At 46.4% G+C, this 144179-nt stretch overlaps 3 protein-coding genes across 4 annotated transcripts in view; 2 read left to right on the top strand and 1 right to left on the bottom strand.

Annotated features, from left to right (window-relative positions):
• LOC140355587 (cytochrome P450 2K1-like) overlaps window positions 1-2559 on the top strand; it is a 38378-nt gene extending 35819 nt beyond the window's left edge. For both annotated transcript variants that reach the window (XM_072440272.1, XM_072440327.1), the window contains 3 exons: window positions 224-408; window positions 2125-2266; window positions 2349-2559. In XM_072440272.1, the coding sequence (XP_072296373.1) occupies window positions 224-408; window positions 2125-2266; window positions 2349-2536 (515 nt within the window). In that variant the 3' untranslated portion in view covers window positions 2537-2559. The remainder of the gene's footprint in view (window positions 1-223; window positions 409-2124; window positions 2267-2348) is intronic.
• A 19923-nt stretch (window positions 2560-22482) lies between these two features.
• On the top strand, window positions 22483-45840 carry LOC140362774 (uncharacterized). Its single transcript, XM_072448963.1, has 9 exons — window positions 22483-22507; window positions 22851-23145; window positions 29149-29255; window positions 29323-29568; window positions 33344-33643; window positions 34641-34913; window positions 41200-41265; window positions 44092-44181; window positions 45430-45840. The coding sequence occupies exons 1-9, from the start codon at window positions 22483-22485 to the stop codon at window positions 45540-45542; spliced, it is 1515 nt and encodes a 504-aa protein (XP_072305064.1). The 3' UTR covers window positions 45543-45840.
• Window positions 45841-48828: 2988 nt separating this feature from the next.
• Window positions 48829-73983, bottom strand: LOC140362782 (uncharacterized). The gene is made up of 8 exons (XM_072448976.1): window positions 73929-73983; window positions 72316-72561; window positions 65686-65985; window positions 61727-61999; window positions 58020-58136; window positions 57908-57933; window positions 49054-49119; window positions 48829-48975 (listed from the first exon to the last, which is right to left on the bottom strand). The coding sequence occupies exons 1-8, from the start codon at window positions 73981-73983 to the stop codon at window positions 48871-48873; spliced, it is 1188 nt and encodes a 395-aa protein (XP_072305077.1). The 3' UTR covers window positions 48829-48870.
• Between the last annotated feature and the right edge of the window lie 70196 nt (window positions 73984-144179).

A 144179-nucleotide genomic window follows, 5' to 3' on the forward strand; every position in this document is an offset into this window, starting at 1 on the left:
AGCGCTTCATGGTCACTTCTTGGTTTTGTTCCTCTCTCTGGTTCATTTTTGTTCACAATTCAAATGAACCGCGCCAGAGTTTGATTCATTCGATCCAAGAGTGTTTGCGCCTTTGGTCCTGATGGTCCTTCATGAATCCTGATTGGAATCAAAAGTATATTGTGAATGCACCCTTAGTCTCTGTTTGGACCTGGTTTAAACCCACATTCTCTCCCTTTCGTAGACCAGGTCCGTGAGGAGATCATCAGAGTGATTGGAGTGCGTGAGGTGCAGCTGGAGGACAGAAAAGACCTGCCGTTCACTGACGCAGTGATCCACGAGACTCAGAGGATCGGGAACATTGTCCCGATGGCGATTCCTCATAAAACGTCCCAGGACATCACCTTCAAGGGACACTTCATCAAGAAGGTGAGATTAAAATCTCTCTGCAGTGGATTCAGTCTCTCCGTTCTGTTCTCTCAGCCCCTTGTTTGCTCAATTGTTCAGTGGTAAGTAAAGGAAAGCTGGTTAGTGGCACCAGATTCTTAAAAACTATCTTTTAGAAACAAGTCTTAGTTTGTAGCTCAGGCTCTGTTCATTTTCATAATGATTAGACATCAGTTAGATGTCTAAAGGTGGCAAAGGCGGTTAGCGCTCCTGCCTCCCAAGAAGGAGATCATGGGTTTGGTTCCTGGACCAGACCAACATCACATGATCTCTCTGGGTGGAGTCTATAATGTCCTCCCTGTGTTACCGTGGGTTCTCTCCGGCTCCTCCCACCGTCCAAAGACATGTATGTATTAGGCAAAAATTGACAACACCTATGGACAGGTGTTGAAAATTTGCATATTCTGCTATAACACTTAAAACATTGCATCTGGTTCATCCAATGCTATGTCCATAAATAAATAAAATAAATAAAAATACAGGCAGTACGCAACATAGAACGCTAATTTATGTAATGAAGTCAGGTTATTTTTCTTTTTAAGCACTATTATTCACCTCATTCCAGAAGCCCAAACGACATAATCCTTTTTCCGGTTGTATTAGTGAACACAGGGCCGCCGACCTCGAGAAAGTGTGTGAGTTTAGCTCTGTAAAGAAGGTGGAGACCTTTACGCGGGAGAACCCACCCATCCAAAACAGTCATCGTACGTCACTGCCAGATATTAAATGACTGCCCTGGTCCATGAAAATAAGCATTTGTAACATCCATGCACAAATTAACTCACCCAGACTCAAAGTAAAAGTGACAGTGGAGGTGCTTTCATTCAATTCAATTCGATTTGTTTTTGTAACGCCAAAAATCACAACAACAGTTGTGAAAAGAAGAAGAAGAAGATGTGAACAGCAATGAACGGACAAAAGTGAACCAAAATATTGAATATAGTTATGACAGAAAAAGTAATCTTCATCAGAGGATAGTCCTCATGCTGCCATACTTCCCCCATAGTTACTCCTAGCTAGCTTGTGTCTCTGGGAAACTGTTTTTTTAATTTCTGTTCCTGTTCATCTTTGCTGCTGTAAGGTAAGTAAGGTCAGTAAGGTAAATGAGTTTAATGTACTGAAGGTTGTGCTCAGGTTCACTTCCTCCTCCTTTCAGATGGAAGCATTATCCTGTTTAACTGAGAAAAATCCAAACAAATGTTGAACCTTATCATTATTTGTGTGGATTTGCTCCACAAAGATGTGTGATATTATGGAGTTTGATGCGGCCTTGTGGTGCAATACGCCTTTAAAGGTTTGTGCCTGCGACGCCCTCTCGCTCATTCCATTTCCAACTGGTCACCTGTGCACACCACAACCCCACAACCCTGCTCACCCTGCTCACCCTGCACGCCGCCCGCCGCCCGCCGCCCGCCGCCCTCCGCCCTCTGTCCTCGGCCCGGGCCGAGATCGCAGCAGGTCTGCTCTGAAGCAGAGAAGGGGCGTGTCAAGAACAACGTCCCGGGATTTGACCGTTCTCTGCGTGTACTTTGAATTGAAACCGTTTCACAAGCTTCTAATGTGTTCAGAAAGTGACAAATCCAAATAGACTGTAGAATGCAGGCATGTTTTTGGGAAATCCCTTTGCCAGTTACAGATGGAGACGCCTGAAACTGAGTTTGTTCATTGTAACATGTGACCCTGGTCTGGTGTCCACAGGGGACCACAGTGTACCCGCTCCTCGCCTCAGTCCTCTACGACGAGAGCGAGTGGGAAAAGCCTCACAGCTTCTGTCCAGATCACTTCCTCCACAAAGACGGGAAGTTCAGGAAGAGAGACGCCTTCATGCCGTTCTCTGCAGGTTCGGACACTTGCTGAAAATACTGTATTATCATCATTAATGAAGAGATCATGTACTCACAATAACCCTGTCTGTCTGTCAGGTCGTAGGATTTGTCTGGGTGAAGGCCTGGCCAGGATGGAGCTGTTCATCTTCTTTGTGACTCTGATGCAGTGTTTCCGGTTCACAGCGCCCCCTGGTGTTACAGAGGAGGAACTGGACCTGACTGCACGTGTCGGATTCACCCTGAGCCCCGTCTCACACGAACTCTGTGCTGTCCCATGTGCTTGAATCACACATGAACAACCATTTTTAAAGATGTTTTTACAATTTTAATATTGTTCTATCAGTCCACCCTGCGACGAGCGGGCCCCTGTCCAGGGAGTACCCCGCTTAAGGCCCAAAATCACCCACGACCCATAACGGGAACAAGCGGTAGAAAAATGAATGTTCTATCAGTAAAACATCCAAAATATATTTATATTTTAAGGTGACACATGTAAAATTTGCTTTTTGAGATCTTTTAAACGATTACAATTAGAGGGATTCATGGATGTTTGATTGACATTTATTCTCCTGCTCTGCTCGTGTGCACTCTGTAGATTGAAACTATAAAAATGAATGTTTTGCCCAGATTTTTCCATCTCTCTTTCTAATCATAGAAAATGGAGGCATTAATCATGATCAGTTTCAATCAATCGAATATATTTATAGAGCACAATTCTCACAAAGCGCAATTCAAAGTGCTTTACAATGTTAAGACACGTTTAAAAAAGTAAAATAAAAACACAATGCAGTTTATAAGAATGTAAAACAGTGCATGTCAAAATAAATACATAAAAACATAAAAACAAATTAATGTGGTATTTAAAATATTAAAAACCAGGTAAAAGTATTTCAGTCGTAGGCGCGGCTAAACAATAGTCTTTAGCTTAGATTTAAACACAGCCGGGGGCGGGGCCTGTCTCACAACTTCAGGAAGGCTATTCCAGACCTTTGCCCCATAGAACTAGCACCAGAAGGAGGCCGGTCCATGTTTAGTCCTGACTCTGGCACCAGCAGGAGGCCGGTCCATGTTTAGTCCTGACTCTGGCACCAGCAGGAGGCCGGTCCATGTTTAGTCCTGACTCTGGCACCAGCAGGAGGCCGGTCCATGTTTAGTCCTGACTCTGGCACCAGCAGGAGGCCGGTCCATGCTTAGTCCTGACTCTGGCACCAGCAGGAGGCCGGTCCATGTTTAGTCCTGACTCTGGCACCAGCAGGAGGCCGCTCCATGTTTAGTCCTGACTCTGGCACCAGCAGGAGGCCGGTCCATGCTTAGTCCTGACTCTGGCACCAGCAGGAGGCCGGTCCATGTTTAGTCCTGACTCTGGCACCAGCAGGAGGCCGCTCCATGTTTAGTCCTGACTCTGGCACCAGCAGGAGGCCGCTCCATGTTTAGTCCTGACTCTGGCACCAGCAGGAGGCCGGTCCATGTTTAGTCCTGACTCTGGCACCAGCAGGAGGCCGGTCCATGTTTAGTCCTGACTCTGGCACCAGCAGGAGGCCGGTCCATGTTTAGTCCTGACTCTGGCACCAGCAGGAGGCCGGTCCATGTTTAGTCCTGACTCTGGCACCAGCAGGAGGCCGGTCCATGTTTAGTCCTGACTCTGGCACCAGCAGGAGGCCGGTCCATGTTTAGTCCTGACTCTGGCACCAGCAGGAGGCCGGTCCATGCTTAGTCCTGACTCTGGCACCAGCAGGAGGCCGGCCCATGTTTAGTCCTGACTCTGGCACCAGCAGGAGGCCGGTCCATGCTTAGTCCTGACTCTGGCACCAGCAGGAGGCCGGTCCATGTTTAGTCCTGACTCTGGCACCAGCAGGAGGCCGGTCCATGTTTAGTCCTGACTCTGGCACCAGCAGGAGGCCGGTCCATGCTTAGTCCTGACTCTGGCACCAGCAGGAGGCCGGTCCATGTTTAGTCCTGACTCTGGCACCAGCAGGAGGCCGGTCCATGTTTAGTCCTGACTCTGGCACCAGCAGGAGGCCGGTCCATGCTTAGTCCTGACTCTGGCACCAGCAGGAGGCCGGTCCATGTTTAGTCCTGACTCTGGCACCAGCAGGAGGCCGGTCCATGTTTAGTCCTGACTCTGGCACCAGCAGGAGGCCGGTCCATGTTTAGTCCTGACTCTGGCACCAGCAGGAGGCCGGTCCATGTTTAGTCCTGACTCTGGCACCAGCAGGAGGCCGGTCCATGCTTAGTCCTGACTCTGGCACCAGCAGGAGGCCGGTCCATGTTTAGTCCTGACTCTGGCACCAGCAGGAGGCCGGTCCATGTTTAGTCCTGACTCTGGCACCAGCAGGAGGCCGGTCCATGTTTAGTCCTGACTCTGGCACCAGCAGGAGGCCGGTCCATGTTTAGTCCTGACTCTGGCACCAGCAGGAGGCCGGTCCATGCTTAGTCCTGACTCTGGCACCAGCAGGAGGCCGGTCCATGTTTAGTCCTGACTCTGGCACCAGCAGGAGGCCGGTCCATGTTTAGTCCTGACTCTGGCACCAGCAGGAGGCCGGTCCATGTTTAGTCCTGACTCTGGCACCAGAAGGAGGCCGCTCCAGGTTTAGTCCTGACTCTGGCACCAGCAGGAGGCCGGTCCATGTTTAGTCCTGACTCTGGCACCAGCAGGAGGCTGGTACATGCTACTGGAGACAAACACATGGACAAGTCTCTCCAAATCTGGTTTAGACACTATATTTTTATGTTTTTTAAATGTAAAAAGCTGCTGATGTTGTTGATTTGATGAAACTGTTAAAGTTCAAGTCTGAGTCCATTATTCGCCCAGATTTATAACTTGTAGTTTTAGAGCGAGACTCTGGAGGTGACGCTGACACTTTCTCTTTGTTTCTGGGACAAAGACCATGATTTCAGTCTTGTCTGAGTTCAGCTGGAGAAAGTTTTTTAAAAATATATATTTGAAGAACTGTTCATGAGATTTGGTCTTGAACGTCTCATTTCACCACAAAACCTGCAGTTCTGTCTCACCAATCCAGTCTCTAAAGTGTTTCCAACGTTTTGCCTTGAAACATCATTCTTTTTTGTTTTTCTACCTTTGTTTATTGGAGTGTGACAGTGCAGATTGATACAAAAATGATTTTAATAATAATAATAATTGTCATATATTATATTTCCAGAAAACGATATACAAATAGGGGTCAATATATCGATTCTTGTACAATATCGTGAATGTTGTTATAAAGATAATGTAGAAAAAGATTCATTTGTTTCATGTGGAAATATTTCGACGCTCGTCCAAGAGTCATTCTCACTCTGTGAATCATGACCGAGTAGTAGGCCCCGCCCACCGCTGGACATAAATATCTGAGTTTCAGGTCAGTTTTTACTCTTTACAATTAGACAGCGATAGATAACGGTGAAAATCCATGTTCATTTTTAAGCGTGTGACTCACTGCGGTAATTTTTTGTTTCATTTGAAAATGTCTCCTTGTTGTTAGTTACGCAAACGCCACTTTTTAAAGCAGAAAATGGGAGATGACAAAACCCGGGCTCCGATCTGCAGCAGAAAGACATAAACCACAGAGCACAGTCTCTAAGGCCATGTTAGAGTTTCCTGTTTGTTCTCAAAGTGTCTCTTGGTCTGAGAAAAACACATTTTGCTTCCTCTTTGTGGCTTTTACTTCATCAAACGTCGCACAAGAACCTGTTGCAAATGACACTTTTAATGCATGAATTGTGTTAAAACGTCGAATTCATCGACTGTTCTTTAAAACTCTCCAACAAATGTAGCTCTGAGTTTTCATCTTTAGAACAAAACTCAAAACACAACAATAAGTATTATTGTCTAAATATAAATTTAATGAAATACATGAGCTGTCTTCACCTAGAGCTGCTTGACCTTTTCAGACTCCCTCAGTTCTGCTCCTCCCCCTGTGAAATCAGCTGTTGCTATGGTGTTACTATGGAGATGGACACGTAGTTTTAATGTTTTGAAATGAAGCCCCAGGGTTAAGACTTAAGGAGCCCCAGACAAGTACCTGGTGTTCATCTAAACCACAAACTGGACTGGACTCATAACACAGACGCACTGTACAGGAAGAGCCAGAGTCGGCTCTACCTCCTGAGGAGACTCAGGTCTTTTGGAGTGACAGGGCCACTCCTGACAGGGCCACTCCTGTCACTCCTGAAGACCTTCTCTGACTCTGTGGTGGCATCAGCTCCTGTAGGTGTGGTCTGCTGGAGCAGCAGCATCACAGAGAGGGAGAGGAAGAAGCTGGATAAAGCTCCGTCCTGGACTGTCCTCTGGACTCGGTGGAGGAGGTGGAGGACAGAAGGGTCCTGGCTAAACTCACATCTATGCTGGACCATGAGTGTCGCCCCCTGCAGGACACTCTGTCCCCTGCAGGACACTGTCCCCTGCAGGACACTCTGTCCGCTCTGGAGAGCAGCTTCAGTGAGAGACTGATCCACCCTCGCTGTGTGAAGGAAAGGTTTCATAGGTCTTTCCTTCCTGCTGCTGTCAGACTTTATAACAAACACTGTTAGTCCTGATACTGACCTAACCATGTGCAATTCCGTCATATGTGCAATTACTGTCGTGATTCATGTGCAATTACCGTGAAATTCCTGTGCAATCCATGTGCCGTCGTGACACATTCATGTGCAATTACTGTCGTGATCACATGCAATGGTATTTAAGTATTTATTTTTATCTTTACTATTTTTTCCCCTCCATCCCTTGTTGGGAAATGGGAGGTTTTGTCTATTGGAGTTTTTGTTTATAGGGAGATCTTCTACTGAGAGTGTTTTTCAAACTTCCTATAAGTTATTTGTTCTTTTCTTCTGTATCTACCTCTGTATCTACCTGCGTTGCATCAATGAAATTTCCCCATGTGGGACAATAAAGGAATATCTTATCTTATCTTATCTTAAACACGTTAACTTCACAAATCACAACGCAGTTTTCAGTCAGCCCTGCAAAGACCAAACCTCTGGCCCCCTCTGGCGGCCCCTGGTGGCCTCTGGCGGCCTCTGGGGGCCTCTGGTGGCCTCCGGTGGCCTCTGGCGCCCTCTGGCGGCCTCTATTGGCCCCTGGTGGCCTCTGGCGGCCTCTGTTGGCCTCTGGTGGCCTCTGGCGCCCTCTGGTGGCCTCTGGCACCCTCTGGCGGCCTCTATTGGCCCCTGGTGGCCTCTGGCGGCCTCTGTTGGCCTCTGGCGCCCTCTGGTGGCCTCTGGCACCCTCTGGCGGCCTCTATTGGCCCCTGGTGGCCTCTGGCGGCCTCTGTTGGCCTCTGGCGGCCTCTGGTGGCCTCTGGCGCTCTCTGCTTTGGCCTGAGCCGGGGTTAAAGATAAGATTACACTCTGGCACTACCTGTCTCCTCCTCTCTCTTCTCTGAGCTTGTGCGTTCCGTGGCTTCACTTTCAGCTCGCACTGAGCGGCCTCTCTGCGCTCCAGTGCCGTCAGAGCCCGGGGCCCCTCGCTCTGCACAGTGTAAACCAGGGGTGCCCACACATTTTTGGCTCATGAGCTACTTTTATATTCGACAAAGCCCGAAGATCTACCTATAGATCTAAATTATTGTATCATTTAGTATTGTTTTTAGGGAGTGTCTACAGAGCCGCGGCGCGCGGCCGAAACTGACATGTTATTTTTGTGCCAGCTGCGCGCCGCGGCTCCTGAAACTGCTGCGCTATTTGACCGCGTTTTAGCGCCGTTTTAGACCGCGCCGGGTTAAGGTTAGGGTTAAGGTTAAGGTTAGGGTTAGGGTTAGGGTTAGGGTTAGGGCTAGGGTTAGGGTTAGGGTTAGGGTTAGGGTTAGCCATGAGGCTAAAGGGGAAGTGCCGCGGTTCCTGAAACTGCGCGGCTATTTGAAGTTAATAACAATTAACTTCCCCACTCTTTAATACAGCTTATTCATTTAAAAATAAAATAGCCACAAATAGATTAAATAATATAAATGTATGCTGATTGGCCCCTCATTGTAGCTCTTTTAAGCATTATATAATTTATTAGTGAGATGATCTCCATGGTAACGCTCGGGGGAGAGGCTTGAAACTTTGAGAGTCACTTTCCTTGGGCTCACGCCAACGACAAACAGTTTTGTGAAAAATAAAAAGCATTTACAGGTAAGATTACGCTCTGGAACTACCTGTCTCCTCCTCTCTCTTTCCCTCCCTCTTCCTCCCTCTCTTCCTCTCCTCCTTTTGAGCTTGTGTGTTCTGTTTCTACTCTTTACAGTTTTTACTCTTTACAATTAGACAGCGATAGATAACCATTCCATCCTCCTACAAAGGCTGCGCCAACTGGGTGTTGAGGGCTCTGCACTTGACTGGCTCACATCCTACCTCACCAACAGGCAAGAGTTCATCTCCCTCTCCGGTCACTCATCCACCCTCTCCCCAGTAACGCAGGGTCCCCCAGGGCCCAGTCTTCGGCCCCCTCCTCTTCATCTGCTACCTCTTCCCCCTCGGTCACATCCTCCGCCAACTCAACCTGGACTTCCACTGCTGACGACCCTGATATACGTCACCACCAAATCCACCCAAACCCTCTCCTCACCCACATCCAAACCCTCTCCTCACCCACATCCAAACCCTCTCCTCACCCACATCCAAACCCTCTCCTCACCCACATCCAAACCCTCTCCTCACCCACATCCAAACCCTCTCCTCACCCACATCCAAACCCTCTCCTCACCCACATCCAAACCCTCTCCTCACCCACATCCAAACCCTCTCCTCACCCACATCCAAACCCTCTCCTCACCCACATCCAAACCCTCTCCTCACCCACATCCAAACCCTCTCCTCACCCACATCCAAACCCTCTCCTCACCCACATCCAAACCCTCTCCTCCCCCACATCCAAACCCTCACCTCACCCACACCCAAACCCTCCCCTCACCCACATCCAAACCCTCCCCTCACCCACATCCAAACCCTCTCCTCACCCACATCCAAACCCTCTCCTCACCCACATCCAAACCCTCTCCTCACCCACATCCAAACCCTCTCCTCACCCACATCCAAACCCTCTCCTCCCCCACATCCAAACCCTCACCTCACCCACACCCAAACCCTCCCCTCACCCACATCCAAACCCTCCCCTCACCCACACCCAAACCCTCTCCTCACCCACATCCAAACCCTCTCCTCACCCACATCCAAACCCTCTCCTCACCCACATCCAAACCCTCTCCTCACCCACATCCAAACCCTCTCCTCACCCACATCCAAACCCTCTCCTCACCCACATCCAAACCCTCACCTCACCCACACCCAAACCCTCCCCTCACCCACATCCAAACCCTCCCCTCACCCACACCCAAACCCTCTCCTCCCCCACATCCAAACCCTCCCCTCACCCACATCCAAACCCTCTCCTCACCCACATCCAAACCCTCTCCTCCCCCACATCCAAACCCTCCCCTCACCCACACCCAAACCCTCTCCTCCCCCACATCCAAACCCTCCCCTCACCCACACCCAAACCCTCTCCTCCCCCACATCCAAACCCTCCCCTCACCCACATCCAAACCTGCATCTCTACAATAAAATCATGGCTAACTCACAACTTCCTCAAACTGAACAGTGACAAAACTGAGCTCCTCCTCATTGGCACCAAATCCACTCTCAATAAAACTGGTCCCTTTTCACTCACCATCGATACCTCGACCATCACCCCCTCCACCCTCACCCCCTCCACCCTGGTACGTAACCTCGGTGTCATCATGGACCCCACCCTCTCCTTCACTCCCCATGTCAGCCACATTGTCAAGACCTCATACTTCCACCTCCGCCGCATCGCCAAAATCCGACACTGCCTCACCCTCCCCGCTGCTGAATCCCTCATCCATGCCTTCATCTCCTCCCGCCTCGACTACTGCACCTCCCTCCTCACTGGCATCTCCTCCCATTCCCTCCACAGACTCCAAATGGTCCAAAACTCCGCTGCCCGCCTCCTCACCCACACCCGCCTCCTCACCCACACCCGCCTCCTCACCCAAACCCGCCTCCTCACCCACACCCGCCTCCTCACCCACACCCGCCTCCTCACCCACACCCTCCTCACCCACACCCTCCTCACCCACACCCGCCTCCTCACCCACACCCACACCCGCCTCCTCACCCACACCCGCCTCCTCACCCACACCCGCCTCCTCACCCACACCCGCCTCCTCACCCACACCCTCCTCACCCACACCCTCCTCACCCACACCCGCCTCCTCACCCACACCCACACCCGCCTCCTCACCCACACCCGCCTCCTCACCCACACCCGCCTCCTCACCCACACCCGCCTCCTCACCCAAACCCGCCTCCTCACCCACACCCGCCTCCTCACCCACACCCTCCTCACCCACACCCTCCTCACCCACACCCGCCTCCTCACCCACACCCGCCTCCTCACCCACACCCGCCTCCTCACCCACACCCGCCTCCTCACCCACACCCACACCCACACCCGCCTCCTCACCCACACCCGCCTCCTCACCCACACCCGCCTCCTCACCCACACCCGCCTCCTCACCCAAACCCGCCTCCTCACCCACACCCGCCTCCTCACCCACACCCTCCTCACCCACACCCTCCTCACCCACACCCGCCTCCTCACCCACACCCGCCTCCTCACCCACCTCCTCACCCAAACCCGCCTCCTCACCCACACCCGCCTCCTCACCCACACCTGCCTCCTCACCCACACCCGCCTCCTCACCCAAACCCGCCTCCTCACACACACCCGCCTCCTCACCCACACCCTCCTCCTCAGCCAAACCCGCCTCCTCACCCACACCCGCCTCCTCACCCACACCCGGTCCCGTGATCACATCACTCCCGTTCTCCGCTCTCTCCACTGGCTCCCCATCAAGCAGCGCATCAACTTCAAAATACTCCTCCTCACCTTCAAAGCTCTTCACCACCTAGCTCCCCCCTACCTGTCTGACCTCCTCATCCCCGACCGCCCCACCCGAACCCTCCGCTCCTCCTCCACTCTCACCCTGGCTGCACCAACATCCCGACTCAAAACTTTTGGCGACAGAGCATTCTCCAGAACAGCACCCCGACTCTGGAACTCCCTCCCCCGACCTGTCCGCCACTCTCCCTCACTCACAACATTTAAATCCCGCCTAAAAACATACCTCTTCACCCAAGCCAAGGAGGGGGGGAGGAGGAGGGAGAGGGGGGGAGGAGGGAGAGAGGGAGGGGGAGAGAGAGAGAGGGGGGGGGAGGGAGGGAAGTAGGGAGGGAGAGAGGGGGAGAGAGGGAGACTTTATTGTACTCTTACAGACATGCAGTACTTTTGACATTTGACCAGGAGAGAGAGAGGGAGGGAGGGCGGGAGAGAGAAAGGGAGAGGGGGAGAGAGAAAGGGAGTGAGAGAGCGGGGGAGAGGGAGGGAGAGAGAGGGAGATGGGGGGAGAGGAAGAGACACAGACACTCCAGCAATGGCTTCAGCCATTGCAGATTTTCTAGTTAGGCCTGAGCGCCACAAGCTGGCGAGAGGCCTATTAATTTCGTAAGGCCGTGCGAAGCACGGCTGCGAAAGTGCGCACGTAGTGGATGCGCTCGCCCACTTCCAAAAACTCACTAACGCACTCCTTCACTCACGCACGCCCCGTGCATACTAATTAGTAGTAGGAAAATGGAACATTACCGTTGTAAACGGGCGAAGCCCGTGCAAAAGTGTGCACTAAACGAGCACGATGTATAGTTTATGATATTTGAAAAATGGGAAACATTGTTTTCGCATCGGAATATTATTCTTTCTTCTTTCTTTCTTTCTTCTCAGGACCAACCCCCCTATTTTTCACCCAGTGAACATTGACGAAAAGTCACAAAAATGTGCACACCTCTAAAAATCGTGCCTCTCTACATTCTGGCTATTTCCCTTTTCTAAAATAAAAAAAAATTGGCGCGTCAGCGCCCCCAAATGTACCAAAAATGCATCGAGAGATGGGAAATGACCCAAAAAAAATCTTATCGTCGAATCATGAAATTTGGCGCAGAGGTAGATGGTGACAAGAGAAGTAAAAAATATTACAACGGCAACGCCGTCCGCCCAACCAAATGTCGGCCATATTGCTTCAAAAATGGCTAAGCATGACTCGGGAGTTTTTCAAACGTCGTACTTTTACGAACTCCTCCCAGGGCGTTGGCCCTAAAAAGCTGAAATTTGGTGAAAATGCTACTGAGGAGTGGGACATCAAAAGTTATCCAAATTACATTGATACCTGTCACGGTCTCTGTGCGGCGAAGCTGCAAACTGTAGCTAGAATTTCAGAAATCTCCCAAATTTAACATTTCTGCCGTTTGCGCAGATAAAGTCCGAATTGCGTCAAATTAGAATCAGTTGTTAAACTCTTTGCCCTAAACCTACTTGAGGTGAAATAAATTAATTTGGCGCCACAGCGCCCCCTACAGATTTTATATGGAGGTTAAATGTTTAGTTTTGCGAAATTATATGAAATTTGACACACAACTCAATTTTGGCATCCCCATCAAAAAAGTCAATGAGACCCATGTCATAATTGTTATGGTTTTGCCGTAGCGATGACCGAAACCTCCCATGTTATTCCAATGGGGAAATCGCCAGAACATGTTTACACTTTAGACTTTCACAAACTCCTCCCAGGGTGTTAGCCCTATTAACCTGAAATTTGGTGAGACTCATCTTCAGGGGTGGACCATCAAAAGTTATTCACATTTTTATTCAAAGAGTCACGGTGTCTGTGCGGCAAAGCCGCACATTTTGCCAAGAATTCAAAATAAAATTGCTTTTTGATGGTAAACCAAAGGGGAGAAGATGTGACAGTGTCACAGATTCAGCAGTAGGCGTACTAAAAGGACAATTGGGGCTCGTTAGCGCCCCCTCCTCTTGCGGCGTGGCGGCGGTGTGGCGGCGGCGTGGCGAGGGCTGATCATTGCCGCTTGCGGCTATATTTATTCTTATTATTATAACGGTGAGAATCCATGTTCATTTTTAAGCGTGTGACTCACTGCGGTTATTTTTTGTTTCATTTGAAAATGTCTCCTTGTTGTTAGTTACGCAAACGCCACTTTTTAAAGCAGAAAATGGGAGATGACAAAACCCGGGCTCCGATCTGCAGCAGAAAGATATAAACCACAGAGCGTGTTTTTCACAGACCAAGAGATACTTTGAGAACAAACAGGAAACTCTAACATGGCCTTAGAGACTGAGGAGTCCCACATGCACTGGGAACAGGTCTGACTTACTGCTCCAGCTCCGGTCAGACAGGGACCGGACAGCCCTGAGCAAAGGGCCCCCGTACTCCCGGAGCACCCCCCAAAGGAAACCCCGAGGGACACGGTAGAAAGCCTTCTCAAAGATCCACAAAGCACATGTGACTGTGGCAAACTCCCATGAACCCTCGAACACTCGATGGAGAGTCTAGAGCTGGTCTTACAGAAGCGTAAATGATGCTAAATTCAACTCCATGATGAGGAAACTGTTATAAAAGCACAAAATATTCTATTCTATTTGCTCATGTTTTAGCGCGGATCAGATTTGGCCATGAAAGCCTCATTTGTGGTCTGTACTTGTACTTGTACTGACCCCAGGTAACTCCGTACTGCTGTATTTTCCTTCATCACACGTTCTTCCTGGTTTAGGCCACTTTTGCTCGTTCACACAAACTGCATCAAATTGGACTGAACCGGGACCAGACGAGGTCCGGTCTGAAGGCATCTGAGCACCTGTGTTATGGAATCAGCTCCCGGCCCATGTTAAAGAGGCTGACAGAGTCTCTTCATTTAAGTCCAGGCTTAAAACGTTCCTCTTTGAAATGGCTTATGGTCAGACCAGTTAGGAACAGAAATATAAACCCACAGCTTCAGCTCCACTGCACTATCCTCTTCTTCTTCTGACTACTTATTCTATCAAACAATATTTCATATTTAATTCCATTTGCAAACTGTTCATTGCCTTCTTTTTCTTTCTCTCACTCCTGAGGACCTGTGGACCCAGATGTCCCTCTCCTGGTGAAGTGGTCCCTGCCCTGTGTGGACGGTCCCTCATCTGCCTGAAGAGTGGCTCCAGCTCGCCTCAGTCGGTCCCTCATCTGCCTGAAGAGTGGCTCCAGCTCCAGTCTCCTCGTGTCCGTCTGTGAGAGTCGGATCTCTCCTTCACTCTGGAACTCCTCCTGGATTCTACTTTTTCCCAAGGAGGTTTTTTGTAGTTTTTCCTGGCCGAGAAGGAGAGTCTAAGGACAGAGGACTCTGGGACATCGTCCCTCGCCACCACAGACATTGCATGATTCATTCACAGAGGCAACTGTTGTTGTGATTTTGGGCCTTACAAAAATAAATTGAATTGAATCTGAGAGGAAAGCGTGACAGAATCTTACCTCTGAACAGCAGCTGTGAGACATAAAGCAAACAGATCCCGTTCAGGGCCATGTTAGACGTCTCTCTCCGTCTTTTACGTTTGTCTTTTGGATTCAGCAAAACGTAGCTTCCTCTTTGTGGCTATTTTTGTGCGTAAATTCGTCTCCGCCTGTTTCCATTTCACACGTTACACCATCGAGAACCAAACTCGACACCAATCTTAGTTATAGGTCAGATCTGTGGAGGGTTGTTTTTTTACCAATAAAAACAAAAACAAGAAATACATTTGTGCAGATATGTCGGTGTAATCCCTCATTGGTCCAGGCGTGTTCCATAGTAGAAAAAGCTTCAGTTGTATCATCTGGACTCAGTTAGAAAAAATAGACGTTTCGACTCTCATCCAAGAGTCATTGTCAATAAAAGAATTTAGATCGAGAACTCCGATATTTATACTATTCTGTGGTAAGTCCAGCCCATTGGGCGGAGCCTTCTTGAAGTAGAAAGAGTTGTTTGTTTCAACAGAAACTCCCCCTTGTATCTACCGAGCTAGCCTATTCAGAATCTTAATGGGCTATTAGAATCCTCTTTGTCTTAGTGAGACCCTGGCTCAACCACCCTGAGTACCTGATTAGCATCTAAATGTCCTGGTCCTGGTCCTCTACCTTTCCAGGGGTTCAGTATCCCATTATAAATAACAGGAAGATTAAACCTTAGCCCTCCATTTCTGTTTAAAGAAGGTCTTTCTTTTTTAACAAAAATAGCTTCCTTGACTCCTCTTTCAAACCATCTTTTCTCCTGCTTAAAACCTTCACCTCACCGTCTTCAAACGAGTGATTAGAGGCTTCAAGATGGAGATGCACGGCACTCTGAGGTCCTGAACTTGTATTTCTTCTGTGCTGATAAAGCCTCTTGTGTAGAGGCTGTTTTGTCTCACCTATGTACCGTTCTTTACAGCTTTCTTCACTGCATTGGATCGAATAAACTACATTGCTCTGTTTTTGAGTCGGCAACTTGTCCTTTGGGTGAACCAGTTTTTGTCTTAAAGTGTTTCCTGGTTTAAAATAAACAGGGACAAAAATTCTCTGCAGTTTTTCCGACAGGCCAGACACATAAGGGATAGAAACACCCTTCCTTCTGTTTTCAGTTTCCCTTTTGTCCTGCTTCTTGGTTCTCTTCACTCTGTTGACTCTGTTGTGCAGATATTTTATTATCAGAGTTGTGTTTTCTCCTCTGACAAAATGTCCAGTATGAAAACTTCATCACTCTGTTCATGGAACGCTGACAGAAGTTTACCTGATCGTGGATTTGGGATTTCCTCTCGTAACCCTTCGACTGAAATATCCATTCAAAGTTATAAATCAGAAATTTCTATCTAAATTATATATATATATGTGACTCTCACTCGCTCTGCTGGAGCTCATCATCTGCTGTGACTCTTACTTATGCTGCTGGAGCTCATCATCTGCTGTGACTCTCACTCGCTCTGCTGGAGCTCATCATCTGCTGTGACTCTCACTCGTGCTGCTGGAGCTCATCATCTGCTGTGACTCTCACTCGCTCTGCTGGAGCTCATCATCTGCTGTGACTCTCACTCGTGCTGCTGGAGCTCTTCATCTGCTGTGACTCTCACTTATGCTGCTGGAGCTCATCATCTGCTGTGACTCTCACTCGCTCTGCTGGAGCTCATCATCTGCTGTGACTCTCACTCGTGCTGCTGGAGCTCATCATCTGCTGTGACTCTCACTCGTGCTGCAGGAGCTCATCATCTGCTGTGACTCTCACTTGTGCTGCAGGAGCTCATCATCTGCTGTGACTCTCACTCGCTCTGCTGGAGCTCATCATCTGCTGTGACTCACTCGCTCTGCTGGAGCTCATCATCTGCTGTGACTCTCACTCGCTCTGCTGGAGCTCATCATCTGCTGTGACTCTCACTCGTGCTGCTGGAGCTCTTCATCTGCTGTGACTCTCACTTATGCTGCTGGAGCTCATCATCTGCTGTGACTCTCACTCGCTTTGCTGGAGCTCATCATCTGCTGTGACTCTCACTCTTGTTGCTGGAGCTCATCATCTGCTGTGACTCTCACTCGTGCTGCAGGAGCTCATCATCTGCTGTGACTCTCACTCGTGCTGCTGGAGCTCTTCATCTGCTGTGACTCTCACTCACTCTGCTGGAGCTCATCATCTGCTGTGACTCTCACTCGTGCTGCTGGAGCTCTTCATCTGCTGTGACTCTCACTTATGCTGCTGGAGCTCATCATCTGCTGTGACTCTCACTCGCTCTGCTGGAGCTCATCATCTGCTGTGACTCTCACTCTTGTTGCTGGAGCTCATCATCTGCTGTGACTCTCACTCGCTCTGCTGGAGCTCATCATCTGCTGTGACTCTCACTCGTGCTGCTGGAGCTCTTCATCTGCTGTGACTCTCACTTATGCTGCTGGAGCTCATCATCTGCTGTGACTCTCACTCGTGCTGCTGGAGCTCATCATCTGCTGTGACTCTCACTCGTGCTGCTGGAGCTCATCATCTGCTGTGACTCTCACTCGTGCAGCTGGAGCTCATCATCTGCTGTGACTCTCACTTGTGCTGCAGGAGCTCATCATCTGCTGTGACTCTCACTCGTGCTGCTGGAGCTCATCATCTGCTGTGACTCTCACTCGTGCTGGTGGAGCTCATCATCTGCTGTGACTCTCATTTATGCTGCTGGAGCTCATCATCTGCTGTGACTCTCACTCGTGCTGGTGGAGCTCATCATCTGCTGTGACTCTCACTTATGCTGCTGTAGCTCATCATCTGCTGTGACTCTCACTCGTGCTGCTGGAGCTCATCATCTGCTGTGACTCTCACTCGCTCTACTGGAGCTCATCATCTGCTGTGACTCTCACTCGTGCTGCTGGAGCTCATCATCTGCTGTGACTCTCATTCATGCTGCTGGAGCTTATCATCTGCTGTGACTCTCACTCGTGCTGCTGGAGCTCATCATCTGCTGTGACTCTCACTTGTGCTGCAGGAGCTCATCATCTGCTGTGACTCTCACTCACTCTGCTGGAGCTCATCATCTGCTGTGACTCTCACTCGTGCTGCTGGAGCTAATCATCTGCTGTGACTCTCATTCATGCTGCTGGAGCTCATCATCTGCTGTGACTCTCACTCGCTCTATTTGAGCTCATCATCTGCTGTGACTCTCACTCGTGCTGTAGGAGCTCATCATCTGCTGTGACTCTCACTCGTGCTGCAGGAGCTCATCATCTGCTGTGACTCTCAGTCGTGCTGCTGGAGCTCATCATCTGCTGTGACTCTCACTCTTGCTGCTGGAGCTCATCATCTGCTGTGACTCTCACTCGTGCTGCTGGAGCTCATCATCTGCTGTGACTCTCACTCGTGCTGCAGGAGCTCATCATCTGCTGTGACTCTCACTCGTGCTGCTGGAGCTCATCATCTGCTGTGACTCTCACTCACTCTGCTGGAGGTCATCATCTGCTGTGACTCTCACTCGTGCTGCTGGAGCTCATCATCTGCTGTGACTCTCACTCGCTCTACTGGAGCTCATCATCTGCTGTGACTCTCACTCGTGCTGCTGGAGCTCATCATCTGCTGTGACTCTCACTCGTGCTGCAGGAGCTCATCATCTGCTGTGACTCTCACTCGTGCTGCTGGAGCTCATCATCTGCTGTGACTCTCACTCGTACTGCTGGAGCTCATCATCTGCTGTGACTCTCACTCGTGCTGCTGGAGCTCATCATCTGCTGTGACTCTCACTCGCTCTACTGGAGCTCATCATCTGCTGTGACTCTCACTCGTGCTGCTGGAGCTCATCATCTGCTGTGACTCTCAGTCGTGCTGCAGGAGCTCATCATCTGCTGTGACTCTCACTCGTGCTGCTGGAGCTCATCATCTGCTGTGACTCTCACTTATGCTGCTGGAGCTCATCATCTGCTGTGACTCTCACTCGTGCTGCAGGAGCTCATCATCTGCTGTGACTCTCACTCGTGCAGCTGGAGCTCATCATCTGCTGTGACTCTCACTTATGCTGCTGGAGCTCATCATCTACTGTGACTCTCACTCGCTCTGCTGGAGCTCATCATCTGCTGTGACTCTCACTCGTGCTGCTGGAGCTCATCATCTGCTGTGACTCTCACTCGTGCTGCAGGAGCTCATCATCTGCTGTGACTCTCACTCGTGCAGCTGGAGCTCATCATCTGCTGTGACTCTCACCTATGCTGCTGGAGCTCATCATCTACTGTGACTCTCACTCGCTCTGCTGGAGCTCATCATCTGCTGTGACTCTCACTCGTGCTGCTGGAGCTCATCATCTGCTGTGACTCTCACTTATGCTGCTGGAGCTCATCATCTACTGTGACTCTCACTCGCTCTGCTGGAGCTCATCATCTGCTGTGACTCTCACTCGCTCTGCTGGAGGTCATCATCTGCTGTGACTCTCACTCGTGCTGCTGGAGCTCATCATCTGCTGTGACTCTCACTTATGTTGCTGGAGCTCATCATCTGCTGTGACTCTCACTCGTGCTGCAGGAGCTCATCATCTGCTGTGACTCTCACTTATGCTGCTGGAGCTCATCATCTGCTGTGACTCTCACTCGTGCTGCTGGAGCTCATCATCTGCTGTGACTCTCACTCCTGCTGCTGGAGCTCATCATCTGCTGTGACTCTCACTCGTGCCGCTTGAGCTCATCATCTGCTGTGACTCTCACTTGTGCTGCTCGAGCTCATCATCTGCTGTGACTCTCACTCGCTCTGCTGGACCTCATCATCTGCTGTGACTCTCACTCGTGCTGCTGGAGCTCATCATCAGCTGTGACTCTCACTCGTGCTGCTGGAGCTCATCATCTGCTGTGACTCTCACTCGCTCTACTGGAGCTCATCATCTGCTGTGACTCTCACTCTTGCTGCTGGAGCTCATCATCTGCTGTGACTCTCATTCATGCTGCTGGAGCTCATCATCTGCTGTGACTCTCACTCGCTCTACTGGAGCTCATCATCTGCTGTGACTCTCACTCGTGCTGCTGGAGCTCATCATCTGGTGTGACTCTTACTTATGCTGCTGGAGCTCATCATCTGCTGTGACTCTCACTCGTGCTGCTGGAGCTCATCATCTGCTGTGACTCTCACTCGTGCTGCTGGAGCTCATCATCTGCTGTGACTCTCACTCGTGCTGCTGGAGCTCATCATCTGCTGTGACTCTCACTCGTGCTGCTGGAGCTCATCATCTGCTGTGACTCTCACTCGTGCTGCTGGAGCTCATCATCTGCTGTGACTCTCACTCGTGCTGCTGGAGCTCATCATCTGCTGTGACTCTCACTTATGCTGCTGGAGCTCATCTTCTGCTGTGACTCTCACTCGTGCTGCTGGAGCTCATCATCTGCTGTGACTCTCACTCGTGCTGTAGGAGCTCATCATCTGCTGTGACTCTCACTCGTGCTGCAGGAGCTCATCATCTGCTGTGACTCTCAGTCGTGCTGCTGGAGCTCATCATCTGCTGTGACTCTCACTCTTGCTGCTGGAGCTCATCATCTGCTGTGACTCTCACTCGTGCTGCTGGAGCTCATCATCTGCTGTGACTCTCACTCGTGCTGCAGGAGCTCATCATCTGCTGTGACTCTCACTCGTGCTGCTGGAGCTCATCATCTGCTGTGACTCTCACTCACTCTGCTGGAGGTCATCATCTGCTGTGACTCTCACTCGTGCTGCTGGAGCTCATCATCTGCTGTGACTCTCACTCGCTCTACTGGAGCTCATCATCTGCTGTGACTCTCACTCGTGCTGCTGGAGCTCATCATCTGCTGTGACTCTCACTCGCTCTGCTGGAGCTCATCATCTGCTGTGACTCTCACTCGTGCTGCTGGAGCTCATCATCTGCTGTGACTCTCACTCGCTCTACTGGAGCTCATCATCTGCTGTGACTCTCACTCGTGCTGCTGGAGCTCATCATCTGCTGTGACTCTCACTCGTGCAGCTGGAGCTCATCATCTGCTGTGACTCTCACTTATGCTGCTGGAGCTCATCATCTACTGTGACTCTCACTCGCTCTGCTGGAGCTCATCATCTGCTGTGACTCTCACTCGTGCTGCTGGAGCTCATCATCTGCTGTGACTCTCACTCGTGCTGCAGGAGCTCATCATCTGCTGTGACTCTCACTCGTGCAGCTGGAGCTCATCATCTGCTGTGACTCTCACCTATGCTGCTGGAGCTCATCATCTACTGTGACTCTCACTCGCTCTGCTGGAGCTCATCATCTGCTGTGACTCTCACTCGTGCTGCTGGAGCTCATCATCTGCTGTGACTCTCACTTATGCTGCTGGAGCTCATCATCTACTGTGACTCTCACTCGCTCTGCTGGAGCTCATCATCTGCTGTGACTCTCACTCGCTCTGCTGGAGGTCATCATCTGCTGTGACTCTCACTCGTGCTGCTGGAGCTCATCATCTGCTGTGACTCTCACTTATGTTGCTGGAGCTCATCATCTGCTGTGACTCTCACTCGTGCTGCAGGAGCTCATCATCTGCTGTGACTCTCACTTATGCTGCTGGAGCTCATCATCTGCTGTGACTCTCACTCGTGCTGCTGGAGCTCATCATCTGCTGTGACTCTCACTCCTGCTGCTGGAGCTCATCATCTGCTGTGACTCTCACTCGTGCCGCTTGAGCTCATCATCTGCTGTGACTCTCACTTATGCTGCTCGAGCTCATCATCTGCTGTGACTCTCACTCGCTCTGCTGGACCTCATCATCTGCTGTGACTCTCACTCGTGCTGCTGGAGCTCATCATCAGCTGTGACTCTCACTCGTGCTGCTGGAGCTCATCATCTGCTGTGACTCTCACTCGCTCTACTGGAGCTCATCATCTGCTGTGACTCTCACTCTTGCTGCTGGAGCTCATCATCTGCTGTGACTCTCATTCATGCTGCTGGAGCTCATCATCTGCTGTGACTCTCACTCGCTCTACTGGAGCTCATCATCTGCTGTGACTCTCACTCGTGCTGCTGGAGCTCATCATCTGGTGTGACTCTTACTTATGCTGCTGGAGCTCATCATCTGCTGTGACTCTCACTCGTGCTGCTGGAGCTCATCATCTGCTGTGACTCTCACTCGTGCTGCTGGAGCTCATCATCTGCTGTGACTCTCACTCGTGCTGCTGGAGCTCATCATCTGCTGTGACTCTCACTCGTGCTGCTGGAGCTCATCATCTGCTGTGACTCTCACTCGTGCTGCTGGAGCTCATCATCTGCTGTGACTCTCACTCGTGCTGCTGGAGCTCATCATCTGCTGTGACTCTCACTTATGCTGCTGGAGCTCATCTTCTGCTGTGACTCTCACTCGTGCTGCTGGAGCTCATCATCTGCTGTGACTCTCACTCGTGCTGCTGGAGCTCATCATCTGCTGTGACTCTCACTCGTGCTGCTGGAGCTCATCATCTGCTGTGACTCTCACTCCTGCTGCTGGAGCTCATCATCTGCTGTGACTCTCACTCGTGCCGCTTGAGCTCATAATCTGCTGTGACTCTCACTTATGCTGCTGGAGCTCATCATCTGCTGTGTCTCTCATTCATGCTGCTGGAGCTCATCATCTGCTGTGACTCTCACTTATGCTGCTGGAGCTCATCATCTGCTGTGACTCTCACTCGCTCTACTGGAGCTCATCATCTGCTGTGACTCTCACTCGTGCTGCTGGAGCTCATCATCTGCTGTGACTCTCACTCCTGCTGCTGGAGCTCATCATCTGCTGTGACTCTCACTCGTGCCGCTTGAGCTCATCATCTGCTGTGACTCTCACTTATGCTGCTCGAGCTCATCATCTGCTGTGACTCTCACTCGCTCTGCTGGACCTCATCATCTGTTGTGACTCTCACTTATGCTGCTGGAGCTCATCATCTACTGTGACTCTCATTCATGCCGCTGGAGCTCATCATCTGCTGTGACTCTCACTTATGCTGCTGGAGCTCATCATCTGCTGTGACTCTCATTCATGCTGCTGGAGCTCATCATCTGCTGTGACTCTCACTCCTGCTGCAGGAGCTCATCATCTGCTGTGACTCTCACTCCTGCTGCAGGAGCTCATCATCTGCTGTGACTCTCACTCCTGCTGCAGGAGCTCATCATCTGCTGTGACTCTCACTCCTGCTGCAGGAGCTCATCATCTGCTGTGACTCTCACTCCTGCTGCTGGAGCTCATCATCTGCTGTGACTCTCACTCGCTCTACTGGAGCTCATCATCTGCTGTGACTCTCACTTGAGGTCTACGCGACGCAAATCTGCAGCGCTCACTGCCGCTCAGTTCGCTCACTGCCGCTCAGCCCGCTCACTGCCGCTCAGCTCGCTCACTGCTGCTCAGCCCGCTCACTGCCGCTCAGCCCGCTCACTGCCGCTCAGCCCGCTCACTGCCGCTCAGCTCGCTCACTGCCTCTCAGCCCGCTCACTGCCGCTCAGCCCGCTCACTGCCGCTCAGCCCGCTCACTGCCGCTCAGCTCACTCACTGCCGCTCAGCCCGCTCACTGCCGCTCAGCTCACTCACTGCCGCTCAGCCCGCTCACTGCTGAGGGCTGATGGACTCAGGTAAAGTCCCCTGTGCAATCTAAAAGAGCAAACTAAACTTAAAGCGGCTGAAGTCCTACCTTGAAAACAGGAAATACTTTGTTGAGATTGGTGACTGTGTCTCTGAGACCTGTGGGGTGCCCCAAGGGTCAGTCCTGGGTCCCCTTCTGTTCAATTTGTACATGCTGCCATTGGGACGGCTGATACGAAACAATGGTTTGTCCTATCACAATGATGCAGACGAGTCAGATCTATGTCTCACTGTCGACAGGTTAATATGGACCAGTGGATTGACTGTCACTGCATCCAACAGATCAGTGTGTGGACCGGCCTCCTGCTGGTGCCAGAGGGCTTCCTGCTGGTGCCAGAGGGCCTCCTGATGGTGCCAGAGGGCCTCCTGCTGGTGCCAGAGGGCCTCCTGCTGGTGCCAGAGGGCCTCCTGCTGCTGCCAGAGGGCCTCCTGCTGCTGCCAGAGGGCCTCCTGCTGCTGCCAGAGGGCCTCCTGCTGGTGCCAGAGGGCCTCCTGCTGGTGCCAGAGTCAGTGTGTGGAGGCAAAACAACTTTCTCCAGCTGAACTCAGACAAGACTGAAATCATCGTCTTTATCACAGAAACAAAGAGAAAGTGTCAGTGTCACCTCCAGAGTCTCGCTCTAAAACCCATGAACAAGGAAAAATTAACGAGTAATAATGGACTCAGACCTGAATTTCAACCGCTACATCAGGCGTGTCCAATCTACGGCCCAAGGGCCAAATGTGGCTCTCAGACCAATTTTTGCTGTCCCTCCGGCTTCTGCTAAGTTGGTCCAAACAACAAAAACTAGTACTTTTTACCGTAAAATTGGAATATTTAAGCATTTTGATGTTATACCAACCTAATATTAATGTTCCAAGTTTTATTAAAGTTGTGGAGGCATCGAAACTATGTCAAATGGAAAATTTTGAATCATCAGATTTGACATGATTTGTCATTTGACAAGTTTGGCATTGCCGTGTAGTTTGTGGCCCTCATGTTAGTGCCATATGAACCATCTGAGGACCTCAGGGACCAGGACTAAACATGGACCGGCCTCCTGCTGGTGCCAGAGTCAGGACTAAACATGGACCGGCCTCCTGCTGGTGCCAGAGTCAGGACTAAACATGGACCGGCCTCCTGCTGGTGCCAGAGTCAGGACTAAACAAGGACCGGCCTCCTGCTGGTGCCAGAGTCAGGACTAAACATAGACCGGCCTCCTGCTGGTGCCAGAGTCAGGACTAAACATAGACCGGCCTCCTGCTGGTGCCAGAGTCAGGACTAAACATAGACCGGCCTCCTGCTGGTGCCAGAGTCAGGACTAAACGTACGTCATACGTCATAAGGCGCTGGTACAACTAGCAGCCCGGTGTAAACGCTCACACTTATTGTGCTTTATCTGCTATATTTTTTAATTATTTATATAAATATTTTTTCTATTTTACTGTACGATAGGGACACGCGCTGGAATCGTTTTTAATTCAACTGTTTTTGACTTTTTTCGGCTGGATTTGAGCGTTGTTCGTTGTGTTGTTGTGATGTGAGCTAGCTCCGAGCGAGCCCACCAGCCCCCCCCCCCGCGCCCTCCGGCCGCGCTAAAGTACGGCGTGTCGTCGGTACACGTTTATATACACGTTTATATGAAAGAGGAACTTCAAGAACGATCGGGACACGCACTGGAATCGCTTTAAATTAACTTGTTTTGACTTTATTCGGCTGGATTGAGTGTTTTCGTTGTGTCGTCGCGATGTGTCTTGGCTCTGAGTCCCCCGGCTCCGGCCCCGCCCCCCGGCCGGCGCCGTACCGCGTTTCCACAAAGGAAGAACTCATGAAACTGCGGAGAACAGTTGTCTTACCCGGAGATCGTCACGTTATCCCGACGGACATCCTAAGGAAAACGCAACGAGGCAGACGGGCTGGACGTAAACTCCGAGAGAAGAGAGGGACAAACAGGAAGTCGGTTCCCGCCGTCGTCATGGGCAACGTGAGGTACCTTCAAAATAAAATGACGGAAATAGCGAGCCTCATGCGGTCCCAGAGGATTTATAGGGACAGCAGCGTCTTGATTTTCACAGAGACCTGGTTAACAGCAGAAATGCCAGACTCTATTGTAGGTTTGGACAATTTTCATCTGCTGCGGGCGGACAGAACGAGAGAATGCGGAAAGAAAAGTGGAGGAGGTCTGGCGGTGTATGTGAACACGAGCTGGTCCAAACCCGAACACTGCACAGTGAGGGAGCAGCTATGTAACAAGGATATTGAACTATTGGCTATTGGCATGAGGCCATATTATCTGCCCCGGGAGTTCTCACATGTGATTTTGATCGCAGTCTATGTGGCCCCGTCTGGCAATGCTGAAAATGCTTGTGAAGCACTGTTCCCCTGCACTTGTAGCTGCAAACACAGCATCCACAGGCTCTCTTCCTCGTCTCTGGTGACTTTAACCACGCTTCTCCCTCTTCTGTTCTACCAACATACACCCAGTATGTTACCTGCCCCACCAGAGAGAATAGAACATTGGACTTGTTTTTTGCCAACACCAAAGAGTCTTATTCCTCTTCCCCCCTTCCTCCCCTGGGCAGCTCGGACCACACCCTTGTACATCGGAGGCCTGTGTATGAACCCATCGTGCGCAGGCAGCCTGTGGTGTCCCGTGAGGTGAGGATGTGGTCTGCTGAGAGCGAGGAGGCTCTGAGGGACTGCTTCAGCACCACTGTCTGGACTGAGCTTTATGACCCACATGGGGAGGACATCAACACCATCACAGAGTGCATCACGGACTACATCAACTTCTGTTTTGAGAACATTGTTCCTTCCCGGACGGTGCAGTGTTTTCCAAACAACAAGCCATGGATTAACCGTGAACTGAAGGCTCTGCTGAAGGAGAAGAAGAGAGCCTTCAGGTCAGGGAACAAGGAGGAGCTGAGGACTGTGCAGAGGGAGCTGAGGAGGAAGATCAGGCAGGCTGAGGCCGGCTACAAGAGGAGGATGGAGGAGCAGCTGCAGCAAAAGAACATTCAGGGAGTGTGGAGGAGCCTGAAAACCATCTCGGGCTTCAAAATCCCCCCTGCCCAGACAGAGGGGGATCTACAGTGGGTGAATGATTTAAATGCTCACTTCTTGAGATTTGATCGGTCACCCGCCCCTCCCCCTGCACAGCTGCATGCTCCCTCTTCCACAGCTGGACAATGCCCTGCATCTGTTCCTCTTCGCTTCTCTGCCCCGGACCCCATCAGCTCCCCACTTCGCCTGGACTCACCCATCCCCCCAGCACACAGTCCCCCTGCCAACCACTGACTGTCACAGCAGCACAGGTGAGGAGTGAGCTGAGGAGGATTGAAGTGAGGAAGGCAGCAGGACCTGATGGCATCAGCCCCAGGCTCCTTAAGTCCTGCGCAGATGAACTGTGTGGAGTTGTGGAGCATGTCTTCAACATGAGCCTGAAGCTGAGGGTGGTACCACAGGTCTGAAGACCTCCTGTCTGGTACCTGTGCCTAAGACACCGCGCGCCAAGGACTTCAACAGCTTCAGGCCAGTGGCTCTCACGTCCCACCTAATGAAGACACTGGAGCGGCTGGTCCTGGACCACCTCCGCTCCACCGTGAGCTCAGCCATGGACCCGCTGCAGTTTGCATATCGGTCTGGCATCGGAGTGGAGGACGCCGTCATCTCCCTCCTGCACCGCTCTCTCTCTCTCCTGGAAAAGCCTGGCAGTTCTGTGAGGATCCTGCTCTTCGATCTTTCCAGCGCCTTCAACACCATCCAGCCGCTGCTCCTGAGGGACAAGCTGGAGACGGCTGGTGTGGAGTGTGACCTGGCAGATTGGATCCTGGACTACCTCACGGGCCGACCCCAGTTTGTGAGAGCCCGGGACTGTGTGTCTGACACTCGGACCTGCAGTGTGGGGGTGCCCCAGGGCACTGTCCTCGCGCCCTTTCTCTTCACCCTTTACACTGCAGACTTCAGACATGACACGGACAGCTGTGTCCTGCAGAAGTTCTCTGATGACTCTGCCATCATCGGACTCATCTCGGACGACGATGATGCGGAGTACAGGGGACTGGAGCAGGACTTTGTGGACTGGTGTCAGCGGAACCACCTCCTCATCAACGCGGGGAAGACCAAGGAGATGGTGGTGGACTTCCACAGAGGCCACGCCCCCCTCACCAGTGAACATCCAGGGACGGGACATTGAGAGAGTGACTCATACAAGTACCTGGTGTTCATCTGAACCACAAACTGGACTGGACTCATAACACAGACTGAACAGGACGAGCCAGAGTCGGCTCTACCTCCTGAGGAGACTCAGGTCTTTTGGAGTGACAGGGCCACTCCTGAAGACCTTCTATGACTCTGTGGTGCATCAGCTCCTGTAGGTGTGACCTGCTGGAGCAGCAGCGTCACAGAGAGGGAGAGGAAGAAGCTGGACAAAGTCATCAAGAAGTCCAGTTCTGTCCTGGGCTGTGCTCTGGACTCGGTGCAGGAGGTGGGGGACAGGAGGGTCCTGGCTAGATTCACATCTATGCTGGACCATGAGTCTCACCCCCTGCAGGACACTCTCTCCGCTCTGGAGAGCAGCTTCAGTGAGAGACTGATCCACCCTCGCTGTGGGAGGGAGAGGTTTCGTAGGTCTTTCCTTCCTGCTGCTGTCAGACTTTATAATAAACACTAGAGGAACATTTAGGTTTTGAAATGTGTCAAACGGACGTGGGCGGAGGAATAAGTTAAGAATAAAACTTCACAGAAAGAGGAAGAGAACTGGACACAAACGCTCAGAAGAAGCTCAGAAGAAGCTCAGATGAAGCAGACTGAACTAAAGATGATTTCCACGTTCTCTTATTTCTTGGTTTTAGCCTTTGTGCTTCAGTTTGAAGGTAAGACTTTGTTTTATTCAAGAGGTGCAAAACAACAAATGTATTTTAAAATCTGATCAGAGACGGAAGAGAAGCAGTTGTACTTAAGACAGAGACTTTTAACCAAGAAATTTTTATTGCCCTAAAACTGTTTAAAACCTGTGTCTTTAGTGGGAAGAGGAACCAAGACTTTTACTGCAGAATTCTGTTACACTCTACAATCTATTACAATCTATTACAATCTATTACAATCTATTACAATCTATTACAATTTATTACAATCTATTACAATCTATTACTTAAGGAGGAGGAAAAGTATGAAGCCTGAAAACTTTACTTTACTAAATATAACTGGCCCATCTCTGAATCTGAGGTGTTTTTGTGAAAACTAATGTTTGCAACAAAAATATAAAATGTGATTTGTTCATCGACTGAGATTGTGAAGGACAGAATATATATGAACTAAAACAGTCATAATAATGATAAAATAAGTCACTTCTGTTCAATCTGAGTTTAAAAAGAGCTTTTATGTGTTTAGGTCACATTATGACTCAAATACTGATGTGAATAACTGTTAAATTGTGACGTTTCTTCTGTAAATAATGTGATATTGTGACGTTTCTTCTGTAAATAATGTGATATTGTGACATTCCTAGTGACTTTTGAAAACCACTGGCCTGATTAGATCCAGAGGAAATCAACACACTTCACTTCAATTCACCTGTTTGTTTTGTAGGAGCAGAATCTAAACTCTTCAGAACTGGTGAAGACGTCACTTTGTCCTGTCCTAAAGCAGTGACACATGGTCCAGAATGTTCTTATGTCAGCTGGTTTTACTACAACAGATACGGTTCAGCTGTAGACAGAGTAAGAAGAGGAAGTGTTGTCGAGGCTCCTAAAGGCTCCTCCAGAGTGAGTTTGGCCCCAAACTGTTCTCTGAACATTCACAACGTCACTGAAGAAGACGCAGGGCAATACGTCTGCCGTCTGTTTGACCAAAATACCTGGGACACGTCAGTTTATCTGGAGACCATCAAGGGTAAGTCACATGTCTCCATTTTAAAAACCATCAAATCAAACTTTATTTAAAGGAAGTGGATATATTTTATTGAAAATATTGCCATATGATTGAGTTGAACATTGTGTTGGTGCCACTGCAGCGTCGTGAGTTCAAGCCCAGTGTATTTTTCGGACGCGCAGCCGAGGCGTTTGTCTTCAAATGTCCAACAGGCGTCCAACTTCTGCATTGGGAGCGAATTTGACGCCGGTGTGTGAAGCCGGCTTAAGTCTGTGTCATATTCCTATTTCCTGATGTGAACATGTTTCTCTTTCAGTGTCTCGAGCTCCTCCAGGTCCTGATGTTTCACTCTTCACACTCCAGTGCTCCGTGTCCAGGCACAGCAGACAGTGTGAGGATGGGACGATCGTCTGGTCTGATCATGAGGGGAAAATAACAACCAATGTCCAACAAAGCAACTGTGTGTCCTATTTAACGGTGGAGCGTCGCCACATCAGGACCTTCACCTGTCAGGTTCTCGATGCAGAGAATAAAGTGTTGATCTCAGCCGACTTCACACCAGGTGAGACTCAAACCTCCAAAAGTCTTTCATGTGGCTCATTGATGGTTGTGCAGTTACAATCTTGCTGAATGTGATTTCCCATGAGCCTGAACCGAAGAGAAACCACCTGAAAGCCTGGAGAACAAGCCCCTCCCACTCTTTATTTATGTATTTATTGTTGTGAATCATTTCTCGATTGTTTCTGATCCGATCACTTGAAGTTCACTGATCTCTAAAGCCAAAGACATTCTACAAATATCTCGTATCATTCACAACCACATCTATAGAACTTCACCCATTCATGTGGACGTTTCAGTCAGGAAAAAGAGACAAAAAGAGACAAAACGAGACAAAAAGAGACAAAAAGAGAAATGTTCAGACGATTTGTGTAAGAGGAGGTGCTTCTGGTTCTGGTTGATTAATCACAAACTCCAAATACATGTCACTGCAGTGAAAGGAGAAAGAGAGTGACACTTTAAAGACGTCAGAGTCAGGCTCAAAACGAGCTCCGTTGGTCGTTGGTTCTCTTCTGGATCAGTGCAGGAAAAAAGAGGTTTTATGGTCGACACCACATAATAACTGAGCCGAGAGAATAAGAGGAACATGTAGGTGTTAAAATGTACCATCTTTTGTTTTTTCACACTCTTTTGGTCATGTGCTCGGTGTCAAACTGACGTGGGCGTGGCAGAGTTTAGAATAAGAATCAAGACTGTAGTTGAACTATTGGCTAATGCCAAACTAAAATTAGTATTTGTTAAAAAAAGTATTCCAAATAAACAGAACCATTTAAATGGCTATGCAGAGCTTTTAGCATGTAGCATGCTAGTTAGCATGCTAGTAAGCATAGCAATATAACATTCAAACATTCAAATCTAAATGTATGATGTAAAAACATGATGGTAAACCACATGTTAGCATTTAGCCATTAGCATTGTTGCTAATGTTAAAGGTCATTAAACGACTGCATAAATCAGCCTCAGACTCACCAGTTTAGTCGGTAGTGTTTGTTCACACGTAACATGACAATATTCCAAGTAATAAAAGGTTCTGGTTCTACAAGAATATACATTTCTTAATGACATGTAAGAAACAAGTAAATGTGAAAAGACAGTGTTTTAAGGGCAATATTGCGGCGATGGCATCCAAACAAAACCAAAGCTGCGGCGTGCTAAGACACTGGTATTTCAAGATTGAAGACGCGTCACAGACAGGTGCACATGCCAGGTGCACATGCCAGGTGCACATGCCAGGTGCACATGCCAGGTGACTTTATTGTTCCACACGTAAACAGAAAAGCCGGCACTTACTTTCATTTAGATGACACACGCTTGTGCCACAACAACAGCCTCTTTCTGGTGAGATGGAACGATCAACATAAAAGAGGCGTAGAACGTGAACGTAAATGAAAACCATCACGGTAAAATAACAAAAACGTAACGGTCAACAAATGTCTCCTTCCCCGTGCTCACCCCGCCGCCATGATCCAAGCCACCGCCCGCAGCAGATGAGCACTCACCCTAGTGCCGCCCCCAAACACCGTAGAGTCGTGCTCGTAACAAACCCACATATGGCCCCTACAGGCACTGACCAACAGACTGACGTCCTCTGGAGAGAAAGAGCATCTTTTTACAGAGAGGATCCTCCACGAGGTGAGATCCTCATGGAGCTCCAGTCTGAGGGAGAGTGACATCATCTTTAGCCTCTTCTCTTTTCTAACAATCGCTCCAACAGTTGATCTTTCTTCTTGCCAATCGCCCGTAGCTCTTTCCAGCCGGCAGTGGGTGGAGTCAGACTGATTGTGGGCTGGACATGGGTCTTTATGCAGATAATGAGCTCAATCAGCTGGAACTAATTTAGATGAATAAGTGGAGCAGAGGTGGACTTTGTAAAGACAGACTAACAGGTCTTTGAGAGACAGAAGTCTTGCTGATTGACAGGTGTTCAATACTTATTTGCAGCAATAAAATACAAATAAATGATTTAAACATTGAATGATTATATACATTTTTAGATTCTGTCTCTCACAGTGGAATGCTTTCTGAAAGAGAGACAGTGGAGCTGGAGCCACTCAGGAGGAGAACCAGTTCTTTAGGAGGAGAACCAGTTCTTAAGGAGGAGAACCAGTTCTTCAGGAGGAGAACCAGTTCTTCCGGCAGATGAAGAACCGTTCATAAGAAGTAGAGACCGCTTCTTCAGGGACTCAAGGAGCATCTGGGTCCACAGGTCATCGATGAGTCTGTTCCACTCCAGGTGGAAAAGTGGGACAGAATAAGTAGTCTTTATCAGATGATAATGGTCAAGCTGCCATACTTCCCCCAGAGTTGCTCCTAGGGCAGTGTAGCTGAAACTGTAGGTTTATATTTCTGTTCCTAATTGGTCTGACCATAAGCCATTTCAAAGAACGTTTTAAGCCTGGACTTAAATTAAGAGACTGTGTCGGCCTCTTTAACATGGACAGGAGCTGATTCCATAACACAGGAGCTCTACCTCCTACTCTGCTTTTAGAGACTCTTGGGACCACCAGAAGGCTCTACCTCCTACTGTGCTTTTAGAGACTCTTGGGGCCACCAGAAGGCTCTACCTCCTACTGTGCTTTTAGAGACTCTTGGGGCCACCAGAAGGCTCTACCTCCTACTGTGCTTTTAGAGACTCTTGGGGCCACCAGAAGGCTCTACCTCCTACTGTGCTTTTAGAGACTCTTGGGACCACCAGAAGTGGTCAGCTTTGCTTTCCTCAGACCTTCATGATGAGGGAGCTGATGGTGGGCTCCCACTTGAGGTCCTGGGTGATGGTGGGCTCCCACTTGAGGTCCTGGGTGATGGTGGTGATGGGGGAGTCTGTGATGGTGATCAATACTTTGCATCTTTATAGCGCTCTCTATCACGGCCCTGTGCTCCGCCTCCTTCTGCCTCAGCCTCAGTTTAAAGTGTGAACCAGGGTTTGTCATTGTTGAAAGTGACTTTGGTGTGTGATGGTCTAATGCTGTCCTCACAGAATGTATGACGTCACAGTGTCCGTGTAGCTCCTCCCAGTCTGTAATGTCCAAACACGCTCGTAGCTCCTCCTCCTCCGCATCATTGGTCCACTTCTTAGAAGTCCTCACTCCAGGTTTGGAGAGCTTCAGCCTCTGTCTCTGGAGGACACATGGTGGTCTCCCATCCAAGTTCTAACCAAGCCCAGCCCTGCTGAGCTTCACAGAGCAGATGATAAAGTGTAATGTTTAAGCAAATCTAAATGCAAAGGTTATTTAAATGTATCTAAGTGACAATTATTTAACATTTGTAAAAAATATTTTATTTTTGTTTTTAATATTAACCAACAACTGTGACAATTTTAACACAAGTTTCTCTAAACATTTTCATTAGACTCTCCATTCTCCAGAAACATCTTGCTTTTGTTTTCCTCATCTAAAGTGTCATGAAATATTGTATTTTACAGAGAACTTGCTTCTTTATCTCGTTTTTAGTTTTATTGCATGTTCTCTTCACACAATGATACAAAAGCAGATTAAAGTTAGTTTTGTTCAGACTAGAGACAGTAAAGACCTGAGGAACAGCCAGGTCCAGTCCAACATTCAGCTCTCTGCAGACTGACACATAAGACTCTGTGTGAACGTTTTAGAGCAGATTTGTATAACTGCACAGAGCGTGGGATTTATTAACCTTTAGATAATATGAGTTGAGAGCAATGAAAAAAATATATTAATCAGGCCTAAAACTGTTATTTGCCTAAAGCTGCTCCGGAAAATCAAGAAAATAAAACATGAATTGACCTCAACTTCTCTTCTTTTTTACAGAGACTGACCACGCCCTTCGTTTCTCCAGAGCTGGAGCAAACATGACTCTGCCCTGTGAGAGACTCAAGCATCTCGGTCCAGACTGCTCCAGAGTCAACTGGCTTCACTATAAAGACTCTTCATCATCATCACCCAAAGTCTCTGAAGGACAGATCCAGGGCAGTGACTCCAGACTGAAGCTGAACTCAGACTGTTCTCTCACTGTTCAGAGCGTCTCTGCTCAAGACTCTGGAATATTCCTCTGTCGTCAGGGGAACAACCCTAATTCAGACACAACTGTGCATCTGAGCGTCCTCACTGGTGAGTCATATTTCAATCCAATCCACTTTATTTATATAGCACGATTTATACAACCAGAGGTTCCAAAGTGCTTCACAGCAGGTAAAAGATTACAGAGGCATAAATAGGATAAAAGTAATAAAATAAGATATAAAAACAAAATCAAATAGAAAATTAAATCAAACAAACACACTAAAATCAATGGAATAAAAATAAACAAAATAAAATAAATAAAAGGTGCTGCCCTCCCAACACATATAAAACATACAATCAACAAACTACATGTGTATCTGAGCGTCCTCACTGGTGAGTCATATTTGCCTTTTGTATCAGTGTTTAGTCCTTCACCTTTGATTGGACAGAAGTCACTGCTGGTGAACTCTAGAACTGTTATAGTACTCTGAGTACGCCCCGCCCACTAGGCGGAGCCTCCTGATAATACATCATTCTATAGTCCAATAATATGTAATACAGATGGGAGCAGCTAAAATGATTATTGTTCAAATGCAGATTTCGGTTAAAATACAAGACGTTAATGAGTCTAGTCCCTTTTAGACAGAATCAGATTAAACGTTTGTGATTTTTTCTTTGAGATATTTCGTGGTAAAGTCCAGTGTAATCCATAAACCTGGCTCTTGCCCCTCATGTGGGAGTGTGACATCATCAGCATCTGAAGACCACCTCAGGACAAGATGTTCTCACAAAAACAGAAATCTGCTGCTTGTTAGAGTCAAATGCAAGAATAAAGAGGCGGGGCTTATTAGTTCAGTGGACAGGAAGTCAATGAACCTGTCTTTATTTTTAAGCTGTATTAGATCAATATTGTGTTTTACATTGAACAAAACGTAAAAGAAAAAAGATCTGTCAGTGAAAACACAGAATGTCTTCTTGAACATATTGACAGCAATGAAGAAAGTCAAATGTAAATATGTGAAGTATTTTACAGTGCGCTGACTTTCTGCTTGAATAAGTTTGTTTGCTAATTCTAATAAAGTTTTCCATCTGTTTCATCTCTCAGTGTCTTCAGCTCCAGCCGACCCCGACCAGAACATCACATTACGGTGCACTCTGAGCAGATACACTGGACTTACCTGTTCATCTGGGAGGTTTCTTTGGGTGGACCAGGATCATCAGAAGGTTCTGTCTGAAAGAAGAGAGACCTGTGAGTCTGATCTGACAGTGGAGCTCCAGAGTCCACACACTAGAACCTTCACCTGTCAGTACCAGGAGGAGGGTGAAGTCCTGGTGTCTGCAGAGTACAGCCTGATGGTCCAGGAGAACAAAGACTTAGGTACGACACACACTTACTACATTTACACCTGAAAGTATCTAGGTCATATTCTGATTATGGGGTTAATATAATTGCTGCAAAGGGAAATCATGAATTGTTCAAAGTGAGTGAGTTGTGACAAAATTGTGTTTTTATATTACATGTATGTTTGCAGTTGTTATGAGCATGTTGTGTACAGCTGTCATGGAATTAGACATAAACCAATGCTATTCCTTAACACACAGAGAACACAATTCAACTTAGAATATGAAACGATACAGAAACGTCAGACTTTTGTGTAGCATGCATGGGAGAAAAATACATCACAGAAATATAATCATATATTTACATTTTTATCACAACAGCTTTAACACAGATGCTTCTAGACTCCTCTGAACGTCTCCAATGGACAATCCAGTCAAAGGGCGATGGAGTGAGACAGAAACATTACTTTACCTAGGACAGTCCCCTTGAGCCTGGTCCCAGCAAACTGATCCAAAACCATTGGTCCATCACAGTTTTTATGTCTCAGTTTGATACGAGCCAATAATAGAGGGTCGTATATGAATCCAGATAGATTAAATTGTTCTTTACCATTAGACACTTTTGTTTCCTCTTGTAATCAAACCTCAGAACAATGAGTCCAAAAACATGCTTAACTTCTCATATGTGACTGACCGTGGCCAATCCAGTTACATGTCTACCCGGAGACATTTTGAGTTATTCACAGATTCTGAAAGTGTGAATTCAAAGCTTTCCAATGATGTCTCACTCATGTAGATCTGATCATATTTGAGTAAGTTGTGGTCATTTGAATGTAAACAACTCTCAAACCCATTCACTGAGAAAACGGCTTCCAAAGTTTCTCACCTGAGAGAGCCCAGAGTCACAGGGGGCGGGGCTCATTTGCATCTCATTGAGATAAGCCCTCCCCCCTGTCACACTGACACCACCTCCCCCTACAGCTGTCACTGAAGACTCAAGAGGAGTGTTGTTATTGATGGTAACTGGACTTGAATCAGAATTAGAAGTTACTGTATTAAAATGGAAATACTTGGATTACAAAAGGCCCTGAATAGAATCAAAGAATCAGAATGAGAATAGGGTTCATTGCATTTGTCGATAAACATAATTCACAGGTGATTCACCAACAATGGTGCACTGAATGATTCAACACAAACAACAAAAGATAAGATAAGATAAGATAGCCTTTAATGTTACAACGCAGTAGATACAGGGGGAAAGGACAGTAACTTATAGGAAGTTTAAAAAACACTCTTAATAGAAGAACTCTTATAAACAGATGCCAGGGCCAGGTATACGAACTGCAACAGGTCCATGGCTTTGAATATATGAGATATGAGATAATAGATATGATATGTACACCATCAGAGTCCAATTACATCAGAGATCACATCCTCATCCTCTTCTTCCTCTGTGCACTCTTCTGTGCTGTGACTCTCGGCTCTTGGCATCAAAGCTGTAAACAAATAACAGGACATTTAAGAAATGGCTAACTATTTCACATAAAACACTCATTAACTATTTTTTTTTTTTAACACAATGTGAGAGTTTCAATATAAATACCTGAAGTGCTGATAACTCTTGATCTTTGGAAGCCGTCTGAAGAAGGGACTCAGATGCTTCTTCCAGTCCAAGTTCTTGACAAACACTTTGCCATCCGCCGTTCCAACAAGCTGTGGGATATTGAGGTGAGACTCAGGAGAGCTGTTTTCCACTACCTGATGACAAGGGCGACAATGTAAAAAAAATGAGAACAGAAGAAACATATCTTAAGCAGAGAGCAGCAAGTTTTGCCAGGCTAATGTTTACACATTACAGTAGTCAAATAATATAAACTAACCTCAGCGATGTCTTCCAAAGTGTCAACCCTGGTCTTCATGTATGCTCGCTTGATAATCTGATGATCTGTGCGTGGCCTGCAGCTTCTGATGTGTTGGAGAAGCTGTTTCCACAGTGATCTGAAGCTTGATGTACAAACTGCAGGCTCACCTGAAAAACAGATGTTGCTTATGGTTAATTATACTCTAATCATTAAAACATGAAAATTACCAAAATAATGTTTTACACTTACCACGCTCCTTAGCAGACTTCACGTAGAGACAGGTCATATCAGTCAGGGTGTCTTTGCCAATTCTGAAAAGGGGGATAAAAGGATTAGGGTTAACAGTAATATGGGAATAACACGCTTCACAAATAACAGTTCACATTGTGACGTTAACGGTGTATTTAAGATGCAAAACGCGGAGATATTGGGACATCTGCCCTCGGCTAGCGATGCTAGCTAGCTCACTTGAGATAACACGGCTCGTAAAAGCAAAACACTTGCAGAACAGCACACCAAAACATAAACATACACTCGAGTTTAAAACCGGCGCACATTAAAGTGATTAAAAGCGGGTGTTTTAGTCGCAAAGCTTACCTGGTTCAGCCGTCCTGTTGTCTCTCCCAACACCGTGCACAGAGAGACACACAGGAAGCTGATAATGGCCAGGCCAGCGCGTGATTGGTTCGAGTGACGCAGTGCGTGCGTGACGTGCAACGTACGTAAGCCACGTGACCAGAAGTGGTATCGGGAGTTGTAGTTTTTTTCTCTTCCCTCGCCGAAAAATAACCCATAACATAGCAAAGTTTAGCTTACAACTTAGCTCCGAATAGCTGCGTTTAGCTCCAGGCTGTGGGGCTAACAGCCGGTTTAGCACCATAGAACACACACAAAGCACGACCCACACAACCCACGGGCCAACCCACGCCGAAAAATAACCCGATAACATAGCAAAGTTTAGCTTACAACTTAGCTCCGAATAGCTGCGTTTAGCTCCGGGCCTAACAGCAGGTTTAGCACCATAAAACAGACACAAAGCACGACCCACGGGTCAAGAAATACTACATAAGTATATAATTTGTACAGACAAAACGCCGAAAAATAACCCGAAAACATTGCAAAGTTTAGCTTACAACTTAGCTCCGAATAGCTGCGTTTAGCTCCGGGCTGTGGGGGTAACAGCCGGTTTAGCACCATAAAATAGACACAAAGCACGACCCACACAACCCACGGGCCAACCCACGCCGAAAAATAACCCGATAACATGGTGATAACAGCAAGTAGTCACATTAAGCCCGTATTGCAGAGTGCACTGAAGCAACATGTTAGCTTAGCATTAGCTCCACCGGAGCAGACAAGTAAGATTCTAAAGTGATCACGAGACCGCCTTAAAACACAGCGTTAAAGCAATAATTTAGTAGTAAAGTAAAAGTGTACCTGAGTAAACAGTTCCGTTGCAACGTAGTTCAGGAAATGTAAGCTCTGAAGACTGTGCTCTGCAGACGGTCTGGAGTAATGAGAGGAAAACACAGAGCAGCAGCTGTAGCCATGTGGATCACAGCTGATTGGTGGAAAATGTAAACAACACGTTGGCTAGAAAAAGGTGACGCCCCCAGGAGAGCAGGAAAAAGACCCCAAAACTCCACATTTTTAACAGCTTAATGTATACGTTTAAGACAACCAATAGTGTTATCTGAAGCACACAGGGGCTTATTCATAACTTCAACTAGCACATTCTGCAAAAAAATGAAAATCACAAATTTGGGGGAAAAAAAGTAAAATGCTGTTTTTCTCAGTTTCACCGAGGCCGACATGGTCCGACAATTGCGGTGGCGAGTCACATATTACGTCATCATCACACACAGTCTTTATTTAAAATGATGTACAATTTCGGATGATAAGTTAAAACAACTCAAATGTTTACTTTAACCTAAGGCAACCTGCCGTAAACACCGTGGGTGGTCTCAACCCTTTTTCTGAGCTCGGGTCCTCTACCAGAGGCCCCTGGGAGCTTGAGGGTTCTTCAGTATCTTTGCTGTTCCTGCACTTTTCTGGACAGAGATGTCTGATGTTTTTCCAGGATCTGCTCAAGCCATTCCTCCAGTTTGGGGGTCATTCCTCCAGTTTGGGGGTCACTGCCCCAAGTGCTCCGATGACCACACGCATCACTTTCACGTTCACCTTCCAGACCTTTTCCAGCTGCTCTCTGAGCCCTTGGTATTTCTCCAGTTTCTCGTGTTCCTTTTCCCTGATGTTGCTGATCATTTGGTGTTGCCACATCAGCCACAGCGGCTTCCCTCTGCTGTTTATCCACCACCACAATGTCTGATTGGTTTGCCATTACCCTTCTGTCCGTCTGGAGGTGTTTCCCACTTTTACCTTGGGGTCTCCAGCCCGTACTCTGCACAGATGTTTCTGTACACTAAGTCAGCCACTTGGTTATGGAGCTCCATCTATGTTGTCCCTGCAGAATCTTGCACATGCAGTTATGTGCAGGATTGTCTCAGGGCCCCCTTTGCACAGGCTGCACCTTGGGTCTTGTCTCAGGGCCTCTTTGCACAGCCTACACCTTGGGTCTTGTCTGGTGTGGTAGATCTGGGCCTCTATTGCTCTGGTGTTCAAGGCCTCTGTGCTTCAGACCGGCTCTTTCTAGACATTGGTAGGATTTTGTGATATCAGCCACTTCAGTTATGTTCCGGTGGCACATCCCATGTAGGGGCGTGTCCTCCCATGTAGGGGCGTGTCCTCTCATGTAGGGGCGTGTCCTCCCATGATGGTTCCTCCAGCACTTCATCATTCTCTGTTCCTCATTGTCTGAGACTTTCACTGAGCACGTCCTCTGTAGGAGCCTTGTCCTTGATGTACTTATGGATCTTGGACGTTTCGTCCTGGACAGTGGCTCTCACGTTCACTAGTCCTCGGCCTCCTTCCTTACGGCTCGTGTGTCTCAGGGTGCTGGATTTTCGGTGGAACCCTCCATGGTCAAGAGCTTTTGTGTCTTAACATCTGTGGTCTGTATCTCCTCCTTTGGCCATGGTGGGTATTTCATCTTATGGTTGCTCTTACGATAGCCGAGGATACCGGCTGATGTGATGGTTGTCGTAGGGATAGCTGAATCCATATCCTCTTGAATACTTCCCTGAGACGCTGTACTGGGCTTCGGGGTTGCCTGTTGTTCATTCTCGTCACAATCTTATCTTTCAGGTCAGTTGCTGCCGTGTTCAGCGTGGTTATTGGGGCTCCGTACCCAATCTCTGGATGGGGAGTTACCACTAACTCCCCCCTGACCTCTCACGTTGGCTCACCCTTGTTATTGCCATAGCATCTGTGTTGTACCGAAATGTCCCCATTGTGTGGACAAATAAAGGCATGTCTTATCTTATTTTATCAATCGCTAGTTGTGATAGCAGTTGCAGCTTGTGGATATTAGAACACTGAGCTACTAGTTAGTGTTGACCGTGGGTTTCGTACGCTCCATTCATCCCACATTCTCTGCATGTAGCTCCTCTGACTAGGGTTATTGGAGTAGTAGCACTCTACCAGAGTCAAGTTCTCGCATCTCGCCCATTTCCTCCTTGTTCCAGAAGCCCATTTGTCATCTAGGTGCTCTGGTTCCCCAGCACTGGCTGCTCATGTCCCAAGTGAGAACTGAACCGGGGTCTACTGTGTGAAAGTATGTACATATATTTCCACAAACACATTGTGTTTGCTATAAAGACTCTCTGATCTTTTGACATAATCTTGGTGCAATATTCTCAGTCCATATATTTATAAGAGTGTTATAAGAGCTTTTCTATTAAGAATGTTTTTATAAGTGATCTGTTTTTTATTATTTACTTCTTTACCTACTTTGTGTTGCAACACTGCAATTTCCCCATTGCGGGACAATTAAAGGCTTATCTTATCTTATGTTGTACATTTCCAAATATGCAATGATCCATGTACAATGACCTGGTCTATAACCTGTCTCTCCACAACATGAAAGCTCATGTCAGAGCAAAGCACAAAAGGGCCAAAAGAGCAAAGCACAAAAGGGCCAAAAGAGCACAGCACAAAAGGGCCAAAAGAGCACAGCACAAAAGGGCATCGGCAAAGACACCAGAGGAGCCAAACACCGACTCCGAGTGGACACAGTTGCCCGGGACACACAAACATGTGCACTGCCTGTGTCGATTATAAGTTGTTTGGAGATGTGCAACATACACATGAGTCTAAGAGCGTTCATTTTGAACTCTATGCGGTTGTGGAAAACCTCCCTTAAGGCCGGTGCAGAGAACACTTCGGCTCGTTAGAGCAGTCGCATGTGAGCCCAAATCAATTCTACATGTGCCCAAACAAGGTGCAGTACCAGAAACAGCAGGCACTCTTTCTCTGTACACAGCATCAAACGTAGCAAATCCTAACACTCACCAATGTTCAAATATGGGCACATAGACTGACCCTTGACCCTGTGTTTTTCAGAGGAAGGTCCGGCTGAATGGACCACACCAGCTTGTCCAGGAAACTATGAAAAATCAGAATCTAAAGGTTCTCACAGGGTTTAATGTGACACACACTCCCCAAAGTCAAAGCTGCACTATGAAGCTTTTCTGGTGGGCCGTCGCTATGTTACTACACTTGGTTGACTCCGGTACCTGAAACCCCCCAGGAAAAGAGTTTAAGTGAACTCTATGACAAGACTGGGTGACAAGAGGTTACCACATTGTTTTTAGTGTCTAACGATATGTGGGCGTGCTTCTGCCTGTGCGGAGGGTTAGGGCTCCAGAGCGTAGGGTCAGTCTGCCCTGCACTCACGTATGGCTGGCCTCTCGCTCGTGTAAGGACCGACCGGGGGAAGAAAGCTGTTTCACAAGCTGCTCCCACATCTTGGAACTTCCTTCAATTAGATTAGGGATCTTCGCACAATTAAAAAAAGAAAAGAACTGAGAGTGAGAATCTTACAAAAAGTGTCAGTAGACGTCAATTCTGTTTTTATGCCTGTCCAAAAATCGTTGTATTATCTGGACCTTTAGCCTTTAGCTTTGATCCCAGCACATATTCACTGTGGCATAATTTCAATAAGTGTCTGCGATATTAAAAGATGTGTTTCCCTCCAGTGTGTCATTGTTCCTCACACAGATCTTCAGTGTGTCATTGTTCCTCACACACATCTTCAGTGTGTCATTGTTCCTCACACACATCTTCAGTGTGTCATTGTTCCTCACACACATCTTCAGTGTGTCATTGTTCCTCACACAGATCTTCAGTGTCATTGTTCCTCACACAGATCTTCAGTGTGTCATTGTTCCTCACACAGATCTTCAGTGTCATTGTTCCTCACACAGATCTTCAGTGTGTCATTGTTCCTCACACAGATCTTCAGTGTGTCATTGTTCCTCACACATCTTCAGTGTGTCATTGTTCCTCACACAGATCTTCAGCGTGTCATTGTTCCTCACACAGATCTTCAGCGTGTCATTGTTCCTCACACAGATCTTCAGCGTGTCATTGTTCCTCACACAGATCTTCAGCGTGTCATTGTTCCTCACACAGATCTTCAGTGTATCATTGTTCCTCACACAGATCTTCAGTGTGTCATTGTTCCTCACACAGATCTTCAGTGTGTCATTGTTCCTCACACACATCTTCAGTGTGTCATTGTTCCTCACACAGATCTTCAGTGTGTCATTGTTCCTCACACAGATCTTCAGTGTGTCATTGTTCCTCACACACATCTTCAGTGTGTCATATTTCCTCACACAGATCTTCAGTGTGTCATTGTTCCTCACACAGATCTTCAGTGTGTCATTGTTCCTCACACAGATCTTCAGTGTGTCATTGTTCCTCACACAGATCTTCAGTGTGTCATTGTTCCTCACACAGATCTTCAGTGTGTCATTGTTCCTCACACAGATCTTCAGTGTGTCATTGTTCCTCACACAGATCTTCAGTGTGTCATTGTTCCTCACACAGATCTTCAGTGTGTCATTGTTTCTCACACAGATCTTCAGTGTGTCATTGTTCCTCACACAGATCTTCAGTGTGTCATTGTTCCTCACACAGATCTTCAGTGTGTCATTGTTCCTCACACAGATCTTCAGTGTGTCATTGTTCCTCACACAGATCTTCAGTGTGTCATTGTTCCTCACACAGATCTTCAGTGTGTCATTGTTCCTCACACACATCTTCAGTGTGTCATTGTTCCTCACACACATCTTCAGTGTGTCATTGTTCCTCACACAGATCTTCAGTGTGTCATTGTTCCTCACACAGATCTTCAGTGTGTCATTGTTCCTCACACACATCTTCAGTGTGTCATTGTTCCTCACACAGATCTTCAGTGTGTCATTATTCCTCACACACATCTTCAGTGTGTCATTGTTCCTCACACAGATCTTCAGTGTGTCATTGTTCCTCACACAGATCTTCAGTGTGTCATTGTTCCTCACACACATCTTCAGTGTGTCATTGTTCCTCACACAGATCTTCAGTGTGTCATTGTTCCTCCCACACATCTTCAGTGTGTCATTGTTCCTCCCACACATCTTCAGTGTGTCATTGTTCCTCACACAGATCTCCAGCTCGTCCCACACACTCTCTCTGGAGTTCAGATCTGAAGTAGATTAGTTTCTGCTTCTCCTCAGATGTTTTCTCTGCGCGATGCCAATGATCTGAGCCTTCTCAAACACTCTGACGTTTCATCCATGAAATCAGAAGATGTGGGGCCTGGACAGCACAGGTTGAAAAGTTACAGTAAACCAAAAATCAATTCAATTCAATTTATTTTTGTAACAAACCAAAATCACAACAACAGTTGCCTCTGAGGGCGACAGTGAAAAACGGAATAAACAATGTCCATAAGGACGAAGGGCGATGTCCCAGAGTCCTCTGTCCTTAGACTTTCCTTCTCGGCCAGGAAACACTACAAAAACCTCCTCGGGGGAAAAAGTAGAAACCTGGAGGAGTTCCAGAGTGAATGAGAGTGTCAGGGCCACACTGCTGCACAGGCAAACAGTAACATCTCCATAGAGACAGGCATGTACCAGAAAAGTCCCATAATGCAACTTTAAAGCAGCACAAAGTAACTCTGGTGATGCAGCTCCCCCTGCAGCTCCCTTATGAAAATAGAAACAAAAGCTTTGTTTCACAGATTTTGTTCTTTCTTTCTTTATCACAATAAGGCAGTATAATCACATACAAGAACATTCACGTCGCCAAATATAAAAAAAATTAGCCTCAGCCGACCTTAAGACGTTCAATAAGGTGAAAATGTTACTTAGCTTTGCTTTAATTACCCAAATAGTATCAGTTCCATTCAAAGTAGTTTTGGTCACAGGTTTAAAGGAACTTGGTTTAGTCCTGATGTGTTTTCAGGCTGGTGGTGGTTCCTGGTGCTGAAGACTCTGGGCTGGACCGTCCTGATCATCACCACTGTGGTGGTCTCCATCTGCACCAGAGACAAGAGTAAGATACTGATACTGCTGCTACTGCTACTGCTACTGCTACTGCTACTGCTGCTGCTGCTACTGCTACTGCTACTGCTGCTACTGCTACTGCTACTGCTACTGCTACTGCTACTGCTACTGCTACTGCTACTGCCACTGCCACTGCCACTGCCACTGCCACTGCCACTGCTACAATAGTGTATGACAATAAAATATTAAGTAAAATAAGATCCACATAAACCAAATCAATAACATAGGAACAGACATTAGACAAATAGAAACAATGACATTTAGACTTAATCTGAAATCTTTGGACGGTGGGAGGAGCCGGAGAGAACCCACGGTAACACGGGGAGGACAGAGCGAGATCATGTGATGTTGGACTGGCCCGGGAATTGAACCCACAATCTCCTTCTTGGGAGGCGAGAGCGCTAATCGCTCTGCCTGATTTGGCCCCCGGGCCTTATGTTGAAACGCCATGATCTACACTATATAAAAGTGACACTAAACATGACGTCCCACTGACCACTGCTGCAGACTCTGACCCCGGGCAGTGTCCAGGGCCGATGCTGACACAGAGAGGCTGGGGGGGCTGACACAGAGAGACTGGGGGGGCTGACACAGAGAGGCTGGGGGGGCTGACACAGAGAGACCGGGGGGGCTGACACAGAGAGACTGGGGGGGCTGACACAGAGAGGCTGGGGGGGCTGACACAGAGAGACTGGGGGGGCTGACACAGAGAGACTGGGGGGGCTGACACAGAGAGGCTGGGGGGGCTGACACAGAGAGACTGGGGGGGCTGACACAGAGGGACTGGGGGGGCTGACACAGAGAGGCTGGGGGGGCTGACACAGAGAGACCGGGGGGGCTGACACAGAGAGACTGGGGGGGCTGACACAGAGAGGCCGGGGGGGCTGACACAGAGAGACTGGGGGGGCTGACACAGAGAGGCTGGGGGGGCTGACACAGAGAGACTGGGGGGGCTGACACAGAGGGACTGGGGGGGGCTGACACAGAGAGGCTGGGGGGGCTGACACAGAGAGACTGGGGGGGCTGACACAGAGAGACTGGGGGGCTGACACAGAGAGACTGGGGGGGGCTGACACAGAGAGGCTGGGGGGCTCAGGAACATGGTACAAACTTCACATGTCCAAAGGCTCTCGGGCCTGGGAGCCAATCAAGCCAGAGCTGCCATGTGGCAGGTAGTGTACTATGGACACTACTTCTACTGTGACCTTTACTAATGCCAAATACTTTCTTTCAACAGAAGAAACAAAGTCCAGGAGAAGATTCGTGAGTTTGCACATTTATCATTTGTTTAAAACAAGTAAATATTCCATGACCACAATATTCTTGATCTGTTCAGGAGATGACCTGTGACCCTGAGCTCACCCCTCGAGATATGGTAAGAGAAGTACAATTTCATCTAGAAGTAAAGGACTTTGGATGGAGCCGTGGGGGCCTCGGCCGTCAGACGGACTAAAGTCACTTAAGATAATATGCTTTTTATTCTTCGATTACAATTGAAATATTAAACGTGTTTTTCTCCACAGGCTCGTGATTATGAAAACTAAATTCTGGGCTGGTGTTCTCAGTAAAATGGATCAAATCTTTCTGAACATGTTTTATCTGCTGCCTGCGTCTGTCTTGAAGCTTTGCATTTGTCTCAGTCACAACTAAAACCAAATGTTTCAGTTTCAGTCTTTTCAAGGATGTGAATAAAGATGACACATTTCTGCTTTTATCATGCATCTGACAATAATACACACACTGTCTTTTATTGGTTTACCATCACACAAATAATCTATAGTGTCATTATTATCGTAGGCCTGAAGAGGGCGCAATGGAGCTGGAGACCCTCAGTTTAGAGCTGCAGACCCCCCTGCTGGAGACTGTGGGTCACAGCAGGACTAAACTGGGCTCAGGACAGTGTGAACGAGTAAACTCAGGCGGCAGAAAAGACAAGAACTGTACAAGAGCAAAAGTTACTTCAAAATAATGTGTAAAGTACAAAGTAGTTAAACGAGTTGTTGTAAAGACACAACGTTTTAAATAAAGAGCAAAATCTGGAGTTTTCAAAGGACAAACAAAAAAATGAGAAACTTTTCTGAAGGAGCAGCGCAAGAAAATAAAGCTTTTGTCTCTAGTGAGAGTTCTGTTGCACTGGACAATATACGACTCAAGCAGGAGTAAAAGTATGTTGAATAGTACTGCAGTTGACTGAAAAGTTTATTATTAGTCAGGACTAAACATGGAGCGGCCTCCTGCTGGTGCCAGAGTCAGGACTAAACATGGAGCGGCCTCCTGCTGGTGCCAGAGTCAGGACTAAACATGGAGCGGCCTCCTGCTGGTGCCAGAGTCAGGACTAAACATGGACCAGCCTCCTGCTGGTGCCAGAGTCAGGACTAAACATGGACCGACCTCCTGCTGGTGCTAGAGTCAGGACTAAACGTGGACCGGCCTCCTGCTGGTGCCAGAGTCAGGACTAAACATGGAGCGGCCTCCTGCTGGTGCCAGAGTCAGGACTAAACATGGACCAGCCTCCTGCTGGTGCCAGAGTCAGGACTAAACATGGACCGGCCTCCTGCTGGTGCCAGAGTCAGGACTAAACATGGACCGGCCTCCTGCTGGTGCCAGAGTCAGGACTAAACATGGACCGGCCTCCTGTTGGTGCCAGAGTCAGGACTAAACATGGACCGGCCTCCTGCTGGTGCCAGAGTCAGGACTAAACATGGACCGGCCTCCTGCTGGTGCCAGAGTCAGGACTAAACATGGACCGGCCTCCTGCTGGTGCCAGAGTCAGGACTAAACATGGACCGGCCTCCTGCTGGTGCCAGAGTCAGGACTAAACATGGAGCGGCCTCCTGCTGGTGCCAGAGTCAGGACTAAACATGGAGCGGCCTCCTGCTGGTGCCAGAGTCAGGACTAAACATGGAGCGGCCTCCTGCTGGTGCCAGAGTCAGGACTAAACATGGAGCGGCCTCCTGCTGGTGCCAGAGTCAGGACTAAACATGGACCGGCCTCCTGCTGGTGCCAGAGTCAGGACTAAACATGGACCGGCCTCCTGCTGGTGCCAGAGTCAGGACTAAACATGGAGCGGCCTCCTGCTGGTTCTCACGACATGATCGAGCTACTGAAGGCGTTTGAGCTCTTGCACCACACTCTGGCTTCTCCTTTTCTCATGAAAGTTTGTCTTTGAGAGTTTCCAGATGTTTCCGAGACAACCTTGGAGCGCCACAAGGTTCAGTACTTGGGCCTCTCTTATTCATCCTTTGTAGAAATGACTTACGCGATAACATGACAAAGGCTAAAAATCACCATTTATTATTGTGTATTGTTCCAGAGCTACATTATCTCAGGCAAATGCATCATTTGATACTTTGAAACTTTAATTCCTTAAAACTGCTTTGTACTTTTTTCTGGTACATTAATGAAGCAGGTGAAATAACATGATTTAGACAAAATCATTGATCCTCCACTTTCTTTAAGTTGATAAAAAGCTTAAACTGACGCCGTTTGGCCAGGACGCTCTTGTAAAAGGTTTTTACCCGGGTTAAATAAAGGATTGAATGGATGAACGATGCTATTATACATATATTATATATATTTATATATATATATATATATATATATATATATATATATATACATATATACATATATATATATATATATATATATATATATATATATATATACATATATATATATATATATATATATATATATATATACATTTATAACATTCATATATACCCTTTGGACGTCTGGTGAAACGTTGCTTTAATGTATTTGAGTGGAATTATCTTTGCCTTTTGGCTGGCTCCGCCCTTCAAAACCTGGAGCTCACTTTTCACATCTACACTATAAAACACATCGGTCTAAACTTTCCTCTTTAAAAAAGTACTCTTCATAAAACATTTATTACAGACTCAGCACAGTATATATATGTATGTATGTATAATATATAGGTGATCAATTACGGGCCAAATAATCACCATGACAATGATTGTTTTCCTTAATCGAGAAACCAAAAAGTGATTAAAAGTGATCATTTAGCTTTTATTGTTTATTTCAAAATATATTGTGTTACACCAGAGAAGTAAGACAAATACTATGTGTATTCAACACTGTACATGAATCACAAATATGTTTTAGCTAAAGACAATTTCAAGTTATTTTCTATAACTTCCAACACAACAATGAATATTGCTTTAAAATTGAGATAAAATCGCCAAACTTTAAACAAAAGTACAACCTACATATGAAACAAAAATAAATTATATATTTAACACAAAAATTCGAGATGTTAGGACTATACAGCGCTTGTATATGTACATGTATGTGCACATGTACATGTACATGTACATGTATGTGCACATGTACATGTACATGTATGTGCACATGTACATGTACATGTATGTGCACATGTACATGTACATGTATGTGCACATGTACATGTACATGTATGTGACGGGAAAAGCATGAATATTCTTCTGAGCAGAAGAGTAATATATCACGTGTGCCTGATATACTTGTTCTGGGACTAGACCTGGTTTACTTCTGGTTAAGTCCTCTTTTTATGTTTTTAAAGCTGCATTGCGTAACATTTCCATTACTGTAAATTAAGATGTAACTTGAAATTAAAATACTTCTATGAGGATATGTCACAAGCAGAATCCGTTTTTACAAAAGCAGTTGTTGTTCTCTATCTTTTCTTGACCGTGCTGTAGATGGCGCTGTTGTTGGTTTCTTCGTTTTTCTTTACGGTAACAGAGGAGTAGGTCACAGCGTACTCCACCTCAACCTGATTCTGGAACGTAAAAGGTCAAGGTCAAAGGTCCATCTCCTGCTGCGTCTGGTCTGTGGAAGGTGAACTTGATCGACTTACGTGGTTTCGAGGTGTTGATTTCTGGTGGTTTATCATTGCATACGTCAAATTATAGTCAGGATCCATCTGAACACAAGGGAAGTGAATACAGAGTGACGCGCAGTTCATAACCAACAGAGGGCGCTCTCACTATAGATTACAGCTGCCACAGTATTGAAATGAAACATTGAGTTTGTCTTACAGTATCGTTATGAAACTGATTATTCGTGCACATGTCGTCCTTAGTGTTGATATAAAAGTCGACTTTTAGACCTGATCGTGAACGTGAGGAGGACGATTGTTGGTGCGTATTGAGTGTGCCTTGGGCGCGATGGGCACGCATTGGCCTTGCGTGTTGGTTGTGCGCACGTTGGGCGTGCGTGTTGGTTGTGCATTGGGCGTGCGTGTTGAGCGTACGTTGATATAAAAGTTGAACCTTAGACCTGATCGTGAACGTGAGAAGGACGATTGTTGGTTGTGCATGCGTATTGAGTGTGCCTTGGGCGCGTTGGGCACGCATTGGCCGTGCGTGTTGGGTGTTACGAGTTGGGCGTGCATATTGGGTGCGCATTGGGCGCGCGTGTTAGTTGTGCATTGGGCGTGCATGTTGAGCGTGCGTTGGGCGTGCGGTGGGCGCGTGTTGGCCGTGCGTGTTGGTTGTGAATTGAGCGTGCATGTTGAGTGTGTGTTGGGGGTGAGGTAGGCGCGCGTTGGCCGTGCGTGTCAGTTGGGCGCGTGCTGGACGCGCGTTGGCCGTGCGTGTTGGTTGTGAATTGACCGTGTGTGTTGGTTGGGCGTGCGTTGGGCGTGTTGAGCTTGCGGTGGGCGTGCGTTGGGCGTGCGTGTTGAGCCTGTGGTGGGCGTGCGTTGGGCGTGCGCGTTGGGTGTGCGTGTTGGGCGTGCTTTGGGCGTGCGTGTTGGGCATGCATGTCGATTGGGCGTGTGCTGGGCGCGTTGGCCGTGCGTGTTGGTTGTGAATTGGGCGTGCGTGTTAAGCGAGCGTTGGCCGTGCGGTGGGCGTGTGTTGGCCGTGTGTGTTGGATGTGCGTTAGACGTGCAGTGGGAGTGCATTGAGCGTGAGTGTTGGGTATGCATTGGGCGTGCTTGTTGGGTGTGCGTTAGGCGTGCGAAGGCCGAGCTTTCTGCGTGCTTGTTGGGTATGCGTGTTGGGCGCGCGTTGGCCATGCGATGGCTGTGCGTTGCGTGTATGTTGGTTGTGGGTTGGGCATGTGTTGCGTGTATGTTGGGCGTGCGTTGGGTGTACGTTGGGCGTGCATTGCGTGTACGATGAGTGTGCGTTGGGAGTGTGTTGGGCGTGCGTTGGGCGTGCGATGGCCTGCGTTGCGTGTATGTTGGTTGTGGGCTGGGCATGTGTTGCATGTATGCGTGTTGGTTGTGCATAGGGCTTGCGTTGGGCGTGCGTGTTGGGCGTACATTGGGCGTGCGTGTTGGGTGTGCGTTAGGCATGCGGTGGGCGTCGTGTTTGGTGTGCGCTTGGTGTGTGTTGGGCGCGCGTTGGCCGTGCATGCTGGTTGGTTGCGCGTTGGCCGTGCATGCTGGTTGGTTGCGCGTTGGCCGTGCGTGTTGGTTGTGCATTGGGCGTGCATGTTGAGCGTGCGTTGGGTGTGCGGTGGGCGTGTGTTGGCCGTGCGTGTCAGTTGGGCGCGTGCTGGACGCGCGTTGGCCGTGCGTGTTGGTTGTGAATTGGCCGTGTGTGTTGGTTGGGCGTGTTGAGCTTGCGGTGGGCGTGCGCTGGGCGTGCGTTGGGCGTGTGTGTTGAGCCTGTGGTGGGCGTGCGTTGGGCGTGCGTGTTGGGTGTGCGTGTTGGGCGTGCTTTGGGCGTGCGTGTTGGGTGTGCATGTCGATTGGGCGCGTGCTGGGCGTGTTGGTTGAGAATTGGGCGTGCGTGTTAAGCGTGCGTTGGCCGTGTGTTGGCCGTGTGTGTTGGGTGTGCGTTAGGCGTGCAGTGGGCGTGCGTTGAGCGTGAGTGTTGAGTATCCATTGGGCATGCCTGTTGAGCGTGCTTGTTGAGCGTGTTGGGTGCGTGTTGGACGCGCGCATGTTGGGTATGCATTGGGCGTGCGTTGGGCTTGCGTGTTGGGTGTGCGGTAGTCGTGCGATGGCCGTGCGTTGCGTGTATGTTGGTTGTGGGTTGGGCATGTGTTGCGTGTACGATGGGTGTGCGTTGGGAGTGCGATGGGCATGTGTTGCACGTGCGTTGGGCATTCATTGGGCGTGCGTTGGGTGTATGTTGGGCGTGCGTTGCGTGTACGTTGTGTGTGCGTTGGGAGTGTGTTGGGCGTGCGTTGGGCGTGCGATGGCCTGCGTTGCGTGTATTTTGGTTGTGGGCTGGGCATGTGTTGCATGTATGTTGGTTGTGGGTTGGGCGTACGTTGCCTGTATGTTGCGTGTATGTTTGGCGTGTGTTGGGCGTACGTTGCGTGTATGTTGGGCGTGTGTTGGATGCGCGTTGGCCGTGAAGTGTCTTGACAGCAGTATTCTGAGAGTCTTTGCGATTGGAGATAATGCTTTTCACTATATTGCTCGGTTAGTTAGTCTTATCGTGCAGGTCATTCTCTGGTGAGTCTCGCTGAAATAAATCAGTCTTTACAGAAGACGGAGAAGGAACGAATATGTGGCAGAACGGGCAAATTTCCGGTACATGTCGGCCTCGGGGAAACTGAGATAAACAGCATTTTCTCTTTTTTTCCCCAAATTTGTGATTTTCGTTTTTTTGCATTATGTGAAAGTTGAAGATATGGACCAGCCATTCGATGTATCAGATAACAGTATTTGCAGCATTAAAAGCATAAATAAAGCCGTTAAAAATGTGGTGTTTTCGGGCGCTCTCTGGACGTGCAGAGTGGGTGTGACCGCATTTCCAAATGAACAGCTGAGCTATTGCAGTCAGCCAATGGGCTGAGCCGCCAGCCGCATGGCTACTTGATAAGCAGCAACACAGGGACACGCAACACACGCTGTGTAAAATCAGTTGAAAAATGGATCCTTCTGCTATTGCTTTGGAGCTTAACCGCGGCTGTTACAGCTCCACGCTTTTGGATTATTTCTGCGAAAAGTCCGCTTATCCAGATGACTATCTAAGTTCTGAATCTGAAGATGAGGTCACAGATGAAGAGTGCGATTTCATCCAGCTGGAAAATATTCCTAGTCTACGGCTGACCTTAGACGAGGACGAAGACGAGGAAGAAGCGGCCGGACACACCGAAGAGCTGGAGCGTGAAATAAGGAACGCTATAGGCACGGTAACATTTACAGGCGAGGAAGAAGAGATGGAAAAGATCCGTAACTTTGACTGCAAATGTTACGCAAGAAGAAAAGAAAATTCTCAGCTCTCAAGAGAATCGTGTAGCAATAAATTAACCCCAGAAGTCATGTACAAGCTGCGGAGCGATTCTTTAGCAGCAGAAAAAGAGTGGCAAGATATGAGGATTATCGGACATATGGAAGCAAACAGACGTTCTGTCGTCACTTCGGAGTTAACCACGTCGACCAAAAAGCCGAAGACAAAGCGAAAATCTGCTCGGATCAGCTATTTCATAGGAGGAATGGAAGTCTGCAAAAATACTTTTCTGTTCCTCATGGCGTAAGTACTGTTTGTGTAACATTCAATCCATGTTATGTTGAAAGTGCCTGCTAGTGTTTGTGCTTTTGCTACGGGCATCTGTGTTAACTCAAGAGAGCTATTCCCCTTTAGCCCCGCTAGCAGAGGGCTAAAGTTGCCTCGTATCCGCGTTTTGCGTCTTAAATACAAGGGAAACATCTCAATGAGAATAAGCTGGTTTAGTTCCCATCACAGACACGCTCGAGAGGGCCTGTTTATGTTTGCTGTTCTACAAGTGTTTGCTTTTACGAGCCGTGTTTATCTCAAGAGAGCTAGTCCCCTTTAGCCCCGCTAGCAGAGGGCTAAAGTTGCCTCGTATCCGCGTTTTGCGTCTTAAATGTGAACAATGTGAACTGTTATCTGTGAAGCATGTTATTCCTATATTTCCTAATCCCTTTTTTCCCCTTTCCAGAATTGGCGGAGACACCCTGACTGACATAATCAAACACTATGACGAAAATGGAGCAACACCACGATTGAGGAAGAAGCGTGCACAGCCACTGTCACATTCACGCAGGTTCATCAGCCATGAAGTGATTCACACCGTTGTAGAGTTTATCCAAAACTATGCAGAAGTCCATTCCACAATGCTACCTGGTCGACATCCTGGCCATAGGGACGGGCATGTGAAGTTGCTCCCAACCCATGTGACTAAGGCCTCAGTTTGGCGTCTCTACGTGAAGTCTGCTAAGGAGCTTGGTAAGTGTAAAACATTATTTTGGTGATTTTCATGTTTTAATGATTAGAGTATAATTAACCATAAGCAACATCTGTTTTTTAGGTGAGCCTGCAGTTTGTACATCAAGCTTCAGATCACTGTGGAAACAGCTTCTCCCACACATCAGAAGCTGCAGGCCACGCACAGATCTCTGTTGGCAGTGTCAGAGCAACAACGAGCAGCTGATACAAAGTGCAAATGTCCCAGATGAAAGAAAATCTGAAGTTGTCCAGAAGCAAGTGCATCATCTTGCCCTTGTGCAAAGTGAGAGGACTTTTTACAACACTTTGATTGCTGCCTGCAGACTGACAACAGAATCTAATGTGCTGTCTTTCAGACCCTCACCGTCAACAAGCAAAGACATCAGGATGCATTACAGCTTCGACGTTGCACAGCAGGTACTAATAATAGTGCAAATGCAGAATAGCAATTATAGAGACATATACGTCTTAATCAAATGTCATATGTATTAATCTAATCTCCTTTCTCTCTCTCTGTCTACTACAGATACACTCTCCGTCAAACCCTCTGCAGGGGCCAATGTATTTCCTGACTCCACGAAAATGTGGCCTTTTTGGTGTCTCCTGTGAAGGGATGCAGAAGCAGGTCAATTTCCTGATTGACAAAGGCATGTCGTCAAGTAAGGGAAGCAATGAAGTCATAAGCTACATGCATCATTTCTTCAACAACTTCGGTGTTGGAGAAAAATACGTGGATCTTCATTGTGACAAGTGCAGTGGCCAAAACAAAAACAATTTCATGTTGTGGTATGCTGCCTGGCGTGTTGGACACAAGCTTCACTACACAATGGACATCCACTTCCTCATTGCTGGCCACACCAAATTCTCCCCTGATTGCGGCTTTGGACTTATCAAGCGAGCATACATGAAGACCAGGGTTGACACTTTGGAAGACATCGCTGAGGTTAGTTTATATATATACTGTAATGTGTAAACATTAGCCTGGCAAAACTTGCTGCTCTCTGCTTAAGATATGTTTCTTCTGTTCTCATTTTTTTTACATTGTCGCCCTTGTCATCAGGTAGTGGAAAACAGCTCTCCTGAGTCTCACCTCAATATCCCACAGCTTGTTGGAACGGCGGATGGCAGAGTGTTTGTCAAGAACTTGGACTGGCAGAAGCATCTGAGTCCCTTCTTCAGACGGCCTCCAAAGATCAAGAGTTATCAGCACTTCAGGTATTTATATTGAAACACTCACATTGTGTTAAAAAAAATAGTTAATGAGTGTTTTATGTGAAATAGTTAGCCATTTCTTAAATGTCCTGTTATTAGTTTACAGCTTTGGTGCCAAGAGACCAGGTGTGGTGCTTGCGAAAAGTCACTGTGAAGCAGAACCAGTGGAATTTCAGCTACTACGCAATTCAGCTGTTCTGCCTCCGGTTGACAATCTCCATGTCCTGGTCCCACCTGGACTGAACTTTGACAGGCAGACCTATCTGCATGAAAAAATCAGGCCTTTCTGTGTTGACGAGGCAAAAGACATCACATGCCCAGCGCCGAGAGTCACAGCACAGAAGAGTGCACAGACGAAGAAGAGGATGAGGATGTGATCTCTGATGTAATTGGACTCTGGTGGTGTACATATCATATCTATTATCTCATATCTCATATATTCAAAGCCATGGACCCGTTGCAGTTCGTATACCTGGCCCTGGCATCTGTTTATAAGAGTTCTTCTATTAAGAGTGTTTTTTAAACTTCCTATAAGTTATCTGTCCTTTCCCCCTGTATCTACTGCGTTGTAACATTAAAGGCTATCTTATCTTATCTTATATTTTAAGATAAGATAAGATAAGATAAGATATTCCTTTATTTTCCCACATGGGGAAATTTCATTGGTGCAACACAGGTAGATACAGAGGCAGATACAGAAGAACAGATCACTTATAGGAAGTCTGAAAAACACTTTCAGTAGAAGATCTCCTATAAATAAATAAAAACTCCCATAGACAAATAAATAAATAAATAAATACCATTGCATGTGATCACAACAGTAATTGCACATGAATATATGTCACGACAGCGCATAGATTGCACATGAATTGCACATAAATTCCAACAGCAATTGCACATACGACAGAATTGCACATCAGTATTAGGTTAGGTCAGTATTGCGCCGGGATAACGTGACGATCTTCGGGTAAGACGACTGTTCTCCGCAGTTTCATGAGTTCCTCCTTTGTGGAAACGCGGTACGGCGCCGGCCGGGGGGCGGGGCCGGAGCCGGGGGGCGGGGCCGGAGCCGGGGGGCGGGGCCGGAGCCGGGGGACTCAGAGCCAAGACACATCGCAACGACACGACGAAAACACTCAATCCAGCCGAATAAAGTCAAAACAAGTTAATTTAAAGCGATTCCAGTGCGTGTCCCGATCGTTCGTGAAGTTCCTCTTTCATATAAACGTGTATATAAACGTGTACCGACGACACGCCGTACTTTAGCGCGGCCGGAGGGCGCGGGGGGGGGCTGGTGGGCTCACTCGGAGCTAGCTCACGTCACAACAACACAACGAACGCAACGAAAAACGCTCAAATCCAGCCGAAAGAAGTCAAAAACAGTTGAATTAAAAAACTATTCCAGCGCGTGTCCCTATCGTACAGTAAAAAAAAAAAAATATACTAACTATATTTACAAAATATAGGAGATAAAGCACAATAAGTGTGAGAAAGAAGAGAGAGCGTTTACACCGGGCTGCCAGCTGTACCAGCGCCTTATGACGTATTTTGTTGTTTGTGTTGCACTGAATCACCTGTGAATTATGTTTATCGACAAATGCAATGAACCCTATTTTCTGATTCTGATTCTTTGATTCTATTCAGGGCCTTTTGTAATCCAAGTATTTCCATTTTAATATAGTAACTTCTAATTCTGATTCAAGTCCAGTTACCATCAATAACAACACTCCTCTTGAGTCTTCAGTGACAGCTGTAGGGGAAGGTGGTGTCAGTGTGACAGGGGGGAGGGCCTATCTCAATGAGATGCAAATGAGCCCCGCCCCCTGTGACTCTGGCTCACTCCGGTGAGAAACTTTGAGCCCCGTTTTCTCAGTGAATGGGTTTGAGAGTTGTATACATTCAAATGACCACAACTTACTCAAATATTATCAGATCTACATGAGTGAGACATCATTGGAGAGCTTCGAATTCACACTTTCAGAATCTGTGAATAACTCAATGTCTCCGGGTAGACATGTAACTGGTTTAGCCACGGTCAGACACATATGTGAATATGTCACCAGAGAAAACACAAGTAGGAACCCTTGAAAAAGAGGTTTCAATCAATTAAATAAAGGTTAATAAAACAAACAATCATTGTTATCGAGATTGAGAATGACTCTTGGATGAGAGTTGAAACTTTTTTTTTTTCTTAAACTGAGTCCGGATGAAACAACTGAATCTTTTTCTACAATGGACCCCTCCTGGACGACTGGGGGATTACACCGACAACATTGTTATCAAGTTATTTATTTTCTATTTTAAGTTAATTCTTGACTAATTCTCACTAGAATTATTAAATGTGACATCGCTGTGTAGAAGCTGACTTTTCTTTGTTTTTGCATCTCTGTTTTTTTTAATAGTTTTTTCAAGGTTTTTTTGTCCGTGGGCTTTTACACTGGGCAGTCCCAGCGTGAAATGGTGTCGAGAGAGGGGAGGACATGCAGCACATTGAACCTGGGATTCAAACTCACGATGCTGCAGCCGGCTGAACAGAGCCTGGCAAATGTGCTGCTGCAAATGTATTTTTATGAGGTCAGATGGGGGTGATTGACAGGTGGGTCAGCCAATCAGGGACACGTTTGGTCCGTCCATGTCAAAACAAACACGGCTGCTAACGAGGAAAAGGGACACAGGGATCAACGAACGCACAAACGTATTTTGTTCTAAAGTTGACAAATGAACTCAGGGGTCTGAGTTTTGCTCGAGTGCAACGAGAACAGAGACGTTTTCCTTTCACCGGTTTCCGTGGGAGAAGAATAAAAGGAAAAAGTCAATTGGATTTTGTATGTAGAAAGTTAACGTGTCCGTGGTACACATTAACTTTCTTTATACAAAATGTGTTGAGAACTTAGTGAAAGCGTCTGTCTTCACATACAGATATAAGTAGAACATATTTTTGTCGGCGTGATCCGGAATCTTCACACTTTTATCTCGCCAATTTTTCCGGCAAACCAGTTCCGCCTTGGATTTTGTCGTTGTAACCTCCTGACACCACACATGTGTTTATACTCTACTTATACACTTCCCAACGCAGCAAACGGTCTCACAACACGCTTTTAAATAAACCAGTTCTCGTCCTCTTTCGTGGATTTGCGTTGGTCCAGTTTCTGTGGGGAAAAAACGCCAAACAAAGACTACAACGCTTTTATTTCACCCACTAATCCACCAGGCCTTGGTTGGGAACACGGGAGAACATGTCCTGATGCGCTATTGGCCGAGAGCAATGGCTTTGTCTCGTGTAAATTTCCTAATAATACAGCTGTGTCATGACTTAAAGCGAACGTGAATATTCAGACTCACCACAGAATCCGCTGGGTTTGTCTCCGCTGTAAACCAAAACGGAAAAAGAGTGTGAAGTGAGTGCTGAAGCATGTCTCAGAAAAATGACATGAAAAGTGAACGTGTTCCGTACCGTAAATGGCGTCAGCCGCTTGTGGAGAGCGTTTGTGTTTGATTTTGACAAACACCACGGTGGCCACGATGAGCAACAGCAGCACAGACGCCACCGCTCCGGAGATGGTGTAGATTACTGAAAGTGTAATGTCAAAAATGTATTTGTCAAGTTTCATCGTGTTCAAACATTATTATCTTCGCTATTAGTATTAGAAAAGAGAACGCAATATGTACAGATAAATGAGACTCAGAGAGGTGTGGTGTTGAATGGGGTGTGCCTCAAGGCTCGGTTCTTGGGCCATAACTATTTCTTTTACATGTAATCGATTTTTTAAAAGTATCAGATCTTGGGAAATTCTGTTTGAGATGATGCAACATTATTTTACTCTGGGGAAAAAAAATGTTCAATGATAAACAAACAGTAAAAGTAAAAAACATATTTAGGAGTCATAATTGATGAAGAGTTGAGCTGGAGATCTCACATAAATTACTCAAAATGAAAACTCTTCAAAGCTATTGCAATGTTAGTAAAGTAAAGTTTTCTCTAAATAGGACAGTATTGTTAAACTTATACAACTCAATAAGAGTCCAATATTTGACCCACTGTGAAGACATTTTGGGGTCCATATTTACAACAAATCTTTATTTTACAGAAAAGGGCCTCAAGATCAATCAAACCCATTATTTGTCCAACTTAAGCACTAAGTTGAACAACCTATGTATTCTCAAAGTAATGTATAAAGCAGATTCAAAAAAACACCTGAAAAATAAAATAAAAAAAGAACAAGATTGAAAAGGAACATTTTCAAAAGCCGATTCAGAACCAAAGTCATGGAGTGAATTTATGGATCTATAATGATGGTTATTGTTTGATTGGAGAACAGAAGGAGCTAAAAGTTTTATTAGATGGTTTGATTGCTTGTAATTAATATCAGGGGAGTTCCATTAAGTACAAGTACAATTTCTGTCTTGAAGTTTTTTTTAAATACACTGAAATATGAAAATAAATCATAAATGTAAGTTACACTGAAATTTTTATTGGACATTGTGAGTTATTTATTTCCACTTATCATTTTATGAACCTGCTTTAGGTTAAAGTAAACGTTTGAGTTGTTTTAACTTATCATGCTAAATTGTACATCATGTGAACTGAAGCCTTTGTGTGATGATAACTTAATATGAGAATATTTATTTTCATCAGTTTACAGTTATTAATTACAACTATACTGTTATAGTTTAGTTAAAGTACAGAAGTGACCATTTGACATTTTGTGACGACACAAGTTGTAAACATTATGTAAATTGAAATGAAAATGTGAAATACCGTATTTCACAGTTTCTATAACCTTTTTTCACAGTTTGGGTACGACTTATATACATAATATTCGTTATTGTCCCACTGGCAACCGCATTTCACATGTAGAATATTTCCACACTGACAACCACAAGAGGGCGCTCTAGGCTCTAAGCGACGCAGAAGAAGAATCTGCACTTCCTCTTCCTCTGGAGTTTGTGGAGTTGTTTAGAAGTGACACAGAGGAAGAAGAATTCCATGGATTTAGTGATTTGGGGTAAAACTGATGCTTTGCTAAACTTGTTAGCATGTTAGCATGTTCTTTATGCTATAGTTCTCTGAATAACTGTTCATATGTTACGTTCACATACCAGACACTTACCACAGTTCTGTCTGTGCCTCATGTAGCTGAAGGTGTTAGCGTTAGCATACGTCATGTAGCTGAAGGTGTTAGCGTTAGCATACGTCATGTAGCTGAAGGTGTTAGCGTTAGCATACGTCATGTAGCTGAAGGTGTTAGCGTTAGCATACGTCATGTAGCTGAAGGTGCTAGCATTAGCATACGTCATGTAGCTGAAGGTGTTAGCGTTAGCATACGTCATGTAGCTGAAGGTGTTAGCGTTAGCATACGTCATGTAGCTGAAGGTGTTAGCGTTAGCATACGTCATGTAGCTGAAGGTGTTAGCGTTAGCATACGTCATGTAGCTGAAGGTGTTAGCGTTAGCATACGTCATGTAGCTGAAGGTGTTAGCGTTAGCATACGTCATGTAGCTGAAGGTGCTAGCGTTAGCATACGTCATGTAGCTGAAGGTGTTAGCGTTAGCATACGTCATGTAGCTGAAGGTGTTAGCGTTAGCATACGTCATGTAGCTGAAGGTGTTAGCGTTAGCATACGTCATGTAGCTGAAGGTGTTAGCGTTAGCATACGTCATGTAGCTGAAGGTGTTAGCGTTAGCATACGTCATGTAGCTGAAGGTGTTAGCGTTAGCATACGTCATGTAGCTGAAGGTGTTAGCGTTAGCATACGTCATGTAGCTGAAGGTGTTAGCGTTAGCATACGTCATGTAGCTGAAGGTGTTAGCGTTAGCATACGTCATGTAGCTGAAGGTGTTAGCGTTAGCATACGTCATGTAGCTGAAGGTGTTAGCGTTAGCATACGTCATGTAGCTGAAGGTGTTAGCATTAGCATACGTCATGTAGCTGAAGGTGTTAGCGTTAGCATACGTACACCTATTCACCATCTTCTCTCATCTGTTATTATTCTAAACTGCATTTCAAGAGGAAATGTCTGTTCTTGGACTTGGATTTGATCAAATACATTTCCCCCAAAAATGTGACTTATATATGTTTTATTCTTCTCTATTGTGCATCTTTTGGCTGGTGCGACTTATACTCCGAAAAATACGGTACTGTCCAGTTATATGAAAATATAGATTTACGTGAAAATAACTTATTGGCCCTATGAAGGTTTACAATGTATAAAAGGTATGACAAACAAACAAACAAACAAACAAACACACTGATGGAGGTTATGAAAGTATCTAGTGTTAAAGAAGAACAAATTAATCCATCCATCTTCTTCCGATTATCCCGGGCCGGGTCGTGGGGGCAGAGACTCTCAGACTTCCCACACCCCAGACACTTCCTCCTCTGTGGGGATCCAGAGGCGTCAGCCGAAAGACATAGTCCTTCCAGCCCGGAACGTCTCCCCAGGGAGCTCTGCCCCCGAGTGTCCAAGACACAACGCCGAAGGTCGGATGACACGAACACAAAGCCGATCATTGACCTCCGACCTCGGGTGTCCTGGTGCCACGTGCACTGATGGACCCTTGTGCTTGAACATGGTGTCAATGGTTTTGGATCAATTTGCTGGGACCAGGCTCAAGGGGACTGTCCCAGGTAAAGTCATGTTTCTGTCTCACTCCATCGCCCTTTGACTGGATTGTCCACATGCTCAGAGACGTTCAGAGGAGTCTAGAAGCATCTGAGTTAAAGCTGTACACAACACGCTCATAACAACTGCAAACATACATATAATATAAAACCACACTTTTGTCACAACTCACTCACTTTGAACAATTCATGATTTCCCTTTGCAGCAATTATATCAACCCCATAATCAGAATATGACCTAGATACTTTCAGGTGTAAACGTAGTAAGTGTGTAGAAAAAGCTTCAGTTGTTTCATCTGGACTCAGTTTGAAAAAATAGACGTTTCGACTCTCATCCAAGAGTCATTGTCAATAACAGAATTTAGGTCGAGAACTCCGATATTAATACTGTTCTGTGGTAAGACAATGACTCTTGGATGAGAGTCGAAACGTCTATTTTTTCAAACTGAGTCCAGATGACTACAACTGAAGCTTTTTCTACTATGGAACACGCCTGGACGAATGAGGGATTACACCGACGTAGTAAGTGTGTGTCGTACCTAAGTCTTTGTTCTCCTGGACCATCAGGCTGTACTCTGCAGACACCAGGACTTCACCCTCCTCCTGGTACTGACAGGTGAAGGTTCTAGTGTGTGGACTCTGGAGCTCCACTGTCAGATCAGACTCACAGGTCTCTCTTCTTTCAGACAGAACCTTCTGATGATCCTGGTCCACCCAAAGAAACCTCCCAGATGAACAGGTAAGTCCAGTGTATCTGCTCAGAGTGCACCGTAATGTGATGTTCTGGTCGGGGTCGGCTGGAGCTGAAGACACTGAGAGATGAAACAGATGGAAAACTTTATTAGAATTAGAAGACAAAACAAACTTATTCTATCTGAAAGTCAGCGCACTGTAACAGACTTCACATATTTACATTTGACTCTCTTCTTTGCTGTAAATATGTTCAAGAAGACATTCTGTGTTTTCACTGACAGAGATCTTTGGAAATGATTTGTTTTGTTTTAACTGGAGCGATACAAAAGACAAATATCAAAAAGATGGCGCCAGTGTGTCAGGCGGGCCGTCAGCTGCTCCAGCTGTTGTGTTGCTGCTGTTTCTAACACTTGTTGTACCGTTAACACTCTGCTGGTGTATGATCGCCAAACGCTGCTAGATCTGAGAATCACCGCGGAAAATCTTCTAATTTCTTATCGGATATCCCGCCATATCTCCGCCGGACTCTAGCGCCACCTCCACGGCGAAAACGCGGCCGACGCCGGGGGAAACATAGCGGCTGTCTTGTGTGGCTGAGGGCCGGGTTTGTACGTCCTGATCGTGGTGGACATGGAGCTGGTCCTGGCCTGTGTGTGTCTCGTCGTTCCCTGGACCTTGTTCCTGCCGGTCTGGTCCCCGTTGCTGGTTCTGATGAGGTGTTCCAGCCTCGTCGCGTGTCTTGCTCCCCTTGTCTCCGCTGGCGCAGAGTGAATCTGGAATATCTGCGGCCTCTGACTCGGGCCTCCTCGGCTGTTCGCCCCGACGCGACAGCTCCTGGGTTTGGCCTGGTTAACACCAGATCACTGGGGAATAAATCGTTTATCCTTAAGGACTTCTTCATATCCCGGGAACTGGATTTCCTCCTCATCTCCGAGACCTGGCTGAGTGTCGGTGAGTCCAGTGTCTTCACAGAACTTTTACCTGACGAGTGCTGCTATTTTAATTCTCCTCGGACGACTGGTCGAGGAGGAGGAATTGCGACTGTTTTTAAGAAAGACTTCAAATGCAATCAGTTATCGCTGTCATCCTTCACCAGCTTTGAAATGAGTCTATTTGAGCTGGGACATCCTCACACGGTGTTGTGTGCTGTGCTTTACCGACCTCCCAAATATAACAGAGACTTTTTAACAGTTTTCTGTTTTCCTGGTGGATATAATGCCTAATTATGACCGGGTCCTTATTGTTGGAGATTGTAATATTCATGTGTGTTGCTGTGAAAACCCGCTGGCGCATGAATTTTTAAACAGCATTGACTCTTTCAATCTTGTGCAGTCTGTACGTGGGCCTCACCCATGAACGTGCTCACACACTTGATCTTGTGTTATCTTATGGTTTGCCTGTTTTTAACCAGGAGATCTGTGATGCTATCTTCTCTGATCATTTGCCTGTACTGTTTGAAGCTGATGTGTGCTGTCAAACAGTTGAACCTCGCGCTGCCACTCACAGATGTCGAATTATTAACCCCTCCACTGCTGCTCACTTCTCATCTGCTTTCAGTCAAAACTGTGTCATCCCTGAATCTGTGTAGGAGAATACAGAGGCCCTGAACTCATGCTTTCTTGACACCTGTCAAAATGCTATAGACATTGCGGCTCCATTAAAGAATAGACGGCAAAAGCCTAAATCTAAGGCTGAGCCCTGGCTGAATGAAACAACCCGAGCTGCCAGACAGGATTGTAGAAGAAAAAAGACAAACTACAAGTCTCTTTTCAAATATTGAGAGACTGCTGGCGTAATTACCAATGCACTGTGAAAGAGGCAAAACTAAATTATTTTTCTGATATTATCCTGTTGAATTCCCACAAACCTCGTGTTTTATTTAAAGTGATCAACTCTGCTCTGAATGCACCACAGACTGTTGGAGTTGAGGCATCTGTGTGTGAAGACTTCCTTAACTTCTTCATTGATAAAGTCACCTCTACCAGAGCACTTATTTCACCTCCTGCCATTGACCCTTCAGTGTACGTCCCCTGCTCTGCTGTTTTGGACACGTTTGAGCCAGTGACCCTGCCCTTTGTGCAGGAGATTGTTGATCATTTGAAGCCCTCAGGTTCCCCAGGTGACACTGTCACTCCCCAACTTTTTAAGGAGGCTTTTCAGACTGTTGGCCCATCTTTTATCACAGTTGTCAATAGCAGTCTGACTTCTGGAGTGGTTCCTGTTAAATTTAAACATGCCGTTGTGCAACCCTTGTTAAAAAAAAAACGGGCTGGATCCTACTGTTTTGGCAAATTTCAGGCCTATTTCTAAACTGCCCTTCCTTTCTAAAATCTTGGAAAAAATTGTCTATTCCCAGCCAGATTTTCCAATCTGGTTTTAAAACCTTGCACAGCACCGAATCTGCGCTTTTAAGAGTTTTTAATGACATCTTTTTAGCTACTGACTCTAGTCACTGTGTTGTCCTTGTCCTTTTAGATTTGACTGCAGCATTTGATACAGTGGACCATGAAATCCTGATTGCTCGCTTGGAGCAGTGGGAGGGCATCAGTGGCACTGCATTAGAATGGTTTAGGTCCTGTCACATGGAACATTCTGTGTCAGCCTGGCTGACTCTGTGTCCTCCACGGCTCCCCTCTCTTATGGGGTCCCGCAGGGCTCTGTGCTTGGCCCGCTTTTATTTTCTCTCTATCTACTCCCACTTGGCTCAATCCTCAGGAAACATGGCATCTCTTTTCATTGCTCTGCAGATGACAGTCAGATCTATGTCCCCCTTAACACATCTGACTCCTATAGTGTTATGCCATTGCTAGAGTGCCTAAAAGACATTAAAGCCTGGATGTCTCTGAACTTTTTAAATTTTAATGAAAAAAAGACTGAAGTCATGGTCTTTGGTGGGACTTCTGTGACCCCCATGGTTGACCTGGGTCCTCTAGCCCAGTATCAAAAGACTATCATGAGCAATCTGGGGGTGAAAGTGGACCCAGGCCCTAAACTGGACAGCCAGATAAAAGCTGTGGTGAAGTCAAGCTTCTTCCAGTTGAGGCAGCTGGCAAAAATAAAACCAGTCCTTCAGAGACAGCATTTTGAAACCGTAATCCACGCCTTTGTCACCACTCGGCTGGATTACTGCAATGCTCTCTATCTGGGGGTTAGTGGGTCCTCAATTGCTCGTCTCCAACTGGTCCAAAATGCTGCTGCCCGTCTTTTAACTGGAACAAGAAAATATTTTAGCTTCACTCCACTGGCTGCCCGTCCATTTTAGGATTAATTTTGAAACTCTTTAATTTACTTTTAAAGCCTTAAATGGTCTTGGCCCTCTTGACCTCTCCGAGCTGCTACACCCCTACACTCCCAGCCGCTCCCTCAGGTCAGCTGACCAGCTCCTTACAGTGCCACGGGCTAAAGGTCAGAGGTGAACGAGCCTTTGCAGTGGCAGCTCCAAAGCTGTGGAACAAAGTGCCACGCCCCATAAGAAAAGCCTCCTCACTGCCTCTTTTTAAATCGCTTCTTAAAACCATCTGTTTTCTCTGGTTTTTAACTCCATGTAGTTTGTTGATTGTATGTTTTATATGTGTTGGGAGGGCAGCACCTTTTATTTATTTTATTTTATTTATTTTTATTCCATTGATTTTAGTGTGTTTGTTTGATTTAATTTTCTATTTGATTTTGTTTTTATATCTTATTTTATTACTTTTATCCTATTTATGCCTCTGTAATCTTTTACCTGCTGTGAAGCACTTTGGAACCTCTGGTTGTATAAATCGTGCTATATAAATAAAGTGGATTGGATTGAAATATGACTCACCAGTGAGGACGCTCAGATGCACAGTTGTGTCTGAATCAGGGTTGTTCCCCTGACGACAGAGGAATATTCCAGAGTCTTGAGCAGAGACGCTCTGAACAGTGAGAGAACAGTCTGAGTTCAGCTTCAGTCTGGAGTCACTGCCCTGGATCTGTCCTTCAGAGACTTTGGGTGATGATGATGAAGAGTCTTTATAGTGAAGCCAGTTGACTCTGGAGCAGTCTGGACCGAGATGCTTGAGTCTCTCACAGGGCAGAGTCATGTTTGCTCCAGCTCTGGAGAAACGAAGGGCGTGGTCAGTCTCTGTAAAAAAGAAGAGAAGTTGAGGTCAATTCATGTTTTATTTTCTTGATTTTCCAGAGCAGCTTTAGGCAAATAACAGTTTTAGGCCTGATTTATATATATATTTTTTTCATTGCTCTCAACTCATATTATCTAAAGGTTAATAAATCCCACGCTCTGTGCAGTTATACAAATCTGCTCTAAAACGTTCACACAGAGTCTTATGTGTCAGTCTGCAGAGAGCTGAATGTTGGACTGGACCTGGCTGTTCCTCAGGTCTTTACTGTCTCTAGTCTGAACAAAACTAACTTTAATCTGCTTTTGTATCATTGTGTGAAGAGAACATGCAATAAAACTAAAAACGAGATAAAGAAGCAAGTTCTCTGTAAAATACAATATTTCATGACACTTTAGATGAGGAAAACAAAAGCAAGATGTTTCTGGAGAATGGAGAGAATATTTATGAGTCTAATGAAAATGTTTAGAGAAACTTGTGTTTACTGAAATTAAAATGTAAAATTGTCACAGTTGTTGGTGAATGTTAAAAACTAATTTAAAATAAAATGTTTTTTTTACAAATGTTAAATAATTGTCACTTAAATACATTTAAATGTTGATCCTGATTTAATAACCTTTGCATTTAGATTTGCTTAAACATTACACTTTATCATCTGCTCTGTGAAGCTCAGCAGGGCTGGGCTTGGTTAGAACTTGGATGGGAGACCACCATGTGTCCTCCAGAGACAGAGGCTGAAGCTCTCCAAACCTGGAGTGAGGACTTCTAAGAAGTGGACCAATGATGCGGAGGAGGAGGAGCTACGAGCGTGTTTGGACATTACAGACTGGGAGGAGCTACACGGACACTGTGACGTCATACATTCTGTGAGGACAGCATTAGACCATCACACACCAAAGTCACTTTCAACAAAGACAAACCCTGGTTCACACTTAAACTGAGGCTGAGGCAGAAGGAGGCGGAGCACAGGGCAGAGATAGAGAGCACTACAAAGATGCAAAGTATGGGTTTAGCAGGGTGTCGAGAGCTAGAGCCCGTTACAGTACGCGTCTGAAGCAGCAGTTCTCCAACAACAACCCCGTCTCTGTATGGAGTGGCCCCGTCTCTGTATGGAGTGGCCCCGCCTCTGTGTGGAGTGGCCCCGTCTCTGTATGGAGTGGCCCCGCCTCTGTATGGAGTGGCCCCGCCTCTGTATGGAGTGGCCCCGCCTCTTGTGTGGACTGGGCTCCGGCTTCTCACCAACTACAAGCCCAGAGCCCCCCCTTCTGTGAACGACAGAAAACCTGCCCAGCAACTCAACTCCCTGTACTGTAGATTTGACACCCCCTCCCCCACTGTGGCCACCTCTGCCAACCCCACCCCGGTCCCCCCCCAACTCCCCCAACCCTCTCACAGTTCAGGAACAGGATGTGAGCAGACTATTTCCAATCCAACCCCCGAAAAGCTGCTGGACCAGACGGTGTCATCCCGGCCACCTTAAGAAACTGTGCAGGCGAGCTGGCCCCTGTCTTCACTTGCATTTTTAACCCCTCCCTGGAGTCATGCCATGTTGCAGCCTGCTTCAAGACGTTCATCATCGTCCCTGTCCCCAAGAAGCCCAGGATCACTGGACTTAATGACAACAGACCTGTGGAGCAGGAAGTCATTTGAGCGTCTGGTCCTCCCCCACCTCAAGTCCTTAACCTCCTTAACCCTAACCTTGGACCCCCTGCAGTTCACCTACAGAGCCAACAGGTCTGTGGACGACGCCATCAACCTGGCACTACACTTCATCTTGCAGCATCTGGACTCCCCGGGAACATACGCCCTCTTCAGTGTGTCATTGTTCCTCACACAGATCTTCAGTGTGTCATTGTTCCTCACACAGATCTTCAGTGTGTCATTGTTCCTCACACACATCTTCAGTGTGTCATTGTTCCTCACACAGATCTTCAGTGTGTCATTGTTCCTCACACACATCTTCAGTGTGTCATTGTTCCACACACAGATCTTCAGTGTGTCATTGTTCCTCACACAGATCTTCAGTGTGTCATTGTTCCTCACACAGATCTTCAGTGTCATTGTTCCTCACACACATCTTCAGTGTCATTGTTCCTCACACAGATCATGTATTGATGATGGAGAGTGACCACTTCACAAAGCCTCCAGCTCGTCCCAAACGCTCTAACTGGGGTTCAGATATCTAGTACATTAGTTTCTGCTTCTCCTTAGATTTTCTCAAACACACTTGACGTCTTCTCCATGACCACAGGATTCGTCTTTCCACATGGTCGTTTCAGAAATGAGGAGCCAATCACTGCATCAGGTCAGGTTTAAATGCTGAAAGAGTATCACCTGCAGCAGTTTTCCACTCGGAGGAGTTGACTTTTCCAACGACATTTTCAGTCTTTAATTTATCATATTTCTGCCATTTTTATTACAGACAAAACAATAACATTTTCATGGAGAATAGAAGGTTTCCTCCACCTACAAACGTTTAGTCCTCCTTTAAGAAGCTCTGTCACGACCAAATGAATCAATAAGAATAATCCAAACAAACAATATTGGAATAAAGTGGACAATATCACAACAAACTCATTACAAACCAGTCAGAGCATGAATATTTATACTGCTAACACTATATCTGAAAACAGCATGATCAGTTCTTACCTCCAAACTGCAGCAGAAAACAAACAACCAAACAGACAACAGTCATTAAAGCCATGTTCCATTTGCCGTTTGTTTTTTGACAGAACTTCAGAAAAGTCGCTTCCTCTTTTCCTCATCTCACATTGCTCCCCGCCCACTTCTGTTTCCTTTAGACGCCTCTGAAAGGTTACAACATCAATATTTACTCATAAAAGGGGCATTTACTTTGATTGTAGGCTGCGGTGAAGAGGAGGAGATGGAGAGACTGAGGAGGAAGATGGAGACGCTGCTGGACTAAAGGCTGGAGCAACAGGAGCAGCTTTTGTTTGTTCAAAAGGTTCTCTTTACAGACCAGTGTTTGCTTGACGTGTCTTGTCCGCTGACTTGCACAGCGCCATCTGCAGTCTGGCATCTCAGTATTCCAGGTGTGGTGGAGTAAAAAGTCCCTCTCGTCCCGGTTTATTGTCCGGTGGGTACGTTTGCGTGTTTCAATTGCCTCTGTAATCCAGTGACGGCGTTTCCTGTCCTCTGTGCCAATGACGTTTGCTCAGTTTGACACTGAGAACGACGCCCCCTGCAGGTGTTTGACCCTCCAATCACAGCAGAGGCCTCTGAAAACACAGTGCCTTTAACCACACTTGTTGACAACTATTGTTGGCATATTTATTTCAGTGCTAAGTCCCACTTTAAAGTTCCTATTATTTTATTGTGACTAGATTTTTGACGTTATAAACTGGGCCACACTCAAAATACAATTAGGTAGAATACAATTATGAAATGAACGGGTGAATAAGAAGATTAGTATTCACTCGGTCCATTTATGGCTCATTTATATCCCTTTCCCGTTTCACTTGTGTCGGTATAAAAGAGACAATTCTTTGGGATGTTGTTGTTGTAAAATCAGAAGAATCCTGCCTAAAAGCGATGCTGATCTTATGAATTTATCCATGCGTTTGTAACATCTGGATTAGACTGTAACTCCTGCTCGCAGCGTGTCCTAAAAGCTCCATAAAAAGCTTTCAACTGGTTCAAAATGCAGCAGCAAGATTACTAACAGGAACTAAAAGAAGAGAGCACATTACACCGGTGCTGGAGTCTCTTCACTGGCTCCTGTTGAGTTTAGAATCACATTTAAACTCCTCCTCCTGACCTACAAAGCCATAAATGACATGGCCCATCCTACCACGAAGATGCTATAGAACCATCTCATCCAAACAGAGCTCAATTCAAACTGGATATGGTGAGTTCTGTGAGCACATTTCTGTGACGTAGAGTTGGGCTGGTGAGTGGTGCTCGGAAAGGAAGTTACATCAGCGCTTAAAGAGAAGAAGTGACAGCAGACGACAAGAGCAGTGAAAGGGGAAGTGAAACACAAAATGAATCATGTCTATTCTTTCCTATTTTGTTCACGCAGTTGAAACCAGCTGTGGTTAAAATGAGGGTTTGTTCAGACCTGGGCCCTGAACAAAACTGGGTGAGAGGGCAAGTGAGGTCACGACTTTAGGCTTAAATTATTGTGAAACGTTCTGTGAAGGTGAATCTCATGCCCTGAAAGACTATTCTGATCTGCATCAGGTTAAGATCTAAGATAAGAAGGCAACATTCAACGATCAGAGACAAGGAATGATGACGCACAGTCAGAGACATGTCAGCTGTCAGTCCCTCACATCCAGCCAACCAATCACAAGCTTTTCTCTGAGTACAGTGCATTCCACTGTGAGAGACAGAATCTAAAAATGTATATAATCATTTAATTTTTAAATCATTTATTTGTATTTTATTGCTGCAAATAAGTATTGAACACCTGTCAATCAGCAAGACTTCTGTCTCTCAAAGACCTGTTAGTCTGTCTTTACAAAGTCCACCTCTGCTCCACTTATTCATCTAAATTAGTTCCAGCTGATTGAGCTCATTATCTGCATAAAGACCCATGTCCAGCCCACAATCAGTCTGACTCCACCCACTGCCGGCTGGAAAGAGCTACGGGCGATTGGCAAGAAGAAAGATCAACTGTTGGAGCGATTGTTAGAAAAGAGAAGAGGCTAAAGATGATGTCACTCTCCCTCAGACTGGAGCTCCATGAGGATCTCACCTCGTGGAGGATCCTCTCTGTAAAAAGATGCTCTTTCTCTCCAGAGGACGTCAGTCTGTTGGTCAGTGCCTGTAGGGGCCATATGTGGGTTTGTTACGAGCACGACTCTACGGTGTTTGGGGGCGGCACTAGGGTGAGTGCTCATCTGCTGCGGGCGGTGGCTTGGATCATGGCGGCGGGGTGAGCACGGGGAAGGAGACATTTGTTGACCGTTACGTTTTTGTTATTTTACCGTGATGGTTTTCATTTACGTTCACGTTCTACGCCTCTTTTATGTTGATCGTTCCATCTCACCAGAAAGAGGCTGTTGTTGTGGCACAAGCGTGTGTCATCTAAATGAAAGTAAGTGCCGGCTTTTCTGTTTACGTGTGGAACAATAAAGTCACCTGGCATGTGCACCTGGCATGTGCACCTGGCATGTGCACCTGTCTGTGACGCGTCTTCAATCTTGAAATACCAGTGTCTTAGCACGCCGCAGCTTTGGTTTTGTTTGGATGCCATCGCCGCAATATTGCCCTTAAAACACTGTCTTTTCACATTTACTTGTTTCTTACATGTCATTAAGAAATGTATATTCTTGTAGAACCAGAACCTTTTATTACTTGGAATATTGTCATGTTACGTGTGAACAAACACTACCGACTAAACTGGTGAGTCTGAGGCTGATTTATGCAGTCGTTTAATGACCTTTAACATTAGCAACAATGCTAATGGCTAAATGCTAACATGTGGTTTACCATCATGTTTTTACATCATACATTTAGATTTGAATGTTTGAATGTTATATTGCTATGCTTACTAGCATGCTAACTAGCATGCTACATGCTAAAAGCTCTGCATAGCTATTTAAATGGTTCTGTTTATTTGGAATACTTTTTTTAACAAATACTAATTTTAGTTTGGCATTAGCCAATAGTTCAACTACAGTCTTGATTCTTATTCTAAACTCTGCCACGCCCACGTCAGTTTGACACCGAGCACATGACCAAAAGAGTGTGAAAAAACAAAAGATGGTACATTTTAACACCTACATGTTCCTCTTATTCTCTCGGCTCAGTTATTATGTGGTGTCGACCATAAAACCTCTTTTTTCCTGCACTGATCCAGAAGAGAACCAACGACCAACGGAGCTCGTTTTGAGCCTGACTCTGACGTCTTTAAAGTGTCACTCTCTTTCTCCTTTCACTGCAGTGACATGTATTTGGAGTTTGTGATTAATCAACCAGAACCAGAAGCACCTCCTCTTACACAAATCGTCTGAACATTTCTCTTTTTGTCTCTTTTTGTCTCGTTTTGTCTCTTTTTGTCTCTTTTTCCTGACTGAAACGTCCACATGAATGGGTGAAGTTCTATAGATGTGGTTGTGAATGATACGAGATATTTGTAGAATGTCTTTGGCTTTAGAGATCAGTGAACTTCAAGTGATCGGATCAGAAACAATCGAGAAATGATTCACAACAATAAATAAATAAATAAAGAGTGGGAGGGGCTTGTTCTCCAGGCTTTCAGGTGGTTTCTCTTCGGTTCAGGCTCATGGGAAATCACATTCAGCAAGATTGTAACTGCACAACCATCAATGAGCCACATGAAAGACTTTTGGAGGTTTGAGTCTCACCTGGTGTGAAGTCGGCTGAGATCAACACTTTATTCTCTGCATCGAGAACCTGACAGGTGAAGGTCCTGATGTGGCGACGCTCCACCGTTAAATAGGACACACAGTTGCTTTGTTGGACATTGGTTGTTATTTTCCCCTCATGATCAGACCAGACGATCGTCCCATCCTCACACTGTCTGCTGTGCCTGGACACGAAGCACTGGAGTGTGAAGAGTGAAACATCAGGACCTGGAGGAGCTCGAGAGACTGAAAGAGAAACATGTTCACATCAGGAAATATAAATATGACACAGACTTAAGCCGGCTTCACACACCGGCGTCAAATTCGCTCCCAATGCAGAACGCCTGTTGGACATTTGAAGACAAACGCCTCGGCTGCGCGTCCGAAAAATACACTGGGCTTGAACTCACGACGCTGCAGTGGCACCAACACAATGTTCAACTCAATCATATGGCAATATTTTCAATAAAATATATCCACTTCCTTTAAATAAAGTTTGATTTGATGTTTTTTAAAATGGAGACATGTGACTTACCCTTGATGGTCTCCAGATAAACTGACGTGTCCCAGGTATTTTGGTCAAACAGACGGCAGACGTATTGCCCTGCGTCTTCTTCAGTGACGTTGTGAATGTTCAGAGAACAGTTTGGGGCCAAACTCACTCTGGAGGAGCCTCGAGGAGCCTCGACAACACTTCCTCTTCTTACTCTGTCTACAGCTGAACCGTATCTGTTGTAGTAAAACCAGCTGACATAAGAACATTCTGGACCATGTGTCACTGCTTTAGGACAGGACAAAGTGACGTCTTCACCAGTTCTGAAGAGTTTAGATTCTGCTCCTACAAAACAAACAGGTGAATTGAAGTGAAGTGTGTTGATTTCCTCTGGATCTAATCAGGCCAGTGGTTTTCAAAAGTCACTAGGAATGTCACAATATCACATTATTTACAGAAGAAACGTCACAATATCACATTATTTACAGAAGAAACGTCACAATTTAACAGTTATTCACATCAGTATTTGAGTCATAATGTGACCTAAACACATAAAAGCTCTTTTTAAACTCAGATTGAACAGAAGTGACTTATTTTATCATTATTATGACTGTTTTAGTTCATATATATTCTGTCCTTCACAATCTCAGTCGATGAACAAATCACATTTTATATTTTTGTTGCAAACATTAGTTTTCACAAAAACACCTCAGATTCAGAGATGGGCCAGTTATATTTAGTAAAGTAAAGTTTTCAGGCTTCATACTTTTCCTCCTCCTTAAGTAATAGATTGTAATAGATTGTAATAAATTGTAATAGATTGTAATAGATTGTAATAGATTGTAATAGATTGTAATAGATTGTAATAGATTGTAATAGATTGTAATAGATTGTAATAGATTGTAATAGATTGTAATAGATTGTAGAGTGTAACAGAATTCTGCAGTAAAAGTCTTGGTTCCTCTTCCCACTAAAGACACAGGTTTTAAACAGTTTTAGGGCAATAAAAATTTCTTGGTTAAAAGTCTCTGTCTTAAGTACAACTGCTTCTCTTCCGTCTCTGATCAGATTTTAAAATACATTTGTTGTTTTGCACCTCTTGAATAAAACAAAGTCTTACCTTCAAACTGAAGCACAAAGGCTAAAACCAAGAAATAAGAGAACGTGGAAATCATCTTTAGTTCAGTCTGCTTCATCTGAGCTTCTTCTGAGCTTCTTCTGAGCGTTTGTGTCCGGTTCTCTTCCTCTTTCTGTGGTGTTTTATTCTTAACTTATTCCTCCGCCCACGTCCGTTTGACACATTTCAAAATCTAAATGTTCCTCTAGTTCTTTCTGCTGAGCTGCATTTGTTACTTCAAACCCTGTTATAAAGTCGTGTCCTTGTGTTTAATTACTGCGAGCATTTGTCTACTTTGAGTAATCCTGTGTATTTATATATGAACTGAGATCAGATTAAGATAAGATAAGATAAGATAAGATATTCCTTTATTGTCCCACATGGGGAAATTTCATTGGTGCAACGCAGGTAGATACAGAGGTAGATACAGAATAGATTAGTTTATTTCACACTGATGGTTCTACTTTGCGACTAAAAGGCCAAGTTCAGCTTTTATTATGATTCATGAAGCGATCAGCAGTACAACTTTGCGGAAACATCTTAAATATTCATTTGTCAGCAATTTCCCTACAAGAAACGACACATTTCACGAGGGTTCAGTCCTGTGCAGTGCTGCTGACTTGGCTGTAGATGGCGCTGTGGTCAGACCTTGCCATGTTCTGTAGATTCACTGTAGAGTAAGTCACAGAGTCTTCGTTCATCTGCAAAAGTTCAAACAAGAAATGACACCAACAATGAGCAATAAACGTGGCTCAAAATTCACACAAAAAACAGTAGAAAACAAGTAAATGTAAAGTAATGATAAATGTGTCAATCATTGTAACTTTCACTGGATTAAATGTTGCAGTCTACGCTGGAAAAGCAGTACAAGCAGGTAAAAAGGCTTAAAGTGACTGAACCTCTCGAGGCCACGCCCACACGAAGCTAAGCCGGTTAGGCTAAAAGATATTTAGTCTAAAACAGGAATCGTCCACACGGAGCCGCGTCTCAGGAGTCTAAAAACTGAACTGTTTGAAACCAGGTCCCAGGTGGGTTTGGCGTTTCCGCTGTTACGCCGTGTGACGGAGCTGACTAAAGCCTCGTACAGACCGCGGCGGCCAAATCGCGCCCGACGCAGAATTTGAGCGCCTGTACATTTGAAAGACAAATGCACCAGACGCGCGTTCTCGACGCCCCGGACTCATGTCCGTGAAATATACTCGGAAGCAGACGTGCGTCCAAGTCGTCCTGCACATGCTCAGTGGAGTCGAGTCGTCCTGCACATGCTCAGTGGAGTCGAGTCGTCCTGCACATGCTCAGTGGAGTCGAGTCGTCCTGCACATGCTCAGTGGAGTCGAGTCGTCCTGCACATGCTCAGTGGAGTCGAGTCGTCCTGCACATGCTCAGTGGAGTCGAGGCGTCTGCACATGCTCAGTGGAGTCGAGGCGTCTGCACATGCTCAGTGGAGTCGAGTCGTCCTGCACATGCTCAGTGAAGTCGAGTCGTCCTGCATGTGCTCAGTGGAGTCGAGTCGTCCTGCACATGCTCAGTGAAGTCGAGGCGTCTGCACATGCTCAGTGGAGGAGTTGTGCTGTTGCTTTTCTCGTGGTGTAAATGGAGTTTAATGTTGGAAGTCCAGAAGTGGAGGCGATGGGCCCCGGGGCCCGTCTGGGACCCGCATATACTTCAGAGCTGACCAGAGTTTAGTCAATATCATTATTTGCTCCAAGAGCTGCGTCTTAAGGATTTTTTTATCTTGCGGGGTTTGTTTTGGGTCTTTTCCGGGTCGTGCGTAGCACGTCATCTGATTGGCTGCTGCGGCGCATCTGCTGAACAAATCTGAACATGTCGCGCCGGCTGCTTCGGGCGTCTCATACGCGCGCTCAAAGTGTCGAGAGCGTACAAAAACGCACCAATGCTTCTTAATTGTTTTTGCACTGAAATAAACGTCAAAAACAGGATTTTGACTCGGCCATAGCCTTTTTTAAAACGTGCCCACAACTGCAACGTTTTAGTGAAGGTCGCGTCATTGCCCCGCCTCTACATAACCACGCATGCGCCAAACTACAACAACAACGACGACAACAACAGCGGTTCGTACGTCCTGCAGACTTTGATTACCTCGTTACGGCTTTTGCAGCTAAATCTGTTTCCGCTTCACTGCCTCCTACTACTTTTCAACAGCGCCACCAAGGAGCCTGGCATGTGTATTGCAACGTTGTCAGGCGTCTCATGTCGGCACATTTAAAGAAACGGTCCCATGTTTACGGGAAACGTTTGAGAATATCAGCGTTTCGTCTCCGTGTGGGCGTGGCTTAGGTCGAGCTGGAAAACCGGGCAGGACCTGGAGGCCTAAGGCACATTGTGATTGGTCTAACAGTCGGGGCAGTGCACAGTGGCCACTAGAGGCAGAGAAATGCACTTTACCTAGTTTGTATTTTCATTTTCAAACAGCGACTAGAACAAGAAGACGAGGCCATTAAAGGGGTTTAGTCCCACTTTCATATATTTGTTAGTTTGAATACTTTTGGTCACTGACTGAACACAATAAACTAATTGTCAATTTATAATTCAAGCGTTTTATTGGTAAATGTCCTTTTTACCTGTTGTTTAGCTTTGGGTTTGTGGTGGTCGATCATTGCATACGTCACACTGTTTTCTGGATCTGTCTGTGTCTAAGAAAAAAAAAAAAAAAAAAACATTACACACAGTTCAGCCTTATTTCAACTAGAGGGAGCACAAGATCAACGAGAGCTGATGGCTGTGATGGAGGCGGAGCTAAAAGTCTGCCGTAAAGACCAACAACAACTTCAAAGTGATTTAAATCCCGTTTTCTACGACTCGTCCACGACACTGAACTCGACGTAACAGTCAAATGCACAGAAGATAATCGTGAGGTCAAAGGTCAGGTATTTGAGCCACAGGAATAAACAACAGAGGGAAGTTTCAGGCTGTTCAACGCTCAAGTCTCAGTGAAAAAGGATCGAACCGTTGCCTCGTAAATAAATATTGATTATAATGATAATAACACAGTTGCGGCGGCTGTTTGATCCCGTTTGGCTCTGGAGCTTTCGACTGGAGACGTCAGAGCAAGTCGGACACAAACATACCCAGAATGCACCGCGTTCCTGAACGTTGAGCGACACGATCGGATCTGCACAGGTCTGTCTTCTCCCCACGCACCTCATTCCAGTCCAAATCAACATCAACACCAATATTTAACATCACTATTTTCTGTGAACTGGAAACTTGAAGACTTCATGACATGTTTCAGATTGTTGTGAGTTGCAGAAGGCGGTTTTAGGTAAAGCACGTGAACACTCACCGCAGCGTGGTCAGCAGGTGGGTCATCTGCCAAAACAAACACAGTGTCAGCACAAGTCGGCTTCAAACTCAGGACTAATGTTAAAGGGGACATTTTGTGACGTTCATGAACTATTAATCATGTTGTGATTCCCTCAGCATTATCTTACCCACAGTTGTATTTGATTGGTTGATGCAAAGACTGAATCAACATGTGTTCTAATGATTAACACATGAGAAATAACCTCGTAAGAAAGTCTCTCACTCTTAGTAATTAAAGCAAAAAGCAGCCTATTGTACGATAAAGTAGGCTGTAATGACTCGAAAGAACGTCAAAATGATAGCTAAGTATACGGTTTGTTTCATATGAATCTATCAGAGTCAGAGGCTTTTTTATTGACTTAAAGAAATCATTTTTCATCCTCATCCATAAAATATCAGAACATAAATTAAAACTGAGTGGACTCAGGGGAGTGGTCCTAAAGTGGGTCCTAAGTATTCAGCGAACAGTTTGTGAAGTGGAAGTTGTTCATCACATCTCGACTGAGGAGGACCACAGGGGTCAGTACTGGGACCAACATGTTGTGTTTGGTGATGTCAGCTGCTCATGAAGCCGACCCTGAGAGCTCTTGTCATGGAAACTCAATCCACCTTTAACAGAACCAGCCTGAGGCACTCGAGGGTTCATGGGAGTTTGCCACAGTCACATGTGCTTTGTGGCTCAGGAGAAGGCTTTTGACCCTGTCCCTCGGGGTCTCCTATGGGGGGTGCTCCGGGAGTACGGGGTCCGGGGCCCTTTCCTCAGGGCTGTCCGGTCCCTGTATGACCGGAGCAGGAGCTGTAAGTCAGACCTGTTCCCAGTGCATGAGGGACTCCTCAGGGCTGCACTTTGTCACCGGTTCTGTTCATAGTTTTTATGGACAGAATTTCTAGGCGCAGTCAGGGGTCAGAAGGTGTGGTCAGTGGTCGGAGGGTGTGGTCGGGGGTCGGAGGGTGTGGTCAGGGGTCAGAGGGTGTCTGGTTTGGGGACCACAGGATTCCATCTCTGCTGTTTGCAGACGATGTTGTCCTGATGGCTCCATCAAACCCGGACCTGCAGCTGCACTGGGACGGTTTGAGCCGAGTGTGAAGCGTCTGGGATGAGAATCAGCTCCAAATCCGAGGCCATGATTCTCAAAAAAGGTGTCTGGCCCTCTCCAGGTGGATGGGGAGTTCTTGCCCCAAGTGGAGGAGTTTAAGCATCTTGGGGTCTTGTTCACGAGTGAGTGAAAGATGGAGCGTGAGATTGACAGTTGGATCGGTGCAGCAGCTGCAGTGATGCAGTCGCTGCATCGACTGTTGTGGTAAAGAAGGAGCTGAGTCCAAAGACAAAGCTCTCGATTTACAGGTCAATCTACGTTCTGACCTCACCTATGGTCATGAGCTTTAATGACCCAAAGGACAAGATCGCGGATACAAGCGGTCGAAATGAGTTTCCTCCGCCGGGTGGCTGGGCGCTCCCTTAGAGATAGAGTGAGGAGCTCTGTCACACGGGGGGAGCTCGGAGTAGAGCCGCTGCTCCTCCAGCTGAAGTGGCTCTTGCATCTGTTCTGGATGCCTCCTGGGGAGGTGTTTCAGACAGGAAGAGGCCCCGGGGGACTATGTCTCTCCGCTGACCTGGGAACGCCTCTGGATCGCTCCGGAGGAGATGGAGGAAATGTCTGGGGAGGGGGAAGTATGGGAGTCCCTGCTTAGACTGCTGCCCCCGCGACCCGGCCCCGGATAAAGTGGAAGAAGATGGATGGATGTAGAAGAGGGTGTGAAGTGTCACCAGAATGTCCCTCACTTAGAGTCCGTTAGCCTTTAGCTCAGATGACAGATTTACACACTATTCATTATTTAAATAAAACACCGATGAGTGAATTCAACAAATTATTGTTTTATTGGTGTTTTATTTATAATAATAAATAGTGTGAATACAGGCGACTGGATCCAGAATGTTAAACCGTTCCTGAGTTAACACCTTTTACAAACTGGAGCCTCGAATGTCTGCGGCTCTGCAGTTTTGAAAGTCAATGGATATGTTTGCATCATACATTTATTCACAATGGCTTTTGTTTTGTACCTTCAATGGTTTCTGCAGTTTTCTTTTTGGATTTCATCTTGAACAACAGCGCTGCAGCTACAGCCAAAAGCCCCAGCACAGCGACCACTGCAGGGGAGATGATGTGGACGGGCAACGACCTCGACCCCGAGGGATCTGTGGAAAGAGGTTTATGTAAAGACCAATGAGAAGTCACTCGTAAAGGTTTAGTTCAACATGAGAGAAAATGGAGTGCTGCAGGTCAGCTCGAGCCGCTGCATTTAGTGAGTGAGGAGGTCACTCTTCAAATCAGTTTACAGGATTACAGCGGCTGGGCCTCCCCTTCTTCTCTAACGCTTCCTGCTTCATCGCTCACGTGGACATTTTCAGTGGAACATTCAGGAAGTATGTGGACACCTGTGGAAACACCTGCCACAGTGGTTCTCAAACGGTGGTACGCGAGCTGCTTCAAGGGATACGCGGATTCATCTGCAGCTCAAATATTTTCTGAATTTAGAGTCAATTTAATCCACAATTGTCCATTTTTGGATTAGCCCTTGTTTAAAATGTGAATAGCAACAGTGCAATCCTGTTTTAGACCTGATCAAGTGTCAGTTTAGACTTGGAATAGTCCTGTTTTAGACCAGGTTTGGATCTGGTGGTAGACAAAAGACCAAATGTTTTCTTTGGTGGTACTTGGGGATAAAAGTACAGACCTTCCTGAACTAAATTGTTTCTTTATGTCTATGTAACAATCTCAATTATTTTATTCACAACCAGCTAGAATTAATTAAAACATAAGCATTTATAATCTTCTGTGATGTTTTGTTCATTCAAAGCTTGATCAAACCTGTGCGACTCTAAAAGAGAGAAGTAAAGATGGTATAATGGGTGGTCTATCACTTACAAAACAGCGTGGCCTTGTTTTTAGCAAAATATATGAAAGGGTTAATAATGTAAGTGCCACAAAACGTTCTAATTTTGAGCTGGAATATAAAGGCAAGGCAAGTTTATTTGTAGAGCACATTTCATACACAAGGCAATTCAAAGTGCTTCACGGCAGGAAAAATGCATTCAAATCACAAAGAAATTACAGAAACAGAAATACAATAAAATTAACTAAATTAAAAATTATCAATCCAACTGATTGTCTAAACTAATAAAATCACAAACAAAAGAGAAGAGTGCAAAGAAAAAATCCTTTCAGTCATATGCGCAGCTAAACAAAACAGTTTTTAGCTTAGATTTGAACATTGTCAGAGTTGAAGCCTGTCTCACATCTTCAGGAAGAATGTTCCAGATTTTAGCTGCATAAAACTGAAACGCAGATTCCCCATGTTTTGTCCTGATTCTGGGCACCAGCAGGAGGCCGGTCCCTGAGGTCCTCAGAGTCCGAGATGGTTCATATGGCACTAACATATCCAAGATGTACTTTGGTGCTAGGCCATGGAGAGACTTGTACACAAGCAGAGCTGCTTTAAAGTCTATTCTCTGAGCCACAGGGGGCAGTGCAGAGACCTGAGAACAGGACTAATGTGATGGTACTTCCTGGTTCTAGTCAGGACCCGAGCAGCAGCGTTCTGGATGTACTGCAGCTGTTTTACAACTCGTTTGGAGAGACCAGTGAGCAGGCCGTTACAGTCTAATCTACTGGAAACAAACGCATGGATAAGTCTCTCTAAATCTGGTTTTGACACTATATTTTTGATTTTGGCAATGTTTTTTAGATGGTAAAAAGCTGCTGATGTTATTGATTTGATTTGGCTGTTAAAGTTCAAGTCTGAGTCCATTATTACCCCCAGATTTCTAATTTGGTTTGTAGGTTTTAGAGCGAGACTCTGGAGGTGACCGCTAACACTTTCTCTTTGTTTCTGTGGGCCAAAAATGATTATTTCAGTCTTGTCTGAGTTCAGCTGGAGAAAGTTGTTTTGCATCCACAAACTGATCTGTTGGATGCAGTGACAGAGTGAATCCACTGGTCCATAGTCACCTGCCGACAGTGAAACATAGATCTGACTCGTCTGCATCATTGTGATAGGACACATTTTCACTGCGTATCAAGTGACCTAACGGCAGCATGTAGAGGTTGAACAGAAGGGGACCCAGGACTGACCCTTGGGGCACTCCACAGGTCAGGGTCATGTGGTCTGAGACACAGCTACCAATTTCAACAAAGTACTTCCTGTCTTCCAGATAGGACCTTAACCAGTTTAGGGCAGTGCCAGTGATGCCCACCCAGTCCTCTAGTCTCTGTAAGAGGATCCCATGATCGACAGTGTCAAAAGCAGCACTCAGATCTAACAGAATTAAGACTGACGCTTTGCCCGTGTCAGTGTTCAGGCGGATGTCATTTGTCACCTTAACAAGAGCAGTCTCAGTGCTGTGATGAGGTCTAAAACCTGACTGAAAAACATCAAATGAGTTGTTTATTAAGAGGAAATCTGTGAGCTGTTGGTAAACAACCTTTTCAAGGACTTTGCCCCAAAATGGCAGATTAGAGATGGGCCGGTAATTACTCAGTACTGCAGCATCAAGACTGCTCTTCTTTAGGAGAGGCTTTATGACCGCAGTTTTCAAAGACATTGGGAATGTTCCAGATTGAAGCGACATGTTAACTATTTGAGTGAATGGTGCTAACAAACTGTTCAGCACAGACTTTAGAAATCTGGTGGATAACACATCGAGGCAGCATGTAGATGAACTCAGACTGGTGATGATCTCATGGACAGTTTTGTCAGTTACTGGTGCAAAGTGAATTAGCTCTAAGTGTCTAGGTGGTTTTAGGGTAATTTTTTGCATTATGGGATTTATAGCATTTTTAATGCCCTGAACTTTGTCATTAAAGAATAATGCAAACTCATTACACTTGGATGTGGAAATGAGTTCTAACGGCAGCTGAGCTGGAGGGTTTGTTAATCTGTTTACTGTGGCAAACAGGACACGCGAGTTGTTACTGCAGCTTCCAATTATTTCAGAAAAATATCTTTCCCTAGTTCTACATAAGATTAGGTTGTACATGTTCAGCTTCTCTTTGTAAATCTCTTTTTGAACCTGGAGCTTTGACTTGCGCCATTTCCGTTCGGCCCTGCGGCACTCCCTTTTCTGTGCCCTGACCGAATCATCATTTCTCCACGGCGCCTTCTGCTTATTTTTAACCATTTTAGCCTTTATAGGGGCGATGGTGTCCAGAACATTCAAAACACTAGATGTAACAGAGTTCAACAAATCATTCACATTAGAACATGAGACATTTTCAAAGTTTATCATTTCCATAAACAGTGCACCTGTGCCATCACTTATGTGTCTCCTCTGAACAACTGCAGGACCAACCGGAGGTTTGGGAGAAACAGACAGGTCAAAGAAGACACAGAAATGATCAGACAGAGCAACATCGATCACATTAACATTTGAAATATTTACCCCCTTTTTTAATTATGAGATCTAGAGTGTGTCCTTTGCTGTGGGTGGGGCCTCTCACATGCTGAGTAAGACTGAAGGTTTCAAGGACAGCATCAAGCTCTTTAGCGTTTCTGTCACAAATATTATCAACATGAACGTTGAAATCACCTGTAATGACCAAACCATCAAAGTCTGTGCATATGACTGAAAAGCATCTCAGTAAAATCATCAATAAAACTTTGGCAGTGCTGGGGAGGCTTGTATAAAACAATGAAGAGAATGGATGGAGACCGTTTTAGCTCCATTTTAAAGGATACATACTCAAATGATGAAAACACCCCAAAAGACAACCTGCGGGTGATTATTTCATCTCTAAAGACAGCACAGACTCCACCCCCTTTTTTGTTTTCTCGTGTTTCAGATTCAAACTTAAAGTTGGGTGGAGCAGATTCTATCAGAACTACATTTCCTGTGTTTTTGTCAAGCCATGTTTCAGTTAAAAACATGAAAATCAAGATTATAAGAAGAAATAAAATTATTCATTAAGAGTGATTTGTTACATAAGGATCTGACATTTAGCACAGCAAGTTTCAGACTAGTTTCAGTGCGACTGGGCTTTATCTTTTCACAGGGAATATGAATCACATTTCTCAGATTGGGCCTGACTCGCATTTTGTTTTTCCATCTGTGTGATGTGACTACAGAAATAGCACTAGGGGGGGCTCTTTTTACATAGGGCCCCGGGTTGGTTTGATTTTTAATGTGACAATAAGTCCCGGCAACGCTGAGACCCAGTGCATCCTCTCTATGGGAGATACCAGGTGAGAGGCGAGGGGGGATGGGTGGTGGGGCTTTTGTTGGTGTAGTCGGCTTGTGCAGGGAAGAGTTGATAAGTATTGACATAACCCTTGCTATATTGGGCGTGAGTGGAGCCATCTTAATGCCTGATTTGATCAGACTTTCAAAATGGCTGGGAAGGCCCATGGGTGAGGATGGAGATGAGAAGGAGAATGATGAATCTTTAGTGGGAGTAGATGTTGCAGGGGGAACCCAGGGCTGGTGTGAAGGCAGGGGCGATGACAGGGATGTTGTTGGGCTTGTCACAAGGTCCAAGGCCTTTGAAGATTGTTCCTTTGCTGGAGGCGGTGGAGGTGAATGTGGAGCAGCTGGAGCTGAATCCTTTGCTGGTGGTGGTGGAGCGGCTGCTGATGAATCCTTTGGTGGAGGCTGAGGTTGTGGTGCTGTTGATGTTGAAACATTGGCTCGGTCTCTGGCTGATGGAGCAGGAATTCTTCTCTCATTCCTCTCTTCTCTAACTATCTGCTCAGGACCCTGTCCAGGCCCAGTCCAATGCCTCAGAGCGTGGAGCAGGCATAAAAGCGCATAACAATGAATAAAACTGTGCTTATTGCTGAGGGACACCACTAAAGTAATCATTACAATACTGCCTCTCTTACCTCAAATACTAAATATGTGAGTTATTTTAGATTGAAGATAAAGATGAATAGTTCCTCTCACCTGTGTTCCCGCTCAGGCTGTACTCTGCAGACACCTGGACCCGCCCGTCCTCCTGGTACTGACAGGTGAAGGTTCTGGGCTGTGGACTCTGGAGCTCCACTGTCAGGTTGGACTCACACTTCTTCTGAGTTACATCATCTCCAGACAGGACCGTCCCATTTGTGTCCAACCAGAGAAAACGATCTGGTTCACAATCGGGATAATATCTCCACAGGGTGCACTGTAATGTGACGTGTCCAGCAGAGGTTTGACTGAAGCTGGGATGAACTGGAGACACTGAAAACATTGTATTAGACATTTTAATTTTGTTTCAACCGTTGTGTTTTATTTCACATGAATCTCAGTTGAGTATTCCTGCACATTTAGTCTGTCTCATTCTCAGAATATCACTCTGTTTCACCCTGTGATGTCATGAGGTGGAGCCTGTACTTCCACTTCATACATTTGACCTCTAAAAGCCTGAATTGTAACACATGATGTACGACCTTTACAGCTGCTGCTAAGATAAAATAACAGAACCTTTAATTGTCGCAGAGTGGAGACATTCCACTGTTATTTATAAAACGTTCACAAATAAATATGAAAAATATACTTATACCTAATCTAACCAACTAACTAGAATATAAGAATGTACTTTGAATAGAGATATGTTACAGAAAGGTGTAAAAATGTGAAGTTTAAAAACAGGACTTACCTGAGAGGACGTTCAGGTGAATGTATGTGTATGATTCATATGTATAATTACAAGTGATCCACGAGCCACAGAAGTATATCCCATAATCTCCTTCAGTGATGTTCTGAACTGAGAGAGAACAGTCTGAGTTCAGAGTCAGTCTGGACGAACTGGAACTGTTCTTCATCTGGCCTTCCAAAACAACATATGTCTCGTCATGTTCCCTCTCATGTCTCCAGTCCACTGAGGAGCACTTTGGACCATAATGTTTGACTGCGTCACAGAGCAGAGTGACCTTCTCTCCAGCTCTGTGGTAAAGATAGAAGCGATCACAACAGACTCCTGCAACAACAGAAAGAAGAAGAACAGAAGTTTCATATTTTCATGAGAAATGTTGAGTTTCAACACCACAGCATGTTTTAAATTGTACTTCATCATTAGATTTGACCAAATAAAGAGTCACAGACACTGCAGCTGAAGAAAATGAACTTCCATTGAGAGGTTTTAAGTAGAACTATCAGGAAATAAATGTTTATCATCATTTAAAGTGATCATATTCCCAAAGATGCATGAATTTCTGGGTAATATCTGTGAGAGCTTAGTTTAGTTTATATATATGTTCATATGGAAATCTTGATATTTTGTTATAAATGTGTAATTTGATGTTCTACTAATGAATATTTTTGGTTGTTTGTGGCCAGGAACACGCAGACTAAGGAGACAGAGACAACGCAAATGAAGGAAAGTGCACGAGTAACACCATCGGCAAAACAAGACCTCAGCACCCACAATATCTGAATAATGGTTCAAACTTTATCCATTCATCTTCTTCCACTTAGGTCGCGGGGTCAGCAGAGAGACAGCAGCGTGTCCTGGGTCTTCCCCGGGGCCTCTTTCCTGTGGGACATGTCCAGGAATCATCCAGAACAGATGCCCGAGCCACCTCAGCTGGAGGAGCAGCGGCTCTACTCCGAGCTCCCCCCGTGTGACAGAGCTCCTCACTCTATCTCTAAGGGAGCGCCCAGCCACACGGCGGAGGAAACTCATTTCGACAGCTTGTAGCCGCGATCTTGTCCTTTGGGTCATTACCCAAAGCTCATGACCATAGGTGAGGTCAGAACGTAGATTGACCTGTAAATCGAGAGCTTTGTCTTTGGACTCAGCTCCTTCTTCACCACAACAGTCGATGCAGCGACTGCATCACTGCAGCTGCTGCACCGATCCAACTGTCAATCTCACGCTCCATCCTTCACTCACTCGTGAACAAGACCCCGAGATACTTAAACTCCTCCACTTGGGGCAAGGACTCCCCATCCACCTGGAGAGGACCAGAGGCCTTTTTTGAGAATCATGGCCTCGGATTTGGAGCTGATTCTCATCCCAGACGCTTCACACTCGGCTCAAACCGTCCCAGTGCAGCTGCAGGTCCGGGTTTGATGGAGCCATCAGGACAACATCGTCTGCAAACAGCAGAGATAAGATCCTGTGGTCCCCAAACAGGACATTCTCCGATCCCTTACCACACCCTCTGACCCATGACTCCACCCTCCGACCCCTGACTGCGCCTAGAAATTCTGTCCATAAAAACTATGAACAGAACAGGTGACAAAGTGCAGCCCTGAGGAGTCCCTCATGCACTGGGAACAGGTCTGACTTACAGCCGGCAAAATACGTTATAGTAAATGTTTCATGTTACGTGAGCAAACTGAGCCAAACCTAAAAATGAAATGTTTTGCTAAAGCCGTGTTATTTGCAGCCCTAAATACTTCCTGTTTTATAGTCTTTAGCTTTAGTTTGGCTCGTGCCGTTTGCTCTCACAAACTCTGTGAACACTTGATCTGATCATGGAGTGAGTTCAGAAACAGCATCTTACCTCTGAGCTGAAGCAGAGACAAACAGAACAGGAGAAAAACACTCTTCACAGCCATGTTTCTTCAGACGTCTGTCTCTTCTGTTCCTCTGAACTGTCTCTTAGTCTTTATGTTTCCTCTTCACTCGTCTTCTCTTTCTGACGTTTTACGGAAATGAAACAAGTGTGAAAACATGTGTCACACCCTTCACACCACCACTGAAGCTGCAGCAACTACTGCTTTTAAACTTTAATTTGTTCACTCTGAAAGTCCTGAAAACACCATATAAACACATTTGCTGATACTTTTATTACTATTGTCATTGACCTTTATTTACACAGGATAGTCCCACTGAGATTGTAGTTCTTTGGTGAATTTGCTCTTTCAAGGCTTTTATGTGGAAACAACAAAATTGTCCAATCTGCTGCTAATTTATTGTATTATTTCATTGAATCCGCTTCATCCGTAGATTCCTCTGGGACATTGTAACTTCAAAGGCTGTTTTCTCCCACAGAGGCATAAAGATCACCTCTTAAAGCAGCTCCCACACACCAAACTTTACACTCTTGTACTTGACATTTGGACAAAACGTACAGGAAGGATTTGTTCAGATCTAATTTGAAGTCCGATTTATTAACGTTTCAAGTAAGATCTAGTTCACTAAATAAGAAATCTAAAATCTGCTCAGAAATTTCTTTTCTAAAATGTCAACACAATGAAGCAACCTTCAGGTGCATTCACTATTGCAAATTCACCACAAACCACCACTAAACCCGAAACTAAACCTGGACTAGATCAGGAAAAGCAAGTTTATTTGTAGACACAAGGCAATTCAAAGTGCTTCACACAACAGGTAAAACTTGTATTGGGCAGCCTGACTCGCATTTTGTTTTCCCATCTGTGTGTTGCGACTAAAGAAACAGCACTTGGGGGGGGGGCTGTTTTTACACAGGGACCCCAGGTTGGTTTGATTTTTAATAAGCACTCGGAGAACGTCTACACAGAGACGGACAGAACAAGCAAAGGCCCCACACCACCCAGGAGCCTGGACCTTCTTGCTGTGAGGCTGAAGTGCTAACCGCTGTGCAACAATGAGTACTTTAACCTTATAAAAATCACATTATTATCATGCGTTCAGCATTGTTCAACTGTTCAGAAGTGTTGGACTGAGATTAGTTAAAAGATGCAAATTACTTTAAACTTTAATCCCATTGAGCTTTAAAACTGTATCTGGGACTTGAAACTCCTGCGATGGAAACACCAGATAGATACCTCTGAAATGTACTATTGGCCACAAAACAAAAAAAGGATGACAAAGAGTAAGACTCATAGTGAGGCCTGGGCACAGGTGATACCGACATTTAAAGAATGAAGAAAATAAGCTTTGAGCTGCACAACACGCGCTTCATTTCAGGGGCGTGGTCTGCCGCGGGGGAAACTTTTTAACCCTTTGATATGTTTAACTGACCAATTATGAGTATTTCAAGCACCACTAATTCCGCTCGAGTCACAACTGAGTCTTAAAGAGGTTGTTGACATAGTTTTATTCCAGAAAAGTAAAAGGATTGTTCAGTACATGTAAAAATACAGCAGGGGGAGCAAGCAGCGCGGTAACATTCTTGAAAAACTTAACAAATTTGGGCCGTTTGATCAGTTTATACTGCGTGTCTTTGTGTCTGTATTATATATAGACTATTGTAAACGCACAGGACTGAGCTCAGCGTTTCCGTCCGTTGTCCAGTGGAGGCTGAAGCTGCAGTAAACGGGAGCGGACGTCTTCACAGGGGCCGCTGCGTCTCACTGTCAGACAGAACGGTGCACAGTTTGGCCCCTCAGGTGGAGACGTAGCTCTTCTGCTTTCACGTAAGTCTTCACCGTAGAATATTTCTGCTGTTCCTCTGCCTGAAATCACAAGCACATTCACATGACTCCATAAAAAACAGAGCATGCATTAAAGCTGTGTATAATAATATCTTGATTATAGTTCATCAAATAAGATAATTCACAAAAACAGAGAGTATAAAAACGTGAGCCACAGCAGCCACAGCAGCTCAATCGAAGCAGTGGACACTGGAGGACGGAGCCTTGTCCATCGCTGCCCTCATCCTCAAGAACTCTTTTATGTTTCATGCAGCTTAAAAAAGTCAATATTGAAACTACTCGGCCAATCCTGACCTGAGATATTCATCGTTGCATTCATGATAAAGATATCGCAGTTGTTTAAATTTAAACTGCAACAAAACTTTGACAGTTTGACAGTTTTTACAGAGTGTGGCGAGGCGCTGAGCTGTGATAGGCCCGGTCCCCCCCTGTGGCCCCTGAGCTGCAGCCCTGGTAAACCCTTGTGTTGAGCCGGCCCTGGAGTCTGGACGTACCTCAGCTTCAGGAGACACCAGCTGGAGCTCCACCGCCTGGAAGCCCACGCGGCTCATCACTAAAGACTGAAAAAGACATCAGTTCATCTCAGTGCTACTGCGGCGACAGAAATATATTCTATTTAATATATAAAATTTAAAGTCACTTCTCAAACCACGTGTGCTCAAACAAAATGTTGCTCTTCGTCCCCAAAACGCACGGTGTAAATTCAGTCAAAACCACTTTATTAACAGCACATTTCATAAACAACACCAGCTTTTAAAGTTCTGCACAATAAAATACACTACAGTAATTAATAAAGCTCTAAGTGATTTTACTAGTCCAAATTCTAAGCAATAAATCTAATAAAATTACATATGTATGAATAATAAGGTAAAAACATTTTTTTTTTTAAAAGGTAAAAATTGGTTTTAGGTTAAATATAATAAAACTGTTCAACTACTTAAAGCACATGCATCTGCTGCGTCTGTGTTTTTTTACAGTGTTGGGCGAGGTGGTTGCTTTAGCAGAAGAAGAACTCGTTGACACTTCGAGCTTCTTTAAATTATTAAAATGAATTGTAGAAAAAGGTTCAGTTGTTTCATCTGGAATCAGTTTAGAAAAAACTAGACGTTTCGACTCTAATCCAAGAGTCATTGTCAATAAGTGAATTTAGGCCGGGAACTCAGGCCCCAAACAAATGGAAAAGCACTTCCTTCTGACCCGTGTCCTGCGTTCAAATACTGCAAACTACTGTGACCTTTTTGAGTCGTGATGAAATACTCACATCAGGCTGAGCAGCTCCTGGGACACACAAGAGGTCACATGTTTACATGAAGAGATCAAACACAAAAAAAAGATGGAAAAGACTTGTGTTTGATGCTTCACCTTTGGAGCTGAGGATGAAAAGGAGAGCGATGACGACGAGGTGGAGCCCGAGGAAAGAGAGCGGAGCGGAGGCCTCCACAGAGAATTCTGTAAAAGCACAACTATTAGACTTAACTTTAAGAATGAACTGTCTGTTGATGGTTACAGTGCACTATTATAACAGAGTTGGGCAGGTTTTTGTGAAGGTCAAAGCGACTCTAGTTTTTCCTCTCACCTGTGTTCCCGCTCAGGCTGTACTCTGCAGACACCTGGACCCTCCCGTCCTCCTGGTACTGACAGGTGAAGGTTCTGGGCTGTGGACTCTGGAGCTCCACTGTCAGGTTGGACTCACACTTCTTCTGAGTTACATCATCTCCAGACAGGACCGTCCCATTTGTGTCCAACCAGAGAAAACGATCTGGTTCACAATCGGGATAATATCTCCACAGGGTGCACTGTAATGTGACGTGTCCAGCAGAGGTTTGACTGAAGCTGGGATGAACTGGAGACACTGAAAACATTGTATTAGACATTTTAATTTTGTTTTCAACTGTTGTGTTTTATTTCACATGAATCTCAGTTGAGTATTCCTGCACATTTAGTCTGTCTCATTCTCAGAATATCACTCTGTTTCACCCTGTGATGTCATGAGGTGGAGCCTGTACTTCCACTTCATACATTTGACCTCTAAAAGCCTGAATTGTAACACATGATGTACGACCTTTACAGCTGCTGCTAAGATAAAATAACAGAACCTTTAATTACTATTTATAAAAACATTAACAAATAAATATGAAAAATATACTTATACTTAATCCAACCAACTAACTAGAATATAAGAATATACTTTGAATAGAGATATGTTACAGAAAGGTGTAAAAATGTGAAGTTTAAAAACAGGACTTACCTGAGAGGACGTTCAGGTGAATGTATGTGTATGATTCATATGTATAATTACAAGTGATCCACGAGCCACAGAAGTATATCCCATAATCTCCTTCAGTGATGTTCTGAACTGAGAGAGAACAGTCTGAGTTCAGAGTCAGTCTGGACGAACTGGAACTGTTCTTCATCTGGCCTTCCAAAACAACATATGTCTCGTCATGTTCCCTCTCATGTCTCCAGTCCACTGAGGAGCACTTTGGACCATAATGTTTGACTGCGTCACAGAGCAGAGTGACCTTCTCTCCAGCTCTGTGGTAAAGATAGAAGCGATCACAACAGACTCCTGCAACAACAGAAAGAAGAAGAACAGAAGTTTCATATTTTCATGAGAAATGTTGAGTTTCAACACCACAGCATGTTTTAAATTGTACTTCATCATTAGATTTGACCAAATAAAGAGTCACAGACACTGCAGCTGAAGAAAATGAACTTCCATTGAGAGGTTTTGAGTAGAACTATCAGGAAATAAATGTTTATCATCATTTAAAGTGATCATATTCTTGCCAAAGATGCATGAATTCCCATTAAATATCGGAATAATGGTTTATAACAGGTGTAAACATCTTATTTCATTCTGTCACATTTAAAACTTTGATAAACCACATTAAGAATGGAACAAATCATTCTAAATAACTCAAAAGTACATGACGGGAAAATGTGTTATTTGGAGATGTTTGGGTTGAAGCGTGAGACAAACTGATCCAGGAGAGTTTAAATACATGTTTTTATGATTGTATTTTGATGAAGCAGGAAAACAGCCCCTGAGATGAAGTCAGCAGCACACGTCAGGAGCATTCCAGCTTCACCAGTGCAAAAGAACAAGGTGCAACCGTCACAGGCAGATTACATAAAGTGCAATGACTGTAAATGGAACAGTTCACAGTAAGATGTACAAGGTCATGTGAACAGACTTAAAAGCACAGGCCTTGAAAGATGGAGTCTCATGTTTTAGAAAGAAGGAAACAAAGTACAAATGTGGCTGAGACAAAGCCTTTCCGAGCTGTGTGTGTGAAACAGGATTTGTTTCTGAAATAAAACCCAACGTGGCTAAATGTTCTCTGAAAGAAAGACTCAAACCAGAAAACCAATCAAGACATTTAAAACTGTCGACCCGTTTGTGTTATTTGCAGCCCTAAATACTTCCTGTTTTACTGTCTTTAGCTTTAGTTTGGCTCGTGCCGTTTGCTCTCACAAACTCTGTGAACACTTGATCTGATCATGGAGTGAGTTCAGAAACAGCATCTTACCTCTGAGCTGAAGCAGAGACAAACAGAACAGGAGAAAAACACTCTTCACAGCCATGTTTCTTCAGACGTCTGTCTCTTCTGTTCCTCTGAACTGTCTCTTAGTCTTTATGTTTCCTCTTCACTCGTCTTCTCTTTCTGACACTTTACGGAAATGAAAAGTGGTGTGTGTCGAAACCATAAGACTGCACTTCCACCACTTCCACCACTTCCACCACTTCCACCACTTCCACCACTTCCACCACTTCCACCACGTCAAACACCACGACCACTGCTACTACTTCATATACACTACTACCACTGCTACTACTTCAAATACTACTACCACTGCTACTACTTCAAATACTACTACCACTGCTACTACTTCAAATACTACTACCACTGCTACTATTTCAAACACTACAATGGAGCATGTCTTCAACATGAGCCTGAAGCTGGAGGTGCAGCAGTTTGTGTACAGACAAAAAAGCAGGGGAGAAAGTACACAGCCCTGCCAGTGCTCCCCCTGCAGGTGGAGTCAGTGCTCCCCCTGCAGGTGGAGTCAGTGCTCCCCCTGCAGGTGGAGTCAGGCACGTTGAGCTGGGAGAGCTTGTCCAGGAGCAGAGCAGGAGGTGGTGTTGAATGCAGAGCTGAAGTCCACAAACAGGATCCTGGCGTAGGTTCCCTGGGAGTCCAGATGCTGCAGGTGAAGTGGAGAGCCAGGTTGACTGCATCATCCACAGACCTATTGTCTCTGTAGGAGAACTGCAGGGGGTCCAGCTGGGGGGAGGTGAGAGACTTGAGGTGGGGGAGGACCAGGCGCTCAAATGACTTCATGACTACAGACGTCAGCGCCACGGGTCTGTAGTCATTAAGTCTAGTGATATGGGGCTTCTTGGGGACAAGGACGATGATGGACGTTTTGAAGCAGGCTGGGACATGGCATGACTCCAGGGAGATGTTAAAAATGCCAGTGAAGACAGGGGCCAGCTCGCCTGCACAGTGTCTTACGGTGGCCGGAGTGACACCGTCTGGTCCAGCAGCTTTTCAAGCGTCTGCTTACATCTTGTTCCTGAACTGTGAGAGGGTTGGGGGGGCCGGGCCTGGGTTGGCAGAGGTGGCCACAGTGGGGGAGGGGCTGTCAAATCTACAGTAGAATGAGTTGAGTTGCTGGGCCAGTTTTCGGTCATTATGCAGAAGGGGGGGCTCTGGGCTTGTAGTTGGTGAGAAGGCCTGTGTCCTGGTGCCACGTGCACTGATGGATCTTGTGCTTGAACATGGTGTTCGTTATGGACAATCCGTGGCACAGAAGTCCAATAACTGAACACCGCTCGGGTTCAGATCAGGGAAGCTGTTCTTCCCGATCACCCCTCCCCAGGTGTCTCCGTCTTTGCCCACGTGGGCGTTGAAGTACCCCAGCAGAACAACGGAGTCCCCGGTCGGTAAACTGGTGAACCCAAGTTCGCTTCACCTTCACAAACAAATGGCCGAACTACATTTATTTGGTCGACAGCAGAATTCATGGTTCCATTTATCACAGCAGGTCCCCCTGATCCTGAGACAGCAAAACAGCCCTAGACCTTCACACCACCAGAATCAGAATCAGAAAAGGTTTATTGCCATTGTCAATGAACAAAATTCACAAACATAGGAACTTGTCTTGATGATTTGATGCAACACAAAACAACAAAACAATGAACAATGAATAAGTCACAACAATAAGCTACCAGATATAAAAGATAAAGTAAAAAAAACAGTGAGAGACCTGTCCCCCACCCGAAGGCGTAGGGACGCGACCCTTTTGTTCACTGGGGTGAACCCCAACATGCGGCGGCTGAGCTGAGGGGCAAGAAGCAAGCCCACACCAGCCCGCCGCCTCTCCCCGCGGGCAACTCCAGAGAAGTGGACTACTGAACACAATAAAGCTGCTGGAGGCAAACATAAGATAAGATAAGATGTTCCTTTATTGTCCCACATGGGGAAATTTCATTGGTGCAACGCAGGAAGATACAGAGGTAGATACAGAAGAACAGATCACTTATAGGAAGTTTGAAAAACACTTTCAGTAGAAGATCTCCTATAAATAAAAACTCCCATAGACAAATAAATAAATAAATACATAAATACCATTGCATGTGATCACGACAGTAATTGCACATGAATATGTGTCACGAATTCCAACAGCAATTGCACATATGACAGAATTGCACATGGTTAGGTCAGTATTGCGAGTGTTCAGGACTAACAGTGTTTGTTATAAAGTCTGACAGCAGCAGGAAGGAAAGACCTGCAAAACCTTTCCTTCACACAGCGAGGGTGGATCAGTCTCTCACTGAAGCTGCTCTCCAGAGCGGACAGAGTGTCCTGCAGGGGACAGAGTGTCCTGCAGGGGGTGACACTCATGGTCCAGCATAGATGTGAATCTAGCCAGGACCCTCCTGTCCCCCACCTCCTGCACCGAGTCCAGAGCACAGCCCAGGACAGAACTGGACTTCTTGATGACTTTGTCCAGCCTCTTCCTCTCCCTCTCTGTGATGCTGCTGCTCCAGCAGGCCACACCTACAGGAGCTGATGCCACCACAGAGTCATAGAAGGTCTTCAGGAGTGGCCCTGTCACTCCAAAAGACCTGAGTCTCCTCAGGAGGTAGAGCCGACTCTGGCTCTTCCTGTACAGTCTGTGTTATGAGTCCAGTCCAGTTTGTGGTTCAGATGAACACCCAGGTACTTGTATGAGTCCACTCTCTCAATGTCCCGTCCCTGGATGTTCACTGGTGAGGGGGCAGTGGGGTGGCGTCTGCGGAAATCCACCACCATCTCCTTGGTCTTCCCCGCGTTGATGAGGAGGTGGTTCCGCTGACACCAGTCCACAAAGTCCTGCTCCAGTCCTCTGTATTCCGCGTCATCGTCGTCCGTGATGAGTCCGATGATGGCAGAGTCGTCAGAGAACTTCTGCAGGACACAGCTGTCCGTGTCATGTCTGAACTCTGCAGTGTAAAGGGTGAATAGAAAGGGCGCAAGGACAGTGCCCTGGGGCGCCCCCACACTGCAGGTCCGAGTGTCAGACACATAGTCCCGGGCTCTCACAAACTGGGGTCGGTCCGTGAGGTAGTCCAGGATCCACTCTGCAGGTCGTGCTCCACACCAGCCGTCTCCAGCTTGTCCCTCAGGAGCTGATGGTGTTGAAGGCGCTGGAGAGATCGAAGAACAGGATCCTCACAGAGCTGCCAGGCTTCTCCAGGTGAGAGAGAGAGCGGTGCAGCAGGGAGATGACGGCGTCCTCCACTCCGATGCCAGACCGATATGCAAACTGCAGCGGGTCCATGGGAATAACAAAGATATTATGAAAGTGGTTCAAAATTCTCAATTGAATGCTTAGAAAACAACAGGCAAGTAAAAAACAAAAAAATTAAAATAAGAAATTGGCAGAATAATGTAATTTTAACAAATCCAAATACAATCATTGTTTGAATCCTTCTACAAAACACTTTCCCCCAAAATATCAGGAAACAGTCCTATAGTAAAGAAAGTAATGTTCCAGTATGTTTAACTCATATCCATTTCTGTTTTGTAGTAGGCAAACGTAACAGCTTTGTCTTTGAGCCTCAGTGCTGCCCCCTTGTGGTGCTGTGGTGTCAGTGACGTCCCGTGAGAGTTGTTTACATGTGTCGCCTGTGCGTTTGTGGCTCGTTCACACCTTCAAAGTGTGAAAAGCAGCTCAAGCTAACGAACAACAACCTGATGCAAACGTTCAAACACATCAGAGTCAAAGTGTCATCACAAACTTGTTTAGGGCAATGCAAAATACATTCATTTATATATTTTATTTAAATTACAGTGTTTACGTTGTTTGGACAAATTTTCTTTTATTTATTGTTATTTACCCTGCGATTTTGCAAGTTCTCCCACTTAGACATTATAGAGGGTCTGACTCGTTCATTGTAGGTGCATTTCCACAATATTAAAAAATAATAATCCAGAAATCACATTGTATGATTTAGATTTAAAAAATGTATGTTATTGCTGCAAATAAGTATTTGAACACCTGACTAGATCCGTGTTAATATTTGGGACAAAAGCCTTTTTCTTCCTGTTACAGAGGTCAATCGTTTCCTGTAGTTCTTGACCAGGTTGCCACACACTGCAGCAGGACTTTGGCCCACTCCTCCACACAGATCTTCTCTAGATCTGACAGGTTTAGGGCTGATCAACACAGAGCATCAGCTCCCTCCAAAAATGTTCTGTTGGATTAAGGTCTGATATGATTCATACAGAGCCACTCCTTGGTTCTTCTGGCTGTGTGCTTCTGGTCATGTTGGAAGACCCATCCACAACCCATCTTCAATGCATGGGTCTTCAACCCCCAAAGCGTGATGTTTCCAAAGCGTGATGTTTCCACCCCCAAAGCATGATGTTTCAACCCCCAAAGCGTGATGTTTCAACCCCCAAAGCGTGATGTTTCAACCCCCAAAGAGTGATGTTTCAACCCCCAAAGCGTGATGTTTCAACCCCCAAAGTATGATGTTTCCACCCCCAAAGCGTGATGTTTCAACCCCCAAAGCGTGATGTTTCAACCCCCAAAGAGTGATGTTTCAACCCCCAAAGTGTGATGTTTCAACCCCCAAAGTATGATGTTTCCACCCCCAAAGCGTGATGTTTCAACCCCCAAAGAGTGATGTTTCAACCCCCAAAGCATGATGTTTCCACCCCCAAAGCGTGATGTTTCCACCCCCAAAGCGTGATGTTTCCAAAGCGTGATGTTTCCACCCCCAAAGCATGATGTTTCCACCCCCAAAGAGTGATGTTTCAACCCCCAAAGCGTGATGTTTCCACCCCCAAAGCATGATGTTTCCACCCCCAAAGAGTGATGTTTCAACCCCCAAAGCGTGATGTTTCCACCCCCAAAACGTGATGTTTCCACCCGTAGTGTGTTACCATAGTAACCTTTCAAACTGTGGTCCCAACTCTCTACAGGTCATTGGCCAGCTCTTCCTGTAGTTCTGGGCTGATTCCTCACCTTTCTTATCATCATTGAACCCCACGAGGTGAGATCATGGAGCTCCAGTCTGAGGGAGAATGACATCATCTTTAGCCTCTTCCGTGTTCTAACAATCGCTCCAACAGTTGATCTTTCTTCACAAGCTGCTCAATCGCACGTAGCTCTTTCCAGCCTTGTGGAGGTCTACAGTTCAGTCTCTGGGGTCTTCTGACAGCTCTTTGGTCTTGCCATATGGCAGTGGGTGGAGTCTGACTGATTGTGGGGTGGACAGAGGTCTTTATGCAGCTAACGAGCTCAAACAGGAGCTACTAAAACACAAATGTCGATTTCAAAGCTATATGTTCCCACTGAACAACAAATATTCAAATAAAAAGAGATGAAACAATATATTTTAAAGAAGGTAACTGTGTGCGCAGTGAAATAAAATCTAAGCAAAAACACACAAATTAAGAATATATATACAGTGAGGGAAAAAAGTATTTAGTCAGTCACCAATTGTGCAAGTTCTCCCGCTTAAAAAGATGAGAGGCCTGTGACATCATAGGTAGACCTCAACTATGAGAGACAAAATGAGAAAAATCACATTGTCTGATTTTTTGTCTGAATTTGCAAATAATGGTGGAAAATAAGTATTTGGTCACCTACAAACAAGCAAGACTTCTGGCTGTCACAGACCTGTAACTTCTTCTCTAAGAGGCTCCTCTGTCCTCCACTCGTTACCTGTGTTAATGGCACCAGTTTGAACTCGTGAACAGTATAAAAGACACCTGCCCACAACCTCAAACTGTCACACTCCAAACTCCACTATGGTGAGGACCAAAGAGCTGTCCAAGGACACCACAAACACAATTGTAGACCTGCACCAGGCGTGGAAGACTGAATCTGCAATAGGCAAGCAGCTTGGTGTGACAAAATCTACTGTGGGAGCAATAATCAGAAAATGGACGACTTACAAGATCACTGCCAATCTCCCTCGATCAGGGGCTCCACGCAAGATCTCAGCCCGTGGGGACAAAATGATCACAGGAACGGTGAGGACCACACGGGGGGGACCTAGTGAATGACCTGCAGAAAGCTGGGACCAACGTTACAAAGGCTACGGTCAGTAAGACACTACGCCGCCAGGGACTCAGATCTTGCAGTGTCAGACGTGTCCCAGACGTGTCCCCCTGCTTAAGCCGGGACATATGCGGGCGCGTCTGAAGTTTGCTAGAGAGCATTTGGATGTTCCGGAAGAGTATTGGGAGAATGTCATATGGTCTGATGAAACTGAAGTAGAACTCGTCGTGTCTGGAGGAGAGTGAACGCTGAATTGCATCCAAAGAACACCATACCAACAGTGAAGCATGGGCGTGGCAACATCATGCTTTGGGGCTGTTTCTCTGCAAAGGGACCAGGACGACTGGAAGAATGAGTGGGGGCCATGTATTGTGTGAGATTTTGAGTGCAAACTTCCTTCCATCAGCAAGGGCATTGAAGATGAAACGTGGCTTGGTCTTTCAGCCTGACGATGATCCCAAACACACTGCCACGGCAACAAGGAGTGGTTTCGTAAGAAGCCTTTGAAGGTCCCGGAGTGACCTAGCCAGTCTCCAGATCTCCACCCCATAGAAAACCTTTGGAGGGAGTTGAAAGTCCGTGTTTTCCGCCGACAGCCCCAAAACATCACTCTCTAGAGGAGATCTGCATGGAGGAACGGGCCAACATACCAGCAACGGTGTGTGCCAACCTCGAGAAGACTTACAGAAAACGTTTGGCCTCTGTCATTGCCAACAACAACAAAGGATTGAGATGAACCTTTGTTATTTTCCACCATTATTTGCAAATAAATTCATTAAAAATCAGACAATGTGATATTCTGTAAGTTCAGCTTGTATAACGTTAACAAACTTCTATTTTGTGTTTAATGTGTCTTGATTTTGTTTCTTTAAATGTTCTGTGCTTCTTGTGTCATTTTATTTTGTTGTATTGGGTTGATATATAGTTTGGGTTTCATAGTTTCAAGACACAAAGTTGAGCTTGTTGTAAACTTCCTCAGTGTTTGTCTTTTCTGATGAAACTCTTGTTTGTTGCGTCAGTGTTGTGAGTCTCTGGGGTTCGAGATGGTCCTGGTTTGTGGATATTTAGTCTCCTCCTCTCCTCTCATTCTCCCTCCCTCTCTCTCTCTCTCTCTCTTTTTGTGTCTGTGAACAGGGGATGGAGAAGGGCGAGCTCTGTTTCCCTCAGATGCCCAACTGCTCCTGTCGCATGACCCCGGTCGATCCGAGCGAGAGCCTGTTATCCAGCATTCTCCTGGGCTCCTTCTCTGTCCTCATCAGCTCTCTCAACCTCCTCGTCATCCTTTCCATCACCTGCTTCAGGTATCACAAGGGCCTCACAAGGGCCTCACAAGGGCCTTACAACAGCTTCACAAGGGCTTCAGAAGGGCCTCACAAGGGCCTCACTAGGGCCTCACAAGGGCTTCAGAAGGGCCTCACAAGGGCCTCACAAGGGCTTTAGAAGGGCCTCACAACGACTTCACAAGGGCCTCACAAGGGCTTCAGAAGGGCCTCACAAGGGCCTCACAAGGGCTTTAGAAGGGCCTCACAAGGGCCTCACAACGACTTCACAAGGGCCTCACAAGGGCCTCACAAGGGCTTTAGAAGGGCCTCACAAGGGCCTCACAACGACTTCACAAGGGCCTCACAAGGGCTTCAGAAGGGCCTCACAAGGGCCTCACAAGGGCTTTAGAAGGGCCTCACAAGGGCCTCACAACGACTTCACAAGGGCCTCACAAGGGCTTTAGAAGGGCCTCACAAGGGCCTCACAAGGGCTTTAGAAGGGCCTCACAACGACTTCACAAGGGCCTCACAAGGGCTTCAGAAGGGCCTCACAAGGGCCTCACAAGGGCTTTAGAAGGGCCTCACAAGGGCCTCACAACGACTTCACAAGGGCCTCACAAGGGCTTCAGAAGGGCCTCACAAGGGCCTCACAAGGGCTTTAGAAGGGCCTCACAAGGGCCTCACAACGACTTTACAAGGGCCTCACAAGGGCTTCAGAAGGGCCTCACAAGGGCTTCAGAAGGGCCTCACAAGGGCCTCACAAGGGCTTTAGAAGGGCCTCACAAGGGCCTCACAACGACTTTACAAGGGCCTCACAAGGGCTTCAGAAGGGCCTCACAAGGGCTTCAGAAGGGCCTCACAAGGGCCTCACAAGGGCTTTAGAAGGGCCTCACAAGGGCCTCACAACGACTTTACAAGGGCCTCACAAGGGCTTCAGAAGGGCCTCACAAGGGCTTCAGAAGGGCCTCACAAGGGCCTCACAAGGGCCTCAGAAGGGCCTCACAAGGGCCTCAGAAGGGTTTCAACATTCTTCTACAAACGTCTCAAAAGGGTCTAAACAAATGATTAAAAATGTTTCAACAACAAAAAAATACACACAGCCTTAAAGTTGCAATGTGGTTTTAAAATGTACCAGAAATCGATCAACATGTTTTAAAATGTAGAAAAAGCTTCAGTTGTTTCATCTGGACTCAGTTTAGAAAAAATAGACGTTGACAATGACTCTTGGATGAAGCCGAAACGTCTATTTTTTTTAAACTGAGTCCAGATGAAACAACTGAAGCTTTTCTCCTGGACGAATGAGGGACACACCCACATGTTTTAAGAGGTTTCCAAATCCCTCTAACTGTTTCTAAATGCTTCATAAAGCTCTCAGAATGTTTCAAAAATGTTTATTTCATCCTTTCACCGCATAAAAAGCACATGAATTGAATTCAGGATATGAATCTGATTTTGTCAAACCACTTTTCATTTCTGTTGTTGTATGTTGCTCCTGAACGCTAAAGCAAGAATTCTGTTCACTGACAATGGAAATAAACCCTTTTCTGCTTCTGATTCTGATTTATTTAGTCACAAATGTGAAAATCTAAATTGTACATGTTTAAATCTAAATCAAATGAAGATGAATATTCTGAAACAAAATCCTGTAACGTCTTTGCAGTGTTTGATGTTAAAGGCCAGAGACGAAAATAATCTTTACTCGATTGAAATACATTGAGAATATTTGAGTTGTTATAACAAGTTTGAAATTCAGAATAAAGCATTTGTTTTGATTACTTTTTATTCATTAACTCTCCCTCTATTTATTCATAAAACCTTTTATATTTGACTTGCTTCATCATTTAAATGTGTTTTCTTTTTATCTAATGTTTCGGACAAAAGTGGTAAAAAGTGCATATTTTATTTCATTTCAGACCAGATTCATGATTGTTTTGTGTTTTTAGGCCAGATTGTTTTGTGAATATTTGCTGTTTAATAAGAAAATATGAAAGAACTCGTCTCAGCATCAACACAAAGCCGTGTTTGCTACAGACAACACCGCCCCCTGCTGGTGAGGCCCATATCCTTCGGTGGCTTCAGGAGCCTGCGTTCATTTGGATCAGAATAGAAAGGCCAAACTGCAGCATCGCTTTACAGCCCATTGTACCTTTAGTCTGACATATTTTTATTCCTATTATAATCATTTGAATGCATTTCTCCCACATTGTTCTGGTTTGTGTGATCAGACAAAAACTGCTGTAAAGTTTGTTGTTGTTGTTCAAGTCTTTTTGTCTCCAGCACAAGATCTACACGTACGAGTTCAAGTGAGATATAAACTATGGAAATAAAGTCCATAAATCTGCCGAGCTTGAAAAAATAGCCCTGTATCAATCGATATGTTGCAACAAATATGACAATTACAATGGTTTGCATCAGGATTATGGCTCTTCATGTGTATTTTTGTTCAAATATGACTTAAAAACTCCTTTCATGTCTTGTGTTTTACAACTCACACTCAGATATTTAATGCTGGAATTAAAACAATGCAAATGACATGAATGATTTCAATGAATACAATTTCTTCTTATAATTTAGTGTCAGAATAAAGTCTGCCAAAAGAAGTCGATTTCTGATAAATCCAGCGTCAGGATTATGGCCGTTCACATGTAATTTTGTTTTTAATGTAAGCCTATAATGTGTTTTTGCATGTCTGTTTCTGTCACATTTACTTTATTTTATTATGATATATTATTATTTTAGATCTGCCAAAACCTTTTAGTTCTTTCATGCGATCAGCTTTTCCCCTGTTTTGGGTTTGTTTTTAGCGTTGGATGTGAAATGATCCGTGGCAAATAAATAGTGTTAATTTGGTTAGATTCTGGACACAAAATGGGCTGTTGAGACACTTTTGTTCGACGCACATTCATTGCACGGACTGAAAACAGTTCAAATCGCAGAATCACCTGAGGACCTCGGAGTTTGTTGAATTACAGCCGTTAAAATTCAATTAATATTTACAGACATTTTTACGCTCGATTCGCACGAGACGAGAAACTCAGGCAGCGTCCGTAATTATTGCACTTTACCCGAGGTCCCTACGTAAAGCTAATCCTGTCCAAATATGACTTTGAAATTCATTTTTATGTCTTGTGTTTTTCAACTCACACTCAGGTATTTAATGCTAAAATAAATTAAAACAAATGCAAATGACATGAATGATGAAAGTGTGTCAGTCCAGTATTAGCAGAATAAAGTCTGCCAAAAGAAGTCGATTACTGATAAATCCAGCATGAACACAAACATCCTGGGATGCCCCAAGGTCAAAGTGATTCTGCCTGATGCCTTCCCCTGCTCGTGTCTCCACAGGCAGCTGCAAACCTCCACACACCGGATCCTCTTGTCCCTGGCGTTCTCTGACTTCCTGCTCGGCCTGGTCGTGTTGCCAGTCACTTCTCAGACTTGGGGGCGGTGCTGGACTTGGGGCAATTTGGCGTGCACCTCGTACTACATCCTAATGGCCAGCCTCCAGGTGGCGTCGGTGGGCACCGTGGTCCTCATCTCCGTGGATCGCTACATCGCCGTGATGGACCCAATGCGCTACCAGATGCGCATGACCACATGCAAAGTCAACCACAGGCAGAATATCCCAAATTGTCAGCCTGCTCCTGCTTTCCCTGAACAGTGCGGTCAACCCGCTCATCTACGTCCTGATCTACCCACGATTCAGGAAGGCCTTCAGGGTCATTATCACGCTGAAGATACTGCGTCCCGGGCCTGTCGTACTCTGAAAATACTACTAGTATTACTGTTCCAGGGGTAGAAACTAACAAGAAACAAAGTAAAAGTAATGTTACTTGTCATTTTTGGTATTTGTACTTTATTTAAGACAATTTCACAGTGGATACTTTTAAAATGATGCATTGTTTGTGTTGAAATTGCCTTTGATAGTTTCCTCATACGTTTGCTTGTGTTTACAAATCAACATGACTTCATATAAGTCGTTTGCCAACTCAGAATCAGAATCAGAAAAGGTTTATTTCCATTGCCAATAAACAAAATTCTCAAACATAGGAACTCATCTTGGTGATTTGGTACAACATAAAACAATGAACAATGAATAAGTCAAAAGAGGAACAATTTAAATCTACTATGGAAAAGACTAACAATAGGCTGCAAGACAATAAATAACAATAAAAATAAAAAATAGGCTTAATATGTACACAAATGGAAAAATTTGAACAGATATACATATGTAGTGCAAAAAGTGAACAGTGCAGTGATAAAATGATGGTTAAAGTGACTGTGTTTAAGAAGTGTTCATGAGTCCAATGGCAGAGGGAAAGAAACTGTTCTTATGACGGGAGGTTCTGGGCCGGATGGACTGTAGCCTCCTGCCTGAGGGGAGTGGCCTCCTGCCTGAGGGGAGTGGCCTCCTGCCTGAGGGGAGTGGCCTCCTGCCTGAGAGGAGTGGCCTCCTGCCTGAGGGGAGTGGCCTCCTGCCTTAGGGGAGTGGCCTCCTGCCTGAGGGGAGTGGCCTCCTGCCTGAGGGGAGTGGCCTCCTGCCTGAGGTTCCCAGGGAGCCCAGATGCTGCAGGGTGAAGTGGAGTGCTAGGTTGATGGAGTCATCCACTGACCTGTTGGCTCTGTAGGCAAGCTGCAGGGGGTCCAGCAGGGGGGAGGGGAAGGACTTGAGATGGGGGAGGACCAGGCGATCAAACAACTTCATCACTGCAGACGTCAGCGCCACAAGTCTGTTGTAATTAAGTCCAGTTTTTCGAGGGTTGGATTTCCGAAATAGTCTGTTTACATCCTGTTCCTGAAGTGTGAGAGGGGTGGGGGAGGTGGGGGGACCGGGGTTGGGTTGCTGGGCCAGTTTTCGGTCGCTCGCAGTGTGGGGGGCTCTGGGCTTGTAGTTGGTGAGGAGCCGGAGCCCACTCCACACAGAGGCGGTGCCACTCCACACAGAGGCGGGGCCACTCCATACAGAGGCGGGGCCACTCCACACAGAGGCGGGGCCACTCCATACAGAGGCGGGGCCACTCCACACAGAGGCGGGGCCATTCCATACAGAGGCGGGGCCACTCCACACAGAGGCGGGGCCACTCCACACACAGGTTGTTGTTGAAGAACTGCTGCTTAAGACGCGTATTGTACTGCGATCTAGCTCTCGACACCTGCTGAATCCAAACTTTGCCTCTTTGTAGCGCTCTCTATCACGGCCCTGTGCTCCGCCTCCTTCTGCCGCCTCAACTGCCTCAGTTTAAGTGTGAACCAGGCTTTGTCATTGTTGAAAGTGACTTTGGTGTGTGATGGTATAATGCTGTCCTCACAGAATCGAATGCACGACGTCAGTGTCCGTGTACTCATCCAAACTATCTGTGGCTCTGAAAACCTCCCAGTCTGTAATGTCCAAACACGCTCGTAGCTCCTCCTCCTCTGCATCATTGGTCCACTTCTTAGAAGTCTTCACTACAGGTTTGGAGAGATTCAGTTCATGTCGAGTTCGAGTCTGTTCTTGGGGATCGGGTGAACCATGATGTGGTCTGACAATCCCAGCGCGACTCGGGACACTGCGCGGAAGGCTGACTGTTGTGTAGCAGTGGTCCAGCGGGTTTTGCTCTCCGGTCGGGACTTTAAAAAACTGTCTGTACTTTGGTAGTTTGTGGCTAAGATTCCCCTTGTTAAAATCGGCCCGGATGATACACATCCGATACAAACCCGGGAAGGTCCGCTCCACACAGCGCTCCGAACCTGGTCTGCGAGCGCGCACTGTGCCTCCTGCACATTCGCGCTCGGCGGAATAATGGATAAGAGCTCTTCACGGGTGTAAGAGCATGCGGACACACAATTTAAGAACAAAACAGAAAAAACAAAGAGCACCAAAACGCTGAGGCAGGGTTAACCCAAACTCCAACCCGTCTTAAGCAACTCAAGAATTTACTTTGGACTCCATTTTCTTGGAGGAAATTATATAGTTGCGATAAACAAACCTAGTTTGCCTTGACATGCTTCCTGGGATTATACAGGATTAAAATGCCTAGGCTCAATTCAACCCAGGGTTAAAGGGCCTAGACTCGATTAAACCCTAGGATTAAAGGGCACAGGGTTGATTTAACCCAGGAGTAAAGGGCCTAGCCTCGATTTAACCCGATTTAAGCCTATAGAATAATACCAATGTGTGCTGTATAAATACATTAAAATTGAGTTTGATAATATTTAAGGAGCTGAACCACTTGTTTGGATGAAAAGACTTAAACTTGGCTTAAATATGTTGTTACTGTAAGAGCTTAAGCTTCATGTGTCACTAAATAATTATAAAACGTTCATAAATAAACATCCCTTTGAAAAACCCTGTTTATGGATCAATTATAAAGACCTAAATATGGCTTAAGTCAGGTCTAAAAAGAACAAGACCAGCTCTAAAACTGGACTAAACCAGGTGAAAAGAATAAAAAAGTCCAAACCACAATAAGGGTCCATTCACATTCACCAAAGAAAAGCAAGGACAAATCCAGTACTAACCCGAAACTAAACCAGAGCTAAACCACGACTAAGGACAAAAATGGGACAAACCATGTCCTCCTAAAATGGGCTAAATTTATTTTGGACCTCCCCTTTTCTATGGGGGTCTCTTCTGGGTCACATCCCTGTGCTTTCGGGTCGAGGACAGAGTATCTGGCTTTTTTGGAGTCCCTGGGAAGAGTACTGGACAGTGAACTGACCGGGTACAACTGGAGAGGGGTGATCGGGAGGAACAAACTCCCAGTTGCTGGACTTCTGTCCATAATGTCCACCATGTTCAAGCTCAAGGCCAATGATCGACGATGATTGTCAATGATTGTCGTTGTGTCATCTGACCTCCGGCCGTGTGTCTTGGACACTCAAGTGAAAAGGGGTGGAGCTTTCAACCGACCATTACCTGTTGGTGAGTTGGATCCGCTAGCTGAGGAGAAAGCTGGACATAATTAGCGGACCCAAGGGCATCGTGTGGGTCTGTTGGGAACATCTTGCGGAGCCCTCAGTCAGCAGGGTCTTCAACTCACACCTCCGGGAGAGCTTCTCCCAGATCCCGGGGGAGAATGGGGACATTGAGTCTGAGTGGACCATGTTTTCGCTGTCACTGCAGCTGCTCGGAGCTGTGGTTGTAACAAAAGAAGTAAGAGATGCTGTCATGCTGAAGAAGGAGTCCTTTCAGACTATGTCGGCTTTGGGACTCCGGAGGCAGTTGACAGGTATCGGCAGGCCAAGCGCACCACAGCTCATGCTGTTGCAGTGGCAAAAACTCTGGAATGAACCAAATTTGGGGAGATCATGGAGGAATCGGTTGGCCTCATAGAAATTCTGGCAAACCATTCGACACCTCAGGAGGAAAAAGCAGTGCTTCATCAACACCGTTTACTGTACGGGTAGAGAGCTGACCTCGACTGGAGGATGTTGTTGTCCATCACCCAATCTGAAGTTACTGAAGTGGTGGCCAAGCACTTTGGTGGCAGGGCTAATATTCTGAGATGAGATCTGTTCTGAGTAGTTTAAGACTAAGGATGACGTGGGATTATTGCATTATCAAATCATTGCACGGGGGTCAGGGACAGTGCCTCTGGACCAGCAGAACAGAGTGGTGGTCTCTCTGTTTGAGAAGGGGGACCAGGGGGTAGCCTCCCCAGTGAGGTCTATATCCAGAGTATTCCTCCAATACAGTATTTTTTTTGTAGAACACTGGACCAGCTTTATACTCTCCATCAGGTGCTCGAGGGTTCATGGGAGTTTGCCACAGTCCACATTTGATTTTTGGATCAGGAGAAGGCTTTTGACCGTGACCCTCGGGGTGTCCTTTGGGGGTTCTCCAGGAGAACGGGGTTCGGGGCCCTTAGCTCAGGGCTGTCCGATCCCTGTCTGACCGGAACAGGAGCAGAAAGTCAGACCTGTTCCGAGTGCATGTGGTACTCCTCAGGGCTGCACGTTGTCACCGGTTCTGTTTATTGTTTTTATTATAAGATAGAATTTCTAGGCGTGGTCAGGGGTCAGAGGGTGTGGTCAGGGGTCAGAGGTTGTGTTCAGGGGTCAGAAGGTGTGGTCAGGGGTCAGAGGGTGTGGTCAGGGGTCAGAAGGTGTGGTCAGGGGTCAGAGGGTGTGGTCAGGGGTCAGAGGTTGTGTTCAGGGGTCAGAAGGTGTGGTCAGGGGTCAGAGGTTGTGTTCAGGGGTCAGAGGGTGTCCGGTTTGGGGACCACAGGATCTCATCTCTGCTGTTTGCAGACGATGTTGTCCTGATGGCTCCATCAAACCCGGACCTGCAGCTGCACTGGGACGGTTTGAGCCGAGTGTGAAGCGTCTGGGATTTGAATCAGCACCTCTAAATCTGAGGTCATGGTTCTCAAAGGGAAAAAGGTGTCTGGCCCTCTCCAGGAGGGTGGGGTGTCCTTGCCCCAAGTGGAGGAGTTCAAGTATCTTGGGGTCTTGTTCACGAGTGAGGGAAGGATGGAGCATGAGATTGACAGTTGGATCAATGCAGCAGCTGCAGTGATGCAGTCGCTGCATCGACTGTTGTGGTAAAGAAGGAGCTGAGTCCAAAGACAAAGTGTGTGTGGATCTAGTCTGAGAACCAGTAAATCATTTGTTATTTGCCGTAATATAAAACAGCATTTAAAGCCATAGGGTGGGACTCATCAGTGATGGGACCTGCGGCAGCTAAGAATCAAATTTGTGTGGCCCATTGCAGGGCGGTTAGGGTAACAAAGAAGATTACATTCAGGTGAAAATTGAAACGTGCAAACAAATAGATCAAGAGGATCCTACTCAGAGTAGGATAAATAACTGAGTTCTCGGACTAGATCCACAGATTGAGAATGACTTTTGGATGAAAGTCAAAATGTCTTGTTTTTCTAAAAACAGCGTCCAGATGATACATGATCCTGATTATTTTTTCCACGATGGAACGCTCTCCTAATATTCCTCACGACTGAGGGATATCTATCAACATTTACTTTAAAATGACCCTTTAAAATGAACACTTCAAGATGAGCACAATTATGGATATCACCAGTAGAGTGCGCCACATCACAGCTCAAAGTTGAAAGAGCAGCCGCCGTAGTAAAACATTAGTGGCTGAGCCAAGTGAAGCGGCTTTATTTATACAGTAAGATTAAAACACTATGAGCTTCAGAGATATAACAATAATCCATAAAAACATCATAAATACATCAGGAAACCAAACACATGGACAGAGACTGTAGCCAGTTATTAGCACCGGGTCAAATCTACATGACTAAGGTTATTCTTGAATCCTGTTTTAAAATGATGATGTGGCAATCTTTATGTTCAATTCAAGTCAACTCAATATAATCTATATTATATTATATTATATTATATTATATTATATTATATTATATTATATTATATTATATTATATTATATTATATTATATTATATTATATTTCTGTAACAGCCAAAAATCCCAACATCAATAACAAAAAAATCAAGAGAGAAAAGGCCCCATCGCTCTGAGTTTGGACTTTGGACTTTATTTGCCTCTCTTATGGTCATGCCTCTTATGGTCACGCCTCTTATGGTCATGCTTCTCTTATGGTAACGCCTCTTATGGTCACGCCTCTTATGGTCATGCCTCTTATGGTCATTCCTCTTAAGGTCATGCCTCTCTTATGGTCACGCCTCTTATGGTCATGCTTCTCTTATGGTAACGCCTCTTATGGTCACGCCTCTTATGGTCACGCCTCTTATGGTCATGCCTCTTATGGTCACGCCTCTTATGGTCATGCCTCTTATGGTCACGCCTCCTATGGTCACGCCTCTTATGGTCACGCCTCTTATGGTCATGCCTCTTATGGTCATTCCACTTAAGGTCACGCCTCTTATGGTCACGCCTCTTATGGTCATGCCTCTCTTATGGTCATGCCTCTTATGGTCATGCCTCTCTTATGGTCACGCCTCTTATGGTCATGCCTCTCTTATGGTCATGCCTCTTATGGTCACGCCTCTTATGGTCACGCCTCTTATGGTCACGCCTCTTATGGTCATGCCTCTCTTATGGTCGTGCCTCTTATGGTCACGCCTCTTATGGTCATGCCTCTCTTATGGTCATGCCTCTTATGGTCATGCCTCTCTTATGGTCACGCCTCTTATGGTGATGCCTCTCTTATGGTCACGCCTCTTATGGTCACGCCTCTTATGGTCACGCCTCTTATGGTCATGCCTCTCTTATGGTCATGCCTCTTATGGTCACGCCTCTTATGGTCATGCCTCTCTTATGGTCATGCCTCTTATGGTCATGCCTCTTATGGTCATGCCTCTTATGGTCATGTCTCTCTTATGGTCATGCCTCTTATGGTCACGCCTCTTATGGTCACACCTCTTATGGTCACGCCTCTTATGGTCATGCCTCTCTTATGGTCATGCCTCTTATGGTCATGCCTCTTATGGTCACGCCTCTTATGGTCACGCCTCTTATGGTCATGCCTCTCTTATGGTCATGCCTCTTATGGTCATGCCTCTTATTGTCACGCCTCTTATGGTCATGCCTCTTATGGTCATGCTTCTCTTATGGTCATGCCTCTCTTATGGTCATGCCTCTTATGGTCATGCCTCTTATTGTCACGCCTCTTATGGTCACGCCTCTTATGGTCACGCCTCTTATGGTCATGCCTCTTATGGTCATGCTTCTCTTATGGTCATGCCTCTCTTATGGTCATGCCTCTTATGGTCATGCCTCTTATTGTCACGCCTCTTATGGTCACGCCTCTTATGGTCACGCCTCTTATGGTCATGCCTCTTATGGTCATGCTTCTCTTATGGTCATGCCTCTCTTATGGTCGTGCCTCTTATGGTCATGCCTCTCTTATGGTCACGCCTCTTATGGTGATGCCTCTCTTATGGTCACGCCTCTTATGGTCACGCCTCTTATGGTCACGCCTCTTATGGTCATGCCTCTCTTATGGTCATGCCTCTTATGGTCACGCCTCTTATGGTCATGCCTCTCTTATGGTCACGCCTCTTATGGTCACGCCTCTTATGGTCACGCCTCCTATGGTCACGCCTCTTATGGTCACGCCTCTTATGGTCATGCCTCTCTTATGGTCATGCCTCTCTTATGGTCATGCCTCTTATGGTCATGCCTCTCTTATGGTCACGCCTCTTATGGTCACGCCTCTTATGGTCACGCCTCTTATGGTCACGCCTCCTATGGTCATGCCTCTTATGGTCACGCCTCTTATGGTCATGCCTCTCTTATGGTCACGCCTCTTATGGTCACGCCTCTTATGGTCATGCCTCTCTTATGGTCACGCCTCTTATGGTCACGCCTCCTATGGTCACGCCTCTTATGGTCACGCCTCTTATGGTCATGCCTCTTATGGTCACGCCTCTTATGGTCACGCCTCTTATGGTCACGCCTCTTATGGTCATGCCTCTTATGGTCATGCCTCTCTTATGGTCATGCCTCTTATGGTCACGCCTCCTATGGTCACGCCTCCTATGATCACACCTCTTATGGTCACACCTCTTATGGTCGAGCCTCTCTTATGGTCATGCCTCTCTTATAGTCATGCCTCTCTTATGGTCAGGCCTCTTATGGTCACGCCTCTTATGGTCATGCCTCTCTTATGGTCACGCCTCTTATGGTCACGCCTCCTATGGTCACGCCTCTTATGGTCACGCCTCTTATTGTCACGCCTCTTATGGTCATGCCTCTCTTATGGTCATGCCTCTTATGGTCATGCCTCTTATGGTCACGCCTCTTATGGTCACGCCTCTTATGGTCACGCCTCTTATGGTCATGCTTCTCTTATGGTCACGCCTCTAATGGTCACGCCTCCTATGGTCACGCCTCCTATGGTCACACCTCTTATGGTCACGCCTCTTATGGTCACGCCTCTTATGGTCATGCCTCTTATGGTCATGCCTCTCTTATGGTCACGCCTCTTATGGTCACGCCTCCTATGGTCACGCCTCTTATGGTCACACCTCTTATGGTCACACCTCTTATGGTCACACCTCTTATGGTCATGCCTCTCTTATGGTCATGCCTCTCTTATGGTCATTCCTCTCTTATGGTCACGTCTCTTATGGTCACGCCTTTTATGGTGACGCCTCTTATGGTCATGCCTCTCTTATGGTCACGCCTCTTATGGTCACGCCTCCTATGGTCATGCCTCTTATGGTCACACCTCTTATGGTCACGCCTCTTATGGTCAAGCCTCTTATGGTCATGCCTCTCTTATGGTCATGCCTCTCTTATGGTCATGCCTCTCTTATGGTCACGCCTCTTATGGTCACGCCTCTTATGGTCACGCCTCCTATGGTCACGCCTCTTATGGTCACGCCTCTTATGGTCATGCCTCTCTTATGGTCATGCCTCTTATGGTAGCGCCTCTTATGGTCACGCCTCTTATGGTCATGCCTCTTATGGTCACGCCTCTTATGGTCACGCCTCTTATGGTCATGCCTCTCTTATGGTCATGCCTCTTATGGTCATGCCTCTCTTATGGTCACGCCTCTTATGGTCACGCCTCTTATGGTCACACCTCTTATGGTCACGCCTCCTATGGTCACGCCTCTTATGGTCACGCCTCTTATGGTCATGCCTCTCTTATGGTCACGCCTCTTATGGTCACGCCTCTTATGGTCACGCCTCCTATGGTCACGCCTCCTATGGTCACGCCTCTTATGGTCACACCTCTTATGGTCACACCTCTTATGGTCATGCCTCTCTTATGGTCATGCCTCTCTTATGGTCATTCCTCTCTTATGGTCACGTCTCTTATGGTCACGCCTTTTATGGTCACTCCTCTTATGGTCATGCCTCTCTTATGGTCACGCCTCTTATGGTCACGCCTCCTATGGTCACGCCTCTTATGGTCATTCCTCTTATGGTCACGCCTCTTAAGGTCAGGCCTCTTATGGTCACACCTCTTATGGTCACTCCTCTTATGGTCACGCCTCTTATGGTCACGCCTCTTATGGTCATGCCTCTCTTATGGTCATGCCTCTTATGGTAGCGCCTCTTATGGTCACGCCTCTTATGGTCATGCCTCTTATGGTCACGCCTCTTATGGTCACGCCTCTTATGGTCATGCCTCTCTTATGGTCATGCCTCTTATGGTCATGCCTCTCTTATGGTCACGCCTCTTATGGTCACGCCTCTTATGGTCACACCTCTTATGGTCACGCCTCCTATGGTCACGCCTCTTATGGTCACGCCTCTTATGGTCATGCCTCTCTTATGGTCACGCCTCTTATGGTCACGCCTCTTATGGTCACGCCTCCTATGGTCACGCCTCCTATGGTCACGCCTCTTATGGTCACACCTCTTATGGTCACACCTCTTATGGTCATGCCTCTCTTATGGTCATGCCTCTCTTATGGTCATTCCTCTCTTATGGTCACGTCTCTTATGGTCACGCCTTTTATGGTCACTCCTCTTATGGTCATGCCTCTCTTATTGTCACGCCTCTTATGGTCACGCCTCCTATGGTCACGCCTCTTATGGTCATTCCTCTTATGGTCACGCCTCTTAAGGTCAGGCCTCTTATGGTCACACCTCTTATGGTCACTCCTCTTATGGTCACGCCTCTTATGGTCACGCCTCTTATGGTCACGCCTCTTATGGTCATTCCTCTTATGGTCACGCCTCTTATGGTCACTCTTCTTATGGTCACGCCTCTTATGGTCACGCCTCTTATGGTCATTCCTCTTATGGTCACGCCTCTTATGGTCACGCCTCTTATGGTCACGCCTCTTATGGTCATGCCTCTCTTATGGTCACGCCTCTTATGGTCACGCCTCTTATGGTCATGCCTCTTACGGTCACTCCTCTTATGGTCATGCCTCCTATGGTCACGCCTCTTATGGTCACGCCTCTTATGGTCATGCCTCTCTCATGGTCATGCCTCTTATGGTCATGCCTCTTATGGTCACGCCTCTTATGGTCACGCCTCTTATGGTCATTTCTCTCTTATGGTCATGCCTCTTATGGTCATGCCTCTCTTATGGTCACGCCTCTTATGGTCACGCCTCTTATGGTCACGCCTCCTATGGTCACGCCTCCTATGGTCACGCCTCTTATGGTCACGCCTCTTATGGTCACGCCTCCTATGGTCACGCCTCCTATGGTCACGCCTCTTATGGTCACACCTCTTATGGTCACACCTCTTATGGTCATGCCTCTCTTATGGTCATGCCTCTCTTATGGTCATTTCTCTCTTATGGTCACGTCTCTTATGGTCACGCCTTTTATGGTCACTCCTCTTATGGTCATGCCTCTCTTATGGTCACGCCTCTTATGGTCACGCCTCCTATGGTCACGCCTCTTATGGTCATTCCTCTTATGGTCACGCCTCTTAAGGTCAGGCCTCTTATGGTCACACCTCTTATGGTCACTCCTCTTATGGTCACGCCTCTTATGGTCACGCCTCTTATGGTCATTCCTCTTATGGTCACGCCTCTTATGGTCACTCTTCTTATGGTCACGCCTCTTATGGTCACGCCTCTTATGGTCATTCCTCTTATGGTCACGCCTCTTATGGTCACGCCTCTTATGGTCACGCCTCTTATGGTCATGCCTCTCTTATGGTCACGCCTCTTATGGTCACGCCTCTTATGGTCATGCCTCTTACGGTCACTCCTCTTATGGTCATGCCTCCTATGGTCACGCCTCTTATGGTCACGCCTCTTATGGTCATGCCTCTCTCATGGTCATGCCTCTTATGGTCATGCCTCTTATGGTCACGCCTCTTATGGTCACGCCTCTTATGGTCATTTCTCTCTTATGGTCATGCCTCTTATGGTCATGCCTCTCTTATGGTCACGCCTCTTATGGTCACGCCTCTTATGGTCACGCCTCCTATGGTCACGCCTCTTATGGTCATGCCTCTTATGGTCACGCCTCTTATGGTCACGCCTCTTATGGTCACGCCTCTTATTGTCATGCCTCTTATGGTCATGCCTCTCTTATGGTCACGCCTCTTATGGTCATGCCTCTCTTATGGTCACGCCTCTTATGGTCACGCCTCTTATGGTCATGCCTCTCTTATGGTCACGCCTCTTATGGTCACGCCTCCTATGGTCACGCCTCTTATGGTCACGCCTCTTATGGTCATGCCTCTTATGGTCACGCCTCTTATGGTCACGCCTCTTATGGTCATGCCTCTTATGGTCATGCCTCTTATGGTCACGCCTCTTATGGTCACGCCTCTTATGGTCACGCCTCTTATGGTCATGCCTCTCTTATGGTCATGCCTCTTATGGTCACGCCTCTTATGGTCACGCCTCCTATGGTCACGCCTCTTATGGTCACGCCTCTTATGGTCACACCTCTTATGGTCACACCTCTTATGGTCACGCCTCTTATGGTCACGCCTCTTATGGTCATGCCTCTCTTCCTCTCTTATGGACATGCCTCTTATGGTCATGCCTCTTATGGTCACGCCTCTTATGGTCACGCCTCTTATGGTCACGCCTCTTATGTTCATGCCTCTCTTATGGTCATGCCTCTTATGGTCACACGCCTCTTATGGTCACGCCTCTTATGGTCATGCCTCTCTTATGGTCACGCCTCTTATGGTCACGCCTCCTATGGTCACGCCTCTTATGGTCACGCCTCTTATGGTCACGCCTCTTATGGTCATGCCTCTCTTATGGTCATGCCTCTTATGGTCACACGTCTCTTATGGTCATGCCTCTCTTATGGTCACGCCTCTTATGGTCACGCCTCCTATGGTCACGCCTCTTATGGTCACGCCTCTTATGGTCACGCCTCTTATGGTCATGCCTCTTATGGTCATGCTTCTCTTATGGTCACGCCTCTAATGGTCATGCCTCCTATGGTCACGCCTCCTATGGTCACGCCTCTTATGGTCACGCCTCTTATGGTCACACCTCTTATGGTCACGCCTCTTATGGTCAAGCCTCTTATGGTCACGCCTCTTATGGTCACGCCTCTTATGGTCACACCTCTTATGGTCACGCCTCTTATGGTCACGCCTCTTATGGTCAAGCCTCTTATGGTCATGCCTCTCTTATGGTCATGCCTCTCTTATGGTCATGCCTCTCTTATGGTCACGCCTCTTATGGTCATGCCTCTTTTATGGTCACGCCTCCTATGGTCACGCCTCTTATGGTCACGCCTCTTATGGTCATGCCTCTTATGGTCACGCCTCTTATGGTCACGCCTCTTATGGTCACGCCTCTTATGGTCATGCCTCTCTTATGGTCACGCCTCTTATGGTCACGCCTCTTATGGTCATGCCTCTCTTATGGTCACGCCTCTTATGGTCACGCCTCTTATGGTGACGCCTCTTATGGTCATGCCTCTCTTATGGTCACGCCTCTTATGGTCACGCCTCCTATGGTCACGCCTCTTATGGTCAAGCCTCTTATGGTCATGCCTCTCTTATGGTCATGCCTCTCTTATGGTCATGCCTCTCTTATGGTCACGCCTCTTATGGTCACGCCTCTTATGGTCACGCCTCCTATGGTCACGCCTCTTATGGTCACGCCTCTTATGGTCATGCCTCTCTTCCTCTCTTATGGTCATGCCTCTTATGGTCATGCCTCTTATGGTCACGCCTCTTATGGTCACGCCTCTTATGGTCACGCCTCTTATGTTCATGCCTCTCTTATGGTCATGCCTCTTATGGTCACACGCCTCTTATGGTCACGCCTCTTATGGTCATGCCTCTCTTATGGTCACGCCTCTTATGGTCACGCCTCCTATGGTCACGCCTCTTATGGTCACGCCTCTTATGGTCACGCCTCTTATGGTCATGCCTCTCTTATGGTCATGCCTCTTATGGTCACACGTCTCTTATGGTCACGCCTCTCTTATGGTCACGCCTCTTATGGTCACGCCTCCTATGGTCACGCCTCTTATGGTCACGCCTCTTATGGTCACGCCTCTTATGGTCATGCCTCTTATGGTCATGCTTCTCTTATGGTCACGCCTCTAATGGTCATGCCTCCTATGGTCACGCCTCCTATGGTCACGCCTCTTATGGTCACGCCTCTTATGGTCACACCTCTTATGGTCACGCCTCTTATGGTCAAGCCTCTTATGGTCACGCCTCTTATGGTCACGCCTCTTATGGTCACACCTCTTATGGTCACGCCTCTTATGGTCAAGCCTCTTATGGTCATGCCTCTTATGGTCACGCCTCTTATGGTCAAGCCTCTTATGGTCATGCCTCTCTTATGGTCATGCCTCTCTTATGGTCATGCCTCTCTTATGGTCACGCCTCTTATGGTCATGCCTCTTTTATGGTCACGCCTCCTATGGTCACGCCTCTTATGGTCACGCCTCTTATGGTCATGCCTCTTATGGTCACGCCTCTTATGGTCACGCCTCTTATGGTCACGCCTCTTATGGTCATGCCTCTCTTATGGTCACGCCTCTTATGGTCACGCCTCTTATGGTCATGCCTCTCTTATGGTCACGCCTCTTATGGTCACGCCTCTTATGGTGACGCCTCTTATGGTCATGCCTCTCTTATGGTCACGCCTCTTATGGTCACGCCTCCTATGGTCACGCCTCTTATGGTCAAGCCTCTTATGGTCATGCCTCTCTTATGGTCATGCCTCTCTTATGGTCATGCCTCTCTTATGGTCACGCCTCTTATGGTCACGCCTCTTATGGTCACGCCTCCTATGGTCACGCCTCTTATGGTCACGCCTCTTATGGTCATGCCTCTCTTATGGTCATGCCTCTTATGGTAGCGCCTCTTATGGTCACGCCTCTTATGGTCATGCCTCTTATGGTCACGCCTCTTATGGTCACGCCTCTTATGGTCATGCCTCTCTTATGGTCATGCCTCTTATGGTCATGCCTCTCTTATGGTCACGCCTCTTATGGTCACGCCTCTTATGGTCACACCTCTTATGGTCACGCCTCCTATGGTCACGCCTCTTATGGTCACGCCTCTTATGGTCATGCCTCTCTTATGGTCACGCCTCTTATGGTCACGCCTCTTATGGTCATGCCTCTCTTATGGTCATGCCTCTTATGGTCATGCCTCTTATGGTCATGCCTCTTATGGTCATGTCTCTCTTATGGTCATGCCTCTTATGGTCACGCCTCTTATGGTCACACCTCTTATGGTCACGCCTCTTATGGTCATGCCTCTCTTATGGTCATGCCTCTTATGGTCATGCCTCTTATGGTCACGCCTCTTATGGTCACGCCTCTTATGGTCATGCCTCTCTTATGGTCATGCCTCTTATGGTCATGCCTCTTATTGTCACGCCTCTTATGGTCATGCCTCTTATGGTCATGCTTCTCTTATGGTCATGCCTCTCTTATGGTCATGCCTCTTATGGTCATGCCTCTTATTGTCACGCCTCTTATGGTCACGCCTCTTATGGTCACGCCTCTTATGGTCATGCCTCTTATGGTCATGCTTCTCTTATGGTCATGCCTCTCTTATGGTCATGCCTCTTATGGTCATGCCTCTTATTGTCACGCCTCTTATGGTCACGCCTCTTATGGTCACGCCTCTTATGGTCATGCCTCTTATGGTCATGCTTCTCTTATGGTCATGCCTCTCTTATGGTCGTGCCTCTTATGGTCATGCCTCTCTTATGGTCACGCCTCTTATGGTGATGCCTCTCTTATGGTCACGCCTCTTATGGTCACGCCTCTTATGGTCACGCCTCTTATGGTCATGCCTCTCTTATGGTCATGCCTCTTATGGTCACGCCTCTTATGGTCATGCCTCTCTTATGGTCACGCCTCTTATGGTCACGCCTCTTATGGTCACGCCTCCTATGGTCACGCCTCTTATGGTCACGCCTCTTATGGTCATGCCTCTCTTATGGTCATGCCTCTCTTATGGTCATGCCTCTTATGGTCATGCCTCTCTTATGGTCACGCCTCTTATGGTCACGCCTCTTATGGTCACGCCTCTTATGGTCACGCCTCCTATGGTCATGCCTCTTATGGTCACGCCTCTTATGGTCATGCCTCTCTTATGGTCACGCCTCTTATGGTCACGCCTCTTATGGTCATGCCTCTCTTATGGTCACGCCTCTTATGGTCACGCCTCCTATGGTCACGCCTCTTATGGTCACGCCTCTTATGGTCATGCCTCTTATGGTCACGCCTCTTATGGTCACGCCTCTTATGGTCACGCCTCTTATGGTCATGCCTCTTATGGTCATGCCTCTCTTATGGTCATGCCTCTTATGGTCACGCCTCCTATGGTCACGCCTCCTATGATCACACCTCTTATGGTCACACCTCTTATGGTCGAGCCTCTCTTATGGTCATGCCTCTCTTATAGTCATGCCTCTCTTATGGTCAGGCCTCTTATGGTCACGCCTCTTATGGTCATGCCTCTCTTATGGTCACGCCTCTTATGGTCACGCCTCCTATGGTCACGCCTCTTATGGTCACGCCTCTTATTGTCACGCCTCTTATGGTCATGCCTCTCTTATGGTCATGCCTCTTATGGTCATGCCTCTTATGGTCACGCCTCTTATGGTCACGCCTCTTATGGTCACGCCTCTTATGGTCATGCTTCTCTTATGGTCACGCCTCTAATGGTCACGCCTCCTATGGTCACGCCTCCTATGGTCACACCTCTTATGGTCACGCCTCTTATGGTCACGCCTCTTATGGTCATGCCTCTTATGGTCATGCCTCTCTTATGGTCACGCCTCTTATGGTCACGCCTCCTATGGTCACGCCTCTTATGGTCTCACCTCTTATGGTCACACCTCTTATGGTCACACCTCTTATGGTCATGCCTCTCTTATGGTCATGCCTCTCTTATGGTCATTCCTCTCTTATGGTCACGTCTCTTATGGTCACGCCTTTTATGGTGACGCCTCTTATGGTCATGCCTCTCTTATGGTCACGCCTCTTATGGTCACGCCTCCTATGGTCATGCCTCTTATGGTCACACCTCTTATGGTCACGCCTCTTATGGTCAAGCCTCTTATGGTCATGCCTCTCTTATGGTCATGCCTCTCTTATGGTCATGCCTCTCTTATGGTCACGCCTCTTATGGTCACGCCTCTTATGGTCACGCCTCCTATGGTCACGCCTCTTATGGTCACGCCTCTTATGGTCATGCCTCTCTTATGGTCATGCCTCTTATGGTAGCGCCTCTTATGGTCACGCCTCTTATGGTCATGCCTCTTATGGTCACGCCTCTTATGGTCACGCCTCTTATGGTCATGCCTCTCTTATGGTCATGCCTCTTATGGTCATGCCTCTCTTATGGTCACGCCTCTTATGGTCACGCCTCTTATGGTCACACCTCTTATGGTCACGCCTCCTATGGTCACGCCTCTTATGGTCACGCCTCTTATGGTCATGCCTCTCTTATGGTCACGCCTCTTATGGTCACGCCTCTTATGGTCACGCCTCCTATGGTCACGCCTCCTATGGTCACGCCTCTTATGGTCACACCTCTTATGGTCACACCTCTTATGGTCATGCCTCTCTTATGGTCATGCCTCTCTTATGGTCATTCCTCTCTTATGGTCACGTCTCTTATGGTCACGCCTTTTATGGTCACTCCTCTTATGGTCATGCCTCTCTTATGGTCACGCCTCTTATGGTCACGCCTCCTATGGTCACGCCTCTTATGGTCATTCCTCTTATGGTCACGCCTCTTAAGGTCAGGCCTCTTATGGTCACACCTCTTATGGTCACTCCTCTTATGGTCACGCCTCTTATGGTCACGCCTCTTATGGTCATGCCTCTCTTATGGTCATGCCTCTTATGGTAGCGCCTCTTATGGTCACGCCTCTTATGGTCATGCCTCTTATGGTCACGCCTCTTATGGTCACGCCTCTTATGGTCATGCCTCTCTTATGGTCATGCCTCTTATGGTCATGCCTCTCTTATGGTCACGCCTCTTATGGTCACGCCTCTTATGGTCACACCTCTTATGGTCACGCCTCCTATGGTCACGCCTCTTATGGTCACGCCTCTTATGGTCATGCCTCTCTTATGGTCACGCCTCTTATGGTCACGCCTCTTATGGTCACGCCTCCTATGGTCACGCCTCCTATGGTCACGCCTCTTATGGTCACACCTCTTATGGTCACACCTCTTATGGTCATGCCTCTCTTATGGTCATGCCTCTCTTATGGTCATTCCTCTCTTATGGTCACGTCTCTTATGGTCACGCCTTTTATGGTCACTCCTCTTATGGTCATGCCTCTCTTATTGTCACGCCTCTTATGGTCACGCCTCCTATGGTCACGCCTCTTATGGTCATTCCTCTTATGGTCACGCCTCTTAAGGTCAGGCCTCTTATGGTCACACCTCTTATGGTCACTCCTCTTATGGTCACGCCTCTTATGGTCACGCCTCTTATGGTCACGCCTCTTATGGTCATTCCTCTTATGGTCACGCCTCTTATGGTCACTCTTCTTATGGTCACGCCTCTTATGGTCACGCCTCTTATGGTCATTCCTCTTATGGTCACGCCTCTTATGGTCACGCCTCTTATGGTCACGCCTCTTATGGTCATGCCTCTCTTATGGTCACGCCTCTTATGGTCACGCCTCTTATGGTCATGCCTCTTACGGTCACTCCTCTTATGGTCATGCCTCCTATGGTCACGCCTCTTATGGTCACGCCTCTTATGGTCATGCCTCTCTCATGGTCATGCCTCTTATGGTCATGCCTCTTATGGTCACGCCTCTTATGGTCACGCCTCTTATGGTCATTTCTCTCTTATGGTCATGCCTCTTATGGTCATGCCTCTCTTATGGTCACGCCTCTTATGGTCACGCCTCTTATGGTCACGCCTCCTATGGTCACGCCTCCTATGGTCACGCCTCTTATGGTCACGCCTCTTATGGTCACGCCTCCTATGGTCACGCCTCCTATGGTCACGCCTCTTATGGTCACACCTCTTATGGTCACACCTCTTATGGTCATGCCTCTCTTATGGTCATGCCTCTCTTATGGTCATTTCTCTCTTATGGTCACGTCTCTTATGGTCACGCCTTTTATGGTCACTCCTCTTATGGTCATGCCTCTCTTATGGTCACGCCTCTTATGGTCACGCCTCCTATGGTCACGCCTCTTATGGTCATTCCTCTTATGGTCACGCCTCTTAAGGTCAGGCCTCTTATGGTCACACCTCTTATGGTCACTCCTCTTATGGTCACGCCTCTTATGGTCACGCCTCTTATGGTCATTCCTCTTATGGTCACGCCTCTTATGGTCACTCTTCTTATGGTCACGCCTCTTATGGTCACGCCTCTTATGGTCATTCCTCTTATGGTCACGCCTCTTATGGTCACGCCTCTTATGGTCACGCCTCTTATGGTCATGCCTCTCTTATGGTCACGCCTCTTATGGTCACGCCTCTTATGGTCATGCCTCTTACGGTCACTCCTCTTATGGTCATGCCTCCTATGGTCACGCCTCTTATGGTCACGCCTCTTATGGTCATGCCTCTCTCATGGTCATGCCTCTTATGGTCATGCCTCTTATGGTCACGCCTCTTATGGTCACGCCTCTTATGGTCATTTCTCTCTTATGGTCATGCCTCTTATGGTCATGCCTCTCTTATGGTCACGCCTCTTATGGTCACGCCTCTTATGGTCACGCCTCCTATGGTCACGCCTCTTATGGTCATGCCTCTTATGGTCACGCCTCTTATGGTCACGCCTCTTATGGTCACGCCTCTTATGGTCACGCCTCTTATTGTCATGCCTCTTATGGTCATGCCTCTCTTATGGTCACGCCTCTTATGGTCATGCCTCTCTTATGGTCACGCCTCTTATGGTCACGCCTCTTATGGTCATGCCTCTCTTATGGTCACGCCTCTTATGGTCACGCCTCCTATGGTCACGCCTCTTATGGTCACGCCTCTTATGGTCATGCCTCTTATGGTCACGCCTCTTATGGTCACGCCTCTTATGGTCATGCCTCTTATGGTCATGCCTCTTATGGTCACGCCTCTTATGGTCACGCCTCTTATGGTCACGCCTCTTATGGTCATGCCTCTCTTATGGTCATGCCTCTTATGGTCACGCCTCTTATGGTCACGCCTCCTATGGTCACGCCTCTTATGGTCACGCCTCTTATGGTCACACCTCTTATGGTCACACCTCTTATGGTCACGCCTCTTATGGTCACGCCTCTTATGGTCATGCCTCTCTTCCTCTCTTATGGACATGCCTCTTATGGTCATGCCTCTTATGGTCACGCCTCTTATGGTCACGCCTCTTATGGTCACGCCTCTTATGTTCATGCCTCTCTTATGGTCATGCCTCTTATGGTCACACGCCTCTTATGGTCACGCCTCTTATGGTCATGCCTCTCTTATGGTCACGCCTCTTATGGTCACGCCTCCTATGGTCACGCCTCTTATGGTCACGCCTCTTATGGTCACGCCTCTTATGGTCATGCCTCTCTTATGGTCATGCCTCTTATGGTCACACGTCTCTTATGGTCATGCCTCTCTTATGGTCACGCCTCTTATGGTCACGCCTCCTATGGTCACGCCTCTTATGGTCACGCCTCTTATGGTCACGCCTCTTATGGTCATGCCTCTTATGGTCATGCTTCTCTTATGGTCACGCCTCTAATGGTCATGCCTCCTATGGTCACGCCTCCTATGGTCACGCCTCTTATGGTCACGCCTCTTATGGTCACACCTCTTATGGTCACGCCTCTTATGGTCAAGCCTCTTATGGTCACGCCTCTTATGGTCACGCCTCTTATGGTCACACCTCTTATGGTCACGCCTCTTATGGTCACGCCTCTTATGGTCAAGCCTCTTATGGTCATGCCTCTCTTATGGTCATGCCTCTCTTATGGTCATGCCTCTCTTATGGTCACGCCTCTTATGGTCATGCCTCTTTTATGGTCACGCCTCCTATGGTCACGCCTCTTATGGTCACGCCTCTTATGGTCATGCCTCTTATGGTCACGCCTCTTATGGTCACGCCTCTTATGGTCACGCCTCTTATGGTCATGCCTCTCTTATGGTCACGCCTCTTATGGTCACGCCTCTTATGGTCATGCCTCTCTTATGGTCACGCCTCTTATGGTCACGCCTCTTATGGTGACGCCTCTTATGGTCATGCCTCTCTTATGGTCACGCCTCTTATGGTCACGCCTCCTATGGTCACGCCTCTTATGGTCAAGCCTCTTATGGTCATGCCTCTCTTATGGTCATGCCTCTCTTATGGTCATGCCTCTCTTATGGTCACGCCTCTTATGGTCACGCCTCTTATGGTCACGCCTCCTATGGTCACGCCTCTTATGGTCACGCCTCTTATGGTCATGCCTCTCTTCCTCTCTTATGGTCATGCCTCTTATGGTCATGCCTCTTATGGTCACGCCTCTTATGGTCACGCCTCTTATGGTCACGCCTCTTATGTTCATGCCTCTCTTATGGTCATGCCTCTTATGGTCACACGCCTCTTATGGTCACGCCTCTTATGGTCATGCCTCTCTTATGGTCACGCCTCTTATGGTCACGCCTCCTATGGTCACGCCTCTTATGGTCACGCCTCTTATGGTCACGCCTCTTATGGTCATGCCTCTCTTATGGTCATGCCTCTTATGGTCACACGTCTCTTATGGTCACGCCTCTCTTATGGTCACGCCTCTTATGGTCACGCCTCCTATGGTCACGCCTCTTATGGTCACGCCTCTTATGGTCACGCCTCTTATGGTCATGCCTCTTATGGTCATGCTTCTCTTATGGTCACGCCTCTAATGGTCATGCCTCCTATGGTCACGCCTCCTATGGTCACGCCTCTTATGGTCACGCCTCTTATGGTCACACCTCTTATGGTCACGCCTCTTATGGTCAAGCCTCTTATGGTCACGCCTCTTATGGTCACGCCTCTTATGGTCACACCTCTTATGGTCACGCCTCTTATGGTCAAGCCTCTTATGGTCATGCCTCTTATGGTCACGCCTCTTATGGTCAAGCCTCTTATGGTCATGCCTCTCTTATGGTCATGCCTCTCTTATGGTCATGCCTCTCTTATGGTCACGCCTCTTATGGTCATGCCTCTTTTATGGTCACGCCTCCTATGGTCACGCCTCTTATGGTCACGCCTCTTATGGTCATGCCTCTTATGGTCACGCCTCTTATGGTCACGCCTCTTATGGTCACGCCTCTTATGGTCATGCCTCTCTTATGGTCACGCCTCTTATGGTCACGCCTCTTATGGTCATGCCTCTCTTATGGTCACGCCTCTTATGGTCACGCCTCTTATGGTGACGCCTCTTATGGTCATGCCTCTCTTATGGTCACGCCTCTTATGGTCACGCCTCCTATGGTCACGCCTCTTATGGTCAAGCCTCTTATGGTCATGCCTCTCTTATGGTCATGCCTCTCTTATGGTCATGCCTCTCTTATGGTCACGCCTCTTATGGTCACGCCTCTTATGGTCACGCCTCCTATGGTCACGCCTCTTATGGTCACGCCTCTTATGGTCATGCCTCTCTTATGGTCATGCCTCTTATGGTAGCGCCTCTTATGGTCACGCCTCTTATGGTCATGCCTCTTATGGTCACGCCTCTTATGGTCACGCCTCTTATGGTCATGCCTCTCTTATGGTCATGCCTCTTATGGTCATGCCTCTCTTATGGTCACGCCTCTTATGGTCACGCCTCTTATGGTCACACCTCTTATGGTCACGCCTCCTATGGTCACGCCTCTTATGGTCACGCCTCTTATGGTCATGCCTCTCTTATGGTCACGCCTCTTATGGTCACGCCTCTTATGGTCACGCCTCCTATGGTCACGCCTCCTATGGTCACGCCTCTTATGGTCACACCTCTTATGGTCACACCTCTTATGGTCATGCCTCTCTTATGGTCATGCCTCTCTTATGGTCATTCCTCTCTTATGGTCACGTCTCTTATGGTCACGCCTTTTATGGTCACTCCTCTTATGGTCATGCCTCTCTTATGGTCACGCCTCTTATGGTCACGCCTCCTATGGTCACGCCTCTTATGGTCATTCCTCTTATGGTCACGCCTCTTAAGGTCAGGCCTCTTATGGTCACACCTCTTATGGTCACTCCTCTTATGGTCACGCCTCTTATGGTCACGCCTCTTATGGTCATGCCTCTCTTATGGTCATGCCTCTTATGGTAGCGCCTCTTATGGTCACGCCTCTTATGGTCATGCCTCTTATGGTCACGCCTCTTATGGTCACGCCTCTTATGGTCATGCCTCTCTTATGGTCATGCCTCTTATGGTCATGCCTCTCTTATGGTCACGCCTCTTATGGTCACGCCTCTTATGGTCACACCTCTTATGGTCACGCCTCCTATGGTCACGCCTCTTATGGTCACGCCTCTTATGGTCATGCCTCTCTTATGGTCACGCCTCTTATGGTCACGCCTCTTATGGTCACGCCTCCTATGGTCACGCCTCCTATGGTCACGCCTCTTATGGTCACACCTCTTATGGTCACACCTCTTATGGTCATGCCTCTCTTATGGTCATGCCTCTCTTATGGTCATTCCTCTCTTATGGTCACGTCTCTTATGGTCACGCCTTTTATGGTCACTCCTCTTATGGTCATGCCTCTCTTATGGTCACGCCTCTTATGGTCACGCCTCCTATGGTCACGCCTCTTATGGTCATTCCTCTTATGGTCACGCCTCTTAAGGTCAGGCCTCTTATGGTCACACCTCTTATGGTCACTCCTCTTATGGTCACGCCTCTTATGGTCACGCCTCTTATGGTCATTCCTCTTATGGTCACGCCTCTTATGGTCACTCTTCTTATGGTCACGCCTCTTATGGTCACGCCTCTTATGGTCATTCCTCTTATGGTCACGCCTCTTATGGTCACGCCTCTTATGGTCACGCCTCTTATGGTCATGCCTCTCTTATGGTCACGCCTCTTATGGTCACGCCTCTTATGGTCATGCCTCTTACGGTCACTCCTCTTATGGTCATGCCTCCTATGGTCACGCCTCTTATGGTCACGCCTCTTATGGTCATGCCTCTCTCATGGTCATGCCTCTTATGGTCATGCCTCTTATGGTCACGCCTCTTATGGTCACGCCTCTTATGGTCATTTCTCTCTTATGGTCATGCCTCTTATGGTCATGCCTCTCTTATGGTCACGCCTCTTATGGTCACGCCTCTTATGGTCACGCCTCCTATGGTCACGCCTCTTATGGTCATGCCTCTTATGGTCACGCCTCTTATGGTCACGTCTCTTATGGTCACGCCTCTTATTGTCATGCCTCTTATGGTCATGCCTCTCTTATGGTCACGCCTCTTATGGTCATGCCTCTCTTATGGTCACGCCTCTTATGGTCACGCCTCTTATGGTCATGCCTCTCTTATGGTCACGCCTCTTATGGTCACGCCTCCTATGGTCACGCCTCTTATGGTCACGCCTCTTATGGTCATGCCTCTTATGGTCACGCCTCTTATGGTCACGCCTCTTATGGTCATGCCTCTTATGGTCATGCCTCTTATGGTCACGCCTCTTATGGTCACGCCTCTTATGGTCACGCCTCTTATGGTCATGCCTCTCTTATGGTCATGCCTCTTATGGTCACGCCTCTTATGGTCACGCCTCCTATGGTCACGCCTCTTATGGTCACGCCTCTTATGGTCACACCTCTTATGGTCACACCTCTTATGGTCACGCCTCTTATGGTCACGCCTCTTATGGTCATGCCTCTCTTATGGTCATGCCTCTTATGGTCACACGTCTCTTATGGTCATGCCTCTCTTATGGTCACGCCTCTTATGGTCACGCCTCCTATGGTCACGCCTCTTATGGTCACGCCTCTTATGGTCACGCCTCTTATGGTCATGCCTCTTATGGTCATGCTTCTCTTATGGTCACGCCTCTAATGGTCATGCCTCCTATGGTCACGCCTCCTATGGTCACGCCTCTTATGGTCACGCCTCTTATGGTCACACCTCTTATGGTCACGCCTCTTATGGTCAAGCCTCTTATGGTCACGCCTCTTATGGTCACGCCTCTTATGGTCACACCTCTTATGGTCACGCCTCTTATGGTCAAGCCTCTTATGGTCACGCCTCTTATGGTCATGCCTCTTATGGTCACGCCTCTTATGGTCACGCCTCTTATGGTCAAGCCTCTTATGGTCATGCCTCTTATGGTCACGCCTCTTATGGTCAAGCCTCTTATGGTCATGCCTCTCTTATGGTCATGCCTCTCTTATGGTCATGCCTCTCTTATGGTCACGCCTCTTATGGTCATGCCTCTTTTATGGTCACGCCTCCTATGGTCACGCCTCTTATGGTCACGCCTCTTATGGTCATGCCTCTTATGGTCACACCTCTTATGGTCACGCCTCTTATGGTCACGCCTCTTATGGTCATGCCTCTCTTATGGTCACGCCTCTTATGGTCACGCCTCTTATGGTCATGCCTCTCTTATGGTCACGCCTCTTATGGTCACGCCTCTTATGGTCACGCGCACTGCAAAAATCATCTAATTTCTGTTCTAGAATATGAACTTTCTTTAGTGGCATTTTGACTCTACTTTAAAGACTGTACTTTTTAACGCTTTTGACCACGTTACAACACGTTACAACTGTGTTAAATATGATCTTACCATGACATTTCTAAGCACCTGGATTTAATACATACAGACCCTGACAGGGAAAGGAAGCTGTTTCCATTCAAGTATTTTATGTTAGTACAAGACAAATAATGATGTTGATAAAACATGAAATGGTTATTGAAGGAAAATATATATATATTTCAATAAGGTCAACACTTCATATGTATTAGTGTCGTTTAGGTGACATTTTGTTGGAGTTAATGTGACTCTGGCACATGGAAGTAAAATAGACTTTTTCGTGTTCAGTTTCCGGTCTTGATTAGGACAGAACGTTGAACTCAAAACCCAAACATTTGCTTTGGGAGAACAGGGTCAAATGACACAGAAAGAGATTCCACAGCAGCGCACATGACACATATTCCACAAAACCTCGTTAACATGTTTATGTTTAAGAATGTACTTAAAAATGTTGCCTTTCCCCCCCCCAGTTTGACCATTCTGAAGTTTACAATGTTCCCAGCAGATGTTACTTTTACCTAGCAACCATATCATTAACACAGGACAAAATCATGTACATTACGCAACCGTTCGTTATTTGGCACATGATAACACCTGATGATTATTATTATTTAGTTAAATATGTGTTTAGAGTCTCAGAAAAATGTGTCCGTCCCAGTGTTTTCTCTGGATTGTCTCTTATTGATGACATCACAGACACTCTACTTGGGATTTTCACATTTAATTTTTATTTTTCACAAGCTGCACATTGACTCATGTAAAACTCTGACACATTTACCACAGGGAGCAAAGTCATGATTTGAAACTTATGAGACCGGGTCAAATGCGCGTTAAGTTTGTCGTGTCACCGGAGCGTGAGTGAACACGTGTGCGCAGCAGAACTATTTCACTGCAGCTTTGCACTCAGAAGCCTTAGCAACAATTTTAATATTGTGTACAGAATATTGTTTTACAGTGCTGTTGTTAGAGCGAGGGGCGAGCGAGAGACGAGAAGAGAGAGAGAGCAGCAGAGTCTGACTCCTTACAATCAGAATCAGAATCAAAATCAAAATCAGAATCAGAATCAGAATCAGAATCAAAATCAGAAGCAGAATCAAAAGCAGAATCAGAATCAGAATCAAAATCAAAATCAGAATCAGGATCAGAATCAGAATCAAAATCAGGATCAGAATCAGAATCAGAATCAGAATCAGAATCAGGATCAGAATCAAAATCAGAATCAGGATCAGAATCAGGATCAGAATCAGAATCAGGATCAGAATCAGAATCAAAATCAGAATCAGGATCAGGATCAGAATCAGAATCAGAATCAGAATCAGAATCAGAATCAGGATCAGGATCAGAAGCAGAATCAAAATCAGAATCAGGATCAGAATCAAAATCAGAATCAGGATCAGAATCAGGATCAGAATCAGAATCAGGATCAGAATCAATCAGAAAAGCAGGGGAGCTGCCCTCCCCTGGGCAGCTCGGACCACAACCTTGTACATCTGAGGCCTGTGTATGAACCCATCGTGCGCAGGCAGCCTGTGGTGTCCCGTGAGGTGAGGATGTGGTCTGCTGAGAGCGAGGAGGCTCTGAGGGACTGCTTCAGCACCACTGTCTGGACTGAGCTTTATGACCCACATGGGGAGGACATCAACCCCATCACAGAGTGCATCACGGACTACATCAACTTCTGTTTTGAGAACATTGTTCCCTCCCGGACGGTGCGGTGTTTTCCAAACAACAAGCCATGGATTAACCGTGAACTGAAGGCTCTGCTGAAGGAGAAGAAGAGAGCCTTCAGGTCAGGGAACAAGGAGGAGCTGAGGACTGTGCAGAGGGAGCTGAGGAGGAAGATCAGGCAGGCTGAGGCCGGCTACAAGAGGAGGATGGAGGAGCAGCTGCAGCAAAAGAACATTCAGGGAGTGTGGAGGAGCCTGAAAACCATCTCGGGCTTCAAAATCCCCCCTGCCCAGACAGAGGGGGATCTACAGTGGGTGAATGATTTAAATGCTCACTTCTTGAGGTTTGATCGGTCACCCGCCCCTCCCCCTGCACAGCTGCATGCTCCCTCTTCCACAGCTGGACAATGCCCTGCATCTGTTCCTCTTCGCTTCTCTGCCCCGGACCATCAGCTCCCCACTTCGCCTGGACTCACCCATCCCCCCAGCACACGGTCCCCCTGCCAACCACTGACTGTCACAGCAGCACAGGTGAGGAGTGAGCTGAAGAGGATTAAAGTGAGGAAGGCAGCAGGACCTGATGGCATCAGCCCCAGGCTCCTTAAGTCCTGCGCAGATGAACTGTGTGGAGTTATGGAGCATGTCTTCAACATGAGCCTGAAGCTGAGGGTGGTACCACAGGTCTGAAGACCTCCTGTCTGGTACCTGTGCCTAAGACACCGCGCCCCAAAGACCTCAACAGCTTCAGGCCAGTGGCTCTCACGTCCCACCTGATGAAGACACTGGAGCGGCTAGTCCTGGACCACCTCCGCTCCACCGTGAGCTCAGCCATGGACCCGCTGCAGTTTGCATATCGGTCTGGCATCGGAGTGGAGGACGCCGTCATCTCCCTGCTGCACCGCTCTCTCTCTCACCTGGAAAAGCCTGGCAGCTCTGTGAGGATCCTGTTCTTCGATCTCTCCAGTGCCTTCAACACCATCCAGCCGCTGCTCCTGAGGGACAAGCTGGAGACGGCTGGTGTGGAGTATGACCTGCAGAGTGGATCCTGGACTACCTCACAGACCGACCCCAGTTTGTGAGAGCCCGGAACTGTGTGTCTGACACTCGGACCTGCAGTGTGGGGGCGCCCCAGGGCACTGTCCTCGCGCCCTTTCTCTTCACCCTTTACACTGCAGACTTCAGACACGACACGGACAGCTGTGTCCTGCAGAAGTTCTCTGACGACTCTGCCATCATCGGACTCATCACGGACGACGATGACGCGGAATACAGAGGACTGGCGCAGGACTTTGTGGACTGGTGTCAGCGGAACCACCTCCTCATCAACGCGGGGAAGACCAAGGAGATGGTGGTGGATTTCCGCAGACGCCACCCCACTGCCCCCTCACCAGTGAACATCCAGGGACGGGACATTGAGAGAGTGGACTCATACAAGTACCTGGGTGTTCATCTGAACCACAAACTGGACTGGACTCATAACACAGACGCACTGTACAGGAAGAGCCAGAGTCGGCTCTACCTCCTGAGGAGACTCAGGTCTTTTGGAGTGACAGGGCCACTCCTGAAGACCTTCTACGACTCTGTGGTGGCATCAGCTCCTGTACGGTGTGGCCTGCTGGAGCAGCAGCATCACAGAGAGGGAGAGGAAGAGGCTGGACAGAGTCATCAAGAAGTCCAGCTCCGTCCTGGGCTGTGCTCTGGACTCGGTGCAGGAGGTGGGGGACAGGAGGGTCCTGGCTAGATTCACATCTATGCTGGACCATGAGTGTCGCCCCCTGCAGGACACTCTCTCTGCTCTGGAGAGCAGCTTCAGTGAGAGACTGATCCACCCTCGATGTGCGAAGGAAAGGTTCCGTAGGTCTTTCCTTCCTGCTGCTGTCAGACTTTATAACAAAAACTGTTAGTACTGAACACTCGCAATACTGACCTAACCTAATACTGATGTGCAACTCTGTCATATGTGCAATTGCTGTTGGAATTCATGTGCAATTCATGTGAAATTCATGTGCAATCTATGTGCTGTCGTGACACATATTCACGTGCAATTACTGTCGTGATCACATGCAATGGTATTTATGTATTTATTTATTTATTTGTCTATGGGAGTTTTTATTTATTTATAGGAGATCTTCTACTGAAAGTGTTTTTCAGACTTCCTATAAGTGATCTGTTCTTCTGTATCTACCTCTGTATCTACCTGCGTTGCACCAATGAAATTTCCCCATGTGGGACAATAAAGGAATATCTTATCTTATCTTATTTCCATTGTCAATGAACAGAATTCCCAAACAGGAACTTGTTTTGGTGAATCAGTGCAACATAAAACAATGAACAATGATAAAACAACCTAAATGAAGTCAAAAAGGAAAACAATTAAGTCTGTGATAATGAGGGGGGGCTGGGGGGCTGTGACTTTTCTGGAGTCCATGAGCAGGTCAATTAGCACGTTAGCCTCTGCTGGTAGCCGCTGTTAGCTGCTGTTAGCTGCTGTTATCTACTTTTAGCTGCTGTTAGCTGCTGTTATCTACTGTTATCTACTGTTAGCTGCTATTATCTACTGTTAGCTGCTATTAGCTGCTGCTCAGACACAGTATCGATGCCGGAGATAAAAGGTGCTAATTCCACTGTCTTAAAGGGAGGGTGCACCAGAGAGTACACAAACACCTCAGGATTTGGAGTTGTTTAAAATGATAAAACAATCCATTAGACATTAGATCTTATAAGATAAGATAAGATATTCCTTTATTGTCCCACATGGGGTAATTTCATTGGTGCAACGCAGGTAGATACAGAGGTAGATACAGAAGAACAGATCACTTATAGGAAGTCTGAAAAACACTTTCAGTAGAAGATCTCCTATAAATAAATAAAAACTGCCATAGACAAATAAATAAATAAATAAATAAATACATAAATACCATTGCATGTGATCACGAAAGTAATTGCACATGAATATGTGTCACGACAGCACATAGATTGCACATGAATTTCACAGTAATTGCGATTGTTCAGTACTAACAGTGTTTGTTATAAAGTCTGACAGTAGCAGGAAGGAAAGACCTGCGAAACCTTTCCTTCACACAGCGAGGGTGGATCAGTCTCTCACTGAAGCTGCTCTCCAGAGCGGAGAGAGTGTCCTGCAGGGGGTGAGACTCATGGTCCAGCATAGATGTGAATCTAGCCAGGACCCTTCTGTCCCCCACCTCCTGCACCGAGTCCAGAGCACAGCCCAGGACGGAGCTGGACTTCTTGATGACTTTGTCCAGCCTCTTCCTCTCCCTCTCTGTGATGCTGCTGCTCTAGCAGGCCACACCGTACAGGAGGGCTGATGCCACCACAGAGTCATAGAAGGTCTTCAGGAGCGGCCCTGTCACTCCAAAAGACCTGAGTCTCCTCAGGAGGTAGAGCCGACTCTGGCTCTTCCTGTACGGTGCGTCTGTGTTATGAGTCCAGTCCAGTTTGTGGTTCAGATGAACACCAGGTACTTGTATGAGTCACTCTCTCAATGTCCCGTCCCTGGATGTTCACTGGTGAGGGGGGCGTGGCCTCTGTGGAAGTCCACCACCATCTCCTTGGTCTTCCCCGCGTTGATGAGGAGGTGGTTCCGCTGACACCAGTCCACAAAGTCCTGCTCCAGTCCCCTGTACTCCACATCATCGTCGTCCGTGATGAGTCCGATGATGGCAGAGTCGTCAGAGAACTTCTGCAGGACACAGCTGTCCGTGTCATGTCTGAAGTCTGCAGTGTAAAGGGTGAAGAGAAAGGGCGCGAGGACAGTGCCCTGGGGCGCCCCCACACTGCAGGTCCGAGTGTCAGACACACAGTTCCGGGCTCTCACAAACTGGGGTCGGCCCGTGAGGTAGTCCAGGATCCCCTCTGCAGGTCATACTCCACACCAGCCGTCTGATGGTGTTGAAGGCGCTGGAAAGATCGAAGAACAGAATCCTCACAGAGGGAGAAGCGTGGTTATCATTGTTATTATTATTTTTATTACTATGATGATAACTATTGGAATTGTTAGTAGTATTATTATTAGTATTACAACGGTTTGAACCTCCAAAACAACGCCTTTTTCACCATTTTAACCACTTGTGCTCCAGCTGCGCCCGAGCGCTGTGGCAGATGTGGCGGGTGTGACGTAGAGCGCCCCCTACACCTGATCAGCCAACTTATTACGCATGCTATTTTATCATATACAACGTGCGTGAATAAAGAACGAGACCGTTACAAATGTAGTTACAATGTGCATGAAACACAGTGAGTGAGTAACGTTTCCCTGGTACAGTCTGAATAAACAATCTACAATCCTCTTCCACAGAATTCAAATTAGTCTGAGCCAATGTTCAAGATAAAGTCCCGGCAGTTTCCAGGGAAGCTCCTGCTCTTCCGTCGTATCGTTCAAACAGGACCCCGAGGAGACGTTTACCTGAGAAACCGCTTAAGAAACGCCCAAAACATAGTTCCGAACACACATAATGCTCCTCTGATTTCTTATACTTATGTTTGTGGGTTTGTAGCAGGTTTGCAGTGGCACTTGTGGATGTGTACAAGGATTACTGTAGATCATTATAGTTTATAAATGATGAGTTTGTTTTAGACACACAGTAACTATCCATCCTGGTAAATACGTTTATCGTCATTTCAAGTCAGATCGCGTAAGGGAAATGGTCCAAGTCTTCTACATTATCGAGAACCGCTTTCTGTGGGCTCTCATTTTACTGGATGTTCCAAAAGCGGTTTAAATAAGGCTCGTAGTAGTTGCAGGCTTTGTAGTGATGGCAATTTAGACATCAAATTATGAGTGAGAATGAATGATCTTCAAAAACACAGAGGAGCACATCTGGATTACCGCCCGATGACATCACTCAGTGTCCTTGTACCAATGAAAATACCGGTAATTATAAAATAAGTACTATAAAAAGGAGAAAACCAGGAGGAGCCACCCAGGCACAGGGAGAACGAGCAAAGCCCCCTGGGAATCCAACCCGGGACCTTGTGGCCGTGAGGTGTCAGTGGTTAACGTCTAAAAATACAGGTTTGTTTCAGCACTGCGTAACTGCAGTGGCGACGCTCGAACGTGCGCTAAACTTAGAGTGACATCACACATGAGCCATTTCACCGTCTGCGTCCGGTTTAAATAAAGTTTGTGACGTCACCGAAAGTCCAAACGCGTCGGCCATGTTTGAGCCGGCAGCTGTGACACGGTTTACACGCTCGCTATAAATAAGGATGTGTGTAAGGTGCACGCTTAAAGGGACAGTCACTATAAATAAGGATGTGTGTAAGACGCGCGCTTAAAGGGACAGTCACTATAAATAAGGATGTGAGTAAGACGCGCGCTTAAAGGGACAGTCACTATAAATAAGGATGTGTGTAAGACGCGCGCTTAAAGGGACAGTCACTATAAATAAGGATGTGTGTAAGACGCGCGCTTAAAGGGACAGTCACTATAAATAAGGATGTGTGTAAGGCGCGCGCTTAAAGGGACAGTCACTATAAATAAGGATGTGTGTAAGACGCGCGCTTAAAGGGACAGTCACTATAAATAAGGATGTGTGTAAGACGCGCGCTTAAAGGGACAGTCACTATAAATAAGGATGTGTGTAAGACGCGCGCTTAAAGGGACAGTCACTATAAATAAGGATGTGTGTAAGACGCGCGCTTAAAGGGACAGTCACTATGAATAAGGATGTGTGTAAGACGCGCGCTTAAAGGGACAGTCACTATGAATAAGGATGTGTGTAAGACGCGCGCTTAAAGGGACAGTCACTATAAATAAGGATGTGTGTAAGACGCGCGCTTAAAGGGACAGTCACTATAAATAAGGATGTGTGTAAGACGCGCGCTTAAAGGGACAGTCACTATAAATAAGGATGTGTGTAAGACGCGCGCTTAAAGGGACAGTCACTATAAATAAGGATGTGTGTAAGACGCGCGCTTAAAGGGACAGTCACTATAAATAAGGATGTGTGTAAGACGCGCGCTTAAAGGGACAGTCACTATAAATAAGGATGTGTGTAAGGTGCACGCTTAAAGGGACAGTCACTATAAATAAGGATGTGTGTAAGACGCGCGCTTAAAGGGACAGTCACTATAAATAAGGATGTGTGTAAGACGCGCGCTTAAAGGGACAGTCACTATAAATAAGGATGTGTGTAAGACGCGCGCTTAAAGGGACAGTCACTATAAATAAGGATGTGTGTAAGGTGCACGCTTAAAGGGACAGTCACTATAAATAAGGATGTGTGTAAGACGCGCGCTTAAAGGGACAGTCACTATAAATAAGGATGTGTGTAAGACGCACGCTTAAAGGGACAGTCACTATAAATAAGGATGTGTGTAAGACGCGCGCTTAAAGGGACAGTCACTATAAATAAGGACTTGTGTAAGGTGCACGCTTAAAGGGACAGTTACTATAAATAAGGACTTGTGTAAGGTGCACGCTTAAAGGGACAGTCACTATAAATAAGGATGTGTGTAAGACGCGCGCTTAAAGGGACAGTCACTATAAATAAGGATGTGTGTAAGACGCACGCTTAAAGGGACAGTCACTATAAATAAGGATGTGTGTAAGACGCACGCTTAAAGGGACAGTCACTATAAATAAGGATGTGTGTAAGACGCGCGCTTAAAGGGACAGTCACTATAAATAAGGATGTGTGTAAGACGCGCGCTTAAAGGGACAGTCACTATGAATAAGGATGTGTGTAAGGTGCACGCTTAAAGGGACAGTCACTATAAATAAGGATGTGTGTAAGGTGCACGCTTAAAGGGACAGTCACTATAAATAAGGATGTGTGTAAGACGCGCGCTTAAAGGGACAGTCACTATAAATAAGGATGTGTGTAAGACGCACGCTTAAAGGGACAGTCACTATAAATAAGGATGTGTGTAAGGTGCACGCTTAAAGGGACAGTCACTATAAATAAGGATGTGTGTAAGACGCGCGCTTAAAGGGACAGTCACTATAAATAAGGATGTGTGTAAGACGCGCGCTTAAAGGGACAGTCACTATAAATAAGGATGTGTGTAAGACGCGCGCTTAAAGGGACAGTCACTATAAATAAGGATGTGTGTAAGGCGCTCATAATTATAAAGGTTTAAGAGACGCTGACTCAAAATCAGATTACTGGGACTGAGATGATTAAAGCGACACGTAAACAGCAAAAACGCGGGATTTCGTTCCGATGATTCTGGTTCGTCACGTCATTTATTTCCTTTTAAAGTGAGTTCTGTGAGTCCAGACCAGCCAATCAGAACGGACTCATTTACCGGGTTAAATACTGAACAAAAGTCATAAATGAATATGTACAAACTCACATTTAAATATAGGACTTCTGGGTCTATTAATTACTTAAACATGCATACATATAAATAAAAAAATAGAAACAAATAATTGACTCCATGAATAAGTTAAATAAATATAACTAAATAAAGTAAATACACACGTACAAATTCATAAATAAAATGTATTTAAATAAATTACTCCTCATTCCATTAATGACAAAAAATATATGAATTAATAAATAAATTACTACATAAATAACATGAATAAATACAACTAAATAAAGTCAAAAATACATACAAATGAATAAATAAAAGTAATTTAAATAAATGACTCCTCATTCCATAAATTACACAAACTTAAAATAAAATATACAGTAAATAAATACACAGATGCATACAAAGTAATAAATTATAAGTAAATAAATGACTTGGATTGAAATATGACTTAAACATGTATTTTAAAACAAAAATACTACTACTACTTAGACTCACATAATAAACTAAATACAGTATGTGTATTATATGTATTTCCCTCTTGTGTCCTGTAGGGGGCGTGTTTGCAGACGTCCTCTGAAGGGTTAAGTGTGTGCTGTTCAGGGACCTCGCCTTTATTATGCTCCCACTGTAACTTTATCTCCCTCTCTCTCTCTGAGCCGTGTTTTTGTTTACACGCCCGTTGCCGCGGTGACAGCACTTCCTGGTTTGGAGGACTCTGTCTGACTGAAGCGTCTCCTGCACCGACACCGTCTATGTTCTGCAGAAAGTGAAGTAAGAGGGACTCGGTGAGCGTTGGTCCGTGTTTACCTTGTGCTGTCTGGACGGCTGGTGCGTTGCCGGGGGAGACCAGGGCGCTTTGTCTCATCTTTCAGTCCCGTCTGTGACTCGCAAACCGAAATGTAAAATGTAAACCAAACGAAAGAAGAACATCTGAGGGATTTTCTGCCTTTGCGTTCCAAGTTCTGACATCTTCCACACTCAGAGTTCAAACTAAATCATCGTTATCAACACTTATGCCATTCAATGTGATTATCTAACATTTGCCCCCAAACAAAAGTGAATGGAAAAATAGTATAATTCTAACATTCCATGTCCCAAAGCCTCAATCTTCACCGATTCTTAAACATAAATGTACTTCTACTTTATCACATTCTCATGACCTGATTGTGGTAAATATATTGTCAAAAATACACATTAGCTATAATAATAGTAAGTGTTTAAACAGTCGCAGAAGCAGAATGTCCTGATACTCATGTAAACGCTCTATCACATCTAACTTTAACCTCCACTTTCTAAACTTCACTGCATGAACAGTTTCACTTGTGTTTTGGTGCAATATTGTCCAAAAATGAGACAGAATTGCATTGAATTGTATTGCTGTATAAATATTTAAACATTAACTTGTGTCATTGGACATCAGATGAAAAAAAATCACCTTTTGACTTAAAATCAATAAATAAATATCAATAAACAGAAAAATATTCATATAATATCTACTATTCTGACAAGATACATCAGCCACAAGATTAATATAGTGAATATTTGACTCAAATATTTTTTTTCCAACAAATCCTTTTTTCGAAGGATTTTTGCCGCGTAGGCTTTATTAGACAGCTCAGTGCCGTGTGAAATGGGAACGAGACTGGGGAAGGACATGCACCAAATCGGCCCACGCGACGGGCGAACGTTTGGACGTCGATGACAGCGCCTGGAGACGGACGCGCGGTTGCCAGTAACATTCACGCACGTATTTTCCTTTTGAGCCAGATTCAAAATAGCAACAAAACCGGTTTTGCCGACATATTTTTAGAACGCAAACAAAGCTGCGAGCGCTGGGGCAAAGGTGAGCGAGTGCGTCGCACCCGCGGGGCCCGAGTTCACATTCTTTCGATGTTACGACGATGACGCTAGCAAAACAAAACCGTGCAACGTAAGATTCAATGCATCATGCAAGCGTCGTCACAAACTATGACAAACCAGGCGAGTTATGGCGAGTAAAACCGGAGCAGAGTTTGAAAACATTACCACGTGAAGCGCTGTTTGGTTTGACCAGATTTTCACAATAAAAGCAGGATCTCCTCCGGGTTGGGCGTATCAATGAAACTGTAGGGTTAGGGTTAGACACCACCGTCCCAGAGGACCTCAGGATGATGTACTTGGGCCTCAGAACTCCTGCCATGGACATAAACAGTTTGAATGTTCCAGAGGAAGAAAGACCCTCACAAAAAAATGGATGACACAAATTGCACCGACGATCAGGGACAGACATCACACAGGACATTCGCAAAATGGATAAAATTACATTCATTCATACATTGAGACGGGACACATTTGTGGGACAGTGGACTAAAGGTTTATGCCTTAACTTTCCTTTACTATCTGTGTGACGGATTTTGATTTGACTTTTTTGTCTTCTCTCTGGTCTGGTTCTGTTCGACTGTTTATTTTATCCATCCATCCATCCATTTTCTATCGCTTGGTCCCTTTCGGGGTCGCGGGTGACTGGAGCCTATCCCAGTGACTTCGGGCTTTAGGCGGGGTACATCCTGGACAGTGGCCAACTTGTTTATCTTGTGTGTTTTTTTGGGGTCTTTTTTTCTAGTTCCATTTTTATTCATTTACTTGTAAAAACTAAAATATGTATTTACATTTGTTCAAATGGAGCTCATTGTAACACTGCTAGTTTTCTGTCAATGCTGGATATTTTGTATTTATGTCGAACGTTTCAATTCCTTGTTTTTTGCATGCTCTTTATTTTATTTTCTTATTTTTATCTTTAGCCTATTGTCTAACTATTATTACTCCAATAACGTTTGTTTTGTCTTCTTTGGTTTCATCCGTGCACGAAGGTCACACCATCCACCGTGACGAGGGGGCCTTCCTCCTTCCTCACACCTGGGACACACCCTTAGTCTCCATCGAGGTTTAGGGGACGAGAACTTTCATCAAAGTCTGTGCAACGTTCCTGGCAAAAGCGTAACATCTCCACGGAAACAGCGGCGTGAACCCGTAAACCTGTGAGAAGTTTATGACCCGCATCGAGCACAAACTAAACCGTCATTAGCGTAATGATGTGGGCGGTTGTCTTTGCACAGCGCGCCGTTTTGTGACCGTGCCAAAAAAAACACAACGCGATCCGCCTCGTAACCTGGGGATTTTTTCAAAAAAAACGATACGCCGTGCCGAGTTTCTCTTCCCGTTCTCGTGACTCAAAGGTCGTTCAGAAGTGGAAACGCCAAACCAGGAGCGACAAAAGAGACGCGTCTGCAAACGTGCCACTTTCATAACCTGAATATTTGCATAATTACACAGCGCGGGTCCATGTTTGCCTCGGTTCGTTTCATTGGGATTTTTACACAAATGTTTAGAGGTGTTTTTTGAAAATAGTTTCAGTTTGTTTCTCTCCCAACAATGACAACAAAACCTTCCAACGTTCTGCTTAAACGATGAGGTGGCAAAAATCTCTTGATAAAACAAAGAAGCGAGTTGTCTTGTCTCAAAAGTAAAATGTTTAAGTGTAGTTGGAGATGTAATCGCTAACTTAGATTCGGGAGCAGGACCACGCCTCAACCTCTTACTTCCCCAGCAACCACACCTCCACTCTTTAACCACGCCTCTTATTACCCAGAAGGCCTATATATGCACAGGCTAATCCCATCTCTATCATCGTCACCTTAACACATAACCATCCATGGAGGGGGGGTTCTGAATCGGCTGGGCTGATTACCCGAGACAGAGCCCCCATCCTGAGTCTCTACCCAGCCATTTCATCGATCTCTCTCATCGATCCCTCTCATCTCATCGATCCCTCATCTCATCGATCCCTCATCTCATCGATCCCTCATCTCATCGAGCGCTCTCACCGAGCCCTCTCATCGATCTCCCTCATCGAGCCCTCTCATCGATCTCCCTCATCGAGCCCTCTCATCGATCTCCCTCATCGAGCCCTCTCATCGATCTCCCTCATCGATCTCCCTCATCGATCTCTCTCATATCGATCGATCTCTCATCGATCTCTCTCATATCCATCTCTCATCGATCTCTCATCGACCCATCATGACTTATCAATAAACATTCTTTCGTATTTCATTGTTGTGGCGTGGTCCTTGCTAGTGAAGCTTGTGGTTGAATCAGAAATAAACTGGCGTGGACTCGGCCTTTCTCGTGGACGGCCGATTCCAATCTTCTTCTGTTTCCTCTAGACAACCGCCTCTTACTATTACTATTATTACTCAGATTATTCATGCACTTTCCGTTTGGACCGATGTGTCCCACGTTGCTCAGTGTAACTTTTACGGTAGTTTCCCTAGAGATCTGATCCCAAGTGTTTGTATTCCACCAAAACTACCTTCGAAAAGTGCATATTTTTGTCTTAGAGGCGACTGGTAGCGTTGCCCGATGGCGTCGCCTGCGAGGATGTCGCGGGAAACAGGAGAACGCGATTTAATCAATAACCCCGATTCAATTCAACAATCAAACGCGAGCCCGTGCGGTCACGCAAGAGGCCGGGGAACTGAACCCAGGACCGTCCCGCGTCTGCAGATTCTACGACTGGATTGGATTTGAGCTAATTTTTGTGCATTTCACTGCCGCGTTGGTGTCGCAGCATCAGACGTCCCCTTAGCGCTCCTTCGCGACGAATAAAGGTTCTCTTATCTTCAACAAGTCACAGTGGAACTATTGTCCCACCCCGTGATGTCATCAGAAAGGGACCAGACTTTCCCGTTTTGTCGTTTCTTTCCTCTCGCACACAGAGGAAGCATTGTGGTCGAGAGAGAGAGAGAGAGAGAGAGAGAGAGAGAGGTCACATGACTGAGCCGCGGCCATGTGCTTCTGAGTCAGGCGGAGCGTAACCGCGTGACCTTTCACCTCTGACCCGTCTCATGAGGTCATTTTATTTACGCTAGAAAATACATTCTGGAGCTGAGATGGATTATGTCGAGGTTGTGGATATTGATTTGCTGACTCAGCTTTTAATGATTGTTCTCATGTCAGGGGTAGGTAGTACTCGGATACAATTACTCTGTTACATTTATCAGTTGTATTTACTCGGTTACATTTATTATCTTCTTCATCATCATCATCATCATCATCTTCTTCTTCTTCTTCTTCTTCTTCTTCAGCCGCAGCAGGAAGAACATTCTGAAAAGAAATGACACATTCGAGTCGTGTCTTTTTCCCGTTTGATTTCTTTGTAATCGCTGGTTGCAGTGATTTCCAATGAAATAATTCATTGAGAATAACACAAAACAAAATATTTTTTTCTAATTCTTTTGATCGAAGGAACGTAATTTCAAAACAAAGAAACAGGAACTTTGATGCAACATTCCCAGAAGCGAAGTGCATTCAAATGTTGCACGTCGTGCGACCTGTTTGGACACGCCCGACGCTGCGAGCGAACGTGCTGAACGTGCACCTCCTGACTCCAGCTCTGGCCTCGGGCTTTTGTGGGAAATCTCATTTGAAAAAACCTGCACCGTTTACAGGAACAAAAATCTGTTGGTGCATGATTTTTATTATTTTTAAGATAAGATCAGATGAGCCTTTATTTGTCCCACGATGGGGAAACAACACAGGGTTCCAACACAAAGTAGGTACAGAAGTAAATAATAAATCATGGTGTGGTTCCCTGGTCACTGACGGTACTTTTGTTCATTTGAGTGAGCTCCGCCCACTTTGTGTTTTTGGCCCTCTATACAGCACGGAACATGCAAGAGATGGAGAACATATTCATGAGCTACTTAGCGTTTGTTTAGTGTGCACTTTTACACGGGCTTCGCAATCAATCGATCTAAATTGTCTCTTGAATGCCCTTTTTGATTTTATATGTGTTGTTTTGTTACTGTTTATTGTTCTATGTTTTTATGCACTGAATCACTGAGCTCCTATGTCTGTGAGTTATGTTATGTATAATTATATATATTATTATATACATATATAATGTTGTTGAGAATCAGAAGATTCAATCGAAACTAAAAATTCAAACTCGACTTGGAACAACCGGAGGAAATCTGTAAAAAGTTTTCCAAACTCAAACTGATCTTGAGGTGGAACGTTTGCAGTTTTTCCCGTGGTCATTTTCTCGCTCTTCCTCGTGCTTTCTGGCGGCGTCGTGGAAACGTGGTGCTGAGAAACCCGGTCCACATTCCGGGCGAGGATGCGAGCGGTTTCCGTGTGCTGATGTCTCCATAATTACATGTTTGGACTCTTGAAGTACCAGAGTCAGAGAGTGTCACGTTTGTAGGTTAAAGTCAAGTATTTGAACTTAGGAAACGGTTTTCACGCTCGTGTTGTTGGTTCCAGGTGAGCGCGAGCTGTTTGAACTCGCCCGATCGTGAGGAAACATTTTCAAAACAAAACAAACTAGACTGGAACTGTCCTCGGGCTCATTCCTCGTTTGGTGGTTTCGTAATAACGCAGAATCCAAACGGTGCAATTAAACAACGATCTAACGGCCCCGGCGGCCTTGGCAATGAAGAGGAAGAGAGAGCAATTTAAACCTAAACCAGAGCTTTGGTCCAAAACGGAACATTTAAACACGAAGGCCTATTGTTCAGACGCTGGTGCCTCAATATAGACTCTGCTTTAGTGACATGGGGGTGCCACAAGGCTCCGTGTTAGGACCACTGTTCTTTACCCTGCACATAAACGACCTTCTCGACCGCTGCCAGGGTGTCATCAGCCAGCTGCTGCTGACTCAGCTCAACATCTCCACCTGGTCTGAGCAAACCTGCTTTCATTTGTTTTTCTATCAAAGCGCGACCTTTAAAGGTCAAAGATCTCTCAGAGGTTAAAGAGGTCTAGGGTCTAAAGCCGGGTCGACATGTGTGCAGCAAGTTCAGACTGACCTTGGTTGTTCTTGTTTTATCGGGAGCTGCTCTGCTATAGCTCCTCGTGATGTTCTCCGTCTCACTTCACGGTCACAAACTTCAACACTCTAGCCACTCGTGTCGTTGTCCGAGCAACCGCGGACTCACAGGCCGAACACCAGGGTCAGAGAAGGTGGAGTCCCAAAGTCCAGGACGTCTTCTGGACAGTCCGGCCTGTGGAACGGACCTCAACATCTTTAACAGACGTCTGAAGTGTCCTACATGATGACGCTGAGGGGCCTACATGTTGATGGGCCTACATGATGACACTGAGGGGCCTACATGCTCATAATGAGGGGCCTACATGCTCATAATGAGGGGCCTACATGCTGATAATGAGGGGCCTACATGCGGAGGGGCCTACATGCTGAGGGGCCTACATGCTGAGGGGCCTACATGCTGATAATGAGGGGCCTACATGCTGAGGGGCCTACATGCTGAGGGGCCT

Source organism: Eucyclogobius newberryi, unplaced genomic scaffold (assembly GCF_026437365.1).
Source record: "Eucyclogobius newberryi isolate DKJ021-1_F unplaced genomic scaffold, fEucNew1.0.hap1 SCAF_1, whole genome shotgun sequence".
Lineage (NCBI taxonomy): Eukaryota > Metazoa > Chordata > Actinopteri > Gobiiformes > Gobiidae > Eucyclogobius > Eucyclogobius newberryi.

Coding starts and splice junctions, on each gene's coding strand:
- LOC140362782 (XM_072448976.1), bottom strand. CDS start 73,983: ATGATTTCCACGTTCTCTTATTTCTTGGTTTTAGCCTTTGTGCTTCAG. Junction 57,934..58,019: donor AGCGGCTGACGCCATTTACG/GTACGGAACACG, acceptor TTTGGTTTACAG/CGGAGACAAACCCAGCGGAT. Junction 49,120..57,907: donor CAAACCCAGCGGATTCTGTG/GTGAGTCTGAAT, acceptor CCTTGTGTTCAG/ATGGATCCTGACTATAATTT.
- LOC140362774 (XM_072448963.1), top strand. CDS start 22,483: ATGCCGCTGGAGCTCATCATCTGCT. Junction 34,914..41,199: donor CCAGGAGAACAAAGACTTAG/GTACGACACACA, acceptor TGTGTTTTTCAG/AGGAAGGTCCGGCTGAATGG. Junction 44,182..45,429: donor CATCTGCACCAGAGACAAGA/GTAAGATACTGA, acceptor TTCTTTCAACAG/AAGAAACAAAGTCCAGGAGA.